The sequence below is a fragment of the Pan troglodytes genome, chromosome 2 (genome assembly GCF_028858775.2).
Source record: "Pan troglodytes isolate AG18354 chromosome 2, NHGRI_mPanTro3-v2.0_pri, whole genome shotgun sequence".
In the NCBI taxonomy this organism is placed as follows: Eukaryota; Metazoa; Chordata; class Mammalia; order Primates; family Hominidae; genus Pan; species Pan troglodytes.
This window is the reverse complement of record NC_086015.1, coordinates 79,878,873-80,013,768: the sequence shown is the minus strand read 5'-3', so window position 1 is coordinate 80,013,768 and position 134,896 is coordinate 79,878,873. Positions and strand designations below refer to the sequence as shown.

The following is a 134,896-nucleotide window of genomic DNA, read 5'->3' as shown; positions in this document are numbered from 1 at the left end:
CAAACTGTTATATGTTAGGTCAATTAAGAATAAAAAGCAGCCAGGTATGGTGGCTTATGCCTGTAATCCCAGGACTTTGGGAAGCCAAGGTGGGCAGATCATGAGGTCAGGAGATTGAGACCATCCTAGCTAACATGGTGAAATCCCATCTCTACTAAAAATACAAAAACAAAATTAGCCGGGTGTGGTGGTGGGTGCCTGTTGTCCCAGCTACTCGGGAGGCTGAGGCAGGAGAATGGCATGAACCTGGAAGGCAGAGCTTGCCGTGAGCTGAGATCACGCTACTGCACTCCAGCCTGGGTGACAGAGTGAGACTCCATCTCACACACACACAAAAAAACCATTTTACCACCACTTATTCCTTCTCTAATGTTCTTTTTAAAATGTAGATTCAGGCCAGGTGTGGTGGCTCACACCTGTAATCCCAGCACTTTGGGAGGCCAAGATGGGTGGATCATGAGGTTAGGAGTTCAAGACCAGCCTGGCAAAGATGGTGAAACACTGTCTCTAATAAAAATACAAAAAAATTAGCTAGGCGTGGTGGAGGGCTCCTGTAATCCCAGCTACTTGGGAGGCTGAGGCAGAGAATTGCTTGAACCTGGGAGGCAGAGGTTGCAGTGAGCCAAGAATGTGCCACTGTACTCCAGCCTGTGCAACAGAGAGAGACTCTGTCTCAAAATAAATAAATAAAAATAAATAAAATGTAGATTCAGTTTTCAGATGTGTATCTTTTTTTTCCTCTAGATAATGTTTAATATTTTCTCACTTGACACATCTGCTGGTAACAAGTTTCCTCAACTTTTGTTTGTCCAGGGAATGTTTTATTTCTCGTTTACTTTTGAAAGAAGATCTCTCAGGGCACTGAAATCTTAGTTGATGTTTTTTTTTTTTTCCTCTCAGCATGTTTAATATGTCATTCCACTCTCTTTTTACTTTCATGGTTCTGAGATGTTGAATGTAATTTTTTTTTTTTTTTTTGAGATAGAGTCTTGCTCTGTCACCCAGGCTGGAGTGCAGTGGTGTGATCTCAGCTCACTGCAAGCTCTGCCTCCCGGGTTCATACCATTTTCCTGCCTCAGCCTCCCGAGTAGCTAGGACTACAAGCTCCCGCCACTACGCCTGGCTAATTTTTTGTATTTTTAGTGGAGATGGGGTTTCACCGTGTTAGCCAGAGTGGTCTTGATCTCCTGACCTCATGATCCACTCACCTTGGCCTCCCAAAGTACTGGGATTACAGGCATGAGCCACCGAGCCCAGCCTGAATGTGATTCTTATCTTTGTTTCTCTATAGGTAAGATGTTGTCCACTCCACCTTTGGTTTCTTTTGGAGCTGATGTTTTATACAGTTGGAGAATAATATGCCTAGGTGTAGGTTTTTGGCATGTATCCTGCCTGGTGTGCTCTGAGCTTCCTGGATCTTTGGTTTGGTGTCTGACATTAACAGTGGAAGTTGTCAGACGTGATTGTTGCAGATGTTTCTTCTATTTCTCTCTTTTTCCTTCTAGTATTCTCATCACTCTATGTTACACCTTTTCTAGCTGTCCCACAGTTCTTGGATATTACATTGCATTGTTTTCAGTTTTTAAAGTTTCTTTCAACGTTTCCAGAACTCAGAGACTCTTTCCTTTGTTGTGTTCAATTTACTAATAAGCCAATCAAAGACGTTCTTCAGGTCTTTTGCAGTATTTTTTTTATCTCTACTGTTTCTCTTTTGTTCTTTCCTTGGACTTCTGTCTCTCTGCTTACATTGCCTATCTGTTCTTGAATGCTGTCTCCTTTGTTCATCAGAGCCCTTAGCATACTACTCAGAGATTTTTTTAAAAATCCCTGTCTGATAATTCCAGTATCATAGGTGTGTCTGGTTCTGATGATCTGTCACTTCAAATTGTGTTTTTTGCCTTTTAGTATGCCTTGTGCTTTTTCTTTATTCCTAGATATGAGATACCAGGTAAAAGGAACTACTGTAACAGTGCATCCAGTAATGATGGGAAGCTGTGGAGGGGAGGGGAGGCTGTCTTAGTCCATCCACCAGCATAACTTAGAGCAAGTAATTTGTAAGCAACAGAAATTTATTGCTCAATTTGGAGGCTAGAAAATCCAAGGTCAAGGTTCCAGGAGATTCAGTGTTTGATGAGACCCATTCCTCATAGATGGTGCCAGCTATATGTCCTCTCATGTTGGAATGGACAAAGAAGCTTCATTTGGCCTCTTTCATAAGTGCACTAATCCCAATCAGATTGGCTTTGCCATTACCTTTCAAAGGTCCCCACCCCTTAATTCTAGTGCATTGGAGACTCGGTTTCAACAGGCACATTTTGCAGGGGGTCCGGCAGGGAACAGATATTCAGACTGTAGCAGAAGAGTTCTGGAGTCTTACGACTGGGCCTCATTGTTTAAGTGAGTCTCTGCTTTTGGACTATGAACTTCACATGTGTTTCTCTGTTTTTATCTTCCCCTTTAGGGATGACTGGAGTAGGCTGGAGTAGGCTGGAGTTGGGAATTTCCCTTCCAGCAGGTCATTTAGGATCTGGTTATATGAGAGCAGATTAGGCTGAGGTTCAGTAATTTCTCCTGAGGACAAGCCTTGTTAAGAACAGGGCGCTCTGGCATATTTTGAGATGGTTTTCCTTTTTCCTTCCCAGAGGTGGAAGCAGGAAGCAAGTTTTCTCAGGTATTTGCCACAGGAGCCTGGTGGAGCTCCAGGAGGTAAATTTTACAATATTATGCTCCCTAATAACTGGATCTCCCTGGTGTTTGTACCTCCTTGAGTTGTCCCTATGGAACCTTCAGCAATTCACCAGTTATAGTTCAAGATTTTCTACTCCAGCACTGGTTCCTAAAGTGGTTTCAGTAGTGAGTCTCTGTTCCTGTAAGCCATAAATTCCTATATTCACTTCTCTATCTCTCCAATCTTGGAGGCAGTGGTTTGCCCTATGTCCTCTCTTCACATTCAAATCCAAAAAGGATTGTTGATTTTTCAGTCTCTTCAGCTTTTGTTTTATTTAAATTTTTTTTTTAGAGTTGGGGGTCTCACTATGTTGCCCAGGCTGGTCTCAAACTCCTGGACTCAAGGGATCCTCCTGCTTTAGCCTCCCAAAGTGCTGGGATTACAGGCATGAGCCACCACACCTGACCTTTTCAGCTTTTCATGTGTTGTTAATATGGACTAATTACTTCCATTCTTTTTTTTTTCTTCCTTTTTTTGAGATGGAGTCTCACTTTGTTGCTCAGGCTGGAGTGCAGTGGTGCAATCTCAGCTCACCTTAACATCTGGCTCCCAGGTTCAAGTGATTCTCCCTGCCTCAACCTCCTGAGTAGCTGAGATTACAGGCACCCACCACCATGCTGGCTAATTTTTGTATTATTATTATTTTATTTTTTAATTTTTTGAGGCAGAGCTCACTCTGTCATCCAGGCTGTAGTGCAGTGGCATGATCTTGGCTCACTGCAACCTCCACCTCCCAGGTTCAAGCAATTCTTCTGCTTCAGCCTCCCAAGTAGCTGGTACTACTGGCACACACCACCACACTTCGCTAATATTTGTATTTTTAGTAGAGATGGAGTTTTGCCATGTGGGCCAGGTTGGTCTGAAACTCCTGACTTCATGTGATCCACCCACCTCAAGCTCCCAAAGTGCTGGGGTTACAGGTGTGAGCCTCCATGCCCAGCCTAATTTTTGTATTTTTAGTAGAGACAGGGTTTTGCCATGTTGACCAGGCTGGTCTTGAACTTCTGACTTCAGGTGATCTGCCCACCTCGGTCTCCCAAAGTGCTGGGATTACAGGCATGAGCCACTGCACCTGGCTACTTCTAAGCTTCTTACATGCAGAAATCAGAACCTGGAATCTGTTTCTAAGACTTATCTTCTTAATGCCTATGTGGACAATTAAAGGATTTTTCTCCTCAGGACTCTGAATATGATGAATTGTATTAGTAGACTGTCTAATATTGAGCTTTTCTTAATTTGTGAAATAAACTCAGAAAGTTCCTTCTTGGTCTTAACAGTCTATTTCTCTTTGTAAATATTAGTATTTCTGTGGATTCTGTACTTGTTCCTTGTTATCCTTTCATTCTCTTAGGTTCATTTGGTCTGATGGATTCAGGTACCATTGAAATTCTGATAGTTTCAAAATCTTTTATCTCCAGGTTTGATCTCTCTTGTGAACTCTGGAACTGTATTCCCAACTGTCAGTTGGACATCCCTACATATGGGACCTCAGATATTTCAAACATGATGTGTCCAAGTCTGTATCACTTCTGGCCATCATATTGTTCTTTTATTTTTCCGAATTTCACATCACCAGTAACAAACTAGCTGTGATCATGGCAGATAGCCTGGAAATAAAACTCCCCTTTTTACCCTCTGCACAGCAAATTGACATCAAATCCTGTTTCTACTTTTTTTCCTTTTAACTATTGCTTCCCTATTCTGTATTCTCACTGCTCCATCTTCTGATGTAGGAGGTCATCTGTTTTCCTCTTTTCCTCTCCTCTGACTCTTAAGCCCTTTCCCATTCTCTTTCTCAGGAATGGCTGTTAAAATGCCAATATGGTCTTGTAACTTTCCTGTACTTAGTGAACCTCCTTATTTACACCCTGTTTGTGAAGTGGCTGTGTTCACCCTGGGTGGACAAGGAATGTTTTTGGCATGTACAAAGAGAATTTCATGCTGTCTGTGTACAGTTATTAATTTGTAAGTACACTCAGCTTTTTGTATCTGTAGGTTTAATAACTTTATGTAAACAAACTTGGATGGAAAATATTTGAAATAAAATCAGATGCTTGCATCTGTAGTGAACATATTCAGACTTTTTCTTGTCATTATTTCCTAAACAACACAACTATTTACATCCACATTGTATTTGGTCTTCTAAGTGTGAAAGGAAAATAAAGCTTGGGACTCCAAACTCATTAAGCTAAAGGGAAAAGTCAAGCTGGGAACTCGTTCATGCAAACCTGCCTCCTTCTTTTGGTTCCTAAATAAGATGGCTCCAAGATAAAAAGCTTTTTATCTTGTAGCCCCCTCACTCATATTTTTCCCACAAGGAAATTTCTGGTGTGCTTTAAGATCTTTAATGTGTTTCTGTTAAAATTCATCATAGCAATGTAAATTGATAGCTTATCCTTTTTTTTTTTTCTTTGATATGGAGTTTCGTTATTGTCACCCAGGCTGGAGTGCAATGGCACAATCTCGGCTCACCACAACCTCCGCCTCCCAGGTTCAAACGATTCTCCTGCCTCAGCCTCCTGAGTAGTTGGGATTACAGGCATGCACCACCACACTTGGCTAATTTTGTATTTTTAGTAGAGAGGGGGTTTCTCCATGTTGGTCAGGCTGGTCTCGAACTCCTGACCTCAGGTGATCCACCCACCTCAGCCTCTTAGAGTGCTGGGATTACAGATGTGAGCTGCCGCGCCTGGTCTGATAGCTCTTCTTTACAGTGCATAGGACAGAACTCAGAGTCACCCTTCTGCCCACCTGACACAAATGCATATCTGATTGTTCCCCTCCCTCTTTGTCTATGCTATGTATAAATGCAGATTCACTGAGCCAAAGGCACGGATGACTGTATCAGTCTGTTCTCACCCCTCTGCCCACCTGACACAAATGCATATCTGATTGTTCCCCTCCCTCTTTGTCTATGTTATGTATAAATGCAGATTCACTGAGCCAAAGGCATGGATGACTGTAGCAGTCTGTTCTCACTCCTCTGCCCACCTGACACAAATGCATATCTGATTGTTCCCCCTCCCTGTTTGTCTATGTTATGTATAAATGCAGATTCACTGAGCCAAAGGCATGGATGACTGTAGCAGTCTGTTCTCACCCCTCTGCCCACCTGACACAAATGCATATCTGATTGTTCCCCCTCCCTGTTTGTCTATGTTATGTATAAATGAGATTCACTGAGACAAAGGCATGAATGACTGTATCAGTCTGTTCTCATACTGCTCTGAAGAAATACTCAAGACTGGGTCATTTATAAAGGAAAGAGGTTTAATTGACTCACAGCTCTGCATGGCTGGGGAGGCCTCAGGAAACTTACAATAATGGCAGAGAGCACCTCTTCACAGGGTGACAGGAGAGACAATGAGTGCAAGCAGACAATGAGTGAAATGCCAGACATTTATAAAACCATCAGATCTCATGTGACTCATTATCATGAGAACAGCATAGAGGAAACTGCCCCCATGATCCAATTACTTCCACCTGGTCCCACCCTTGACACATGGGGATTATTGCAATTTATGGTGAGATTTGGGTGGGGACACAGAGCCAAACCAGTATCAATGAATGTTTTCCCCTTACCCCAGTCTTACATGAAAACTGTATTTCTCAATATTTCACCCTTTCCCCTTTAAATTTGGAACCCTCATAATCATTTTTGAAGAAAAGCATAGACCTGTCTCCTGGGTGTGCATCCTTAACGTTGGCAAATAAACCTCCTAAAATGATTGAGATTTGTCTTGGTCATTTTTCTTGATTGACCAAAGTGTTCCAGAGATGATATAAAGTACAGTCATGCATGGCTTAATGACATGTGTATGCTCTGAGACATGCATTACTAAGCAATGTTTTTGTTTTGTGAACATCATAAAGTGTAGTTACATAACCCTAGATGGTGTATATGTTTATGTTTTTTCATAGGAGAAACCATATGTTCTAGCACCAACATTGAATATCAGTCACTTTCCCTACTTGATCTGCAGTGCTAGTATCAAGTCCCACATATCAGGTTTTACTGGGGGAACCAGCCCCCAATATTTCAACGTAGGTTCTTTCTATTTCCCTAAGTGTTGGCTGGTCTGAGAAATAAAGAGTACAGAGAGAGAAATTTTACAGCTTGGCCTCCGGGGGTGCCATCACATTGGTAGGACTATGATGGCGACCTTGAGCTGCAAAACCAGCCAGTTTTTATTAGGGATTTTGAAAGGGGAGGGGATGTACAAACAGGGAGTAGGTCACAAGGATCACATGCTTCAAAGAGCCATAAAGATCACGAACTGAAGGCAAAATTAGAACCACTGATGAGGGTCTGTGTCCCGCTGTGCACACATTGTCTTGATAAACATCTTAACAGGAAACAAGGTTTCAAGAGCAGAGAACCAGTCTGACTAGAATTCACCAGGCTGGAATTTCCCAATCCTAGCAAGCCTGAGGGTACTGCAGGAGACCAGGGTGTATTTCAGTACTTATTTCAACCACATAAGACAGACACTCCCAGAGCGGCCGTCTATAGACCTACCCCCAGGAATGCATTCCTTTCCCAGGGTATTAATTATTAATATTCCTTGCTGGGAAAAGAATTCAGTGATATTCTCTTACTCACACATCCGTCTGTAGGCCCTCTGCAAGAAGAAAAACATGGCTGTATTCTGCCCAACCCTGCAGGCAGTCAGATCTTATGGTTATCTTCCCTCATTCCCTGAAAATCGCTGTTATTCTGTTTTTTTTCAGAGTGCACTGATTTCATATTGTTCAAACACCCATGTTTTACAATCAGATTTGATATTGTTTGAACACACATGTTTTACAAACAATTTATACAGTTAACGCAATCATCACAGGGTCTTGAGGTGACATACATCCTCAGCTTACGAAGATGACGGGATTAGGAGATTAAAGTAAGACAGGCATAAGAAATTATAAAAGTATTAATTTTGGGAACTAATAAATGTCCATGAAATCTTCACAATTTATGTTCTTCTGCCACGGTTCCAGCCAGTCCCTCCATTTGGGGTCTCTGACTTCCCGCAAGAAGGTTTCTATATGTGTTTATAATCTTAGGGGACCATGGTAATATACATGGTTCATTATTGATTAAAAGGTCATTATGAGGCACATGACTGCATATGGAAGGATAAGCATGGGTTATATGCAAAATACCGTTTTATATAAGACTTAGGTGTCAGTGGTTTTTGGTATCTGTGAGGGTATTCTGGAGCTGATTTCCCACGGATACTGAGGAACAACTGTACTTTGAAAATGAAAGGTGCATACCTTTTTGTTATTAAAATTAGGTCAAATATTTAAATGCAGAATCACTGCATAATCAGTTCCTTCAAGACTGCATCTATCTCTCTCATCAAGGCCCAGAATCGTTTATCTAGATACACTGCAGTATGTCATTCCATTAACATGGTGTGTCTTCTTTGTGTCCTTGGGACTGGACTTCTGCTACACCTCATACTTGTGAGATGGTGTGGTTCACATGGAAGTGCTAAACAACTTTGGTTTTTCAGTGAAGTGCAACCTCATAATACCGTGCATCACCATGCCTGGCTAGTTTTTCTATTTTTTGTAGAGACAGGGTTTCACCATGTTGCTCAGGCTTGTCGTGAACTCATGAGCCCAAGTGATCCACCTGCCTCAACCTCCCAAAGTGCTGGAATTACAGGCATGAGCCACTGTGCCTGTCCTAACTAAATATTTGAACTACAGGTGAAGCAAAGTCTCTCTCTCTGATGTTTGGTCTTCTATTTACAACTCCTAAAATATCTAAATGTGCCCTCCCTCTCAGGGCACACAGCCCAATCCTATTTTCTCCCATATGACAGGAAAGAAAGAATCACATAACAAATGCCTAGTGATCTTCATTGTGAAGAGCACACGGTCAAAACTTTTTTTAAAATCCTATTTTGAAGTCCAGTTATGCAAAGAATTAATAAATAATGACACGAATTGATGAAAGAGTAGCTATCTTAATGAGTCCAGCGTAAGAACACAAATGGGTTTCATAATGAGCCACAAAGCCATCTGAGTCTAGATCAAAATGTCAAGGTCTTGAGAAAAGGCCCAACTGGGAGCAAATTATGAAATCTGCATGAGTCTCTTAAGGACGACTTAGGGAAGGCTTGGCCTTTGGTCCTTATTATGAGACTGATATGGTTTGGCTGTGTCCTCACCCAAATCTCGAATTGTTGTTCCCATAATTCCCACATATTGTGGGAGGAACCTGGGGGGAGGTAATTGAATCATGAGGACTGTGTTGTTCTTATGATAGTGAATAAGTCTCATGAGATCTGATGGTTGTATGGAGGGAAGTTCCCCTACACATGCTCTCTCTTGTCTGCTGCCGTGTAAGACCTGATCTTTGCCTTCTGCCATGATTGTGAGGTCTCCCCAGCCATGTGGAACTGTGAGTCCATTAAACTTATTTTTCTTTATAAATTACCCAGCCTTGGGCATGTCCATATTAGCAGCATGAGAACAGACTAATATGCAGACTTATTATGAGTTTGACAGGAAGGTGCAGAAACAGAGTTCTGGAGTCAGATTATGGGTGACAGCTACATAATCTTTTTTATTCAGGAAAATTGAAAGATTTTGTATATGAGTGGAACTTAGCTTCTGTTCAGGGTTGATGTGGGAAAAAGTGGTTAGATTTGTGAACAGGAGCTGAATCATTAAAAGTCTTCAAGTCCTTGCTAAAGAGTGAGAACCTAAGTTTTAAGCTGTTGTTAAGTGCTTTTAAGTCCTTGAGGAACACAGTTACCTGTTTAGAGATATTAGTGTGGAAGCGAACAAGATAACGGGAAGTGAGAGGAGTGCAGGCTGATGGAAACATGATGGAAAATGGAAATATTTCAGATGAGAGAGAGTGAGGGTTTCACTGAGTCGAGGAGTGCAGGCTGATGGAAACATGGAAAATGGAAATATTTCAGATGAGAGGGAAGGAGGGTTTCACTGAGTCGAGGAGTGCAGGCTGATGGGAACATGATGGAAAATGGAAATATTTCAGGTGAGAGAGAGTGAGGGTTTCACTGAGTCATAAAGTTGTGGAGAGGAAGCAGTGAGTAGAAGAATACTTAAGAAGTAGAATTAATAAAACTTTGTGCCAGAACAGGTGTGATGGGTCTGGGAGAGAGCTATACCTGGAACAGTGGATCTCAGAGTGCTCCATGAAAATAAGACCCTTTCTATCATAATACAGATATGTTACTTGTCTTTTTCGCTTGTTTTTGTTCTCTGCTTTGGTGCAAATGCAATAGTAAGTAAAACCGTAGCACAAAACAAGACAGTGGCTCCAAACAATAGTAGCAGTTCTATTATTTACACTCACGTGGTTGCCTAAATAAACATGCCAATTTTATTTTCATGTTACTTAAGAATATCCTTGATGAAGCAGTAAAAAATATAATTTTCATTAAATCTAGATCTCCAAGTATGTCTTTTCAGTATTCTATTTGATAAAATGGTAAGAACTCATAGAGCACTTATTACTTAAAAATGAACTAAGTGTGACAGGGTGCAGTGGCTCACACCTATAATCCCAGCACTTTTGGAGCTCAAGAGTTTGCGGCCAGTTGGAGCAACATGGTGAAACCCCATCTCTACAAAAAATATTAGCCAGGGGTGATGATGTAAGCCTGTAGTCTACTGTAGGGATGAGCCCTATAGGGTCTGTGGGTTTTCCTCCCTGTGTGCAGAGATGAGAGATCATAGAAATAAAGACACAAGACAAAGAGATAGAAGAAAAGACATTTGGGCCCGGGGGACCACTACCACCAAGACGTGGAGACTGGTAGTGGCCCTGAATGCCTGGCCACGCTGTTTTTTTTGGATACAAGGCAAGAGGGCAGGGTAAGGAGTGTGAGCCATCTCCAATGATAGGTAAGGTCACGTGGGTCTCCTGTCCACTGGTTGGAGGCCCTTCCTTGTTTGGCAGCCGAGGTGGAGAGAGAGAGAGGACAGCTTACGCCATTATTTCTTCTATGCATTTCAAAGACTTTTAGTACTTTCACTAATTCTGCTACTGCTATCTAGAAGGCCGAGCCAGGTGTACAGGGCGAAACATGAAAGCAGACCAGGAGCGTGACCGCTGAAGCACAGTATCACAGGGAGACAGGCCACCGGATGGCTGCGGGCGAGCTTGACTGATGTCGCCTTCCACAAAAGGTGGTGGAGCAGAGTCTTCTCTAACTCCCCCGGGGAAAGGGAGACTCGCTTTCCCGATCTGCTAAGTAACCGGTGCCTTCCCAGGCACTAGCGCTACCGCTAGACCAAGGTCGGCTCAGTAACAGGCATCTTCCCAGGCGCTGGTGTTACCGCTAGACCAGGGAGCCCTCTGGTGGCCGTGTCCGGGCGTGACAGAGGGCTCGCACTCTTGTCTCCTGGTCACTTCTCACCGTGTCCCTTCAGCTTCTATCTCTGTATGGACTGGTTTTTCCTAGGTTATAGTTGTAGAACAGAGATTATTATAATATTGGAATAAAGAGTAATGCTACAAACTAATGATTATTAATATTCACATATCATCATCTATATTCTATTTCTAGTACAAGTATTCTTATTCTATATATTTTCTTTATTACACTGGAACAGCTCTTGCCCTCAGTCTCTTGCGTTAGCACCTGGGTGGCTTGCTACCCACAGTCTATTACTGGGGAGGCTGAGGCGGGAGGATCACTTGGCCCCGGAAGGCAGAGGTTGCAGTGAGCTATGATTGCACCACTGCACTCCAGCCTGGGCAACAGAGCAAGAGCTTGTCTGAAAAAAAAAAAAAAAAAAGTGAGATTGTCTTAAAGAAAAATAACTGAGCTGTTACTGAAAATGTAAAAAGTTTTCAAGTGAAAATTAAAATATGGAAAACGTATCTGCATTCTTGAACATGACAATTTTTCAAAACATGGGTTTTTCTGAGGAGATCAAGGGCAATATTACTGAATTTCAAAATATTTTGTAATAAAGTGTATGAATATTTGGAACATCTGCATTATTCGATGAACCAATATTTTCCCAATGGCCATGCCAATATGATAAAAATCATGATCGGTAAAAGAGCCATTAACATTGAAAATAGACCTATAGGTTTTAATGTGATATAGCAGAAAAAGCATATGATGTGGTGTCATGCCTCCCATTGCAATAACCTGAATAAAGCAATTCTTTGGAGATCAAAGAAGAAGAACAATAATTGGCCAAAAATACTTAAATTTTTTTTTTTTTTTGAGACGGAGTTTCACTCTGTCACCAGGCTGGACACAATCTTGGCTCACTGCAACCTCCAGCTCCTGGGTTCAAGCGATTCTCCTGCCTCCGCCTCCCAAATAGCTGGGATTACAGGCACTCACCCCCACGCTGGCTAATTTTTGTATTTTTAGTAGAGACGGGGTTTCACCATGTTGGCCAGGCTGGTCTCGAACTCCTGACCTCAAGTGATCCGCCCGCCTCAGCCTCTGAAAGTGCTGGGATTACAGGCGTGTGCCACCACACCTCGTCCAAAAATTCTTTTAAATTATTCTTCCTTTCTACAACCTCATGTCTGTGTGGGGCACCATTTTCTTCACACACTTAATCAAAACAACATATTGCAACAGATTGAATTCAGAAGCAGATATGAGTATCAAGCTGTCTTCAGTTAAGCCAGACATTTTGCAAAAATGTAAAAACATTACAACTCTTCAAACTATTTGGGGACTTGTTTTATTTTAAAATACTATTTTGTTAGCATGAACTGAATTTATTATTTTTAAGCATATTACTAATTTTTTTTGAAGTGGAATCTTGCTCTGTCTCCAGGCTGGAGTGCAGTGGCGCGATCTTGGCTCACTGCGACCTCCACCTCCTCGGTTCAAATGATTCTCTGGCCTCAGCCTCCCGAGTAGCTGGGACTACAGGCGCCCACCACCAAGCCCAGCTAATTTTTTTTTTTTTTTTTGTATTTTTAGTAGAGATGGGGTTTCAACGTGTTGGCCAGGATGGTCTTGATCTCTTGACCTTGTGATCCACCTGCCTCGGCCTCCCCAAGTGCTGGGATTACAGGTGTGAGCCACCGCACCCGGCCAATATTTACTAATTTAAAAGTCCTAATTTCTCTTATGATAATCATTAATAGAAATAATACATATGAATAAAGTTGGGTGAGAGAGAAAGATTTGGAAGTCGTCAATTTTTTTTCCTTTTAACTTATTTAAAATTCAAGTGTCATGCCTACAAAGTGGCTGCAAAACTCGTAAATTAAAATAGAGACCTTATTCCTCCACACTCCTTTAGTTTCATTTTTTCTTTCTATCATAGGGTTTATCACTATTATTTTTAATCTTCTCATCCCAACTAAATTGTGAAGTCCTGCAGAAAAAAAAGTTATTTGCTTTACTTTTGACTTATTTGAACTTAGCACCATGAATTGCTTAGGGATTGTTCTTTAAAATAAAAATTAAATAACATCAGGCCAGGCGTGGGGGCTCACGCCTGTAATCCCAGCACTTTGGGAGGCTGAGGTGGGCAGATTACCTGAGGTCAGGAGTTCAAGAACAGCCTGGCCAACAATGCGAAACCCCGTCTCTACTGAAAATACAAAATTAGCCAGGCGTGCTGGCGCTCGCCTGTAATCCCAGCTACTCAGGACACTGAGACAGGAGAATCGCTTGAACGTGGGAGGCAGAATTTGGAGTGAGCTGAGATCGTGCCACTGCAATCCAGTCTGGGTGACAGAGCAAGACACCATCTGAAAAATAAATAAATAAACAAACAAAAACATCAGTTAGCAATGTTGTCAATTAGGCATATTTAGGCATTAATTCTATCACTTACCAGACCTTAATATTTTAAATTGTTGATCATGGAATTTGTTGATTTGAACCTGAACAACCTTAATTATTTTCAATTAGTTTTTCCTTCAATTAAATTATATTAACTTTATATTTAGTTGAAATAATTTATTTTCAGGTTTTTATTAAACTTTAATCAATATTTTGTGCTTTTATGGCCATGTGAAATATTGATTTGTTTTTGAAATACTGATTTTAAAAACAATGCAATTAGTTGATATTTATTATTGAAAAGTACTAGAATTTCACAATCTTAATAAATATTGATAATTATTGTCATTTAGAAAAATAAGACTGGTGTAGGAATGAAGAGAGAAGAAGGAGTAAGAAAGGCAATTGCTTTTTATTTTGAGTATTTTCTTTTCTTTTTTTTCTTTTTAGTAAAAATGGGGTCTTGCTATGTTGACTAGGCTGGCCTTAAACTCCTGGCCTCAAGTGATCCTCCTGCCTCGGCTTCTCAAAGCACTGGGTTTACAGATACGAGCCACTGTGCCCAACCTGATAATTATTTTTATGTCATATTGACAGGTTTTAGACTAATAAAACATTTTTATTTTGTTTATTATTTCAGATTCAGGGGTACATGTGCAGATTTGTTATAAGGGTATATAGCATGGTGCTTAAGTTTGGGCTTCTATTGATCCCATCAAACGGATAGTGAACATAATACCTAATAGGAAGCTTCTCAGGTCTTGCCCCATTCCCTCCTCCCTCCTTGAAGTCTCTAGTGTCTATTGTTCCCATGTTTACATCTGTGTGTACCTAAGATTTAATTCCCACTTATAAGTGAGAACCTGTGATAGTTGGTTTTCTGTTTTTGCATTAAGTTGCTTGGGATGATGGGCTCCAGATGCATCCATGTTGCTGCAAAGAACATTATTTCATTCTTTTTTATGGCTGCATAGTATTCCATGGTGTACATATGCCACATTTTCTTTGTCCTGTTCGTCATTGATGTGCACCTAGGTTGATTCCATGTCTTTGCTATTGTGAATATATTAGTGTATGTGTCTTTGGGTAGAATAATTATAATTTATTTTCTTTTGGGTATACATCCAATAATGGGATTGCTGGGTCTAATGATAGTTCTGTTTTTTGAGAAATCTTCAAACAGCTTTCCACAGTGGCTGAACTAATTTACATTCTTACCAAGAGTGTATAGGCATTCCCTTTTCTCTGTAGCCTTGCAAAAATCCGTGGTGGTTGTTGTTATTATTATTATTATTATTAGTTTGAGATGGAGTTTCACTCTTATTGCCCAGGCTGGAGTGCAATGGCACGATCTTAGCTCACTGCAACCTCCTTCTCCCGGGTTCAAGTGATTATCGTGCCTCAACCTCCCGAGTAGCTGGGATTACAGACATGCACCACCATGCCCAGCTAATTTTTTGTATTTTTAGTAGATACGGAGTTTCATCATGTTGGCCAGGATGATCTCGAACTCCTGACTTCAGGCGATCCACCTGCCTCAGCCTCCCAAAGTGCTGGGATTACAGGCATGAGCCTCTGCATCTGGCCAAGATGTTTTCTAAAGTAGAATTTTGTACTCCTCATTAATACTTTTCCTTCCTGGCATCTCTTTAATTTCTTAGGGCACACACTGAGGCGGATGGCATCTCACTGTTAATCAAGAACAAAAAGCCTTAAATTATGCTAGAAACCACTATAGCAATGTCTGTGTCAAGAGGCTGTCTGCATATCTAAATGTACATTTCACAGTACAGCAAACACTTTTTTTGAACTACATTATCTGTCAGATTGCCTAAGGCACTGAAATAGAAAATTCCTAGTGCTTGCTGCATTTTGCTAGGTTATACATTAGTTTCTTTTGTTGATTTTTGCTATGAGAGGACCAAAAAGATAGATAGAAACCACAGTATCTGTTTTAATATTCTTTTTTTTTTTTTTTGAGACAGGGTGACACTCTATCACCCAGGCTGGTGCAATCACACCTCACTGCAGCCTCAACTTCCTGAGCTCAAGCGATCCTCCCACCTCAGTCTCCCAAGTACCTGAGACCACAGGCATGTGACACCACACCTGGTGTATTTTAGTATTTTCTTGTACACAGAGGGTTTTGCCATGATTCCCAGGTTGGTCTCAAACTCCTGGGCTCAAAGGATCCTCCTGCCTCAGCTTCCCAATGTGTTGTGATTACAGGCATGAACCACCGTGCCTGGCCTTAATATTCTTTTCTATTTGTAAATGGAAAGCTTCAGAAAAGACCCTCAAACAGGACTATAAATGTTTTCACAATACTGTTTGGTACAGCCAGATATTAATAGTATGTATAATATAACTCAGCGGTCCCCATCCCTGGGCCATGGACAGGTATTGCCCGTGGCCTCTGAGGAACTGGGCTGCACATCAGGAGGTGAGTGGTGGCTGAGTGAGCATTATGACCTGAGCTCCGCCTCCTATCAGATCAGCTGCAGCATTCGATTCTCATAGGAGTACGAACCCCAATGTGGACTGCACATGTGAGGGATCTAGGTTGCATGCACTTATGAGGATCTAATGCCTGATGATCTGAGGTGGAAAAATTTCATCCTGCAACTATCCTCCCTGCCATCTGTGGAAAAATTTTCTTCCATGAAACCCATTTCTGGTGCCAAAAAAGGCTGGGGACCACTGATGTAACTTATATAACTGTATATCACATGTATTCTTTCCTTTTGACATATATCCTGAAATTAGGTGTGGACAAGCTGTGGGAGTTAAGTGTGAAATTAGCTTAGCAAATTAGACTCCCAGGACAATTCCACACTTAACTAAGCAAATGATGGCTATTCTTAACTGACAACATCATCACCACCTGTCTCTTACTGACCCTAACGGTATAATAAGTATAAACGGTAGGAGCCCAGCCGAATGTCTTCCTCCAGCCCCACATCCAATGGCTGGGATGTGCACCCTCTTACCTAAGGTTGTGTATCCCCTTCTCTGCAGCTAGAACCCACTTGGCCTGGGTTCCATTCCCCACCACAGAAAAGCCTTCTACTACTGACTGGACTGGAGAATACATGCCTCAGTTCCGTTGTCCCCTGGCTGTGTAACTCTGAGGTCCATGTTCGACGTGGCTCCCCAGAGTTCTGTCATGGGAGTTAGCACCAGTCATCTGCAGTGTAACTCGCGTGGCAACACATCCTTATTTTGTCTTCTTCCTGTTCCCTGTCCCATTCTGTCCCTCCTTGACCAATGCTTCCAGTCTCCTTGGGATCAAGTCCCAAATAAACTACGTGCACTGAAATCTTTGTCTTAAGTTCTGCTCCTGGGGGAACCCACAATGAGACGTGGTGAATCTTCCAAATTTAGGAGGAACTGGTGCCTGTTGAAAATGAATTGTTGTGTTTGCTGGAGAAAAATTCATCTGTTATGCTGGAAGCAAATAAATCCCACAAGAATACTGTATTGCCAATATTGTCTGTGTCTCTAGCTGTGCAGGTAAGGAGAGCTGCACTGACGCTGGAAGTTGCCAACACCTGTGAATGACTCTGTAGCCTTCTTGTGGACCTCCACCTTGGAGGAGGTGGCAAATGCTTAGTAGTCTCCCAGGAGTCGACATGCCGGCACTCACACTGATCTCCATATCATTGTGGAGAGTCAATGTCAAGACCCTCTGCCCTTCAAAGCTGTCACATTGTATGTGCCTTAGATGACACCTGCCAGAAGCAAGCCAGGTTTACCTTTGGACACCAACAGCATTCTTTCCATTCATTCATCCTCTTGACTTATCAGACCCTGCTATGAATGACTTGATTGTTCTTCAACTTCCAATTTACCCTCAAAATTTGAAGATTTTCTACCCTTTCAAAATAATTGATTTTGCCATTTTGGAAAGCAGCTCACAGAGATTTCTTGAATAAAAAAATATTGATCCATTTTTAGGAAGCGTGTATTTGGATGTGTCCGTTGGACATACCTATCATTTGTTGACATACCTATCACACTGTCTGGAATGACACCTCAGTTTTGTCCCTTTTCTTTCAAAGTAGGCATTTGGGAATCACATTTACTTTTATATAGAAACATCATTTTTCCTCTCAAGAGCTTGTCTTTTGTATTTAGCAAAAAAAGCCTTCTCCATTCTTTAGAGAAAATCCCCAAATTGTGCAAAACCTCTGGAGAAAGGACTGAGCCCAGGAAACCAGCATTCCAAGAAAAAGACTCGCACACAGTGTCTGCAATTTTGTGCTGAACCGTTAAATGCAGATGTAGTGAAATTAATAGCTTTTTCAAAACGTACAGCATAGTGAATGGGTGTTGCCAATACATTATAATTACCCTGGACTTGTGCGAGGTGGATCCTTTGGATGAAAACTGGCTTTCTCAGATGAAGGGAATCCTCTCTGTGAATGAAGAAGACAAGAAGGAACATAGTATTCTTGGGAGAGGCTGCCCTGGTTTTCATGATGTCAGTGGTCCTTTAACCCAAAAGCCCACAGATGTTCTCCCTAAGTAACCACAAAAAGTATGATTATTTGCCACCCCCAAGAATCTTGCTGACTTTATTTTTTCACTGAGTTCTTGTTCAGAAACCAAGATTGAGAGGAATTACTCCCAGAACCAGTGTGCAGTACTCACCTTTGAGCCCTTTGAGCTCCTTGCTTTCTTTCACAGCTTGTTTTTTCCTGCCTGTTTTTCCTGTCTTCTTTCAGGCTAAGCCTCCCTCCTTTTGGTAGAGGCTTTTTTATACCATTTGGGAACTGGTTTGGATAAGCTACCTTAATGAAGGACCACACATCCCTCCAGAGATGATAAAAGGCTTTTTGTCTTTTCTGGTAAGTCCTTTCTGGAATAAAGATCAGTGTCTTTCTGGATTAGTCTTGGTTTCTACAGATTTTACATTCTGTCTGTGAGGCATATATTCTAGTGAATTTACTTTCAAATTGGTCTGCATGCCTAGTTTAATATTTTGATCTGCATGTCTAGGTTAAAATTTTTGTGAACAATCTTATCTTGGTTTCTTTTGATTTCGTTTGACTCTTTATCCTTGTTTCTGAAAGTCTCCCAAGAGCAAAAGTAAACATTCTAAATGGTGGGTCAGGATGGCTAACTGAAACCTGCCAGGGCAGTTGTCACCCTCTAAAACACTGGCCTAAACCCCTGAAATTCCATGACAGGATTTATAGGATTTTCTCTACTCTTTCAAGATTAATGAAAAACAGAATGGTTGCAGGGTGTAGTGCCTCATGCCTGTAATCCCAGCACTTTGGGAGGCCAAGGTGGGTGGATCAGGAGGTCAAGAGATCAAGACCATCCTGGCCAACATGGTGAAACCTCGTCTCTATTAAAATACAAAAAAAAAAAAAAAAAATTAGCCAGGCATGGTGGCATGTGCCTGTAGTCCCAGCTACTTGGGAGGCTGAGGCAGGAGAATCACTTGAACCTGGGAAGTGGAGGTTGCAGTGAGCCGAGATTGTGCCACTGCATGAGAGCCTGGTGATAGAGCAAGAGTCCATCTAAAAACAAACAAACAAACAAACAAAAACAGAATCGCATTCTCAAACATTAAGGCATGCTAGGTTTTCTGGGACTCCAGCTGATTATATATTATGGCTCATATTTTTAACTTGCTGGGAAAATTACATCAAGGAAAATTCAGATCTACAATAGTCATTATTTGAAAAACCTGCAATTATAGAGTTAACATGTAGAGTTTTCTAAGTTCTCTGTATACCTCTCTCTGTCCTTCTTCTGCCCATTCACTGTTTATGGAATTCTGGCCTGTGCCCCAAATCTTAAAGAGTTTTCAAATTAATGGCTTTATAAATTACAACAGCTTCATGATATCAACAAGTGAGATAATATTTAGAAATATATATTTAATTCTAAGATACCATGTGTTAAGAAAAAATAAGAAATATAAATTTAGGTTTACCTGACTTACAATTGTGTACAATGACAGAATACTTAATTAGAAGTTAATATAAGAGAAAAATAACTAGAAAATATTTATGAAATTAGGCTCTCAGATCAAACAGGTCAAAAGCTTGACCTTACAGCAATAATCTAAGGTATGTCTAGCACAAAAATTTTGCTATTTCTACCATGCAAAAGCAAAAAATAAAAATTATAAATAATTTAAAACCGCTGAAAATCTTTCCTGTCCACACTTGCTAGTCAAGCAAATCACACTGGCAAACAGAAAATAGATTTGCTACTAATTCAAGGTTACATGGAGATTTTATTTTTCTTATACAATTTGTCGAGTCCCAGCTTAAATGTAAACATTGAAAATATAACCCTAAACTCATTTGAAACTTAAGGTGAAAAAAGTTTTTTAAAAAGTCAAACTGCCATGGAAACTGCTTTACCCAAACTGTGGTTCACAGCACTTATTAGATTACCTATCGTGGCAAATAAATTTTAGCCATGTTTTACATTTTGCCAAAAAATATAATTTGGGTCCAACTGTCTTTTATAAACTGGTGGATTCGTTTTACTATCTCATGACTAAAAGTCTAAAATAAAAGAACCATAAGATCTGTTATTTGTGTGTGTATATGTGGTCAGATGTGTTTGTGCATATACACATGTATTTTGTTATATGTTTTGTCTACATGGTAAAATCTGGTGTAGTGATCCAGAAATCCCTTAAGAAAGTCTATTTAGATAAATGGCCTCATGAAATATACAATAATTAACCTAAATGCTTTTTAATTCATGTGACTTAATTGAATCTGTGATAAACTGTTCTAAAATTAGTGGTCAAATAAAAATAGAAATATCTTCAAAATGGCCAGTGTACATTTTACCCAGGTTTACTGGTCAGATGGTTTTATATTTGTCTCTTCTAGAAATCTGTTATTATGTGGGTGGCAAACCACCCAGGTGCCGAGGCAAGAGACTGAGGGCAAGAGCTGTTCCAGTGTAATAAAGAAAATATATAAAATAAGAATAGCTATACTAGATATAGATCATACATATGATTATAAATGAATATCATTAATCATTAGTTTGTAGCAATTACCCTTTATTCCAATATTATAATAATCCTCACTCTGTAATCATAACCTAGGAAAAACCAGACCATACAGAGATAGGAGCTGAGGGGACATAGTGAGAAGTGACCAGGGCTCCTTGGTCTAGCAGTAACGCCAGCATCTGGGAAGATGCCCGTGTCCTAAGCGGACCGTGGTCTAGCAGTAATGTCAGTGCCAAGGAAAAGCACCCACTACTTAGCAGATGAGGAAAGGGAGTCTCCCTTTCCCTGGGGGAGTTTAGAGAAGACTCTGCTCTGCCACCTCTTGTGGAGGGCCTGACTGATGTCAGGCCCACCGCGGTTATCCGGAGGCCTGACCATCTCCCTGTGATGCTGTGCTTCAGTGGTCATGCTCCTAGTCCGCTTTCATGTTCCATCCTGTATGCCTGGCTCACCTTTTAGTTAGCTGTAGCAAAATTAGTGAAAGTACTAAAAGTCTCTGATATGCAGAAATAATGGCATAAGCTGTCTCCTCTCTGTCTCTCTCTCTCCCCACCTCAGCTGCCAAACAGGGAAGGGCCCCCATCCAGTGGACACATGACCCATGTGACCTTACCTATCGTTGGAGATGGCTCACACTCCTTACCCTATCTTGCATCCAATAAAAGCGCAGCCTGGCCTTTGGGGCCACTACTGGTCTCTGTGTCTAGGTGGTAGTGGTCCCCAGGGCCCAGCTGTCTTTTCTTCTATCTCTTTGTCTTGTGCCTTTATTTCTATGATCTCTCATCTCCACACATGGGGAGAAAAACCCACAGACCCTGTGGGGCTGGTCCCTACATTATTAGTCATAATTTTGTTTTCTATGTTAACTTTTGCCTGGAGTTATATTTATGTGGATATGTTATATGGATTTTTATACCCATATGACTTTCTATATTGCTATAAAATTGTTCTCACCCATAAAATACTGATAATACTGATATGTGACAGATTTCCTGCTTCCTAAGTTTTCACTATAATTTAAGTTACTACAAGTTTAAAATTCTAATTAATATAGGCCAGGTACAGTGGCTCATGCCTGTGATCCCAGCACTTTGTGAGGCCGATGTGGGTGGATCGCTTGAGCCCAGGAGTTTGAGACCACTCTGGGCAATATGGTAAAACCCCATCTCTACAAAAAATACAGAAGTTAGCCAGGCATGGTGACACATGCCTGTAGTCCCAGCTACTGGGGAGGCTGAGGTGGGAGGATTGCTTGAGCCCAGGAGGTTGAGGCTGCAGTGAACTGTGATTGTGCCACTGCACTCCAGCATGGGTGGCAGATTTAGATTTGTCTCAAATAAAATAAAATAATAAAATTTTAATTAATATGGATAATTCTTTTTGTGCGGTGGGGGAACAGGATCCCACTCTGTCACCCAGGCTGGAATGCAGTGGCATGATCATAGCTCACTGCAACCTCGAACTCCTGGGCTCCAGCAATCCTCCTGCCTCAGCCTCCCAAAGTGCTGGGATTACAGGTGTGAGCCACCATGCCTGGCCTAACTAATATATATAATTCTATATAAAAGTGTGCCTTAAAAAGTAGGATGAATTTTTAATAAGAAAAAATGTATAAGAAATGCATACAAATATGCTCTTTATTGAGAAAGAAGTAATAATTTTATATAATTTGGAGGTTATTTAAAGGTTGTTTCAAAATATTGATTCAGCAAAAAAACAGTGAAATGTTAAAGAAGAACCAGTAAGTAGAAGAGAGAGATGCGAAGAAAGTTATTGATAGGGAGACGGAGATAGGAGAAGGTTGAAAAGAAAAGAAATATTTCACATGACAAAGAATCTTGTGTGGTAAATTTTCATCCTAAACTAAAATGTCTAGTTATTTAAGAGGGAAAGTACAGGACAAAGTGGAAAGCCCAAGCATGTCACCAATGGTCTGAGTAACTCATTTGTGAAAGGGGAATTTATGCAAGATGTTTTGCATATGACCAAGTTGGTTACAATCAGAAGAAAATTAAATTCTTCTGAAAATTAATTTATTAGTTTTCTAAATAAAATTAGAAAAGTCTTTCTAAGGATTAAGCTTTGGCATTAAAAATACACTAATACAAACCTGAAAAACTGTGGTCCCCTATGTTAAAACAACAGGGTTTTCTTAAAGTATTGATTTAGTTTTCATAAAATTGCAAGAGGTTTTGAGTTTTAATTCTGAAATCTGTTCCCTTAACAGCCATCTTCTAAACTACAGACAATTTCCATTTCTGTCAAATATCTTTCTGAGATCTATTTAATTTGCCTAGTTTGAGGATGGAGATTCAGCTCCCCTTTTTTCTTGCCTAAAAAGGCATAACATTCTGCTTGGCTGAGGTGATAACTTTCCTTCAACCTTTTGTCAACTCTTGTAACTTTTTTTCTGTGGTTCCAACTCTGCTGTTATGTCCTGATGCTGAAATATATGTCCTGAAAAATCTAGAAAAACAGTGTTTTACTCCAGCATAACTTGAAATTAATAAAAGTCTGATTGTCCTAATGTGATGTAGTCAGTCATGATTCTGGTTGCATGAAATAAAAATAACCAAGTTTCATTGTCAATTGGGACCTTTGATCAGATTTTAAACCATGGCTATTCCAAGTTTTTGTCATTCACAGTTGTTTTGAAAATTTCTCCAAAAGTGTTTGCAATCTGCTGTAGTCCAAAACTGCTTTTCATAGAAAATAACAAATACTCTTGAACACAGAATTCCAATAAATTTTTTGAGACAGGGTCTCACTCTGTTACCCAAGCTGGTATACAGTGGCACAGTCTTGGCTCACAGCATCCTCAACCTCCCAATCCTCTAATCTCAGCCTCCTGGATAATTTTTGTATTTTTTTATAGAGATGGGATTTCTCCATATTGCCCAGGCTGATCTCAAACTTCCAAGTTGAAGTGATCTACCTGCCTCAGCCTCCCAAAGTGCTGGAACTGCAGTTGTGAGCCACTGTGCCTGGCAAAATTTTTGATAATTTAAGATCAGTAGACTAAATAAAAATCTCCAGAGCTCAAATAAATAAACTGATGGATTTATAAAACTGTTAATCAAGATTAAACAAAACAAAACAATTACATGAAATTAAGTGGTTCACGAAGATGATGTTTTTATGACTTTTATTTGAAACATTATTGGTTCTGAAATATTTTGTTTTCCAGATTTAAGAAAACTTTATCTCGTAAGCTACCTATAGTTTACAAAAATTCAGTAAAGTATAATTTTTTGAACAAAGATGGAAGCATTCATTTTGTCTCCCTACTTGATTCCTCCAAAATTTGGAAACCATTTGTGAGTATTCTATTTTTACTCAATAAATATCTGTTTCTCTTCATAAACAGAATACCATTGAAAACCTTGGTTATATTATTAAGGCTTTGACTGAAATATCATATTTAAGAATGTGCATAAAATGCCTGGCTTCCAGTGCTTCCAGCCTGACAGTGAATGAGTAAAAATTGTCACTTCCTGGCAGGCCCAAAAACTTTAAGATTGTAAGTAAAATCTAAAACCCCCCTTGCTTTGGCCTCAAGAGGTTTTTAAACCTGAACTTTCTGTAAATTAATGTAGAGAGAAAGTTCTGTTTCTAAAGAAAAACTATAATGCCTCTGTTAGTAGATTGTAAATGTGTGCATTCTTTTCAAGTTCTTGTTATCTACATGTAGATTATACTAGATCCTGAATTTTCCTAATGTATTTCTCCTAATTTGGCAACAACTCTCCAACTAAAGGCAAAAGCTGCTCTGTTACTAAAGCCCTATGAGCTGAAACTAGATAAATTTTAAAGAACAAACTTGTGCCTGATGTATGGATCACAGAAAGAGTTCACCAAACCAACTGATGTCATGACCAAAGACATTCAAACTACAAAGCAGGAGAAGTTAATGTTTTCATGCCGATTTTCCCAGGTCATTAGAACAGATTTTCCCAGGTCATTAGAACAAGACTCCATGTGATGAGATTTTTACCCCTCCTCCTCCTTAATGCTACATTTTTCACTTGGCAGAATAATGATGTGAATGAAAATTCACAATCAATAGCTTCTGCTCATAAGTACCCTTTGGTTAAATGAGAAAATGACTGTGTTATTGTCAATACTATATGCTGTACCTGGATAAATTTCTCTAGGAAATTAGAAATTTATAGACACAAAAGAAGACAGGCCATGTGGTTACACCATCTCACCTGATTCCTTGTGATCATTTGATTTATTCAATTAGTTGTCTGTAAGCCTAGGTTAATGGCTCAAAGCCATTATGCAAACTAGAATTGTCCTATTACTATTTACTTCATAATTTCCCTTTTTAAACTGTGTATCCATTACTTAAGTTTTTTTTCAAAAGTACAACTCCTAACAGAATAATACCAGTACAGCACTTTGAGATGATAACAAAAGACTACAGAACAGACAAAATCGAACTTAATAATGAACTCCAGGTAGACTTAGCCTGAAAACTACTCCCTTCAAATTTCCCTTGTTGCTCCAAATATGCCTAAAAGGATTTTGACACTGACTCTTAGGTGCCAATTACCCCCTGCCTCAATGTGGGATGAGAACAAAAACCAAAATAGGTCCATCCTAGCACCAAGGGCCATCAAAACCAAACTTAAAGATGATTGATCAGTGATGCTTTTGGAAAAAGATCTGGAGCACAAAAGGGAAACGTGAAAGTTGTCTGAATCAAAATGGAGTCACTAGTAATAAGAAAACTCTGACAGCTCGAGCTGGGGAAGGCCATAAAGAGAGCATTCTCATGCGTGTATGCCTGATGATGAAAAAGATTCTACAAAAATTACAACCTTGCACAAAGTCCGTGACAACGTTATACAAAAAATAATTTCTGTAAGGACATCTGCCCAGTAACTACTGCCTTCCAACCATGGACTGGCATCACGATTGTTATTGATTTTTGTAGCCAAGGATAATTATTTCAAAACAATTATGTAACCTTCCTCATTGTTTCCTTTGAAAACCTTTGTCTTTCATGTGATTTGGGTGTTTGCCCTCTCCAAATCTCATGTTGAAATGTAATCCCCAGTGTTGGAGGTGGGGCCTGGGGATGTGACTGGATCATGGGTGCAGGTCCTTCATGAATGGTTTAGCACCATCCCCTTGGTGATAAGTTCTCACCCAGAGTTCATGTGAGATCTGGTTGTTTGAAAGTGTGTGGAGGCTGGGCGCAGTGGCTCACACCTATAACCCCAGCACTTGGGGAGGCTGAGTTGGGCAGAATACTAGAGATCAGGAGTTTGAGACCAGCCTGGCCAACATGGTGAAACCACATCTCTCCTAAAAATACAAAAAAAAAGCTGGGTTTGGTGGCATGAGCCTGTAATTCCAGCTACTCAGGAGGCTGAGACAGGAATCACTTGATCCCAGGAGGCAGAGGTTGCAGTGAGCTGAGATCACACCACTGCACTCCAGCCTTGGTGACAGAGTGAGAATCCATCTAAAAAAAAAAAAGAAAAAAAGAAAAAAAAGAAAAGATGTGGCACACTTCTCCCCTCCCTCTGTTGCCCCTGCTCTCACCATGTAATGTGCCTGCTGCCACGTCAAATTCTGCCGTGAATAAATGTTTCCTGAGGCTCTCACCAGAAGCAGATGCCAGAACCATGCATCCTACAAGGCCTGTAGAACCATGAGACAATTAAACCTCTTTCATTTATAAATAACTCAGCCTCAGGTATTTCTTTACAGCAATGCACTTCTCTGTATTGGCTATTCTAGTTATCCATTCGTCTAATTTTTTTTTCACAGTTTTTAACTTCTTTGCCATTGGTTTGAATTTCCTCCTGTAGCTCAGAGTAGTTTGATCGTCTGGATCCTTCTTCTCTCAACTCGTCAAAGTCATTCTCCGTCCAGCTTTGTTCCATTGCTGGTGAGGAGATGCGTTCCTTTGGAGGAGGAGAGGCACTCTGCTTTTTAGAGTTTCCAGTTTTTCTCCTGTGTTTTTTCCCCATCTTTGTGGTTTTATCTACTTTTGGTCTTTGACGATGGTGACGTACAGATGGGTTTTTGGTGTAGATGTCCTTTCTGTTTGTTAGTTTTCCTTCTAACAGGCAGGACCCTCAGCTGCAGGTCTGTTGGAGTTTGCTAGAGGTCCACTCCAGACCCCGTTTGCCTGGGTATCAGCAGCGGTGGCTGCAGAACAGCAGTGGCTGTAGAACAGCGGATCTTGGTGAACCACAAATGCTGCTGCCTGATCATTCCTCTGGAAGTTTTGTCTCAGAGGAGTACCCAGCCGTGTGAGGTGTCGGTCTGCCCCTACTGGGGGGTGCCTCCCAGTTAGGCTGCTCGGGGGTCAGGGACCCACTTGAGGAGGCAGTCTGCCCGTTCTCAGATCTCCAGCTGCATGCTGGGAGAACCACTGCTCTCTTCAAAGCTGTCAGACAGGTACATTTGAGTCTGCTGAGGTTACTGCTGTGTTTTTGTTTGTCTGTGCCCTGCCCCCAGAGGTGGAGCCTACAGAGGCAGGCAGGCCTCCTTGAGCTGTAGTGGGCTCCAACCAGTTCGAGCTTCCTGGCTGCTTTGTTTACCTAATCAAGCCTGGGCAATGGCAGGCGCCCCTCCCCCAGCCTCGCTGCTGCCTTGCAGTTTGACCTCAGACTGCTGTGCTAGCAACCAGCGGGACTCCGTGGGTGTAGGACCCTCTGAGCCATGTGCGGGATATAATCTCCTGGTGTGCCATTTTTTAAGCCCATTGGAAAAGCGCAGTATTAGGGTGGGAGTGACCCGATTTTCCGGGTGCCATCTGTCACCCCTTTCTTTGACTAGGAAAGGGAACTCCCTGACCCCTTGAGCTTCCTGAGTGAGGCAATGCCTCACCCTGCTTTGGCTTGTGCACCGTGCACTGCACCCACTGTCCTGCACCCACTGTCTGGCACTCCCTAGTGAGATGAACCTGGTACCTCAAATGGAAATGCGGAAATCACACATCTTCTGCGTCGTTCATGCTGGGAGCTGTAGACCAGAGCCATTCCTATTCAGCCATCTTGGCTCCACCCCACCCCAGATTTAAGAATGTAAACCAGTTTGCATCCCCTGGGACTCGGTAAGTATTGGGGACAATGAGGTGTATGGAGACAACTGCATTTCTTAATGCTCTAAGGGTTCTGACAAATCTGTACTTGCCATTAGGCTTTTTATCTGGTAACATGGGAGTATTGTAAGGGGACTCTTATGGCCTTAATAACTCATATGGCAAGAATTTGGTGCTAAGGGGTTGAATTTCCCCTCATGCTTCTTGCCTTAATATGTATTGTCTTTTCTGAGGGTGAGGAGCACTAGGCTGAAGTTGGATTTGAATGGGGGAGGTGTTTAGTGTGTTTCCCAGAGCCTGTGTGGCCCAAACCTCAAGATTTACTTGAGACAACACTTCAGGCGGTAAATTTGACAGCTCATTCTTAACTTCCCCTGAGGGGTCAGGAACAAAAGTAACACTTTCTATGCTTTATGATCTGTGAAGTTGACCATGACTTGGTCTCCTGAGTCAATAAACATCTCCCCAGTAAGAGGTCAGGCATTCAGACAGTACTAAAAAGGCAGGTGAGAAGCCCAGAGGCCCTGGAGGACCACTTAGAAGATATGATAAGCAGTGTTTTGGGGCTTGTCCATCATGAGAAGACAGGAGCCCATTGTATTGAATCAGGACAGAGTCATCTGCTCCCATACCTAATATGAAGTTAATACTCCTATCTGCCACTTCAAGAGTCACCTGAATCTCCTCCATCTCTCGATAGCTAATAGTCCAATGGGAGCAGAGGTAGGAAGTATCAGGCCCTATCACTTTTGAGTCTGCTGGGCTCTGATGATGGCTCCCTTGGAAGCACAGTGCATTTCCTTCATCAGTGGCTGACCTTCTTACAGAAGGCACATTGATTTGTATCCAAGGCACAGTGGCTCAGAGGCACAGAGTGGGACTTTCACCTTCTCACCTCCTCTGTGAGGGCTGGGGCCCAGGGGCTGCCTCTGAAGTGGTGGAGAGCACAAGGCTGCAGCTAGAAACTGGGCCTCTTGGGAGATTTGCTTTATTTTATGTTTTCTCTGCCCTATTCCTGTGATGGAAAACTGCAAAATCCAAGTCTAAAATCTGATCCATGGGAGTCTGGAAGCCTAAGGCTGCTTTTGGTATCTTCCTGCAGATATCAGAAGCAGACTGGGCTGTAAAATAAACTGCTAGCAATGCCTGTCCCTTCTTGGGGTCAGGGTCAGTGTTAGTGTATTTCCTCAAAGTCTAAATTATCCACCGTTTTAATAATGCTAGGTTTTCATCTTTTCCCTGAGTAATTTTCCAGACTTTATAAAAATTAAAAAGCTTTATCACACTTTTTTTTTATTCCTTCAAGGAGTCAAATGATTGTAATTTTTTCTCTCTATATCCCACTTTCTTCCTAATTCATTTGTCTTTTCTAGATTCTAGTTCTCTTTTGGGTCCTGGTCAGGCACTGGTGTGCCTCCTATTTGATAGGTGTCACATCCCTGGTTGCAGGCTGCCACCCTATTAGCATGTACTCTAGCCACTCCCATAATGCACTGCTTTTCTACCATGCAGCAGGTAAACATAAATATATGCAAATCCTGCCTGGTCAGATTATACATCAAGGTTAGCCTCTTAAATTTGTCTATGAATTTTCACAGAACCTCTGAAAATTGTTTTAGTTTTTCCTTGCACATGGCTAATTCAGACATAGAAAAGGGTACATATACCTCTACAGTGTCCCTATTATCATCTGTCACTTCCCAGAGAGGGCAAACATTCAACTTTGCCAGCTGATAAGAGGCCCTACTGCATGTTGTTCCAGTGAAGCTCGGGTGTTTCGAGAGTGGGGTATATATGTAAGACAGGACTTGAAGGGCAGGGAGAAGAGGATGACCAAACACTAGATAACCCTGGAAAACTAGAAGAAATTAATAACGTGTTGCACACCTCACCAGAACTGGAAGGAGTCTGACTGTGTTCTTATGGGGTGCTTGGACTGGCAGGGGGAGTTCAGCCCCAGCCAAGAAAAGCCTGATATTAAGAGGCACTTGCATTAAAAGGGTAATCAATTATGTGCCATCCCTATTTTGTCTTTTCCTCCATCAAACATATAGAAGCCCATTTTAATTTTTTATCCTGACCAAGCATCAGAGAAGCCTGTATATAATGTATTTCCTCCCACTTAGTTTCTCTTCTGTAAAACAAATTAAGCTGCAAAATAGGAGTCAGATCAAACAGGGGAAATGGGAAGGCTGTAACTTGTACATTGTAATGTATTAGTCCATTTTCACACTGCTGTGACAAAACTGACAAAACTCTTTCAGGAAAAAAGTGACATGCTGGGTTTAGAAAGTAGGGTACAGCTGCCCTATACCAGCTCATCAAAGATGACCTTATGGTTAAGAAATGAGAGAAAACTGTTAAGAAAAAGTATCATGTTCTCCATCTTGAGGCTAATTGTTTGCAGAGGGTTGTCATAAAAGATGCTGTCACTAAACAGGCATATCTGATCTTATCATGTAGGGCTGTTAAATACCACATTTCAACTTCTAGTCATAATGATGGAGAGGTTACTGCTGATCTTTTCTGATAATTAAGGTACAAAAATCCTAGGTTCCAAGACATCTCTCTTTTTTCAGTGTCACTTGGACCAGTGGCAAATTAAACAAGCAATCAGATAAAAGTCAGAGGATAGTTGAGGAAAGTAAAAGCTAAACTATTTGGGGCCTCTTTCCTGGGGCAGCCTCCAGGCTACTACAAAACTGAGGCGGTGAGCAGAGAGGTGACAAGATGCAGAGCACTCAGGTGAGGGACAGAGAGCGGAAGGTGGACAGTCCAAAAAGAGAAAGTGGCAAACAGCTTGTTTAGCCAAACCCATTCTTCTCAGTATTCCCAAAGGCCTCTAACCCTGTGAGCTTGGCCTCTAATCTGAATATGATGCCCCTGGGCCTCTAACTTTTGGGGCTGAGTCTCTCACCCTAACATTATGCCCTAGGGTCTCTCACTTAAATAATAGTGGATAATCATTCTTGCCCTCCTGAATGGCTTCACGAATCTAAAAGATGGCCCACTTGCCAGCTGATTGATTCTGTGTGGATTGTTTTCCTTGGAGTGGGGGTCTTGTCTTGGCGTCCCTTCATGATATTGCCGAAAGATGTTTCTGGAAAAGAGGGTCCTGATACAGACCAAAAAGTAGGATTCTTAGATCTTACGCAGAAAAAATTTGAGGTGAGTCAGAGAGCCCAGTGAAAGAAGCAAGTTTATTAGAAATGACTCCATTACAGAGTTGGACATCCTCAGAAAACAAGAGCAGGAATGCATTGTCTTTTGTTAGTGTCTCTACTTATAAGTAACTACAAAGAGAAAGAGTTATAATTAAACTTGGAAGGTGCAGATGTACTCACTAAAGTCAACGCTATTGGTTTTAACAATGACCATTAACCCACTGTCCTAAGCTAGCTCATTAATATTACCCTTACAAAAAATGCTGCACTCCTAGGACATTTATACATTTTTCAGGCTTGGTGGAAGATGTCTTGTATGGCCACAAATATTCTGCAATTGTAATTTGTGGCCAGCTAAAAAATGTGGCTATTTTCAGACCATGAGTATTAACCTTCTAGATGCCTTGTGAGTACCTAGCTACTCATATTAAGATAGAGTATTCTGGTCATGTTTGTTAAACTAGAAGGTTGGTAGCCATGAGTCCCTCTAACACAGCAAGTCTACTCCTCAAGGAGAAAATGTATTTCTTAGGAACTTTGTGCATTTTGTTTGATGGAATTTGGTATGTTTACCAAAATGGCAGAAAACGTAAAATTAGTCCTCAAAGATTTCTCAAGATTGGATATAAACAAAATGATAGTTAATATGCAAGTTGATACAGTTGATAGTCAAAAGAAATTTTGTTTGAAACACAATGAGATTTTTATTTTTATTTATTTATTTATTTATTTATTTATTTATTTATTATTATTATTTTGAGACAGAGTCTTGCTCTGTTGCCCAGGCTGGAGTGCAGTGCACCATCCTGGCTCACTGAAACCTCCATCTCCCAGATTCAAGCAATTCTCCTGCCTCAGCCTCCCAAGTAGCTGCGATTACAGGCATGCATCATGACACCCAGCTAATTTTTGTATCTTTAGTAGAGATTGGGTTTCACTCCATTGGCTGGGTGGTCTCAAACCCCTGAAAACAAGCGATCTGCCCACCTTGGCCTCCCAAATTGCTGGGATTACAGGCATGAGCCACCACTCCCAGCCACAATGAGGTTTTAAAATAATTCTGATTTCCTGCTGTTGAGCAGGGAGCTGAGCAAATTCAACAGATTCATGGGCTTAAAGTAGGAGAAGACTGAGGACAAACTCTAGAATGCATGTGATTAAATTAACTACAATTGAAACCAAATCAAATTTAATAAGGCTGTACCTCTTAGTTTCAAGATGTTTCCCCTCGTTTTGAAATGTGTTATTCAGTGGAAAAGAAAACTAGTGTTTATCTCCAGAGTAAAGAACAGGGTTCCCTGCAGGGATTGATTGACTGAGAGCTATGGCTTAGGATTAAAAATCCTTCTTTTTTCCACTTATAAACTAAAAATAAATTTCTAAGCCCCTATTGACTAAATGAACCCCTCTTCTTGGATAAGGACATTCCAAAGTTAACCTTAAAAGCTAGTTCAAGCCATGGGTCACACATGCCTCATTATACTCTCCTCCCTTTGCTTTTAATTTTAATTTCAATCTTTAATTTATTTTTGTGGGTACATAGTTGGTGTATATATTTATGGGGGTACATGACATACTTTGACACAGGCATGCAATGACTAATACATAATAAAAAATGGTGTATCCATCCCTCAAGCATTAACAATCCAATTATACTCTTTTAGTTTTTTTAATGTATAAATTATGTTTTACTATAATCACCCTGTTGTGCTATCAAATACTGTCTCATTCGTTCTTTCTAACAATTGTTTTAACCCATTTAGCACCCTCACTATCCCCCTGTTCCATTACTGCCCTTCCCAGCCTCTGGCAACCATCCTTATACTCTCCATCTCTATGACACCTATTGTTTTGAATTTTAGCACCCACAAATAAGTGAGAACGTGTCACATTTGTCTTTCTGTGCCTGACTTATTTCACTTAACATAAAGACTTACAGTTCCATTTATGTTGTTGCAAATGTTATACTCTCATTCTTTCTTATAGCTGAATAGTATTCCATTGTGTATATGTACCACATTTTCTCTATCCAGTCATCTGTTGATGGACATTTAGGTTCCTTCCAAATCTTGGCTATTATAAACCCTGCTGTAGCAAACATGAGAGTGCCAATATGTCTTTGATTTACCAATTTTATTTCTTTTAGGCATATACTGAGCAGTGGGATAGCTAGACCATATAGTAGCTCTATTTATAGTTATATCAGGAACATCCAAACTGTTCTTAACTGTGCTCCCAACAACAGTGTACAAGGGTTCCCTTCACTCCACATACTCACCAGCATTTGTTTTTGACTGACTTCTGTATAAAAACAACCTTAACTGGGGTGAAATGATATCTCATTTTGGGTTTGATTTGCATTTCTATGATGATCAGTAATGTGGAGCACCTTTTCATTTGCCTGTTTGACATTTGCATGTCTTCTTTTCATAAACGTCTATTTAAATTTTTTGTCCACTCTTTAATTAGATTGTTATATATTTTCTATATAAGATTTTGAACTCAATATATTGTAGTGTATTAGTCTGTTTCTGCACTGCTATAAAAAAATACTCGAGACTGGGTTATCTATTTATTTATTGAGATGAAGTCTTGATCTGTTGCCCAGGCTGGAGTGCAGTGGCGCAATCTCAGCTCACTGCAACCTTCGCCTCCTGGTTCAAGCAATTCTCTGCCTCAGCCTCCTGAGTAGCTGGGATTACAGGCACCTGCCAGCACACCCAGCTAATTTTTTTGCCACCTTGCCTGGCTAATTTTTGTATTTTTAGTAGAGACGGGGTTTCACCATCTTGGCCAGGCTGGTCTTGAACTCCTGACCTAGTGATCCACCAGCCTCGGCTTCCCAAAATGGTGAGATTACAGGCGTGAGCCACCACACCTGGCAAGACTGAATAATTTAGAAAGGAAATGGGTTTAATTAACTCACAGTTCCAAATGGCTGGGGAGGCCTCAGGAAACTCACAATCATGGCAGATGGGGAAGCAGGCACCTCTTATATGACACCAGGCGAGAGCATGTATGTGAAGCAAAGGGGGAAGAGTCCCTTATAAAACCATCAGATCTCATGAGAACTCACTCATTATCAGAAGAACAGCATGGGGGTAACCACCCCCATGATCCAATCACCTTCTACCAGGTCTCTCACTCAACATCTGGGGATTACAATTCAATATGAGATTTGGGTGGGGACACAAAGCCTAATCATATCAGGTAGCTATTAATTGTTTTTCAGATGGATAATTTACAAATATTTTCTCCCATTCTGTGGATTTTCTCTTCACTTTGTTTATTGTTTCCTTCACTTTAAAAAGGCTTTCTGACTTGCTTTAATCCCATTTGTCCATGTTTGTTTTGGTTGTCTGTGCTTATGGGGCATTATTTAAGAAATTTTTGCCCAAACCAATGCCATAAAGAGTTTCCCCAGTGTTTTCTTGTAAAAATTTGATAGTTTGAGGTGTTATGTTTAAGTCTTTATTTCATTTTAATTTGATTTTTGTATGTGGCAAGAAATAGGGTTCTTGTTTTATTCTTCTGCCTATGGCTTGCCAGTTTTCCCAGCCCTATTTATTACAAAACGTGTCTTATTTTTTATTGTATGTTCTTGGCACTTTTGTTGAAAGTAAGTTTAGTTTAGCTGTATGAGTTTGTTTCTAAGGTCTCTATTTCATTCCATTTGTCTTTATGTCTGTTTTTATGCTAGTGTCATGCTGTTTTAATTACCATAACTTAGTGGTATAATTTAAAACCAGGTAATGGAATTCCTCCAGTTTTGTTTTACATACTCAGCATAGCTTTTACTATTATAGTGTTTTGTGATGGTTCCATATACAGTTCGGAATTTTTTTTTCTATTTCTGTGAGGAATGTCTTTTTTTTTTTTAGATGGTGTCTCACTCTGTCACCTAGACTGGAGTGCAGTGATGTGATCTTGGCTCACTGCAACCTCTGCCTCCTGGGTTCAAGCAATTCTCTGCCTCAGCCTCCTGAGTAGCTGGGATTACAGGCACCCGCCACCACACCCAGCTAATTTTTTTGTATTTTTAGTAGAGATGGGGTTTCACCAAGTTGGCCAGGCTGGTCTTGAACTCCTGACCTCATAATTCACCCATCTTGGCCTCCCAAAGTACTGGGATTACAGGCATGAGCCACTGCCCCTGGCCTGTTATTTTGATAGAGATGGCATGAAATGTATAGATTGCTTTGGAGTGTATGGACATTTTAAAAAATACTGATTCTTCCAATCTGTGAACATAAAAATATCTTTCCAATTTTTGGGTCCTCTTTCATTTCTTTTGTCAGTGTTTCACAGTTTCAATTGTTGAGAACTTTTATTTCTTTGGTAAATTCCCACACATTTTGATTCATTTGTGGCTATTGCAAATAGTATTACATTTTTGAATTCTTTTTCAGTTTGTTGACTCTTGGCATATAGAAATCCTACTGATTTGTATGTGTTGATTTTGTATTCTGCAAATTTACTCAAGTTATTACTGCTAATAGTTTTTTGGTGGATGTATTAGGCCATTCTCACATTGCTATAAAAAATAATCAGTGACTGGTTAATTTATAAAGAAAATAGGTTTAAGTGGCTCATGGTTCTACAGGGTGTACAGAAAGCATAGCACTGGCTTCTGCTTCTGGGGAAGCCTCTGACAACTGACAAGGTGAAAAATAAATCCGGTGCTTGCACATCACATGGTAAGCGTGAGGGCAGGGGGGAAGTGCTAAACACAGTTGTAGATAACCAGCTCTCATGAAAGCTAACTACTGTGGGAGTGGCACCAAAGGAAATGATGCCAAACTGTTCTTGGAAATCCTGCTGTCATGATTCAATCACCTCCCCACTAGTCCCACTTCCAACATTGAGGATTACATTTCAATATAAGATTTTGGTGGGAACACACACCCAAACTATATCATTTTGCCCCTGGCCATTGCAAATCTCATATCCTTCTCATATTTCAAAATACAATCATGACTTTCCAATAATCCCCAATGTCTTAACTCATTTCAGCCTTAACTCAAAAGTCAAAAGTCTCATCTAATACAAAGCTAGTTCCTTCCTCCTATAAGCCTGTAAAATAGAAAACAAGTTAGGCACTTCCAAGATACAAATGGGGCAGAGGCATTGGGTAAATAATCCTATTCTAAAAGGAAGAAATCAGCCAAAAGAAATCGACCACAGGACCCATGAAACTCTGAAACCCAGAATGGCAGTTATTGAATTGTAAGGCTCCAAAATAATTATTTTTGACTCTGTGTCCCATTTTCAGGGCACACTAATGCCTTGGGAAGGTTCTACCTTGTGCCTTTGCATGGTTCAGCCCCCACAGCTGCTCTCATGGGCTGGCATTGTGTACCTCTGGCTGGTATTGTGTGCCTCTGGCTTTTCCAGGTGCAGGGTGCAAGCTGTAGCTAGATCTACCATTATGGGGTCTGGAGGACAGTGATCTTCTCCTCACAGATCTCCTAGGCCATGCCCCAGTGGGGAGCCTGCCTAGGGACTGTCACCCCACATTTCTTTTCTCCATTGTTTTAGTAGAGGTTCTCCATGAGGGCTCCACCCCTGCAGAATGCTTCTGCCTGCACACCCTGGCTTTTTCGTACATCCTTTGAAATAAAGGTGGAGACTCCCAAGTCTGAACTCTTGCATTTTGTACACCCACAGGCCTAACACCACATGGAAGCTACCAAGGCTATGGCTTGCACCCCCTGAAGCAGTGACTGGAGTTGTAACTGAGTCAATTTGACCTACACCTGGAGCTGAAGCGGTGGCCAGGATGCAGGGAGCCATGTTCCAAATCTACCCAAGGCAGCATGTCCTGGGCCTGATCCCAGAAACTATTCTCTTCTTTTAGGCCTCAGGGCCTATGATGGGGGACTGCCTTTTAGATTTCTAAAGTGCCTTCAATTCCTCTTTCCCATTGTCTTGGCTGTCAACACTTGCTTTTTTTTTAGGTTATACAAATATCTCTAACAAGTAGTTGCTCCATAGCCTGCTTGAGTTCCTCTCTTATAAAAGCTTTTTATTTTTCAGCCACATGACTAGGCTGCAAAGTTTTCAAGCTTTTACACTATGCTTCCCTTGTAAGCTTAAGTTACAACCTTTTTTTTTTTTTTTTTTTTTTGCTAGAACATGTGAGCATAGGTTGTTAGAAGCAGCCAGGCCATATCTCAAATGCTTTGCTGTTTAGACATTTTTCCAACAGAAACCCTAAATCATCAATTTCAAATTCAAACTTTTATATATCCCTAGGGCATGACAGAAATTCAGCCAACCACTTTGCTAAGACAACATGCGTGACCTTTGTTTTGGTCCTAATTAGTTTCTAATTTTCATCTGAGACCTCCTCAGCCCAGCCTTCACTGTCCAGATCACTATCAGCATTTTGGTCACAGCCATTCAACCAGTCTCTAAGAAAATCTCAACTTTCTCTCATTTTTCTGTCTTCTTCTGAATCCTACAAACTCCTCCAACCTCTGCCTGTTTACCCAATTACAAAGCTGATTCCACATTTTCAGGTATTCTTATAACAATTTTCCACTCCTTGATGCCAATTTTATGTATTAAGCTATTTTTGCATCACTATAAGAGTGGGACTGGATAATTTATTTTTAAAAAAGGAGGTTTAAGTGGCTCCTGGTTCTACAGGCTGTAGAGAAGACATAGCACTGGCATATGCTTCTGGGGTGGCCTGTGGAAGTTTACAGTCATGGCAGAAGTTGAAGCAGAATCTTGCACATCACACAGCAAAAAGCAGGAGTGAAAAACAGAGGTGCAAGTTGTTACACACTTTTAAATAACCAGATCTTATAGGAACTCACTTACTATTATGAGGATAGTACCAAATGGGATGGTGCTAAGCCATTTATGAGTAATCCACCCCGATGATTAAATCACCTTTCACCAGGCCCACCTCCAACATTGAGAATTACATTTAAATATGAGATTTGGGAGGGGACACACATTCAAACCCTATCAGAGGAGTCTATGTTTTTGCCAATATAAGATTATATCATTGGTAAAAAAAGATAATTTGACTTCTTTTCCAATTGGGATGCCTTTTATGCTTTCTCTTGTCTGATTGCTCCAGATAGGACTTTCAGAATTATGTTGAATAACAGTGGTAAAAGTGGACATTCTTGTCATCTTCCAGATTTTAGAGGAAAGGATTTTAGTTTTTCCCCACTTAGTATGATACTAGCTGTGGGTCTGTCATATATGACTTTTATTATGTTGAGGTATGTTCATTCCATACCCAGTTTTCAAAGGGTTTTTTATTATTAAAGAATATTAAATTTTATCAAATTTTTTTAGTATAATTGAAATGATTATATGGATTTTGTCCTTGTTTTTTTTTTTTTTTTTGAGATGAAGTCTCCCTCTGTCACCCAGGCTGGAGTGCAATGGTGTGATCTCAGCTCACTGCAACCTCTGTCTCCTGGGTTCAAGTGATTCTCCTTCTTCAGCCTCCTGAGTAGCTGGGATTACAGGCACCCACCGCCGTGACTGGTTAATTTTTGTATTTTTAGTAGAGACGGGTTTTGCCATGTTGGCCATACTGGTTTAGAACTCCTGAACTCAGATGATCTGCCCACCTCGGCTTCCCAAAGTGCTGGAATTACAGGCGTGAGCCATTGTGCCTGGCCCCTTCATTCTGTTTATGTGATGTATCACATTGATTGATTTGCATGTTGAACCATCCTTGCATCCCTGGGATAAATCCCACTTGGTCATTATGAATTACCTGTTTGTGTGTTGTTTAATTCAGTTTGCTAGGTTTTTTGCAAATTTTTGCATCAATATTCTCAGATATGGGCCTGTAGTTTGCTTTTTTAATGTGTCTTTGTCTGGTTTTGATATCAGGGTAATACTAGCCTCAAAGAATGAGTTTGGAAATGTTCTTTCCTTTTCTATTTTTCAGTCTGGTCCTACAGACTTTTTTTATTAAGGCTTTAATTTTGTTAATTGTTACTGGTCTGTTCAGGTTTTAGATTTTTTCCTAGTTCAATCTTGGTAAGTTGTGTTTGTCTAAGAATTAATTTCCTGTAGGTTTTCTAATTTGTTGGCGCACAATTGCTGATAGTAACCACTAATGATCCTTTGATTTTCTGAAGCATTACTTGTAATGTCTCCTTTTTCACCTCTGATTTTACTAATTTGTATCTTCTCTGTTTTTTAGTTAGCCTGTCTAAATATTTGTCAATTGTTTTACTTTTCAAAAAATCAACTTTTGGTTTATTAGTCTTTTGCATTGTTTTCTTCATTTTAACTTTATTTACGTCCGCTCTAATCTTTATTATTTCTTTTCTTCTAATTTTGGATTTGGCTTGGCCTTTTTATTCTAGTTAATGAAGATGTATTGTTAGGTTATTTATTTGAAGCTTTTCTGTTTTTTATGTTGGCACTTACAGTTATAAATTTTCCTTTTATAATAGTACCTCTTTTACTATATTCCATAGGTTTTGCTATGCTATGTTTCCATTATCATTTGTTTCAAGAAATTTTTCTATTTTCTTCTTAACTTTTTTATCGACCTACTAATCATTCAGGAGCATATTGTTTAATGTCCTTGTGTTTGTATAGTTTCTGAAATTCCTTTTTTAATTGATTTATAATTTAATTCCCTGTAGTCAGAGAAAATGCTCAATATTACTTCAGTTTTTTGGAATGTCTTTAGACTTGTTACTTAACATATGGTCTATCCTTGAGAATAACCCATGTGCTGAGGAGAAAAATGTATATTCTGCAGCTGTTGGATAAGATTTTCTGTAAATATCTATTAGGTTCATTTGTTCTGTAGTGCAGATTAAGTCTGATGTTTCTTTGTTGATTTTCTATTTGGGAGGTCTATCCAATGACTAAAGTAGGGTGTTGAAGTGTCCAGCCATTATTGTATTGAGGTCTCTTTCTTTAGCTCTTATAATATTTGGTTTATTTATCTAGGTGCTTTAGTGTTGGGTGCATATATATGTTCAATTATTATATCCTCTTGATGAACTGATCTCTTTATTATTATATAATGACCTTTTTAATCTCTTCCTACAGTCTTTTGTTGAAATCTATTTTTGTCTGGTATAAGTATAGCTATTTCTGCTCTTTTTTGGTTTCTGTTGGCATGTAATAACTTTTTCCATCCTTTTATTTTCAGTCTAAATATATCTTTATAGGTAAAGTATGTTTTTTGTAGGTCACAGATTATTGTCCTGCTTCTCTATCCATTCATCCACTATTTTTCTTTTGACTGGAGTACTTAGTTCATTTACTTTCAATGTTATTATTGATAAGCACTTACTCCTGCCATTTTGTTATTTGTTTTCTGATTGATTTTTGTCCTCCCTTCCTTCCTTTCTCCTGTCTTCCTTTTAGTGAAGGTGATTTCTCTTGTATTATAATCTAATTTCTTGCTTTTTACTTTTTGTACGTCTGTGGTACACTTTTTGATTTGAAATTACCATGAGGCTTGAAAATAATATAATACATGATTTTAGACTGTGGACAACTTAACACTGATTGCATCAACAAAGAAACAAGCCAAACAACTAATAAAAACTATACTTTATTGCCATTCTTTTAACCTTTTTGTTGTTTCTCTTCATTCCCTATTTTACTGTTATGTCTTGGAAATATGTTGTAGTTATTATTTTCATTGGTTTATTGTTTACTCTTTCTAGTTGAGATTTTTGCACCCTATAATTACCATGTTATAATATTCAGTGTTTTTCCATGTGCTATTGCTAGTGCGTTCTGTACCTTCAGATGATTTCTTATTGCTCACTACCTTTTTTTCTTTTAGGTCTAGAAATCCCTTTAGCATTTCCTGTAGTACAGGTCTGGTGTTAATGAAATCCCTCAGTTTTTGTTTGTCGGGAAAAGTTCTTATTTCTCCGTCAAGTTTAAAGGACGTATTTGCCAGATACATTATTCTAAAGTAAAAGTCTTTTTTTTCTTGAGCTTTTCTAATATGTCACGCCAGTCTCCCAGCCTGTAAATTTTCCCCTGAAAAGTCTGCTGTCAGATGTATTGAATGTTATTTGTTTCTCTTCTCTGGATGCTTTTAGAATCATTTCTTTATCCTTAACCTTTGGGAGTTCAGTTAAGTGCCTTGAGGTGGTCTTCTTTGGGTTAAATCTGCTTTATGTTTTGTAAGTTTCTGTTACTCGAGTGTTGATTTCAAATGTTGAGGAATTGTTTAATATTATTTAATATTATTTATTTAAATAAGTGTTTAACTCATCTCTTTTTCTACCTCCTCTTTAAGGCCAATAACTCTTAGATTTGCTATTTTGAGGCTATTTTTTAGATTCTGTAGGCATGCTTTATTTTTTATTCTTTTTTGTCTCCTCTGACTTTGTATTTTTAAATAGTCTGACTTCAAGTTCACTAAATCTATCTTCTCCTTGATCAATTCTTTTAAGTAATTCTGATCCATTCTTCAGTATCACAATATCGTTTTAACTTCAGAATTTCTGCTTTATTCTTTTTATTTCAATCTCATTGTTAAATTTATGTGATGGAATTTCGAATTCCTTCTCTGTGTTATATTGCATTTCTTTGAATTACCTCAACCAGCTATTTTGGATTTCCTGTATGAAAGGTCACATACCTCTGTTTTTCCAGGATTTGTCCCTGGTGCTTTATTTAGCTTGTTTGGTGAGGTCATGTTTTCCTGGATGGCCTTGATACTTGTAGATGTTCATCTATACATGGGCATTGAAGAGTTCAGTGTTTATCATAGTCTTCACAGTCTGGGCTTGTTTGTGCCCATTATCTTTGGGAACACTTTCCAGATATTCAAAGAAACTTGGGTCCCAAATCCAATAGCACAGTAGTTTATGCAAACACGTAGAGGTAGTGCCTTGGTGGCCTTGGATTAACATCAAGAAAAATTCTCTTGATTTATCAAGTAGAGACTCTTGTTCTCTTCCCTTACTTTCTTTCAAATCAGCAGTCTCTCTTTCTGTGCTGAGACATACGGAGCTGGGGTCGGGGTAACATAAGCACCCCTGGGGCCACCACCACTGAGACTGTGCTGGTTCACACCTGAAGTAGGCACAGAACTTGGTCTCACCCAAGGCCCACTGTAACCACTACTTGGCTACCATATAAGTTTATTCAAAGCCCTAGGACTCTGTGATTAATAGGTGGCAAAGCCAGCCAGGTTTGTGTCTCTGCCTATAGGGTGGCAAGTTCCCCTAGCCCTGAGTCGGTCCACAGATGCTACCTGGGACCCAGAGATTAAAGCATAGAATCTTCAAAATTTACCTGCTCTTCTATTTTACTGTAGCTAACCTGGCACTTAGGGAATAAGAGAAAGTATTTTCTACTCTTCCTTCCCCTGTCTGCAGGCAGAAGAGCCTCTTCTATGACTGCCAACACTACTGGCCCATGGGAGGGTTCCACAAAATCATCATCACTTTCTCACTTAAAGCCCAAAGACTCTTTAGTTAGCTTGTGATAAATTCTGCAATGCCTGGGACTCAACCTTTGGCCCAGGGCAAGTGCAGAAATGCTGACCAAGACCCTAGGCCTGGAGTTAGGGACTCTAAGAATCTGCTTGGTGCTCTACCCCACTGTGGTTGAGCTGGTATATCAGGTGCAACGCAGAGTTCCCTTTACTTTCCCCCCTGCTTTTCTCAAACAGAAGAAGTCTTTCACCATAGCTACCACAGCTAGAAATGCACTGGGTCTCACCTGAAGTTAGCACTTCTCAGAGCCCAATGCCCATTGTGTATTACCTGGTTGTCACTGTTTTTTATTCTGGGTACAGGGGTTCTTTAGTCAGCAGGTGATGAATTCTGCCAGGTCTTTACTGACATGGCAGCACTGAGTTTAATATAAAGTCCTCCAGTCCCTGTGCTCTCCGTCTCCCAAATTCACAGGTTTCTCTGTGTTGTGTGGCTGCTGCTGGGTGGGGGGTGGGGGAGTAGTGTTGCGAGCACTCCCTTAGCTGCTTCAGCTGCTGTCTCAGTAGACCCCATCCTCCCCACCCTCCACATTCCACTGGCTCTGAGCCCAGCTAGGAGTATGACTTGCCTAATAATTGAAGTCCTTGTGGCCTAGACTGCCCCTTTAGTTCTCTTAGAGTCCAATAGCATGTCAACTCATGATGGCAAGACTTGTAAAAACTCAAGCTCCCAACACTAGGATGGGAGATTTTCCTCTTGCTAGGGCCAATACAACGCTCCCTCCATTGGCAGATGTCAGCTGAGTACAGTCTGGTTCTGCTTTTCACTGTGAGGGGGTAGTACTGAGTTTATTGCAAAGCCTCACAAACTATGCTGCCCGTCTCCCAAACATACTATCTCTGCACCATGTAGCCACTACTGGTGGTTGAAAAACAGGTGGCATCCGTGCTTCTAGACCGTCTTTTTTTTTTTTTTTTTTTTTTGCCTTCTCCAATGTCTCTTTCAGTGATATGAAGTCAATACCAGGTACTGTGATCGCTCACCCAATTTTTGGTCCCTTTGACAGTGCTTCTTGAATGTAGTGAGTTGTGAAAATTTGGTGTTTTTGTGTGGGGGATGAGAGTGTAGGCTTCTATTCTGCCCTCTTACTCTGTCTCTGCCTTAAATTTTTTAGATTCAGGGAGTATATTTGCAGGCTTGTTACATGGATATATTGTGTGATGCTGAGCTATCTGGGATATTATTGATCCCATCACCAAGGTAGTGAGCATATATTGTGGGATATAATTGATCCCATCACCTAGGCAGTAAGCATAGCACCCATAGTTTCTCACGCCCTGCCCTCCTCCTTCCTCCCTTCATCTAGTAGTTCTCAGTGTCTATTGTTGTCATCTTTATATTCATGAGTACCCCATGTTTAGATTCTACTTATAGGCAAGAACATGTGGTATTTGGTTTTCTGTTCCTGTATTAATTTCCTTAAGATAATGGCCTCCAGACATATGCATGTTGCTGCACAGGACATGACTGTATTCTTTTTAATGTGTGCATAGTATTTTATGGTGTATATGTGGCACATATTTCTATCCAATTTATTGATTCACACATAAGTTAATTCTGTGCCTTCCCTATTGTGAATAGCAATATGACTAATATACAAGTGCGTGTGGGGTTTCTTTTTGTAGAATTTTTAATTTTCTTTTGGATATATACTCAGTAATGGAATTGCTGGTTGAATGGTACTTCTGTTTTAAATTCTTTGAAAAATCTCCAAACTGCTTTTCGCAGTGGCTAAACTAATTTACATTCTCACCAATAGTGCATAAGCATTTCATTTTCTCTGAAGTCTAGCCAGAATTTGGTTTTTTTTACTTATTAATAGTAGCCATTCTGACTAATATGAGATGGTATCTCACATTGATTTGCATTTCTCTGATGATTAGTGATGTTGAACATTAAGAAAACAACCCATTAAAACATTGACAAGGGACATAAGAAGACACTTCTCAAAAGAAGACGAGCTGGGCACAGTGGCTTACGCCTGTAATCGCAGCACTTTGGGAGACCGGGGTGGGCGGATCACAAGGTCAGGAGATCGAGACCAACCTGGCTAACACGGTGAAACCCTGTCTCTATAAAAAATGCAAAAAATCAGCCGGGCGTGGTGGCAGGTGCCTGTAGTCCCAGCTACTCAGGAGGCTGAGGCAGGAGAATAGCGTGAATCGGGGAGGCAGAGCTTGCAGTGAGCCAAGATTGCACCACTGCACTCCAGCCTGGGCGACAGAGAGAGATTCCGTCTCAAAAAAAAAAAAAAAAAAAAAAAAAAAAGATATAGAAGTGGGATCCTTATTCTGTCACAATAAGCTGCCTTGCCTTTGCAAATACAAAATCAAATCATTTGAAAAATCACTTTAATTGTAGGGATTGACAGTATGTTTCCCCTTCTCTATCTCCTTTCCTCTTCTGTGATTTTTTTTCTGATCACTATGAATCCACTCAGCAGATTAACTTCCATTTTTAATCTGTGTGAATTGTGCTGATGAGCTAGTCAGCTCTCTTAAAATCGCTAACAAAAAAGTTTTAAATTTCCTAGTTAGTAATACATTTTTAGCATTCCACAGGATACTCTTAGAATAAGGACTTCTGGTCCAGGCATTATGGATTATGATGATTAGTTCTCTGAATTTCTATAAGCTTTGAAATTAAGAGGTAAAAATCTAAGATAAATTGGACTTCATACTATTTATACATGTATTTGGTTTGTTAATTATTCCATAGGAAAACAGATGAAAGACTTTTGTAGAATTCAATTCTGTTTCACCATATTTAGGGTTACAAGAAGGGAATTATATTGATGTAATTGACAGACTGAATTAACCTCAGTCATCACATATAATTTTTCTAGAGTTTTTTTAATGGTACTGACATTCTTTTCAGTATGTCAATGCCTAGCTTGGGTTTCTGGGGGAGAGATGAATAGCTAGTACTACCCATCTAAACCATAATGTTCATTAGTTGGAATAATGGTGTGATATGATAGTCTTCAATATGTCCATGCCTAGCTTGGGTTTCTGGGGGAGACATGAGTAGCTAGTACTACCCATCTAAAACATAATGTTCATTAGCTGGAATAATGGTGTGATATGATAGTCTTCAAGATGATGCCCTCAATTTCTTTCCTCCCTGCATGCACATGCTGCTCTTTACCTTGACAGGTAGAGTCTACTCTCCCATTTCTTGAATCTGTGCTGGTCACAATGACTTGTTTTACCAATAGGATGCTGCAGAGGTCATATTCTAGGACCTCCAAGGCCAGGTCATAAGAAGCTTTGTAGTATTTGCCTGTGTGTCTTGGGACCAACTACCACGTTGTGAGGACTCCAGGTAACATGGAGAGGACAGATAGGCATCACACTCAGCAGCCAATATGCACTGCCAGCCATGTGAGTGACCTGTCTAGGCTCTTTAGCCTAGTTGAGCTTTCAGGTGACTTCAGCAGCAGCCAACCAACCGCAACTGCAAGAAACACTCCAAAAGAGAACTTTTGTAGTGCCCATCAACCCACAAAACCATGAGAAATAACGTTATTTAAAATTACTAAACAAATAATAATGATAAACAATATTAAACAATAAATAATTCCTTAAGTTTTGGAATGGCTTACTATTCAGCAAGAGATAGCTAGAACAAGTACTAAATATTGCACAATACTGAATAAGTGTTAAGTTTAGTTGTATAATATACTTCTATATTTTAAAGCCATTGACATTTCAGAAAAGGGTGTAAAAGTGAGCACTGATTAAATGGTTCCCAGGAGAAGTTGCCTGTTGTATCTCAATATCATCATTCACAAATGGGAGCTGTATTTGTTTTTGGAAAATATACATTTCAATGTTTATTTTAAAAAATACACTAACAATTGTTTAGAAAGGCATATGCTATTTTGAAAAACATTTGAGTGAACCAGAAAAGTGTAAACTTTAAGGCTCTAATCATATTTATATGCTATTTAACCCATAAATCCAAAGTCTGATGGCAAATATGCTTATGTAATACTGATATTTGGATAAATAAGTTAAACTAACAGTTTTCTTTTTAAATGATAGGGCTTATAATTGGTATGATGTTGAGATGGCTGCAGTGGATGGACTCATCACCGTAATAATATTTTCTCTTTAATACTTTTTTAGAACATTAAGTGACAACCAGAGTGTCTAAAACTGGGTTACACAGCAGTAATAAAATCAGAGTGACACTTACTTTGCAGCAGCAGGACTGGAATTCTTGCTATTGGGGTTGGTGGCAGCAAACTCAATTATGGGTGACTTCTGCTTCATGCTTAGATGGTGTGTTGGAACATTTCCTGTTTAGAACTTTCTAACACTTCCTGACTAGAGCTGTTTAAAATAGAAACAAACCCCTCTGATTTTGAATTTAGCCTATTTATTGTTATAATTTGTTCATATGTTTCTACTTTTTAGACTGTGGCTTTCTCATAGACAGAAGTTGTATCTTATACCTCTTTTTCTTCAGCAGCAGTGTGCCTGGCACCTAGTTGAATTATCAGGTTCATTGAATAAGTGAAGTAAAATTATACTAGAAGTAAACTATTAAATTTATCAGTTTTACTCAGAAAATATATAGCTAAGTATGACATGTGAATCAATTCACTCACTTATTCAGCAAACATTTTTTAAGTGACTACAGTATGCTATGAGCTAGGAATACGGCAGTAAACAAATCTCACCTTGTCTCAAACTTCAGTGGATCCAGGAGTCTCTAGAAGTTTAATTCTTGCTCAATCAGCAATTCCTTTTCACTGAAGACTTGACAAGAAGGTTTGAGAAGGCAAGAGTGTGTGAACTCAGCAGATGTTTGTGATGCACCTACTGTGTGCCAGCTGTAGTGTCACAGGGTCTGCCTGTGTCTCCTAGGAAAGGTGAAAACTAAGGACAATATTTTAAACAACAAATAATGCCAAGTATGCCATGTGATGGAGAAGGAAAGCGCTGGGTCCCAAGAGTATAACAGGCACTGAGCCTTGCGTGGGGTCCAGGCCTCTCTGGCATGGTGCCCTCCTAGGTCGTGGTTGTCCCTCCTTGTTGCTCCTGCTGTCTTCTTCAGTTACATCTGCTTCTCTGCATTTCCTCATTTTACAGTGTGTGGGATGCAGTCATCTCTGAACAGGAATAGGCAACTGTGCACCTGTTACGCCGTGCTTGATGCTCTGCATTGATGTACAGTGGGCCCAGGTTTCCCTGGTAGACTGATTGGGCCGTCCTTGTCATCTGGCTCTGAAGACTTTGTTCACAGAGGTGCACTTGCCAGATGGGGGAGCTAGAGATCTGGGGCCCTCTGATGAGGCCACCCTTACCCTGCTTATCTTCCCTGACATACCTAACAGATGAAACTCAGGTGGGCGATGCGCCTCAGGCCACAGTGTGGACTGTTGTAACCCAGCGAGTTATAGAGGAATGCCACACTTTGAGACAAATTAAGGAATCCTTTATTAGCTGGCGACCGAGAGACAGCTAATGCTCAAAATTCTCTCGGCCCCGAGGAAGGGGTTGGTTTTGGTTTTATACCGTGGTCTAAATAGGGGAGGGGGGAGTTTGGCTGAAGCAATTTTTACAGAAGCAGAGCTGGCAAAAAGTTAAAAAATTAATTGGTTACAAAAGCAGTTGCAAAAAAATAAACAGTTCCAGGTGCAGGGGCTTAAACTATCACAAAGAGAGAAATGCAGGGGTTTTGGGTGCCATTCACCGAACGCATCTCCAGGAGCTGCTGGTGCAGTTTGCCTCAATATCTTATCAGTAAGTGATTCCTGGACATGCTTTGAGTCAGTTTACACTAGTTATGCCCTTAAGGGAGGGAGGTAAAGGGGGCTGCACATGAAGAAACTAAAATGGAGTCTGTCCAGCTCTCTGCTAGGAGACAGTCACTCAGGTTAAAACAAGGTAGGTTATCACAGGACCATGTACAATTCTTCAAGCTCCAGCTTCAACTCTTTTTCTTATTGCTCTCTTAGGACAGTATATTTAGATGGGAGTAAATGAAAGTAATGTTATTAGGGGATAAGATTAAAATCGATCCTATTTGTAAAAAAGGAAGTAGATTATTTGTGAACTGTAATACTTTTTTTTAGTGAAGAATCACCTTAAAACTTGAACCTGGATACAAGATAATTCCTTCATTCTGCAAATGTTTAGTAGCAAACTATATGCCAGGACTGTGCTAGGTACTAGGGATACATGGTTGAATATATAGTATAAGATGCCTTGGAGTGTCAGATAGTTTCACATAAATGGCTCATGCAGTATATAGACAGTGTGGTAAAAAGAGACTACTGAGATGCACAGAGGACAGAAAATAAAGGGTCTTTGAATGGTGGATAAATGTGTTTGGACTTTTCACTCAGGGCTGTTGAAGTTTTGGAAGGTCAGTGGTCTCAGAGTTTTGGTGTTTTCAAGCACTGCTAAATACTTTGTTTCTAGCTGATGATTGGCCACCATTACTGATCATCTATTGGCTCTGTCTGATTCAGCAATCCTACCACTGGGTATCTATGCAAAGGAAAAGAAATCAATATATCAGAAAGATAACTGTACTTATATATTTGTTGCAACACTATTCACAGTAGCACAGATATAAAATCAACCTAAATGTCCATCAACAAATGACTGGAGAAAGAAAATGTAGAAAATATACAAAATGAAATACTATTCAGGCACAAAAAATAGAATCATAACTTTTGCAGACACATGGATGGAACTGGAGGCCATTGTTGTAAGTGAAGCAAGCCAGACACAGAGTAAACATTGTATTTTATCACTCATAAGCGGGTGCTAAAAGATGTGTAGGTATTGATGTAGAGAGTGGAATAATAATGGAGACACAGCAGGGTGAGGGGATGGAAGGGGTGAACAGTGAGAAATTACTTAATGGGTACAATGTGCATTATTCTGGTGACGGATACTCTAAAAGCCCTGACTTCACCACTATGCCATCCATGCTTACGGCAAAATTGCACTTGTAACCCATAAATTTATACACAAAAATCTTAGACCTCTCTCTCTTCTCTTATAAGCCTCAGAGCTCAGTGATCCCCTTGGATCTCCTCAGCCTGCTGAGTTTTGACTTTCCTACCTAAAGTGATTTTGGGCAGAGACAAGGGAGTGTTTCAGGAAGGTGTTCTCAGGCACACGCTTCTGAAGAAGCATTGGAGGCTCTTCTAGTGGCCTTTATCTAGTCACTGCTTTAAGCAAGGAATAAAACATCTGTGGCTAAAATTAAAAAAACTGTGTTTCCCACCCACCCTTCAGACCTGACAGAAGGGATTTTAGGATTTAAAGGAACAGATTTTTCCTGACCCAAAAGGGCACAGTAGTGCAAAGGCCAATGTCACATAAGCACGTTTTCCCCATCTGTAAAATAACTTTCAGATACTATTCCCACAGCTGGAATCAGTACAATGTTTTGACTGAGGTATTGGAAAAGCCTATGAGCACATTATCATTTGAACATATGAGTAATGTAAAATTTAGGCAGAATTTTATTTGAAAGGATTATTTATGCAATTTTAAATTAACTGATTTATATTGCGGTTATTTCAAACAATAAAAATCAGGTTGTTGTGTTGTGAGCTAGAAATATTTACAATAACACATGGTCTTGATTATCTCACATCATGAAGATTAAAGCAAAATAATTTATCTTAGGGAATTCTGTGACAGTTTTGTTTCACTTTGCTTAATAATGACTTCAAAGTGTTGTACATATATAGAGAACTCCTGACTAAAGAGAATTTTTGACTATTGTGCTATGTTTCTGTAACTTTTTAAGATCTAGAGGAACATACATTTAGTCTCAGTTGGCCAACTAAATGTTATGGAGTCAGCTTCTGTGTTATGTGCGGAGCATTGAAGGAATGGTGGAGACAAGGCCGCTGCCCTCGCAGAGTCTGGGGAGAAAACCTGATGGAGTGTGGTAGGGAACATGCTGGGAGCATCCCAGGATGACAAAAGCACACACAGATGGAACACCTGCCTTAGAACAGGGGAGGGTCAGACAAGGAGAAGTGTCAGGAAAAACAAGGAAAGTTTAATATGCAGGAATAGAAACACACTTGAGAAATCCATGGGGAATGAAAAGAGAATGGCTGAGCAGCAGCAGATTGTCAAGAAGGACATCAAGAAGGAGCAGCCTAAGAGGTTGATGGAGAACCAGGAGAAAGAAGGTGACACTGAAGCCAAGGGAAGGAAAGTGTTTCAACATTTCTGGGAAAAAAATGACATGCTCTGTCTTAACCTTGCTGTTTTATGAGCCATAGAGCCACATTCCAGGTTCTGAGAAGTCCAGCACTAAAGATGTTTCTTTTAGTTTGCTTAACCCAGCATTTGCCAGAATAATCCGGGCTCAGTGTGCGTGTGTGTGCGTGTGTGTGCCTGTGTGTTCCACTGATATCTCACTGGGGCTAATGCTGTATACAACATGATTTTTAAAACACTGGTTTTATCCATCTTATGTTCAGCTGCAGCAATACTTACAAAGGTCAATTTTGATCACGTGTCTTAGTTACTAAAGAAAACAAAACAAACTAATGAATAAAGCCCACCCGGCAGTGGATCCTCACTACCTGTATGATGGAGCCCACCTGGTTTGGCCTGGGTGCCCTGTGCTGACCTGGCCTTGCTGCCCTCTGCCTGCTGCTTTGCCGCCCCTTTCCTGCTGGAGAAGGTAGAGATGCTCTGAGCTTTGGCCTGTCTGGAACATGTGTCCTTCTCCTAAAGTGGACCATGTTTTCCTGAGTCCACTTTAATCTCTTTTAAGGGTATAGAACTTTCCTTAAAGCTTTTGGTCAGGTCTCACTCTCTATGCTGTCTTCCTGCCGCTTCTACAGTGTACATACTTTACTGATACATTAATTATGCTATACCAGCCCAGGACTTTACTTATATATCATTTTATATCATCATCTTTTTTTCTTAGAGCTTAGTTCACTTATTTATTCAGTCTTTCCACAATATAATTGTATGCCATATAATTTTATATTTATTTTCATTGGTATTTATAAATCTTTTCTGTAAAAATGGAGGCTTTCTAAATAGATCTTCATTAATGTTGAAAGAACAAGGTTTTAAGTCTTGGTCTCAGCCAAAAGTAGTTCCCTGCATATCCAGGAGGGAAAGAAACACTTGCATCGTTGCATTAGATATTCTTACAGAGAAAGAGAACCATGTGTAATGGAAAATTGCTAACTTTGCCTCAGGGAGACCAGGTTGATTCACTGAGAAAGTTTGAATTGGTTTAGAAAGCATAGTTCTGAGTTTTCTAGGAGAAGGAGAAAAGTTAGAGTAGGGCATAAGAAGTAATCCCCATATCAAAAAGTTAGAAAGATCTCAAATTAACAACCTAACATCACAACAGAAAGAATTAGAGAAGCAAGAAGAACTCAAACACAAAGCTTATAGAAGATAAGAAATAACTAAAATCAGAGCTGAATTGAAAGAAATTGAGACAAGAAAAGCTGTTCAAAAGATCACTTAATCAAGGTTTTTTGAAAAAATTAGTAAGATAGATAGGCACTAGCTAGACTAATAAAGAAGAAAAGAGAGATGATTCGAAGAAGCACAATTAGAAATGATGAAGGGAATGTTACCACTGACCCCACAGAAATAAAAATAACAACCAGCAACTACTATGAACACCTCTGCACACACAAACTAGAAACCCTAGAAGAGATGAATAAATTCCTGGACACCTACACTCTCTCAAGACTGAACCAGGAAGAAATTCAGTCTCTGAACAGATCAATTATGAGCTCCAAAAATTGAATCCGTAATAAATAGCCTACCAACCTCCCATAAAAGCCCAGGACCTGATAGATTAACAAATTTTAACAGATGTACAAAGAAGAGCCAGTACCAGTCCTACTAAAACTATTTCAAGAAATAGAGGAGGAGGGACTCTTCCCCAACTTGTTCTACAAGGCCAGCATCATCCTGATACCAAAGCCTGGCAGTGACACAACAAAGAAAGAAAGCTTCAGGCCAGTATCCTTGATGAACATCCATTCAATAATCCACAATAAAATACTTGCAAACTGAATCTAGCAACACATCAAAAGGCTAATTCACCATAGTGAAGTAAGCTTCTTCCCTGGAATGGAAGGTTGGTCCATCATGGGCAAATCAATAAAATGTGATTCATAACATAAATAAAACGAAAGATAAGAACCATGTGACTGTCTCAACAGATGCAGAAAAGGCTTTCAGTAAAGTTCAACAAAGCTTCATGTTAAAAATTCTCAATAAACGAGGTATCGAAGGAACATACCTCAAAATAATAAAGGCCACCTATGACAAATTCACAGCCAACATTATACTAAATGGGCAAAATCTGGAAGCATTCTCCTTGAAACCCGCACAAGACAAGGATGCCCTCTTTCACCACTCCTATTCAACATAGTATTAGAAGTCCTTTCTGGAGCAATCAGACAAGAGAAAGAAATAAAGATATTTAAATAGAAAGAGAAGTCCCACTACCTCTGTTTGCAGACAATATAATTCTCTATCTAAACCCTATAGTTGTGACCCAAAAGTTCCTTAAGCTGATAAACAACTTCCACAAAGTTTCAGGATACAAAATTAATATACAAAATTTGCTAGCATTCCTATGCACCAAGAAGAGACAAACTAAGAGCCAAATCAGAGAGGCAGTTTTATTCACAATTTCCACAAAAAGAATAAAATACGTACGAATACAGCTAACCAGGGAGGTGAAAAATCTCTACAATGAAAATTATAAAACACTGCTCAAAGAAGTCAGAGAAGACACAAACAAATGAAAAATCATTCCATGTTAATGGAGAGAAAGAAGTAATATCATTTAAATGGTCATACTGCCCAAAGCTATTCCTATTAAACTACCAATGACATGCTTCACAGAAGTAGATAAAGCTATTTAAAAATTCATATAGAACCAAGAAAGAACCTAAGTAGCCAAGGCAATCAATCCTAAGCAAAAAGAACAAAGCTTGAGGCATCACATTACCTGACTTCAAACTATACTACAGCACTATAGTAACCAAAACAGCATGGTACTAATACAAAAACAGACACATACACCAATGGAACAGAATAGAGAGCTTAGAAGTAAGACCACATACCTACAACTATCTAATCTTTGACAAAGCTGGCAAAAACAAGCAATGGGGAAAAGATGCCGTATTCAATAAATGGTGCTGTGATAACTGGCTAGCCATATGCAGAAGATTGAAGTTGGACTGCTTCCTTATACCATACACAAAAATCAACTCAAGATGGATTAAATGCTTAAATGTAAAACCCAAAACTATAAAAGCCCTGGAAGACAACATAGGCAATACCATCCTGGACATAGAAACAGGCCAAGATTTCATGATAAAGACACCAAAAACAACAAATGCAACTATTGACAAGTGGGATGTAATTAAACTTAAAATCTTCTGCTCAGCAAAAGAAATTATCAATAGAGTGAACAGACAACCTGTAGAATGAGAAAAAATATTTACAAACTATGTATCTGACAAAGATCTAATATTCAATATAAGGAACTTAAATTTACAAGAGAAAAACAAACAACCCTATTAAAAAGTGGCCAAAGAATTGTCTATTCATGTCCTTAGCTTACTTTTTGATGGGATTGTTTGTTTTTTTCTTGCTAATTTGTTTGAGCTCGTTGTAGATTCTGGATGTTAGTTCTTTGTCAGATATACAGATTATGAAGATTTTCTCCCATTCTGTGGATTTTCTGTTAACTCTGCTGACTGTTCCTTTTGCCGCGAAAAAGCTCTTTAGTTTAATTAAATCCCAACTATTTATCTTTGTTTTTCTTGCATTTGCTGTTGGGTTCTTGGTCATGAAATCCATGCTAAGCCAATGTCTAGAAGGGTGTTTTTGATGTCATCTTCTAGAATTTTTATACTTTCAGGTCCTAGATTTAAGTCCTTGATCCATCTTGAGTTGATTTTTGTATAAGGTGAGAGATAAAGATCCAGTTTCATTCTCCTACTTGTGGCTTGCCAATTATCCCAGCACCGTTTGTTGGGTAGGGTGTTCTTTCCCCACTTTTTTTTTGTTTGCTTTGTCAAAGATCAGTTGATTGTAAATATTTGTGTTAATTTCTGGGTTCTCCATTATGTTCCATTTGTCTATGTGCCTGTTTTTATACCAGAACCATGCTGTTTTGGTGACTATGGTCTTACGATATAGTTTGAAATCAGGTAATGTGACGCCTTCTGATTTGTTCTTTTTGTTTAGTATTGCTTTGGCTATGTGGGCTCTTTTTTGGTTCCATATGAATTTTAGGATTTTTTTTTTAGTTCTGTGAAGAATGATGATGGTTTTTTGATGGCAATTGCATTGAATTTGTAGATTGCTTTTGGCAGTATGGTCATAGACAATTCTCAGAAGATATACAAATGGCCAACAAACATATGAAAATATGCTCAACATCACTAATGATCAGGGAAATGCAAATTACAACCACAATGTGATACCACCTTACTCTCTCAAGAATGGTCATAATAAAAAAAATAATAGATGTTGGTGTGAATGTAGTGAAAAGGGAACACTTCTACACTGCTGGTGGGAATGTAAACTAGTACAATCACTATGGACAACAGTGTGGAGATTCCTTAAAGAACTAAAAGTAGAAGTACTATTTGACCCACCAATCCCACTACTGGCTATGTACCCAGAGGAAAAAAAAGTCATTATACAAAAAAGATACCTGCACACATATATTTATAGCAGCACAATTTGCAATTGCAAAAATGTTGAACCAATCCAAATGCTCATCAATCAACGAGTGGATGAAGAAACCGTGGTATATATGCACAATGGAATACTACTCAGCCATAAAGAGGAAATGAATTAATGGCAGTTGCAGCAACCTGGATGGGATTGAAGACTATTATTCTAGTGAAGTAACTCAGGAATGGAAAACCAAACATCATATATTCTCACTTATAATTGGGAGCTAAGCTATAAGGATGCAAAAGCTTAAGAATGACACAATAGACTTTGGGGACTCAGGGAGAAACGGGAGAAGGGGGTGAGTGATAAAAGGCTACAAATTGGGTTCAGTGTATACAGATGAGTTGATGGATGCACCAAAATCTTACAAATCAATAAAGAACTTACTAATGTAACCAAATGCCACCTGTTGTCCTAAAACCTATGGAAATAAAAAAAATGTTTAAAAAGTGGGCAAAGGACATGAACGCTTTTCAAAAGAATACATACATGTGACCAACAACCATAGAATACAAAGCTCAGTATCACTGATCATTAGAGAAATGCAAATCCAAGGCACAGTGAGACACCATCTCACACCAGTCAGAATGGCTATTATGAAAAAGTCAAAAAATGACAGATGCTTGGGAGTGTACATTGGTCCCACCATTGTGGAAAGCACAACAGTGCTCTCCTCGAAAGAGATAAAAGCAGAACTATCACTCGACTCAGCAATCTCATTACTGGGTATATACCCAGAGGTATATAAATTGTTCTATCATAAAGACACAAGCACGTAAATGTTTATTGCAGCATTATTCACAATAGTAAAGACATGGAATCAACCTAAATGCCCAATGACAGGTTGGATACAGATAATATGGCACATTGTGGAGCAAAATTTAAATATTAAATTTGAACTCTATTGAACAGGGACAGAAACAATGGTCACTAAGTCCTGGAACGAGTTGTGTGAGCCCCTTGAGGCATTCATCCAGTGCTGTTTCGGAGAAGTAGTTATTGAAAAACAACAGACAATGGCAAAAACAAGTTGACCTTTTTGTATTCCTTGAGCCCAGTCACGAAGGGCTCTCATGACTGGGCCTTCTGACAAACAACTTGTTACAAAAAGAGCTCGGTTCCCAGACTGCGCCGAAGTTTCATGGGACCTCTCCTCGTCTGTGCACGGACTACTGGCCAATTCTGGAGCCCAGGCAGTTGCTTCCTGGTCTGGTGATGAATCCTCCATAGTCTGGTGAGTGTAAAACAAAAAATATATATATATGTGTGTGTATATATATATATATACACACACACACATATATATACATATATGTGTATATATACTTATATATATTACATATGTATACACACACACATATATATATATACATTTTCCCTTCTCCCCTTCCCATTACAATTTGTTTATTGTATCATTTGCTTATTATATCTATATTGCCATATACTTGGGATAAAGTCTGTTTACCCTTAAAAGTATTGTGTGTTTCTTTTCTTCTTTCCTCACACATTTCCCACACAGAACACACATATGCACCATGGAATACTATGCAGCCATGTGTTCTCACTTACAGTTGGGAGCTAAATAATGAGAACTTATGAACACAAAGAAGGAAACAACAGACAACAGACACTGGGGTCTACTTGAAGGGGGGAAGGTGGGAGGAGGGAGAGGAACAGAAAAGATAACTATGGGGTATTGGGCTTAATACCTGGGTTATGAAATAATCTGTATAACAAGCCCCTGAGATACGAGTTTGTCTATGTAACAAACCTTCACATGTTCCCCCGAGCCTAAAATAAAACATTTTTAAATCCTTTATGAAAGCTATAAGATCTGCTTCTGTGTGTTTGTATGTCTATATGTGTTACATGTATGTGATAATATTTTGTAAATAAGCTCGTTCTTAAATCGTTAGTAAAATAGAAATGGCTTTATAATTATCCATTAAATATAATTAGATATTTGCTTGATTTAACTGTGAGCTTATGTCTTTTGTTGAGAGTTTCTGGATTCAGGGGGTCTTGATAGATGACCATGATGAAGTATGGAGACATGTTCTCAGTGCCTAGACCAGCAGCTAAAAGCCAGAATCAAGCCCAATCGACCCCTTCTTTCTGTGCTTTCCCTGTTTTGCCTTTTGGCTATTTTAGGAGGGGTTGGATCCTCCAGGTATAGCCTTCACAGCTCTGTCTTTAGTCCTAATGGACTCAGGCAGGCCCTGATCTTCACAGTTTTCCTGGGTGCCATGTGGCTACTTGGGATCTAAAATTACTGAGGGAAGACATTACGGATGCTACCTGTGTCATGGTTTCAAAATTCTGTTCAGTAATTTAAAATCTTAAAGTCACGTTAAATTAAGTAATAGATAGCCATAAAATATCTTGAGTCATTTGTAAGCTAAAATAGTGAAATATTAACCATTAAAAATTAGTTTAGTTCTATATACCATGACATGTTTCTTGTATATGGTATAGAAAACCTAAATATCTTTAGTTCTGTTAATAAACAGTAATTTGAAGAACTATATTTCTTAAAAGTTGTAGAATGGTTTTTATCTAAAAATACTGATATAAGACAGTTGAAAAATCACTTTTTAGGGGTTTCATTGAATATTGGGGCTCCTAAGACTTAATTACTAGATATGAGAGAAACAATTCTGCATACAGAGTGTATAAAAAGCAAGATATGCCTTATTTTTCTTTTTTGAGACTGAGTCTTGTTGTGTTGCCCAGGCTGGCATGCAGTGGCATGATCTCAGCTCACTACAACCTCTGCCTCCCCGGTTCAAGTGATTCACCTGCCTCAGCCTCCCAAGTAGCTGGGATTACAGGTGCTCACCACCACACCCAGCTAATTTTTGTATTTTTAGTAGAGACAGAGGTTCACCATGTTGGCCAGGCTGGTCTCGAACCCCTGACCTCAAGTGATGCACCTGCCCTGGCCTCCCAAAGTGTTGGGATTATAGGATTGTGAAAATATGTTTTTGATGATAAAACTTATAAAGACATAAAACTGTGTTTTAATTTTTTTTTGGTTTGAAGTTACTTAAAGGTTTCAAATTGAAGAAGTAAAAAAAACTAGATAAAACTAGATAAATATAGAAAGTTGGGGGAAAATGCAAAGCATAGGTTCACAAAAATCTGGGATTAAAAGATAACAACATTTGATAAATGCATTTATAAAGTTTTATTAAATTAGCTTTAGAGGCCAGGCGCTGTGGCTCATGCCTATAAATAAATAAAATTTTCTTGTCAATTGTGTCTGACTATGACAACTTAAAGTCATTTCCACAGTAAATTGATTAATTCTGAGGCAGTTTCTGAAAACTTTACAAGCTTGCAAAATCCTGGAATATTGTATCTTTAAGGAGGTTCATGAAAGGATGGAGAAGGCCCTGAGAAGCACTCTTGAATACAGGTTTTTGAGAACTTTAGAATGATATTATTTGAACTGGGCAAGAATTCCCAGAACTTTAATGAAGAGACTAACTGGTTAATAAAACTGCTAACCCAAGCAGAATAAAAATCAATTGAATACCAAGAAAATACTTTGCCAGATTTTCATGCCAAATCAGCTAGTACTTAAATTGTCTAGATAAAGAATTTGAATGAACGGCATAGTCCAAGTCAAATTATCTATGATAATCCCTGATTAGTCAGTGCTATGCACCTAAGTTGAAGAAACAGTCCAATGTTAAGCATGGAGAACCAGAATGTCTTCCTTGTCCTTCCTTAGTTCTGAAAGCTTTTCTTATTAAAAGTTCTGAATTCTGATTCTTGGGTGTGAGAGTAAAGCAAGACGGCAGAAAGAAGGCTCCACTGATTGTCCCTCTGCAAGGACACCAGATGAACAACTATTAATATCCACATAGAAAATACATTTATAAGAACCAAAGATCAGGTGAGTACTCAAGTACCTGGTTTTAACCTCAGATCACTGAAAGAGGCACTGAAGAGACAGAAAAAAGTCCTGAAATCACCGTTTCCTCATCCCCAGCAGTGATGGCATGCTGCAGAGATCAACTCTGGGTTCTGCGGGAGGGAGAACACAGCAATTGTGAGGCACTGAACTCAGTGCTGTCCTGTTAGAGCAGAAAGGAAAACCAGACCAAGTGCAGTTAATGCTGATCCACAGAGCGATCAATTAAGCCAGCCCTAGCCAGAGGAGAATCAGATTCCAGTGGTTGGAACTTCAGTGTTTGGAAACCTGGCAACTAAGGGCTCCCGCACTCTGTGTGTCTAAGAAAACTTGAAAGGCAGCCTAGGCCATCAGGACTGTAACTCTTAGGTGAGGCCTAGGGCTGAATGGGGCCCAGGGACAGTGGACTGGGGTGGGGAGGGCATGCAACATACTGAGACACCAGCTGGGGCAGCCAAAGGAGTTCTGGCATTATCACTCTGCTAACACCAGACTGCACAGCTCATGGCTCCAAAAGGGACCCCATCCTTCTGCTTGAGGAGAGGAAGGAAAAGAATAGGGAGTACTTTGTCTTTCATCCTGGGCACCAGCTCAGCCACAGCAAGATAGTGCACTGGTCAGAATCCTGCAGCCTCCTTTCCAGTCTCTGGCTCCTAGACATTCCTAGACACACCCTGGGCCAGAAAGAAACCTGCTGCCTTGAAGAAAAGAACCATGTGCTGGCAGGATTTATCGCCTGCAAACTTGAAAACCTTTGGGCTCTGAATAACCAGTAGCCATACCCAGGTACTACATCAAGGGCCTTGGATGACCCTCATAGACTTGCTAGATTTAGGTGAGGTCAGCACATTACTAGCTGTGGTGGCTAAAAGGCAAAACTCCTTCTTCTTGGGAAAAGTAGAGGGAAAATTAAAGGGGACTTTTTCTTGCCCCTTAGGTACCAGCAAGGCCAGAGGTGGGTAGAGCACCAAGCGAACTTTCAGAATCCCTGATTCTAGGACTTGATTCTTGGTTGGCATTTATGAAGCTGCCCAGGGCCAGTAGGGATCCCATTGTCCTGAAAACGCAAGTCCCAGGCCAGGCAGCATTCATCACAAGCTGACAAGAGGCTTTGGGCCTTAAGGGAACATTGGTGGTAGCCTGGCAGTACTCACTGTGGCCTGAGGTGGTGGTGGCTACCCTGCCTTTAGGAAAGGAAGGGAGGAATAGGAAGGACTATGTCTTGTGGTTTGAGTGCCAGATCAGCTGCAATGCAATAGAATGTCAAGTGGACTTCTAAAATTTTTGACTCTACTCCCTGACTTCTGAATGGCATTTCTGGACCCAGCCAGGGACTGAGGGCACTCACTGCCCTAAAGGAAAGAACACAGGCCTGGCTGGCTTTGCCACCTGCTAATTGTAGAGACCAAAGGCCTTGAGTGAACATAGGCAGTCATCAGAAAGTTCATGCAGCAGGACTTGAGCAAGACCCGATGCTGTGCTAGCTTCAGGTCTGATCCAGGGCAGTCATAGTGGTGGTGGCCAGGGGTGCTTGTGTCTTTCTTCTCCCAGCTTTAGGTGGCTTAGAACAGAGAGAAAGACTCTGTATCTTTGAGAGAAAATAATGGTAGAGAACAAGAGTCTCTGGCTAGTAATCCAGAAAATTCTCCTGGATCTTGTTGAAGGCTGTCAAGGTGGTATTTCTCTGAGTCTGGAAGAATTACAGCATTATTGGGTATAAGGTGCCCCATAAAGCAGATATGGCTTAGATCACAACCTAAGCCATATTTGAACCATATTTGACCCAAGTCTTTTCAAATATGTGAAAAGTCTTCCCAAGAAAGACAGCTACAAATAAGCCCAGACAGTGAAGACTACAATAAATACTCACCTTTTCTCTTTTTTAATTTTATTTTTTAAACCTCTCATATGGTGCTGCATGCCCAAGATTTTAATGTCCAGACACTGAAGAACATCTACTAGCATCAACACCATCCAGGAAAAAAACATGACCTCACCAAGTGAACTAAATAAGGCACCAGGGACAAATCCTGGAGAAAAAGAGGTATGTGACCTTTCAGACAGAGAATTCAACATAGCTGTAAAAAGAAAAAAAAAAAAAACCTGAAAGAAATTTAAGATAACAAAGTAAAGAAATTCCAAATTTTATCAGCTAAACTCAACAAAGAGATTGAAATAGTTACAACAAATTAAGCAGAAATTCTGGAGCTGAAAAATGCAATTGGCATGCTGAAGAATGCATTAGAGCCATTTAATAGCAGAATGGATCAAGCAGAAGAAATAGTGAGCTTGAAGACAGGCTATTTGAAAATACATAGAAGAGACAAAAGAAAAAGAATAAAAACAACAAATCATGCCTACAGGATCTAGAAAAATAGCCTCACAAAGACAGATCTAAGAGCTATTGGTTTTAAAGAAGATGTAGAGACAGAGGCGGGGTAGAAAAATTTATTCAAAGGGATAACAACAGAAAACTTTCCAAACCTAGAGAAAGATATCCATATCCAACTACAAAAATGTTATAGGACATTAAGCAGATTTAACCCCAAAAAGACTATTTCAAAGCGTTCAATAGATCCTCCAAAAGTCAAAGATAAAGAAAAGTTCTAAAGGAAGAAAGAGAAAAGAAACAAGTAACATACCGGTGAGCTCCAACACGTCTGGCAGCCGACTTTACAGTGGAAACCCTACTGGCCAGGAGAGAGAAGCAATAAATATTTAAAGTACTAAAGGAAAAAAACTTTTACCTTAGAATAGCATATACAGTGAAAATGTTCTTCAAATAAAAAGAAATACTGACTTTTCCAGACAAACAAAAGCTGAAGTATTTTATGAATGCCATGTCTGTCCTAAAGGAATGCTAAAGAGAGTACTTCAATCAGGAAGAAAAGGACATTAATGAGCAATAAATGATCACCTAAAGGTAAAAAAATCCTCACTGCTAATAGGATACAAAACAAAACAGAATATTATAACACTATAGCTGTGTGGTGTGCAAACTACTCTTATTCAAAGTAGGAATACTAAATAATATCCAATCAAAAGTAATAGCTACAACAACATTTCAAGACATAGCACAATAAAATATAGATGGAAACAACAAAAAGTTAAAAAGTGAAGGGATGAGCACACCTGTCCTGAGCCGGCCGATGTGGTGGAAGCTCGGGGCTCGGGAGCCGGGGAAGCCCTGGAGCGTGGGCGGAAGGGAAGCCGCCCCGAGAGCCGGAAGCCTGGGCAAGGGACGGAGGCCTCAGGCGCCCCCCAGCAACAGCAGGGCGGCGCCACACTGGTCCTGCGCGAGGCCTGGCCGCCGGCGACGGCGGGACGCTCTGGGAGGTCTGCGGAAAGCGCAGCGCCGCGACTGGCGGTGCTTAGGCTTAGAGGGGGAGAGCAGCCCGGCCACGGGCAAGCGGCTCCGGGGTGCCTGATCCCAGCCTCGCGGCCCCGGGTTGGTTATGACGCCTGGAATCAGGCGCGCGTATCTGGACCGGGTTCTTGGGCCAGCCACGCGCCACTGCCATTGTCCACGTCCATACTACCCTGAACACGAGAGAAACCCAAGCGGCGGCCCATGGGCACGCTCGGCGCCACTGCTCCCGCCACAGGGACAGGCGCACTCGACAACTTTCAGGGCCCACAGCACCAAGAGGACAGGGAGGAGCCAACAAAGGAATGACGCTAGGAAACGCACCCCCAAAGCAACCAACCAATCCAAGTAAAAACACGTCTCAGGGCTCCGTTGGTTTTCCCGCGTGGGCGGCCCTGCCCCCCTGTTCTAGCCCGGCCCAGGCACCCTCCACACTACCCTCGCCAAAGGGTCCCCTGTCTACCAGAGCAGAGCCTCCCTCTCCAAGGCTCTGTTGCTCCCCCTCTCTAGCTCCCTCACCCTCTCCCTTTCTCTACTTCCCTCTCCACCTTGCGCTCTCTCTCTTTCTCTCTCTCTCTCTCTCTCTCTCTCTCTCTCTCTCGCAGTTTCCCCGTCCCTCTCTGTCTCTGTCTCTCTCTGTCTCTCTCTCTCTCTGTCTCTCTGTCTCTCTCTGTCTCTCTCTCTCTCTCTCTCTCCCTCTCTCTCTCGCAGTTTCCCCGTCCTTCTCTGTCTCTCTCTCTATCGCTGTTTCTCTCTCTCCTTCCGTTTCTATCTCTCCATCCCTCTGTCCCTTGCTCTTCTTCAAGCTGTCTGTGTCTTTGTGTGTCTGCGTGTATGCTTGTGTTCCCGCGCGTGCGCCCGTATGTGTCTGTTTGAGAGTGGGTTTGCTAGTGATTGTGGTGGGGTGTGTCTGGATGTCCGTCAGTACCTTTGTCCTGGGATCAGGCTGCCAACTCTATTGCCAGCGCGTGGGTGTCATAGTTGCCGTGATAGTCTCACACACGCAGGTGTGTGGATCTCGTTCATTTTCATGTAGACAATGAGAGCGAAAGCACAGAGAAAAAGAAACGTCCCGTGCATCACGGCCTGAGGATGGATTCCTGTTTCCTGCAAAATGGGGAGTCTCCGATATAGCCTGTTTGAAAACTGGAAAGGAGAGCACCGACACGATGCTGGTCTTCCACGCATTCCTGGAAGTTTCTGGGTCCCCACAGAGCTCGGGAAACAGTCAACATGGTCACGCTTTCCGGGGGCGGCAGAGACTTGAGTAACAGGCACCTTTGCAGAGAGCAAAGAAACGTGGAATCCAGAATCACGCTTCACTTGGCCTGAGCGTGACTTCTGTGTGGATGGGACTATCCGCCTCGCGCTCTGTTGCAGGGCTCAACGTGGGGATATGTCATCTGTGAACCATGTGGATGAAAAACAGACAACCACCCGAGTCTCCGCTCATTGCTGTCTGGGGAATTCCCTCATTCCTTCGGAAACGGACTTCGTCTGAATCGCTCTGGGTTGAAGTAACCCAGGCTGGCGATCCGGAGGGCCGCTGAGCTCCCCGCCGGCCAACGGGGCTGTGGGCCCAGCACTTAGCCCGCACTGGGCACCCAACATTTTCCCGGATTGCTGGGTCCTGTTGGTTCTGGAGGCAGAAGACCGATTTTCTGTCTGCCTTCGGTTCTCTGTTTCTTGCTCCTTTTGTCCCTCGGTCCATCCTTCCCTCTGTTCTTCCCTCCCTGCCCTGGTTTTTTCCTCCCTTTCTCCCTCTCTCCCTCTTCCTCTCCCTTCCAGGGTCCCTCCGTCCATCCATCCTTTCCTAGCTCCATCCTTCCGTCCCACTCTGTCTCCGTTCCTGTCCTCATATCTGCCTGCCTTCCCTCTTGCCTGGACAGGGCAGCACCCCGGTTTGCGCGGGGTCTCGGGTCTACATTTAGTTGCAAGGCGCTCCATGGTGCTGGCAAGGAGGCTGGCGGGACACGGGTTGGCAAGTGATAGTGAGCGAAGAGGCAGAGGAATCGAGCCGCAGAAAGGAGAACTGGCCTGGCTTCTGCCCCGACCCAGCGTTTCGCGGACTGAGGTCTCCGCCAACCCGACTGAAGAACGCGGGAGGAAAAGGGATGAGAGCTCCGCCTGGGCTGGTTAGAAAACCTAAGCTGTTGCCTGCAAACCCCCGCATGAGCAGTAGACAGTCCACCTCCCGGTACGTGGACCGGCCCTGGGATCCCCGGGATGCTCAGGAAAGAATGACAGCCCTCCTCTGTGTGGAGTCTCTCGCCGGACCTGGAACCCAGGGATCCTAGACAGGTCAGCTGGAAGGGAAGACACGCCTCTCCATACCGAGCCAGAGGTTCACCGCCAAAGAGAGGCCGCCGCCCTGCCCCCGCCCCGCCCCAACCCGGCGTCCTAAAGCTCCTCCAGCAGAGCCCGGTGTTCTTCCTGGCTGAGGAGTGGTTCCAGCGGAGCGGGCTCTTCCACCTCCTTGAGCTCCCCCAGTGACACCGGATCTAGGAAAGGTTGTGCCTTTTGCTGAAACTCTGGGGTTGACGGGAGCTCATCTAACAGGCTGGAGGTGAGTGCAGACCAGCGCCCCGGCTCCTGGAGCGGTTTGGGAGGCGCCTGGATGGCTGGCATCTGTGCTTGACGCAGAGGCCTCCGGGGTCGCGAGCTTCGGAGGTGGAGGTGCCCCGTCTTCGGGTTCCCACGCCGCCCTGGCGACCTGGGGCTCCAGTCCCACCGCGGACTCCGGTGGGACGTGTGTGGCGCAAGCACACCTTGCGCCTGTGACTCAGCTTGAGGGGGCCCAAGCTGTCCCACTGAGCACGCGCCCAGCAGGCCGTCGCGCTGCGGGTCCTGGTCCTCCTGTCATTTATTGGGGTGCGGAGGCCTCCGAGGAGTCTGAGGGTGGGACAGTCCCATTTCCGGAGGAGCTAGGGCAGGGAACACAAAGTCCCGAGTGCCGGGGCAGGTTGGGAGATCCCCTCTGCCGGCGCGGCCTGGCTGGGCTGGAACACGGGGACGGCCCCCGCTCCCTGGCTCACGAAAGCCCGCTGTGGGAGAGCCCCAGGCGCGCAGGGCACGTGGGGTGCGGGAAGCCCCGTTCCCCACGCCCCGTTGTGGGCGAAGGCGACCCACGAGGGAGCAGGGTGACACCCGCCGGGGGCCGCGTTGCACAGGCCGCCTGCGTGCGCGGGCGCCCTGCCACCCTGTCCCGGGTGCCTGGCCCTTCGATTCTGAAACCAGATCTGAATCCTGGACTCCGGGAGGCCCGTCTCTCTGGCCAGTTGTTCCCTGGCGGCGATGCCTGGAAAGCGATCCTTCTCAAAGGCTCGGAGGAGCAGGGCGGTCTGGGATCCGGTGACGGCGGTCCGCTTTCGCCTGCCTTCTTGCGGGCCGCGTCTCCCGGGCCAGGACCGAGATTCCCGCCGGTGCTGCCTCAGCGGGCGTGACCTCTCATTCTGAAACCAAATCTGGACCCTGGGCTCCGGAATGCCGATAGCCTGGGCCAGCCGTTCTCTGGTGGCGATGCCCGGATACGGGTTCCGCTCAAAGCAGGCTCGCAGGGCCTCGCTTTGGCTCGGGGTCCAAACGAGTCTCCTTCGCCGTCCTCGTCCTCGGGCTTCCGCGGGGAGGGTGCTGTCCGAAGGTGTCGGGAGGGCCATCGCGGGGAGCCCCGGCCGGAATTTCACGGACGGACACCGGCAGAGAGAGGCCGGTGGGCTCCCGTGCACCTCAGCCGGCCTCTGCGCTGCAGGCAGGTCCAGCCAGGAGGCCCTTAGAAAGACCTACCACCTCCACCCCGTTATGAACATGCATGAGCTCGGGGCCCAAGATCCCGGGGTAGCCCGCCCTCCAAAGCCGAAAACCACAGGGACCAGGGCCTTGTGGGGTGGGTGGGTGTAGGGCCAGATTGGAGGGGAAAAAGGGGCTTTGGGGGCTGGCTCTCTAAGGTTCTCCAGTAATTCTATGGAAACTGGAAGCCTCTGTCTTGACTCCCACAGTTTTCAGGCAGAAACCACCCCGAAGGGTGGAGTGTGGAACTGAACTTCCATGACAGTCTTGAGTTTTCCAGGCCCTCTCCGTGAAGGCGGCAATGCCTGTGGGTGTCGCCGTTGCCGTGATAGTCTCACACACGCAGGGGTGTGGAACTCGTTCATTTTCATGTAGAAAACGAGAGCGAAACTACAGAGAAAAGAAACGTCCCGTGCATCACAGCCTGACCACGGATTCCTGTTTCCTGCAACAAGGGAAGTCTCCACTGTGGCCTGTTTGGAAACTGGAAAGGAGAGCGAAGACAGGATGCTGCTTTTCCACGCTTCGCTGGAGGTTTCTGGGTCCCCACAGAGCTCGGGAAACAGTCAACATGGTCACGCTTTTGGGGGCCGGAGACACGTGAACAACAGGCCCCCTTGCAGAGGGCAAAGGAACGTGGAACCCAGAATCATGGTTCACTCGGTCTGAGTGTGACTCTTGTGTGGACGGGACTATCCGCCTTGCGCTCTGTTGCAGGCTCAACGTGGGGCTATGTCATCTGTGAACCATGTGGATGAAAAACGGACAATCACCCGAGTCTCGGCTCACTGCTCTCTGGGCAATTCGCTCATTCCTTGGGAGGCGGAATTCGTCTGAATCGCTCCGGGATGAAGTGACCCAGGCTGGCGATCCGGAGGGCCCGTGAGCGCCCCGCAGGCAGACGTGGCTGTGGGCCGAGCACTCAGCCTGCACTGGGCACCCAACATTTTCCCGGAGTGCGAGGTCCTGCTGGTCCTGGAGGCAGAAGACCGCTTTTCTCTCTGCCTTCCTCTCTCTGTCTCTTGCTCCCTTTCTCTCTCTGTCCTTCCCTTCCTCCCTCCCCCCTCCCTACTTCCCTTCCTCCCCCTCTCCCTACTTTCTCCTTTCCAATATCCCTCTGTCCATCTGTCCTTTTCTCGCTCCATTCCTCCCTTTCTCTCTGTTTCTGTTCCTCTCCCCATCTCTATTTTTCAACATTATATGATCCCATTGTGTGTATCTGTGTTAACATTTTTAGCAATAAAGTTCATTTTCATTAAGATATGTATATTGTTATTTAGACATGTTATTTATGTGTGTGCATTTGTTTAATAGACATAAATTTATTTCAGAGTTATTCTACAGCATAGTGTAAGCATAACTCATAAGCAGTGTCAACCCAAAAATTGTGTGACTCGCGTTACTGTGATTCTTTTATACTGCAGTGGTCGAGAATAAAATCTCTATATCTCCAATTTATATCTGTGTATTACCATTAAATTGGCCCCATTTCCTGTAGTGATAGAACACTATTCCCAGACTATGACAAGAGCTGTGGGCTGTGGGGAGGTCAGGGTTAGGATGATGCAGAAGTGAAGATAAGACATTCTCTTTTTCACATCTTTATTAAATACAAATTCCATATGAAAGAAATTTAAAATTCCAAACAACATTAATGTTTATTTCATTATTACATAAAATGAAAATTATAAAGCAACCAAACAAGTCATTAATACACTTAGATAATGAAAGATTGTATGATCTCAGTACAAAATACAAGTAGAATATATGTCAAATATAACAAAATACACTGTATTGTAGTATGTGATGAAATCTCCATATCCTGCAATACAGTACAATCAATTGAAATGTATGAAATACAATAAAATATAAATTCAGGATTTTTAAAATGAAATAAAACATGAGGCAGATGAATAAATAAGTACAATCATTTACCATTTAATATATCTTGACTTAAATTTTATGTAGAAATATTAAAAGTAAACAGCTTGCATAGTAATTTTACTATGCAAACTGTAAAAATGTATAGACATTTTCCCACAGGGAGTGCTATTAATGGTTTGTGGATATTAGTACTCCGTGGGTTCAGGCTGGAAGAGTGAGAGCCTACAACCTTTTCTGAATTAAAAGAGAAGCAATTTCTTGGTAAAGCGGCTCATGCCTGTAACCCCACCACGTCGGGAGGTGGAGGCTGGTGGATCACTTGAGTCCGAGGCCAACCTGGCCAACGTGACAAAACTCTACTAACAATACAAGAAAAAAACATTAGCCAGGCATGGCGGTACATGCCTGTAGTCCCAGCTACTTGGGAGGCTGAGGCATGAGAATTGTTTGAACCCAGGAAGCAGGGGTTGCAGTGAGCTAAGATTGTGCCACTGCACTCCAGCCTGAGTGACATAGCAAGACTGTCTCAAAAAAAAAAAGAGCATATAATTTTATATTTACTTTTCTACAATCTAAAATATGCAAATTCACGATTGCAATCTAATATTTTTCTGATTATATAGAAATGCACGACTGTCATCAGACATCCAAAAGGCATCAAATGTCTAACATGAAATATAAAATTTGTCTATAGCCTTAGCGGTCTGCAAAATTCAGGGCTCACCATTCTGAGTATACCGCTCAAGTTTCTTTCCTATGACTTCTTCAGGTTCTGTCATTTATTAACACAGTGCATCTAAAATTGCCACTGCTGGTCGTCTGGAAGAATCTGAGAAGAAGCAGGTCCTTGTTCTCATTCCCAGAGCTGCATCTCTGCTGAATAGGGTCAGGGTGCTCCCAGCTTAGCCTCATCTGATCCACTGACAGGCTCAGTTATCTCCTGCCCAGGGAAGGGATGGGCTTCTCTATCCTGGGCTGAATCCCCAGGACCAGGCAGTGTGGCTGGGACAAGCCAGCTCTCAGCAGGGAAGACATAAGCTGCCTGAGTGGCCATGGAATACAAGGTCTGCACCTGGGCACACAGAGTCCCCCGGAGCCGAGTGAGCAGTGTCAGCTGCTCACAGGTCAGTGGAGAATGGATCTGCTGTGCCCACACCTGGGCTAGGTCTTGATAAACAGCCTCCGACATAGCTCGCACAGAGGTCACCAAGCTTTTTCGAAGTGACGGTGTTTGGACTTCTAGGGCCCGAGACCTATGCCGCTTGCTGCGCCCAGTGCAAGCCCTGGAACTTCCCCTATGGTGGGCATCACAGGTCTCCTGGATTTCACTGTTGTGCACAGCAGTGGAGGATCTTGATTTTTTATTCAACGTCAAGTTGCACTCCTCTTCTGGACAGTTCCCTGCAAAGAAAGCATGTAAGAGACTCACCAGAGCAGTCCCCACAGACCCTCATTTCCAGAATCCCCTGTGCACCCAGGTGAACCCCATTTGTCTCTCCCACTCCTTCCTGACCATCTCAGGACTGGAATGAAGTGAGGCTGAACCACTTGTGAGTCCCCAGATATTCTCAGAGTGCTAGGATCTCAAAAATTTACTTGTTAGTAAGTAACTCCCTTTCCGCTCAAGCCTCGTATAAAAGTTTCCTGATTATTTGCCTTTTGGGGCAAACCAAAAACAAAAAAACCACCACCAACAACAACAACAACAAACACCAAGATTCTACCTGCTCTGTCTTGGCAGATATCCTTGGAACTGATTTTTCTTTTCCTGCAGTTTTCCTGATATGAGCTGGACTCTGGTTCTGTGAACACAATGAGAGTTTGAGAAAGTGCCTCCAACTGAACACCCTGAAATTCCTAGTCCATCCTGGACACACAGGAGCTGAGGTTACTGCCAAACCCCAGCTCTCTTCTGTTCTCCAGTGTCCAGGATCTGTACTGCCCTGGCTGCCAAGGAGCTCCCAGTTTCCTTGCCAGGGGAGCCTGTGTTGCTGCCCTGTCCCTTCTCACCTTGAAAGAGTCAAATCTTACCTGATCCAGCAGTGCTGTTCCCGGCCTTGAGCTTGGTTTCCTCAGAATTCTCCTTGTTTGGATTGGGATCTGATCCTGCTGCAAGAGAAAGTTTAGATGACTCACCTCTCCCTAGGCAGAGTCCCATAGTCTATCTCTCATGCATTTTTAAACATCAGTCTTTCATGTGAAGCTCTTCTGCCAGTGTCACGAGTGAACACATTTCTCAAAGTCCCCTAAGGGCACTAAGCCATTTCCCATCCCCAAATCTCAAAATAAAACCCTGCTAAAGACACATAGCTCAGTATCCCTGATTCCAACCCTCTTTCCAGCCTCCGTAGGAGCAGCCCAAGGCCTTACCTTGCCTTTGTGTGTGCTTCTCACTGGAATGGGAGAAGGCGGTCTTGCCTTTTCCTTTGAATGGTTTCTTCTCATCTGAGCCCTTTTCTGTAACGGAGATCTGTTGGAAAGGGGGCTGGTCAGTGGAGCACTGGATGGAGGAGCAGTGGAGATCGGGGTCTTCATTTCCCTGTCCCATGTTGAAGCTCAAGTGAAAGGTGCGCTCTCTCACATGTCCAAAGGCAGAGTGTGGGTTAGGCTGCTAGACCTGCCTTTTATACGTCCCTCGGCTGGGCGTGGCTTACTCTTATTGGCTGAAGAGTTTTCTCATTCCTGCCGCTTCTTAGAGCCTCAATCAGAAATTTCTTGCTGTAGTTCTACTGGGGACCTAGACACAGTTAAGGGGAGACATTTTCAGGATCTTGTCATAGTGTCAAGAAAACAAAGAACCGGGAGCACAGGGACCGGAAGATCAGGGAATCATTTCTTCCGATTTCTGTCCCAGTTCCTACCTGGAAGTATTTATGATCCTGTTCACCTTTCAAGATGCACAATTAAACATGCCTATATTGACATATGTTATATATTTTGCACAGAAAGAGAATTTATTATACATAGTGTTAACGCTGTATGCATGGATATTATAATTTCTTAAATGCTTGGAAACAACAAATGTCAAATTATGGTTGAGTCTATTAGATCCACACATACATGATGAAATAAAAATGCAGAGAAAAAATAAATACCAAATGAAATGGCCCTTCCTACCTTAAAAATGGGGAAGATAATTAGATCAAATGCAATAAAATTGAATTGATTAGGTTGAGCCAGTGCTAACCTAATCAGCCCCTGATTCCAGGTGGAAAAACTTTCCCCCTTTCTCACCCTTCCTCAGTCATCCTGGGAGGGCCATTGTGTTCTGTGGAATTTATTCAGCCTCCCTAGTAAAAATGGACTTGGTCTCAAACAGGTAACCCAACTGATCACAAGAAAAACAGCCTAGATTCTAAACATTCAGCTCCTGTCTTCACACCGCAGACACTACCTGAATCCCGTCAAAGCCCACGTTATTTCTCAACATCCACCATATTCCAGGGCAGCCTCTCAAAATTGCCTCTGTGAGACGGGACAAGGTGTGGTGGAGCTCCAGGTTCAGAATAGCTGCCTCATCCCTTCCTACTGCGGCGGAGTCTGTCTCTGCTGGTCAGAGCCCTCCAACTAGCCTAGTCTATGTCCAAGCAAGTGTCCCCTAAAAGGACCTTCTTCTCTCCCCCTCTGCTGAGGAAGCATGCAGGAATGAGACTTTCTATGTCAGGGAGTACTCGGCCTCCAGTCCCAAATGACTTGATTGACTGATGAACTGATTCCTTGAGGAGGAGAAAGACACGGGGAAAAGACTGTGTTGGGTGAGTCTGTGTTTTCCCAGCTGTGCTGCCTGTGCAAATAGTGGAACCAAAAAAGAATTAGTGGTAGACAGACACTGCCTAGTGAAATTGTCTGAATGTAAATGGAACTTATCATAATATGATATCATTATATATTATAATATTATATTATAAAATTTATTTGACATCTAAATAAATTTTGATATATTATGATATATAAAATTTGGTCAGGTAATTTTGTAAGAAAATTGAGTTAAATTTTTTAACAATATTAACATATAAACTCAATAGAAAGCTAGGAAAATTGGCTGCTCTTGTGTAAATGACTGCTTTTTGGATAACTCTGTAAAAGGTGTGAAGAGGGGTCTGCTACTTACTTGATAGTAAGTACTTGATAAGACATCGACTTCCACATCTTTGCTGTTTTTAACCAGTGCCCTCTCAAGATATGAGAATATTTTACTCTAAGGAAGTATTTTCATAGATATCATAATAGGAATTTTGTTCATTTTAGTTAATAAATTATTATAACATTTAGTGATTATTAATAATTTATGTCACTGTTAAAATATACTCCTATAGACAACATATTACATATGTGTTTTGATTTGTCCTTTAATCTCAGGTAAATTTTTTAAATTTTTATTTATTAAATTCTATATATTTTAGATAAAAGAGACCTTGTAACTGCCATATGATGTACTTTCTTAGAAAGAGAAATTCTCAGGCAAAACTCAGGCCTGGCCAGGCACAGTACCTCATGCCTGTAATCCCAGCACTTTGCGAGGCCAAGGCGGGTGGATCGCCTTAGGTCAGGAGTTCAAGGCTAGCCTAGCCAACATAAGGAAACCCCATCTGTACTAAGAATACAAAAAAAAAAAAAAATTAACTGAATGTGGTGGCTCACGCCTGTAATCCCAGCTAGTTGGGAGGCAGGAGGATTGCTTGAACCCGGGAGGCAGAGGTTTTAGTGAGCCGAGATCATACCACTGCACTCCAGCTGGGCGACAGAGCAAAACTCCGTCTCAAAAAAAGAAAAAACTCAGACTTATTTTTATCAAAATCTAGATTTTAAATAACATTTCTAGGTGTCCCCTTTCAATAAAAATCCAAACCAAAGCAAACAAAAAATTTCTAGGTAATTCCCATGAATATTAGTAACTGTTAAATTGGGTACTTTTATTTTTAAGAGAGGGATTGTTTATATGAATGTGTTGATGTGTCAAACACGTACAGTTAAAATTGTACCTTTTTTTGACAGAGCCTTACTCTGTCCCTCTGGATGGAGTGCAGTGGTGCAATCACAGATCACTGAAGCCTTGACCTCCCAGACTCCAGTGATCCTCCCAAGTCAGCCTCCCAAATTGCTGTGACTACAAGTGTGCACCACTATGCCCAACTAACTTTTAAAAAATTGTTGCAGAGATGAGGTCTCACTATCTTGCCCCAGTGAGGTCTTGTTTTGTTGCCTAGGCTGGTCTCAAACTCCTGAGCTCTGGCTTCCAAAGTGATGAGGTTATGAATATGAGCCACTGTGCCCAGCCAAGATTAGACCTTTCAATGAGTGCACATCTTACTTCAAAAAAAAAAAAAAGAAACTTATTAAAAGATAAAGTCTGAGTTAAAAATGGGTTCACATTAATGATTTTTAATTTGGTACTTCTATTGTTAAAAGAGGGATTGTGTATATGGGTGTGTTTATGTGTAAAAAGCTAGTTAAGGTCGAACCTTTATTTATTTATTTTTTGAGGCAGTCTCACTCTGCCACCCAGGCTGATGTGTAGTGGCACAATCACAAATCACTGTAGCCTCAAACTCCTAGAATTAAGGGATCCTGCTATGTCAACATCCCAAGTAGCTGGAACGACAGGCATGCACCACTGTGCCTGATTCATTTTTTAAAAAAATTAATAAAGGTGTGGTCTCACTATGCTGCCCAGGCTGCTCTCAAACTCCTGACCTCAAATGATCCTCCTGCCTTGTCATTCCAAAGTGATGAGATTACACAGGCTTAAGCCATTGTGCTCAGCCAAGGTTTTACCTTCAATGAGCACACCTTTTATGTCAGAAAAAATAATAATAAATAATAAAGTCTGTGTGAGAAATGAGTTGAAGTATAGATAATACAAAATTGCATGTTATTAGTTGTTTTTGAGCCTGGGTAACAGGCCTATTGTACTGTTTCTTTTATTTTGTGTATGTTTTAAATTTTCTGTAATAAAACATGTATAGTAATACAAAGTTGATCTACAATGTTAGCTCTTAAGATCTTAGTGACTTTGGGGGAGCAAAAAGAGAGAAAGTGGTTGCCAGGGCATGAGTGAAGCTGGTTCTATTTCTAGGTTACACACGTGTGTTCACTTTGTAATAATTCATTGAACTTTACATGATTTCTTTGTACACATCTTTCTGCATGAACGTTATACATATATAAAAATTTAAATATTACCTATTTGCACAAAATTTTAACATCATATCTCAGAATAATAGCACTGTTTTGTATTGTTTTAAAGTGGGACATGTTTGCTCATGGCATCATCAGATGGATATTAATATTCCAAGGTATTTACTTATGTCCTAACACTTCAGTGACCTTCTAGGTCTTCCCATGTTTACATCAATTTAGTAAGTAAGATAGTTTTAATTTTTTAGGGTATAGGCCAAGCACAGTGGCTCATGCCTACAGTCTCAGCTCTTTGGGAGGCCAAGGCAGGAGGATCATTCGAGTCCAGTATTTTGAGTTTTTTTAGGATGCAATTATTATTCGGTGAAGTACTCTCCCCACAGTGAGGTTCAGCAATGCAAGGGCACCTAGTGCATAATATGCATTTGGTATGAGTAGAACTGGATTGAATCAGGAATAAAATGTGTAGCAGAGGTCAGTGCGGCAAGGAAAAGTAGGTAATGCAGGTAAGATCAGAAGACCACAACCCAGGAGCAAATCTTTCCATTTATTTCAGGAACCCATTTGCCACTAGTTCACTGGAAGAGGCTGATTTAAACCATTCATTTCAGGAAACCATTTGCCACTAGTTCACCGGAAGAGGCTGATTTAAAGCAGCAGTTTGGGGGCTTGGTTGTACCTCATAGTCACCCAGAGAGCTTTAAACAGCACTGTGGCTCAGGTTCCACTGCAGGGATTCTGAATTCATTTATCTATTGCCTTTTGAGTTTAGGTAATTTTAAAAGCCTCCCTGGTGATTCTCATGTGCACCCAGGGGGAAAATCCCCTGGTTCAGGGAGAGAAATGCATTTGCTGCTCATGCATTTTATGTGTGCAGCTGTGATTTGCCCCATGGCCACTCCTGAGTTTGGGGTCTTAGAAAATACACTTGTCCTGTTAAAAATCAAAAAACAACTTCAAGACACACTCAGCTGTTTGGCTAAAATGCAACAGGAGAAAATATCTTCTCAACAGATGTACCTGGATGGCACTTGCTTTCAGAGTAAAAGGTGGGTTCAAGCACAATATAGCACTTTTTTCCTACAGGCTTTCAAGGCCTTTTACTATCATATCCTTATGAATCACAGGAATAAAAAAATCATAGTTATATAACTGTCAAATATTGTATTAGGAAAAAAATTAAGGGCATGTCTTCCATGCTTAGGTACCCTGATTAAAATCAGTTAAGACCCATCTGCCCGGTGTGGTGGCTTACACCTGTAATTCCAGCACTTTGAAAGGCAGAGGCTGGAGGATCACTTGAGCTCAGGAGTTCAAGACCAGCCTGCTCAACATAACAAAACCTCATCTCTGCCAAAAATACAAATATTATCTGGTGGTGGTAGTGTGCACGTGTGGTCCCAGCTACTTGGGAGGCTGAGGTGGGAGAATCGCTGGAGCACAGAATGTCAAAGCTGCAGTGAGCCACTGCACCCCAGCCAGAATGACAGGGAAAGAGACCCTGTCTCAGAAATAAAAATAAAGAAAGAGACCCATTCTTTCAGACACCCTCCTTCTTCTACATAAAACACGGGGCTTTTGACTGAAATGTTTTAAGATGAACTGAAGATTCTCCCATGATCAGGAGCAGTAGATGGGGGTTGCTCCCTTCCTGTTCTTTGAGTTGAAGCAAGGCAGAGATCTGGAGACTCAAACTGGTAAATACTCAAACTGGTAAATATATCAATTGCTTTCTTTTCATATGATGTATTAAGCTATTCTTGCATTGCTATTTAAAAAATCTGAGACTGGGTAATTTATAAGAAAAGAGTTTGATTGGCTTATGGTTCTGCAGGCTGTAGAGGAAGCATAGCACCAGCGTCTGCTTCTGGGAAGGCCTGGGGAAGCTTACAATCATGGTGAAAGAGAAGCAGGCATCTCACATGGTAGAAGCAGAAACAAGAAAGATGAGGAAGGGATGGGCCACACTTCTAAACAACCAGATCTCGCGAGTACTCACTATCACAAGGATGGCACAGAGCCATGAGGGACTCACCGGGTGATTCAACCACCTCCTCCCCTGGCCCCACCAGCCACATTGGGGATTAAAATTCAATATGAGATTTGGAAGGGACATCTAAACTACATCACATGACCATCAGAAAAACAGATGAAGAATTCATGGTTTCTATTGTCCAGAAACTTTTCATCTAGAGCAAACGGATTAATAGCTGAATTCAGCATCCTGTGATCAGAAGGGAAATGGATTAATGGCTGAATTCAGCATCCTGTGGTTGGGAGGGAAATGGATTAATGGCTGAATTCAGCATCCTGTAGTCAGAAGGGAAATGGATTAATGGTTGAATTCAGCATCCTGTAATTGGAAGGGAGAAGGGAGCTGCACAGGGGGCCTTGGCTGCATTTGCTCCATTTCCCTTATGCTGTTCCTTGAGTTCCGATGTCACTACCTGAAGGGCTATTCATGGACAGAAGAATTATTGTTATTGTTGTGATTATTTCTATTTCTTTTATCTTGGTAAAAATAAGTTTTTAGCTTCTCATATAATTGTCCTAAAAAACCCTAAGAGTTTTGGTTAAGTTTCTTATTATCATGTGTTATAAAAATTGACAGGGAAGTGGCTAAAACAGATTAAAATTACACAAGCTCTAAGAGTTAAGTCTCTGTTGGGCAGGCTTAGGAAAGACAGAACTGGAAATACTCCACCAGCATGAACATCAGAAACATGGGGTCCACTTTCTGTTCCAGCCCTGCCCAGATCCACCCTCTTCTATGGCTTCATCCAGGTCTGGCCTCACCCTAGAATCTTCTCTCACAGAACTGATTAAAGGAGACCAGAGATTCGGATGGGGGCTCCTGCTGCCTCTCCTGAGCTGGTGCCCACAATTTCCTAAAATGGAAAAGCAGATAAATGGAAGCAAATAATTCTATATTTGGGGGCTATAATTTCTTTTTCATTGAAGCCAGTGCTTCTAGAGACACCCCACCTAGCAACTTGTTTTCCATTCCTGCAAATTCAGTAGCTGCTCCACAAGGCACAAAAAGGTAAATATAAATATAAAACATCTCTCTGAACAGTTCACCCTTTTTTCTCTATCCCTCTCATCTGTCAATATAGCTTTTATTCTGCACATTTTATTTTCCAGGTAAATAATTTTTTAAAATGGAAGAAAAAATACAAATGCTAGGCCCTTCATTTAAATCCTGAAAATTACAGAAAACTTAGCACCCAACCCCCAGGGTGCTATGAGGATTAACTCACATCATGTAATGTTTCCTGAACATTGCTCTGTAACAGACTTCTGAACACATGGTATGTGCTCAATAAACATTGTATTAACTCACGTGTACATGTTTTCCAAATGCAGACTTACTCAAACATTGATGCCTTCTCTAGGCTTTCTAAACTGTAAAGAGCCAGCAGAAAATGACATGTTTGAAAATGGTGATTGGTGGCTTCCACTTTGGGCCAAAAGTATTTGTGTTGTGGTAACAGTGTTGGGTGTCAGGAGCTCTGTGCTGTGCCTACTTTCTCTAGCTGAGTGCTACTATATTGGATGTAGTGGAAAAAACATCAGCATTAAGAGGAGACTTTTTAAAGAAGCCAATTCATGGACCCCTTCCAAACCTGCAGAATCACATCACTAAGAGAGAGCCTGGAATCAGAAATAATTCATAGGCACATTGAAACTTGAGAGTCAGGCACGGTGACTCACGCCTGTAATCCCAACATTTTGGGAGGCTGAAGTGGGCAGATCACCTGAGGTCAGGAGTTCAAGACCAGCCTGGGCAACATGGCTAAATCATGTCTCTACTAAAACATACAAAAATTAGCCAGATGTGGTGGCTGGTGCCTATAATCCTAGCTACTCGGGTGGCTGAGACTGCAGAATCACTCAAACCTGGGAGGTGGAGGTTGCCATGGGCCAAGATGGTGCCACTGCACTCCTGCCTGGACAATGAGTGAAAACTCTGTCGAAAGAAAAGAAAAGAAAAGAAAAGAAAGAAAAACTTGAAAGGCAATGCTTAGCTAAGTGGCTCTCGGCCCATGCTTCCAGTCATAATCACACGGCCAGCTTAAAGAAATACCATCACCTGTGCCCTCCCCAGAGACTCTGTCTATTGGTCTTGGTGGGAGCATCTATGTGGTTGTAATTAGAAAGTCAAATTGTCCCTCTTTGTTAATTATATAATATCATATATACAAAAATTCTAAAGACCACCAAAAAAACTCTTAGATTTGATAAATAAATTTAATAATGTTTCAGGATGCAAAAATCAATGTACAAAAATTGGTAGCATTTTTATACACTAACGATGATCAAGCTGAGAACTGAATTAAAAAGTCACTTCCTTTTACAATAGCTACAAAAAAGGTAAAATGCTTAGAAATACAATTAGTCAAAGAGATGAACGATCCCTACAAGGAAAACTACAAAACACTGATGAAAGAAATTGTACATGACACAAATGAGAAAAACATCCCATGCTCATGGATTGGAAGAATTATGATCATTAAAATGACTCTACTGCCCAAAGCAATCCACATATTAAATGCAATTCCTACCAAAATGCCAATGTTATTTTTTATAAAATTAGAAAAAAAAACCACTAAAATTCACATGGAACCACAAAAAGAGCCTGAATAGCCAAAGCAAATCTAAGCAAAGAGAATAAAGATGGAGATGTTACATTATCTGACTTAAAATTATGTTAGAAGGCTGTAGCAACCAAAACAACATGGTACTGATATAAATTGACACATAGATCAATGGTACAGAATAGAGAACCTAGAAATAAAGCCACATACCTACAAACAACTGATCTTTTACAAAGTCAACAAAAACATACACTGGAGAAATGACATCCTATTCAATAAATTGTGCTGGAAAAATTATATTGCCGTATGCAGAAGTATGGAATGGGACCCCTATGTCCCACCATATACAAAAATCAACTCAATATGGATTAAAAGACTAAAATGTAAGACCTGAAACTATAAAAATGCTAGAAGAAACTCTAGGATAAACTCTTCTAGACATTGAAATAACAAAAATAGACAAAAGGAACTCAAACTAAAAAGCTCCTGAAAATGAGCTTTTTAATTAACACAGTGAACAGAAAACCTATGGAATGAGATAAACGTTTACAAGTTTTGCATGTGACAAAGATCTAATGTCCAGAATATACAAGGAACTCAAACAGCTTAACAAAAATAAAAAAGATAACCTCATTAAAAAGCAAGCAAAGAACATGAACATTAAAAAAAAAAGACACTGATGGTCAATGGTCAACTAGCACGTAAAAGATGCTCAACGTTGTCAATGATCAGAGGAATGCCAATTAAAAACCACTATGAGATACCAACTTACACTAGGCAGAATGGCTATTACTAAAAAGCAGAAAAATGAGCTATCGGCAAGGATACAGAGAAAAGAGAACACTTATACATTGTTTGCGGGAAAGTAACTTTCTACAATCTCTATGGAAAACAGTATGGAGATTTCAAAATAGACTAAAAATAGAACTTCCATTTGATTCAGCATTCCCACTACTTGGTATATACCCAAAGGAAAATAATTTGTTACATAAAGAAAATACCCATGCTCACATGTTTATCACAGCATTATTCACAATAGCCAACACATGAAATCAATTTAAATTTATCGATCAATAATCGAATAAAGAAAATGTGCTATACAAGTATAACATGGAAAGCTACTCAGCCATGAAGAAGAATAAAATCATGTCTTTTGCAACAACATGAATAAAACCAGAGGCCATTATTGTAAGTGAAAAAACTCAGAAACAGAAAATCTAATTCTGTATTTTTTCACTTGCAAGTGGGAACTCAATTATGCATACACTTGGATATAGAGACTGGAAAAATAGACACTGGAGACTCAGAAAGATGGGAGGTTGGAGAGGGTTTAGGAATGAGAAAATAACTAATTGGGACAATAAACAACATTCAGATGATTGTCACACCAAAAGCCCATACTTGATCCCTATGCAACATGCTTCTGTAAGGGAGCTGCATTTGTACTAACGTATTAATAAAGAGATTAAAAAAAAAAAAAGGCCTGGCGCGGTGGCTCAAGCCTATAATCCCAGCACTTTGGGAGGCTGAGGCGGGCAGATCACGTGGTCAGGAGTTCAAGACCAGACTGGCCAATACAGTGAAACCCCGTCTCTACTAAAAAAAAAAAAAAAATTAACCGGGCATGGTGGAGCACGCCTGTAGTCCCAGCTACTCAGGAGGCTGAGACAGGAGAATCACCTGAACCCGGGAAGCGGAGGTTGTGGTGAGCCGAGATTGCGTCACTGCACTCCAGCCTGGGGAATAGAGGGAGACTCCGTCTCAAAAAAAAAAAAAAAAAAAAGAGAGGAAAAAAAAACTTTGGCTTTTATCAAGAGGACAAACTGAATAGACTTCATAATTTTCATAAATAAATAAAGCAAAAAAATTTAACAAAAATAAATAAAAAATAATATTGTATTTTAAGAATGGTATAGAAAGATAATTTGATGAATTAGAGTTGTTAGTACTTAGCACATACAATATATTAGGCAAGATTCTAAGCCACTTAGACCTTTATGGACAGAATATGTAACAAAGTAAAATAAATAACACAAAGATTCATTGACAATGACAAATTGACATATTTTCAATCATATTAGGTGATATTAAAACCATTAACAAATTTACTGTTTTGTTTCATAATAAAAAAGAATGTTAAATAACTTCAATAAAAAGTTTGACTAATTAGGCATATAGATAAATGGGCAGCATTTTGACCAGTACACAGAGGATACACATTTTCAAAGACCAGACAAAATTATTTATTTATTTTTTGGGGGGAGAGAGCAATTTCATTATCTGGGGTTACAGTGGGGTCCTCTCCCTGGGAGGTGGGGTCTTCCACTGGTTACCCCCGCCAGGGCTCCAGGGGGCGCCATGCGATTCAGTGCTGGGCTCCGCTGGGGGCTGGGCCTTGGAGAAGGCGAACTGTGCAGGGAAGCAGCAGCTGTGGGGTCCTCACCGCCCGCCCCGCCCGGCTGCACCCGGCCTCCTGGTGCTCCTCAGGCTCCCGCCGAGTCTGCGCCTCTGGAGGGCAGCGAACCATCCTGCCCAGAACCTTATCCTCACATTCCAGTTTGACGCAGGTCAGGCATTTCTGCTTCCTCCTCTCGGGCTGGACTTTGCACTTGGGTTTCTTCCAGTCTTTCCTCCGGCTGCTTCTCTGTCTGCCGGAGTTTAAATTCCAGCCTCACAAATGTTCCAGCTGGGAAGGGCGTGTCCAGGGCGCTGTCCACACTGGTCTCCCGGAAGGCCCGCTGCACGGGCGGGTGCTTGAAGATTCCTCCAGGGCCACCTGCAGGCCCCGGCGCTGGCCCTGTGAGCTCGGCCCCTCCCGCGTCCCCCGCGCCCACCCACTGGGCCAGCGAGATCCGCAGCCCTCTCAGGCTTCCCCTGTCACCCCGGCCCTGCGAAGCGGGTGTGCGCCCCTTAGTTCTCCGAGCCTGCCGGGAGCCACCTCCTCCCCTGCCCCTGGAGGGGTGGGCCATGCCCGCAGAACCCTGGGCAGAGGCGAAGGAACCGGAAAATGTCCCTTTCTCCACACTGACCTTGGGGTGTGCTGGGTCCTCTCTACTCCCTCCCACCCTGCCCGCGCTGTTCCCTGGGGCCCGCAGTTTCAGCAAAGTTCCCTGCCGCGCCGGGAAGCCGTCCTGTTGCCCACTCTCACCCTTCCTCCTTTTCTAGCCCATTCTCTCTCCCCACCTCCGACACGACCCTCTCTCCTCCCGCTGTCCCCGGAGCCCCTCTCTCCTTCCCCAGCTCAGCCCCCTCTCTGACGGCTTCTCCCTCCCACCCCCAAGCGAATCTCCGGGTTCCCACGGGGTGCCCCCGATCCCCGGGGCCTAGGTCAACCAGACAAAATTATTTTAAATGGGAAGATTTGAATTCCATTGAATTCATGAAAGCAGGAATCCATCTGGTCATATTTTAAATAATTTTGAAATGATAATAGCAACTATCAATTTAAAGTTTAACCAGAATTCAGAATACCCACCATTTTACCAGAAAAAAAAAAAAAACCTGTTATAACTAACCAACTAAGTCAGTAAATTTTCAGGATACAATATTAACATATGAACATCAGTTGCATTTTTTTACAGTAACAACAAAATATCTGAAACAGGAATAAAGATAGTTCCATTTACAATATTATCAAATAGAATGAAATACTTAGGAATGAGTTAACAAAGAATATGAAAGATCTGCATACTGAAAACTATAAAATGTTGAGGAAAGAAAATGAAAAATACAAAATGGGAAATATGTGTTCATGGATTCTAAAAATTAATATTATTAAAATATCCATACTACACAAAGTGATCTACAGAGTTAAATTTCTTTCAAAATTTTAATGCCATTTTATTAAAAATATAGAACAACAATTTTAAAATTAGTAGGGAATCACAAAAGACCTCAAATAGCCAAATACTGAGAAGAACAAAAAGGCTGAAAGCCTTACACTTCCTGATTTCAAACTATATTACAAAGCTGTAGTCATTAATATAGTATAGTAACTACATAAAAACCAATAAAACAGAATAGAGGACCCAGAAATAAACTCACAGATATACAGTCAACCAATCCCACAGAATGGAGAAAGGATAAACACATCAAGGAGTGGTGTAGGAAAAACTAGATATGCACAGAAAAAAGTGAACCTTTCTCTCATGTCATCACAAAATGAATTTGAAATGAAATAAAGACTTAAACATAAGAACTGAAATCATGAATCCTCTAAAAAAAGGGGGGGGGAACCTCCTTGACACTGGTCATGGCAATGATGTTTTGGATTTGACACCAAGAACACAGTCAACAAAAGCAAAAATGAACAAGTGGAACTATGTCAAAGTAAAAAGTTTCTGCACAATAAAGGAAACAATCAGCAAAATATAAAGGCATTATATGGAATGGGAGAAAATATTTGTAAACCATATGTAGGATAATATGTTACTATCCAAAATATATATCATACTAATCAATACAAAAAACCCACAGCAGAATTAAAAGCAATTTCTTGATTAATAATTGGGCAAAATATAGAAATAGCAATTTTTCCAAAGATATACAAATGGCCAGCAGGTATATAAAAAATGCTCAACATCACTAATTATCAGAGTAATTAAAATCAAAATCACAATGAGATATCACCTTATCGTGGTGTTTGGATGCCTATTATCAAACAGTCAAAAGATAAAAAGCGTTAGGGTGTAGAAAAAGAGAACACTTGTACACTGTTGCTGAGGATGTCAATTGGTGCAGCTATTATGAAAAACAGTATGGAGGTTCCTTAAAATTTTTAAACTAGAACTACCATTAATCCCAATTCGGAGTATATAGCCAAAGGACATAAAATCAGGATCATCAAGGGTATCTGCACTCCTCTGATACAGATAAATAAACTGAGGGATACATAATTTCAGCTTTAATAAAAATGAAACTCTTTCATCTACAACAATATTGATAAATCTTGAAGACATTATGCTGAGTGAAATAAGCCGACTACAGAAGGACAACTACTGCATGATCTCATTTGTATGTAAAATCTAAAAAAGTAAAAAAAAAAAAAAAAAAAAAAAAGCCATGGAAACAGTAGAACAGTGGTTCCCGTGGGCTAGGAAGTGGGGAAAGTGGGGAGATTTCCATGGAAGGGGCTCACCTTCAGTTACAAGGTGAGTAACCGCTGGGACCTAATGTACAGAATAGTGACTATAGTTAACAATACTGTGTACTTGAAATTTGCTACAAGACTAGATCTCAGGTGCTCTCACCACACACAGAAACGTATTCACTATGTGAGGGGATAGATATGCTAACTAGCGTAACTGAGGTAATTTAAAGACTACTGACATCTCAAAACACTCTATTGTACACCCTAAAAATACACACTTTTCAATTTGTCAATCATAGCTCAACGAATGGAGAAAAAAAATAAGAGTAACCAGCAGATCATATCTAGCCACAGGGAAACTCGATTTAAAACACGCTTGGCCACTGTTTCCAGCTCAACTCGGGAACAACGGGAGCGCTTCTGGCCCCTGGACTTCGACGCTCCTCCCGCGGCCCCCGTGGCTGGGGAAGGTACAGTCATTCCCAGGATTCCAGGCCGCACAGATCAGGCAGGGCCATCGCTGTCCCCTTGCTCTTGCGGCAGCCCCGTTAGGCTCCGCGTTTCGGGGCCTCCTGGCCCGGGAGGCTGCCTGTGGCTGCCCGCGCGCCCCCATGGCTGTGGCTCCGCCGGCCCCCGCTTCGGCCCCGCGCAGCCCCTCCGAAGCCGCAGCCCTCTGGTCCCGAACTCACGGCCTCGGGCCCGTACCCGCCACCAGCGTCTTCGCTGTGGCCGCTCCTCCCCCTCCCCCAGCCCGAGCTGGCCCAGCAGAGAAGGAGGGCGGAGAAGCTGGAACCCGAACGCGGAGCTGCAGGCGGCAGGTGCGGGAACGGGAGTAACTATGGCCTCGCACAGGACGGCTGCTCAGAGCGACACGAGCAACCGCCAGGAGCTCCGCACGCAACTGGAAGAACTCAGTAATGTACTCCGCTGTGGGAAAAATGGAGATAATAAAAGTCTGATGTAGAAGTACTCAGACTTCTCAGAGAACCATGCTCCTTGGTCAATCTCAGATTATTATCAGACCTACTGTAATGATGTTAGTCTTCCAAATAAAGTGAGTGACGTCTTCCAAATAAAGTGAGTGACTAAACTGTCAAATCAGCAAGATCAGGATATTGAAACTCCTGCTTTGAATTCTAACGACCAGTTATAAATAGAAAATGATGCTCACCCTGGTACTGATAGGACACCAAATGTTAAATGTAGACAAGTGGGTCATTTGCCTCAAATTCACAGGAGCCAGCATCTGCATTAGCAGCACAAGATACGTCCTTAGAAGGTTCGTCATTAGCTGGAAGTTTGAGAGCTGCAACAGAAGCGGGGCTTTATCACAGACTGGATTTAGTTATGATGAAAATACTGGACTGTATTTTGACCACAGCACGGGTTTCTATTAAGATTCTGAGAATCAAATATATTATGATTTCATTTATTGCTAGTGTGATGTGGAAAGTGGTCGCTATCGGTTTCATTCTCGAGTAGATTTGCAACCTTATCAGACTTATAGCACAAAACAAAAATAAAAAATTGAGAAAAGAAAGGATCCAGATTCTTCTACAAAAAAAATTGAGGAAAAGGATTTGAATTCAGAGGATCAAGAAGCCTTCAGTGTTGAACATACAAGCTGCAATGGGAAAGACAATTTCACAAATGTGAAAAAAAAAAGCCAAAATAGGCATTCATCGCAAAAATTATCCCCCAAAATTCACTGTTCCAGTTAGTGGAAATACTATGGAATCTCCTCTTAATGAAAACATCTCAATTCATTTTTAAGGATGAGAAAATCACAAAGACTGATAGTGAACCAGAAGAAGGTGAAATTACAGACTGTCAGACCGAGGGTAGTTATGATGAAGGCATTACCAGTAAAGGCAATGCAACTGCAAAAGATACTGAGGAGGAAGATGAGGAAAAAGTGTGGCCCTCATATATGAGAGTAATTGTCATTAGATCACCTGTGTTACAGACAGGATCATTCTTCATCATTACTGCTGTAAAATCTGCTACAATTGGAAGAGAAAATGACATGGAGCATACTCTTCGAATCCCTGAAGTTAGTATAAGTTTCATGAAGAAATTTATGTTGACCATGACTTACAAAGTTATGTCCTTTTGGATCAGGCAGTCAAAATGGAACAATTGTTAATGTAAAATGGATTGTTCAGCTGAAAACTAAATGTGACCCTTATGAACCTGAGCTTGGGGATAAAGTGAAAATTGGAAACACTGTGTTATCTTATTACATTCACCCTGGCAGTAATAGCTGTGTTGGATGTGAACCAGGGCATGATAGAGCTTACCTTTTCCTTGATAAAAAAGATGAATGATTTGTTGGTCCATCATTAACTAAGAAGGAAACTAGTTGGAAAGAAGCAAAGGATTTTAAAAATATATGAGTAAAATATGGTTTACAGAATACAGACTACAAAGATGATGAGATACTGGAGAATCAAAAATGTAAAGATAGAGCTGGAAAACATAGGGAGCAGATTGGAAATGAAGGAAATTTCCAAAGAGGTGATGCTCCTGCATCTGTTCATTCTGAAATTACTGATGGCGACAAAGGTCAGAAGATGTTGAAAAAGATGTGTTGAAAACAGGAGAAGGTCTGGGGAAGGATGGTAGGAGAATAAAAACTCCAATACAGCTTCGGCTCTGGCAAACACATGCAGGATTGGAGACAGACAAACCGTCCTCAATTAAAGAGACTCACCTTCTCCGAAACAAGAACAACAACAAGAACAACAACTGGGACAAAGCACAGGAGCGGTTTGCTGAAAACTTTCCAGAAACTAAACTTCAAAAAGATGACCTAGGAACCATTCCTTGGGTAAAGGGGACTGAGGAGTGAAGGTTAATCACAAAAGAAAACTCAAGCTTTTTTATAAATAGAGTTTGGAAACTCTTATTGCAGAATGTCTCTCCCCAAAAAAGTCAGTGGCACAAGAAAGCTGTGTCACAGTTTACCCCTTCCTGATTCAGAAATGTGTAATAAAGTGTGGTTTGCAGCTTTTAAAGAACACTTTTTAAACTAATTATTAGTGACTGAATTAAGTTATACAGTAAGTGAACTAAAGTTCACAGGGCACAGATAAGTTTATCAAATTTTACTATTTTGTCTTGTCATTTACAGCATCCATATAAGCAATTAGCCATATAAGCAAAATTCATATAACCACTTAAATGCTCATTTGTCCTTGTCTCCATATATTCATAGTAGTATGCACAGAAAATACAGCAAAAGAAACATCTAAAGTCTATAAAAATAAATCTGACAACATACATTCTTGTTTATGCCCTTCAGGACCTAGATGAAAAATATTGAGACAACATGAAGTGATGCATACATTTTCTTATATTTGGAATAGTCTAAATCATATTAAAGAACTAATGAACAGGTGACATGTCACAGAAAATTTGTCTTTTATTGTTTTCTTCGGTGAAGAATCTGAATTTGTTGATATATACTATACATTCAGCATTTGTATTTGGTTTGTTTCATAGCTAATCAAATGTTTATACATGAACAAATGAGTACAGTATTGAAATAGTCCATGTGCTGGCATTCATACTTTTTATAAATACCATTGCAGGCAATGAAGTTGTGCCAGAAAAATCTGATTTTGAGTACAAAAGGAATACTTAGCCAGGGCCTCAAGCTCAATATATTTATTGAAAATGTCCTAAATTGCCATAAAACTTTATAATGTTAAATTACTCATTTCAATAAATTATGAATTAAACAAAAAATACAAATGATGTCTTTTATGGATCAGAGAAGTGCTAATGAGGCAGAATGGCCATTGAAGCCAAAAGATCTGAATTCAGGTAAATAATTTTACTCATATTAGTTTTATGTTAGAGAAAACAATACTTCTGACCATATACTATTTATTGCAGTGGAGTATTTCAAAAATATGTACATAATATATAATTAATTTTCTAATGATATAAAAGTAATCACATTCTACAAATTATTACAATATGGTCTATTGATGAGAGAGGTGTTTCAAATGAAAAAACTTGGAATTTCTCATGGTGATAGATGCCATAGAAAATCTATGCAAAATATTTCACTCATATATGCAACTATGGATATTTCTGCTTTTCAGAAAAATCATATACTTTAAACACTTAATGCAGACAATTAAAATCACCAAGAAGTTACAAGAATTCACAGAATGCATCATATAGTTGAAAGGAAATTAAGAAAACTTCCCAGGACTGGAAGTAAATAAAGGTAATGATCCAGAGAAGTAATCAACCTAAGAGGCCAGGGCTCCACTCAGATGCATCTGATTACAAGAATGTCAGGTCCATGTGGGTTGTTCCCTTCTGACAAGGCAAATGGAATAAACAAAGAGAAACTGCCTGCAGGCATTGGAATGCGGTGTCTCCCATATGTGAGGATTAAATTATAAATTATGTTGCACACAAGGAGATGAGCTACTGGGGTGAAGCATCAGAAGAAATTATATGGCACATAAATCTCAGATATTAAATTTATATTTAAATGTTTAAGTCAATATAATGGAAAAACAAGAAACCAAAATAATGTGGAAAGAAACTGCGAGCTTGTCAAGCTATCTTTGGAAAAGAGGCAAATGAAAAGTAAAGTATTGAAATGTTGTAACACAATTTAATGTACAACATACAAATAACATATTAAAATAGGCTGAGCCAAAAAGAAGGCTAGTAAAGTGAAATGCTGATCACAATTAATGTGGTCGTATATATTACAGAAGGCAAATTAATAGAAAATATAAATGTATTTATATATGAAGATTAGATTGAGAAGAAATAAAAAGCATTTAATTGTTTTACCAGACTCTCTAAATAGGAAGGCAACAAAGAATCAGTGACTCGTAAGTTTCAGAAATTGGAAACCAGACATGAATCCTTTAAAAGTTTAGGGTGAAATATATGAAAAAAAGGTAAATTAAGAAATACTTAGAAGAAATAATGCTTTGGGTTATTGTGAATACTGCTTAATAAACATGAGAATGCAGTTATCTTTTTTGACATGCTTATTTTGTTTCCCTTTGATATAAACCCAGCAATGAGATTGCCGGATCATATGGTAGTTCTATTTATAATTTATTGAAAAACCTCCATACTGTTCTCCCTATAGAAATGGGAAATGATTGTACTAATTTACGTTCCTACCAACAGTGTATAAGTGCCCATCTACAGAATGAACAAAGAAAATGTTACACACACACACACACACACACACACACACAGGAATAATGTTCAGTCATAAAACAGAATGAAGTTCTGTCATTTGTGTTAACATGGATGAGCCTAGAGGACATTATGTTAAGTGGAATAAGCCAGGCACAGAAAGAAAAAGACCACTTGCTCTTTCATGTGAAATCTGAAGAAGTCCGTCTCATAGAAGTAGACAGTAGGATGGTGGTTACCAGAGGTTAGTGATGGCAGAAGGATGAAGGAGTGGGGAGAGCTTTGTCACTGGGTTACAAAGTTACAGTTAGGAAGAATAAATCCTGGTGTTCTATTACACAGCACGATGACTATAGCTAATAATGATGTACCGTTTATTCTATAATAGCTTGAAGCGAGGATTTTGAACTTTATTAGCACAAGGAAATAAATGTTTAAAGTGTTAAATATGCTAATTACTCTGGTTGGATCACTGTACAGTGTATATGGTACAATGTGATGCAGTGAAACATCATATAATTAACATAATTTTACATGTTTGTGGAGTACAGTGTGATGTTTCACTGCATCACACTGTACTGTGTAGTATGATGCAGTGAAATATCATGTAATTAACACAAGATAGTTATATGTGTTTACGGAGTACAATGTGATGTTTCACTGCATCTCACTGTACCGTGTAGTATGATGCAGTGGAACATCATATAATTAACATATGATAATTATACATGTTTACGGAGTACAATGTGATGTTTCACTGCATCACACTGTACCGTGTAGTATGATGCAGTGAAACATCACACCGTACGCCAGAAATATTACTGGTTCGGCAGGGAACTGTGGGACACAGAGCAGCTCCACGTTAGCCATGACCAGCAGCTTCACCTGTGTAGGGTATTGAGAGGGGAAGGGGCCTGTGCTCGGCTGAGAGTTGACCCCTGACCCCATCCACTTTGACTGCTGGGTGCCAGCAGAGGTCAGGGACGCCTAACTTCAGGCAGAGGCAGGAAGCAAGTCATTGCCTGTTGTTTTTTTTTTTTTTCTTTTTTGAGAGAGTCTCACTCTGTCGCCCAGGCTGGAGTGTGGTGGTGCAATCTCGGCTCACTGCAACGTACATAGAGGTGTACGTCAGAATCACACCTGCAGGAATGTCCCCGGGTGAGATTAACAATCCCATATAAGTGCCGGTTCTGGGTATGAGAGTCAACCCCTCCTGTATGTTGTGTCTATGTACATAAGTCACATTCTCAATGGTGGAATGGATTTTTCCATGAGAGCCTTAATACCTTTTGAAAATTGAGTTATCTTAGTGGAGTCACAGCCTCACAAGTGTTTTGGATCTTGGTCAGGGAGTCACAAACCCACTTGTGGACAACAGCCACTTATGAGAGCCAACTTTCCAACTTTTGACTGCCTCTGGGTGTGAGATTCAGAACCTCAATTATGGGCTGTGTCCATGTGGGAGAATGACAATTTTTACTGATGGCTGGGCTCAGGCAGGAGCCTTTCATCCTGCAGGTTTTGAGATAAATGATACATCACAATACCCAAAATATGCTGGGTGCAGGCAAAAGAGGAGAGCCATATTAGCTGGTTGCTAGGTCCAGTTATATGTCACCACCTCCGTTTTTGGCAGGGCTAAGGCAGAAGAGGAGAGTCAGAGCTAAAGAAATGTCACAGTGTCCCTGTGGGTAGGGCCTATGCATAAGAATTGCATCACCTAGTCATTGAACCCAGCCATATATTACAATACACAATGTATACAGGGCCCAGGCAAGAAAGGAGAGTATATCACATAGGTACTGGGTCCAGCAATGTGTCACAATACCCCCTGAGGGGAGGCTCCAGGCAACAGGGTAACATTACCTAAGTGAAGTGCCCAGAGAGATGTTTCAATGCCCCTGGTGAGTAGGATTTTGAAAAAGAAGTTACATAACCTAGGGGCCAGGCCTAGCTGTGTGTCACATTCATCTCCAAGACGGAGCCCAGACATGAGAGAAAAGTCACATCATGTAGGTACTGGGCAAAGTAATATGTCACAATCCTTATGTGAGCAGGCCCTAGGAAGAAGTAGAGAGTCACATAGTCTAGATGATGGGCCCAGAGGTATTTGACAATGACTCCTGTAGGTAGGGACCAGGCAGAAGAATCACTTCACCTGTGTGCTGTGCCCAGTTATAAGTCACACTTCCCTCTGTGGGCATGACCGAGGCAGGGAGAAGAGTCACATCATCCTGGTGCTTGGCCCAAAGATATGTCACAATCTCTCTTATGGGCAATGTTCAGGTAAGAGAGGAGAGTCACATCAAATAGGTAATAGACACAGAGGTATGTCACAAGGCCTTCTGTGAACTTGATCCAGGCAGAAGATTCACATCAACTTGGTGCTAAGCCCAACAACATGTCACAATCCCTTCTGTGTAAAGGGACCAGACAGGAAAAGAGAATCACATTACCTGGCCAATGAGCACAGAGATCTGTCACAATGCCCCTTGTAGGCAGGGCCCAGGCAGAGGAGTTACATCACCTGGGTAGTGGACCCAGCAATATACCACAGTGTCCCATATGGGCACAAGCCGGAGAGTCACAAAACCTGGGTGCCCGTCCAAGCTATATAGAACAACGCTTCCTGTGGGCAGCATCGAGGCAGAAGAGGAGACTCACATCGCCTGGGTGCAAAGTCTAGCGATATGTCAAAATGCTCACTGTGGGCAGTGCCAAGGAAGGAGAATAGAGTTACACCCTCAAGGTGCTGGATCCAGCAATATGTTAATATCCCATCTGTGGGCTGGGTCCATGGAAGATCTTCAAGTCACTCAGGTGCTAGGCACTGGGAAATTTCATCATGAAACCTGCAGAATGGTCCAGGAATGAGATTAACAATCCCACAACTGTCACAGTTGTAGGCATGACATTCAACACCTCCTGTATGTTGGGTCTAAGCCCACGAGTAACCATCTCAACACCAGACTGGATTTGTGCATGAGAGCCTCAATTCCTCTGCAGACTGTGTCACCTTAGTGAAGTCACAGCCTCACAGTTGTGCTGAGTCTTGGTCTGAGAGTCACCAACCCATTAGTATCCATATATGTCAATTTTTCCCACCTTTGACTGACTACATGTGTGAGATTCAGAACCTCAACAGTGACCTGTGTTCATGTGAGAGGATGAGAATATTTACTGTTGGCTGGGTGTGCATATGAGTGCCACAGTCTCACCTGTGTGCTCGGCGCAGTTAGCAATCTCTGTGTACTACCCAATGGCACTATACAGTATGAATGACAGTTGCAATCAACTTTGAGACCTTCCTGCTGGTAGGGACCCATGATCGTAACTGTGGCATTAAGCCCGGGTATGAGAGTCAACGTCATTACAGTTAACTAGGTCAGGATAGGAGAGTCCTCCCTTGCCTATAAGCTGGGTTTAGAAAGGAGCCACCATTTCAACTCTACTTGAATGTTTATATATGAACGCGGGCCTAGCACCAAGAAGATGTGAGTCTTTGGCCTAGAGGCTTCAAGCAGGAGGCAATGTGACATATCTCTGGGCCTAACAACTATTTGATGCGAACTGCTTTTTCACCTGAGCTTTTCCCATAAAAGAGATGTGGCATATGTCTAGACCCAGCACCTAGGTGATGTGGCTCTCCTTTTCTGACTAAGCCCTGTGTATTTTGGGTATTCTGACATATCCCTGCACCTAACATCTGGAAGATAAGAAGATCCAGCATGGGCCCTGCCTAAAAAGTTTCTTGTGACATATTTCTACGTTAATACCTTGGAGATGTGACTCTCCTCTCTTACCTGGGCTTTTCTCATAAGAGAGATTGTTACGTACCTCTGCAGCAAGCACATAAATGCAGTGACTCTTCTTTCTTGCCTGGGTCATGCCCACAGATGAAAGGGTGGCTTATCGCTGTGTCCAGCACACCGGTTATGTGATTATTCTGCTTGATCTCTGCTCACAGGAGCCATTGTGACATATCCCTGGGCCCAGAAACTGTTTAATATGACTCTCCTCTATTACCTTAACTTTGTGCACAGGATAAATTGTGACGTATCTCTGGGTCCAGCACTTAGGTGATGTGACTCCTTTTGTGCATGGACTATGCCCACAGGAAGGAGGCTGATTTATGGCTGTGTTGAGAGCTGATGTGATACCTTGGTCCTTGTCTTCTTAGTTTATAATAATTTAAACAAGAGACACACAGAAAAGAAGTACAGCATAATTTATTGGAAAAGGAAAAAAAAATTTTGAAAGTTAAGTTCAGAATACAGTACACCGTGAGAGAGATATTCCAGGGCGGGCTGCTCATAAGAGTGACACAGCGTGGATTGTCGCTGGAGAAACCCCCTTATGGGAGTTTTACATTATTATTAATAAGGAGGGGGGAAGAGGAGCTGCTAGTAAGCCTGTTCTGAGTGGTCTTCTGGGTGCACATGTGCAGTAGCTGTACATGCTTATTCATATTTTGCATGTCTCATTAGCATCTTAGATCTCTAGCCAGGAGTGTATTTTTGTTTGTTTGCTTGAGACAGAGTCTGTTGCCCAGGCTGGAGTGTGGTGGTGCAATCTCTGCTCACTGCAACCTCTCCCTCCCAAGTTCATGCCATTCTCGTGCTCAGCCTCCTGAGTAGCTGGGATTACAGGCATCCACCACCATACCTGGCTAATTTTTGTATTTTTAGTTGAGATGGGGTTTCACTATGTTGGCCAGTCTAGTCTTGAGCTTCTGGTTTCAAGTGATCCATTCTTCTCAGCCTCCCAAAATGCTGGGAGTACAGGTGTGAGCCACCGTGCCCAGCTGGGGGGTGTATTTTTTGCTATTAAAATAAGCAAAAGTTAAGTTTGAGGACAGGTAAAATCAAAATGCACATGCTCTCTAGAACAGAAAGTCCTTAATGAAGATAGCTTTGCTTGAATGAGCCGAATTACAATGTGAATGCTAAGGCTCATTGTTTTGGCTGTACAGTTACCACAGTTTCAATGAAGGGGTGGCCTGCCCCTCCACACCTGTGGGTGTTTCTCATCAGGTGGAATGAGAGACTGAGAAAAGAAAGAGACACAGAGACAAAGTATAGAGAAAGAAAAGTGAGCCCAGGGGACTGGCGCTCAGCATACAGAGGACCGACGCTGGCACTGGTCTGAGTTCCCTCAGTATTTATTGATCACTATTTCTACCATCTTGGAGAGGGTGATATGGCAGGACAATAGGGTAATAGTGGGGAGAGGGTCAGCAGGAAAACATGTGAACAAATGTCTCTGTGTCATAAACAAGGTTAGAAAAGGTGCTGTGCCTTGATGTGCATGAATACAAACATCTCCATGGATTAAAAACAGTATTGCCACCAGCATGTCTCAACTCCAGCCCTAAGGCAGTTTTCTCCTATCTCAGTAAATAGAACATACAATTGGGTTTTACAGCGAGATATTCCATTGCCCAAGGATGAGCAGGAGAGAGATGCCTTCCTCTTATCTCAACTGCAAATAGGCCTTCCTCTTTTACTAATCCTCCTCAGCACAGACCCTTTATGGGTGTCGGGCTGGGGGATGGTCAAGTCTTTACCTTCCCAGGAGGCCATATTTCAGACTATCACATGGGGAGAAACCTTGGACAATACCTGGCTTTCCTAGGCACAGGTCCCTGTGGCCTTCCACAGTGTATTGTGTCCCTGGGTACTTGAGATTAGAGAGTGGTGATGAATTTTAACAAGCATACTGCCTTCAAGCACTTTTTTAACAAAGCACATTCTGCATAGCCCTAAATCCATTAAACCTTGAGTTGACACAGCACAAGTCTCTGTGAGCACAGGGTTGGGGCTAGGGTTACAGATTAACAGCATCTCATGGCAGAAGAATTTTTCTTAGTACAGAGCAAAATGGAGTCTCTTATGTCTACTTCTTTCTACATAGACACAGTAACAGTCTGATCTCTCTTTCTTTTCCCCACATTTCTGTATCCCGAGATCATGGTCATTTTCTTGACTATCTATTCTGATCTATTCTGCCTCAGTTTCCCCCTAAGAGATCTTAGGGTCATAATCATATTGGAGGTTGAGGGGCTAGGTCACTTTTTCTGGAGCTGTTTCCTGCTGAGTGGGTGTTATTTCTGCCTAGTCTGGGCCCTAAAGTTTCTTCCTGTGTGATCTAACCGGGTGTAAACCATGTAATTCGTGGAACCAGTGGGCAAGATGTTGGCAGCCAAATGTTGAAAGCCTTGCAAAACCATCATGCAAACATGGAGTTGCCGTAAGCAAGAGAGCAAGAAATCAGTTAACATTTTAAACAAAATTGGAACAAAAGTAAAAGCTGAAAGTATAGTAATGGCTGTTACTATTAAAGAGAGTAAGGCAGGTAATAGACATTGCTTTCATGTTCCCATGGAAGTTCCTAGAGATTCAATTTTGTCTGCCTGGGTGATGATATTATTAATATTTTCTTGGACTAAACCGGGCTGATTGATCTCAAAAACAGCATTCTTCTTTTAGATATAAACATGTTCCTCTTTGCCCGGCTGGGAGAAGATCCCAGGCTCTTTGCTTTTGTCGGACTACAGTGTCCATGGAGTCCAGACATTGTTGAAGTCTATTGAGACCCTCTGCTGCTTGTTGCGGACCCATTGAGGTTTTCTGAGATAGTTTATACTGGATTCCCAAGGCTCCACCTTATGGTGACATTTATGCTGCAAAAGTATTTTGCATTAAAATGGTGAAAGCAACAAACGTTTTAAGTATTTTCTATTTTTTGCTAATAAGCAAAATTTTGTGCAGCTAAGTTGGCAGCAGTCATTCGGTCCATTTATGGATGGTACAGTTGAATGGTGGTCAAAGTTAGAGCCTGGAAGCCTCCAGTAAATACGCTGAAGTTGTCTGAGGGCCATCAGAGTTGTTGCTTATATTGGATTAGATCATTTATTGAGAGTAGAACAAGCACTCTGATGGTCTTCTCTCCATTTGGGACTTTCTGTAAGGGGAGCAATTTCTCTGGCCCTGGATGGTGTGAAGTCCCACTGTGAGTAACTGCAGCTGGGCTGGTCTCTATTGTACCTGGCAAAGGCCGATAGAAAGGAGCATAAGGAGGAGGTGAAACAAGCTTAGATTCTACAGAAGACTCTGATAGTGTGGGGATGCTGGGGATTCTAAAGGAGGTGTGGACCCCTGAGGGCCACTGTCTGGAGCTGGTGTTGGGCTGTGGGGTCTGGGGTCCCTTCCTCTTAATAAGAGATGATCTTCCAATTGTTCTGAGGGGCTTTCTGGCTTACTAGGCTTTAGCCCACAGGTGCTGCATAGAGCTGGATTTTGTCGTCAGGCCAGAAAGGCTTGCACATAGGATACTTCAGACCATTTTCCCTGATTACTACAGAAAAGATCTAGCTGTAGGATGGAGTTAAAGTTCACAGTCTCATTCTCCAGCCATGTTTTGTCAGCTAATCTGTAGGCAGGCTAAATAGTGTTACAAAAGAAGATAAGGTTTTCTTTTTTCTAAGTTCATGTAGCCAAAAGCTATTCTAATTTTTAGATATACATCCCAGGGGTGTTTCAGTGACAGTAGAGGAAGCGGCTCCCATGGTGCCGAGAGAATCCTGCAACGACAGAACATTTACTGAAGTCCAGGAGGTTGTGGGCATCCTCATGAGCCAAGTGAAAACATCAAGGGGTCCAGCGCATCCCCTCAAAACCCCATTAACTGAAGCTCTAGGAGGTCATAGGCATTTGCCATACACCGTCCTAGCTCCCCCCAGCGGTGGACATCTCCAGCCCTACCGAGATGACCCCCACTGCGGGCTGGGGGGCAGATGTCTGGCTGACAAGCCTTGCCCTAATTCACTGGTTTGCCATTTGTGATGCCCAGTTACAACACCTGGAATGCTCAGATGCAATCCCTACGACTGGGCATCTACATGACTGTGCATCTTTTGTTCAGCAAAGAAAGCCTGCTGAAGAACAATTTCAAGGAGCTGGGAAATGCATAAAGCCTGAAGGGAAAGGGTTCTCTTAATGTGCTGCTCAAAACAAAACAAAAATTTTGTAAACAGAAAACCTGACCAGAAAATAAATTACAATAGCCACTAGGTGGTGATCGAGTATTGCTGAACGGACAGCAAACGATAAGCTGAGTCCAAACTGTGGCCAGAAAGATGTGAAACTAAGCGGCAAATAGCCCAAATATGAAATGTTGAGGGCAGCCCATGTGGTTAGCGTATTTATCGATGCTACAGAAGCAGCAGCGAAAAGGAGAGTGGACATATATTCTCTCTCTAAAGAATGCAGGTGACTTAAAAACGTTTCCCCCAGAACTTTACTGAAACAGCGCTGGAACAAGCAGCGATAGTTAACTAGGTAGTCTGGAACTGCCATAGTACTCACTGCAAGTAAAGGGAAACTGAAATTAATGAAGCAGACAAACCTCTCCCCAGGTCATGGCACCAGAAATGTTGATGGCTGATGTAATACCTTGGTTCTTATCTTCTTAGTTTAAAAGAATTTAAACAAGAGACACACAGCAAAAGAAGTACAGCATAATTTATTGCAAAAAAAGAGAGAATATTTTGAAAATTAAGTGCAGAATAGACGGTACAGTCTGAGAAAGAGATTCCAGGGCAGCCTGCTCATAAAAGTGAGACAGCATTAATTATTGCTGGAGAAACCCTCTTTATGGGAGTTTTGCATGATTATTTCATAAGAAGGTGGAAAGAAGTGTTATAGTAAGCATGTTCTGACTGGTCTTCTGGGTACACATGTGCAGTAGCTGTACATATTTGTGCATACATTGCATGCCTCACTAGCATCTTAAATCTCCACCCAGGAATGTGTTTTTTACTATTAAAATGAACAAAGGGTCAGCTTGAGGACAGATAAAATCAAAATGCACATGCTCTGCAGAAGTAAAAGTCCCTACTGAAGATAGCGGGTTTCAAATGACCCCAAGTGCTTCACATCTTAAAAGTTGCTCCTGTAAAGCTGGAACACTATCTGTTCCTGAGGTATCAGGTCCCATTTGTGGCTCTGAGCCACTGGCAAGCCAGGCCTGACTTGAGATGAGACCAATGATTTCAAGTGTAAAATGCCTAAATAGTAACTTCAGGTTGCATTTTGGAGCTTGTCCACTTAAATGGGTTGATGAAAATGGCTCACAAGACTCACGCCTCAGAAATGGGGTTTTTTCCTTTGCTCTTAGCAGATTTTATGCAACCCAATAATTAACCTTTCTGATGCCTAGACTTTCACATTCGTGAAAAAGGCGCCATTGAAAGTGACCTTTCCAGGAAGCCACAGCCCTTGTCACCCCTGCAGAGCTCTGAAGCTGCTCACAAGCAGGCCAGGTGGAAGATTTCTCTCAAAAACGATTGAGTGCGTGCTCTGGCTAGAGAAAAAAGAGGGCTGCGGCACTATGGACAGTGTCTTGGACATCAGGAAATTTTTCACGCAGTTTAGGAAAGAAGGCAGCGCCCTGGGCTGCAGAAGATGTACTGCTCTGGAAAGAACCCTGGGTGCAACTGAAAGAGGAACCTGAGAAGGATAGGGCCAAGCAGGTGAGGACAACCCGCCCGATTTGGGAAAAGGTAAGGTATTTCGTAGGGTAATACCCTCCTCAATGCTCAGCCCAGACCTGCCCTCCAGGTGCACCTCTGTACTCACTCTCCTTGCAAAGAGTCGGCAGAACATCAGAACTCAGCAGTGCTTTGGGCACCGGGAAGTCCACACCGCTCTGCCCCTCCCTCCAGGGCTATGGACCCCGGATCATGGTACATGCTGGGATTATAGCTCTGAAGCTTACCGACAAACAGGCTGAGAGTAGTTAACGGACTACAGCTCCCAGCATATTAGGTGGGGTGGGTACCACTCTGCCCCTTCTTCCAGGGCTGCGCCTCGCCCTGGAGCCTGGTGCATGCTGGGATTGTAGTCCTGTAGCCCTTTGACCAAAGGGTTGGGAGTGTTTATGAGAATGCATCTTCCAACAATCCTAGGGAGGCGCGCACAGCCCTGCCTCTTCCTCCAGTGATGCGCACTTTCCCGGAGCCCGGTGCATGCTAGGATTGTAGTGCTGCAGCCCTGTGACCAAAGGGCTGGGAGTGTTTATGAGACTGCATCTCCCAGCAAGACCAGCGAGATGCACGGAGCCTCGTCCCTTCCTCTAGTGATTAGCGCACTCTCCCTGAGCCTGGTGCATGCCGGGATTGCAGCGCTGCAGCCCTGTGACCAAAGAGGTTTGTTATAGTTATCTGTGAAGTATTCAACAAATTACTTTACTTCATTATTACTGGAAGCCAGAAGCTCAGTTGTGTTCATTTTCTGGATTTTATATCAGTGAGATTGTGTAATATGTATACTTTTACATCTACTTTCTTCTATGCAACATTATATTTATGATATTAATTCATGATATTGCAGATAGCTATAGTTTATTTAAAAATTATTTTTTACACTGTGGTAAAGTATACATAAAATTAACCATTTTAGCTATTTTAAGTGTGCAGCTCAGAAAAATTAACTACTTTCACATTGTTTTGCAACTGTCATTACTAGTCATAGGGACCTTCTTTCAACTTGCAGAAACAAAACTCTATACCCATTAAATAAGCTCCTTGTTACTCCCCCTCTAGCTCCTAGGAACCACTCTTCTATTTGGGTTTCTAGAATTTAACTACTCTAAGTATCTCATAAGTGGAATGATTCAGTATTTGTCCTTTTATGACTGGCTCATGTCACTTTGCACAATGTCCATAAGGTTCATGGATGACGTACCATGTGTCAGAATTTCCTTATTTTACATAGCTGAATAACATTCCACTGTATGTATAAATCACATTTTATCTATTTATTCATTGATGGTAATTCAAACAACACTTGACTAATTCAAACACCTTTTTGGTGATGTGAGTAATGCTGCTATGAACCTAGGTGTATGTGTATTATTTTGTGTCTTTGCTTTCATATCTTTTGCTGCATACCCAGATGTGAAATTGCTGGATCGTATGGTGATTTTATGTGTAAATTTTTAAGTTACTGTGTTGTTATTTTATAGCAGCTGCAGCATTTTACACTTCCACCAACAGTGTACAAGGATTCTAATTGCTCCACGTCCTCACCAACACTTCTGATTTTCTGTTTTGTTTTTTTTTTCTTTTGGTAGTAGCTATGCTGGTGGGTATTAAGTGATATGTCATTTGGGGTTAGATTTGCATTTCACTCATGATGAGTTTTGTTGAGCGACTTTTCATGTGCTTATTAGCCACTTTACATAATTTTTAGAGAAATGTCTGCTTAAGTTTTTGCCAATATTTTAAACAAGTAGTTTGTTTTACTGTTGCTGAATTGTTCTTTGCATATTCTGGATAGATTTCTATTGGTCAATTTTTCTTTTGTTTCTTGTGTTTTGGGTGTCCTGTTTAAAAAAAAAAACTACCAAATCCAGTGTTATGACGTGTTTCCCCTATATTTTATTCTAAGAATTTTGTAGTTTTAGCCCTTACATTGAGGTATTTGATCCAGTTAGTTAATTTTTTCTTACAGTATAAGTGAAGGGCCCAGGTTCATTCTTTTACATGTGGGTACCTAATTTCCCCAGCACCAATCTTTGTGAAGACAGTTCTTGGCTGGGCGCGATGGCTCACGCCTGTAATCCCAGCACTTTGGGAGGCCGAAGTGGGCGGATCACGAGGTCAGGAGATGAAGACCATCCTGGCTAGCAAGGTGTCCGCTGTGTTCCTGATCCAGTGAAGCACCCATTGTCACTCCCAATAGGGCTAAAGGCTTGCCATTGTTCCTGCACAGCTAAGTGCCTGGATTCATCCTAATCAAGCTGAACACTAGTCACTGGGTTCCACGGTTCTCTTCCGTGACCCACAGCTTCTAATAGAGCTATAACACTCACCGCATGGCTCAAGATTCCATTCCTTGGAATCCGTGAGGCCAAGAGCCCCAGGTCAGAGAACAGGAGGCTTGCCACCATCTTGGAAGTGGTCTGCCAAAATTATGGAAGTGGCCCACCACCATCTTGGGAGCTCTGGGAGCAAGGACAGCCCCGTGGTAACAGCACCTTAACTATGTGTCCCCAAGGACCTACAGATCACAGGGCAACAGGGGCTGTGAGGGAGTTGTCTGGATTTCCCAAGGTGAAGGAGGTAAAAGAGGAGATGGATCCCAAGCTCCTGCACCAGCACCAGCGAGAGACAAAGTCCCCGCCAAACGCCAGAAGCCACGCCCTCCTCTCTTCTCAAACTGTGTGCCTGATTGGGTGCTTCCCACACCAGCGCCACTGATTGAATAAAACACCAGGACCCATCCACCCGCGCCCCACCCCGGCCCCTACCCCACTCACCCTGAGCGTTAGTGCATTTTTGTTTGTTTCTTTGTTTTACTTTAAGTTTTGGGATACATGTGCAGAACGTGCAGGTTTGTTACATAGGTTTACATGTGCCATGGTGGTTTTCTGCACCTATCAACCTGCCATCTAGGTTTTAAGCCCCACATGCATTAGATATTTGTCCTAATGCTCTCCCTCCCCTTGACCCCAACCCCCTAACAGGCGCCAGTGTGTGATGTTTCCTTCCGGTGTACATGTGTTCTCACTGTTCAACTCCCACATATGAGTGAGAACATATGGTGTTTGGTTTCCTGTTCCTGTGTTAGTTTGCTGAGGATAATGGTTTCCAGCTTCACTCACGTCCCTGCAAAGGACATGAACTCATTCTTTTTTACGGCTGCATAGTATTCCATGGTGTATATGTGCCACATTTTCTTTTTCCAGTCTATCATTGATGGGCATTTGGGTTGGTTCCAAGTCTTTGCTATTGTAAACAGTGCTGCAATAAACGTAAATGTGCATGTGTCTTTATAGTAGAATGATTTATATTCCTTTGGATATATACCCAGTAATGGGATTGCTGGGTCAAATGGTATTTCTGCTTGTAGATACTTGAGGAATCACCACACTGTCTTCCACAATGGTTGAACTAATTTACACTCCCTCCAGCAGTGTAAAAACGTTTCTGTTTCTCCACAGCCTCACCAGCATCTGTTGTTTCCTGACTTTTTAATAATTGCCATTCCAACTGGCGTGAGATGGTATCTCATTGTGGTTTTGATTTGCCTTTCTCTAATAACCAGTGATGATGAGATTTTTTTTTAATATTTGTTGGCCACATAAATGTCTTCTTCTTCTCTTTCTTCTCCTTCTTCTTCTTCTTTGAGACAAAGTCTTGCTCTGTCACCCAGGCTGGAATGCAGTGGCAGGATCTTGGCTCACTGCAACATCTGCTTCCCGGATTCAAGTGATTCTCCTGCTTCAGCCTCCTGAGAAGCTGGGATTACAGGCACCTGCCAATATACCTGGCTAATTTTTTGTGTTTTCAGTAGAGACGGGATTTCATCATGTTGGCCAGGCTGGTCTCAAACTCCTGACCTCATGATCCACCTGCCTCCATGTTCCAAAGTGCTGGGATTACAGGCGTGAGCCACCACACTCAGTCAAATATCTTCTTTTGAGAAGAGTCTGTTCATATCCTCTGCCCGCTTTTTGATGGATTTTTTTTCTTGTGAATTCGTTTAAGTTCCTTGTAGATTCCGGATGTTAGACCTTTGTCAGATGGATAGATTGCAAAAATTTTCTCATTCTGTAGGTTGCCTTTCACTCTGATGATAGCTCCTTTTGCTGTGCAGAAGCTCTTTAATTAGATCTCATTTGTCAATTTTGGCTTTTGTTGCAATTGCTTTTGGTATTTTGGTCATGAAGTCTTTGCTCATGCCTATGTCCTGAATGGTATTTCCTAGGTTTTCTTCTAGGGTTTTTATGGTTTGGGGTTTTACATTTAAGACTTTAATCCATCTTGAGATAATGTTTGTGTAAGGTGTAAGGAAGGGGTGCAGTTTCTGTTTTCTGCATATGGCTAGCCAGTTTTTTCAGCACCATTTATTAAATAGAAAATCTTTCCCCATTGCTTGTTTTTGTCAGGTTTGTCAAAGATCAGATGGTTGTAGATGTGTGGTGTTATTTCTGAGGTCTTTGTTCTGTTCCATTGGTCTATATATCTGTTTTGGTACCAGTACCGTGGTGTTTTGGTTACTGTAGCCTTGAAGTATAGTTTGAAGTCTGGTAGCATGATGCCTCCAGCTTTGTTGTTTTTGCTTAGGATTGTCTTGGGTGGACAGGCAAACAGGCTCGAATAGTTGGGGTCACATGCACAGAGTATCACAGCTAATTAAGAAGTGAGCTGAGACTTGAAATGTGCATGATCTTTCCCTTACCAGGATCTGTTGTGTCATGCATCTTAGCAGTTATTTAAGGGTAGGAAGTAGAACATTTGGACATCTTTTAAACAACTTATTAGGCATTTTCATAATGCAGGAAAGACCCTCATCCCATCCCTGAGCCCCTCTCTCACCAAGCTGCACCTCACTGCTGGCCACATCGTGGGGTGGCCATTATCAGGCAGGCCAGAATCAGGCCAGAATCAGGTGGGCAGTGGGGGCTGGGAATAAATAAGCAAGAATAATGTTGCCCATATTTGCTCATCTTAGAAAGGCTCCACAACCATTCTGTGTGAAGTGATTATTCCAGGGTAATTGTGCCCTGACTGTGCTGCATCTCAGTCTGACTTGTCTTTTTGAAAATCACTGGATTACTCTCATTAATGGGGGTATTTCTGTTTCTATTTGAAAATGGCCAACTGTCCTCTGCAGGTGTCCTGATTTGGTTTGCTAGTTTACACCCTGAAGGTAGCAGTGAGAAAATGTTTTGGTCACATCAGAATACCTATTCTCAGCTGGAGTAGATATAGAAATTTCTTAATAATATCTAACCGTTTTCTCAATAACCATTATATTTAACAGTGATAACTGGAGGGCAGAGAGGGACACAGATGACACAATCTTTGAAGTTTAATTTGGTTATAAGGTTTTTTGTTCTTGTTTTGTTTTGCTTTGTTTTTGGATACAAGGTCTTGCTCTGGTGCCCAGGCTGGAGGGCAGTGGCACAATCATCACTCATAATTTGGTTGTAACTGTTCTTTAAAAAATATTTTTGGCTGAGTTTGGTAGCTCACACCTGTAATGTAAACAATTTGGGAGGCCAAGGTGGGATGATCGCTGGATCCTATGAGTTCAAGACCAGTTTGGGCAATATAAGTAGGCTCAGCCTCTACAAAAAAAATTTTTTAATTGGCTGGGTGTAGCATTGCATGCCTGTAGTGTAGTCCTAGCTATTTGAGAAGCTGATGTGAAAGGATCACTCGAGCCTAAGAGTTTGAGGCCGCACTGACCCATGATTCAGCCACTGCACTGACAGACAGATGTGTGTGTGTGCATGTGTGTGTATAATCAATATGGATGTGAAAAAAATTCAAGCCCGGGAGAAAAGTGAAAGCCCATAGTGGGGGATGTGGAGAAAGGTGAGTGCGGCTCCAGCAACTCAGTGAAACTTGGTTTTCCATCTTGAAGAATTGCCCATACACACCGAAACCATAGCCTAGAACATGCCAGTTATCACACTACACCTGCTGGGATACCACTATGTACCCTTTTTAAAAAAATAAAATCTTTCACCTAAGAGAAGCAGAAGAGAAAAGGAGGGTTTCACATCTAAAGCCTTCATTTTCTTTATGAAACAACAGCCACTTGTCATTTGAGTTGTCCAAAGGCGACTGACAGCACTAATACACTTAATGAATCAACCAGGAAAAATGGGCCTCTCGGGTGAGGAGGAGGCACAATAGTAACTAAACCCAATCCATTCTCAGCTTTACATGGTGCCCGTATCTTAAGAAGTGGTGTTAGCCATGTGAACCGTTTTCACTGGACAAGGCCAGAAGAAAGAACATTTAGTACAACACAATCATGAGGCTGCAAGTCAAACTGGTAGTGGGAGCATGCACAAGGCTTCAGCGGCTGAGACACTGGTGGCTACCCTTGGGTGTCACTTAAAACTTCGAGGTGAAGGACATTTTTTTTCCAGTTGGCTCAGGGAAACTAATAAACATTAGAATAGAAATTTGTTTTTCTTTTCAAAATTTCTAAGACATAGAGGACTCTCTAAACACTCCAAAAGACATTCAGATATACATACAGCTGAGGACCTGCCTGCTCTGCGGAGGGATGGCTGAGCAGCAGCCACCAGCTGTAATAGCTTTAAACTTCTCCTCTCACAGGGACAGGCCACTCCCACACACACCGGTTACTTCATAGGCTGTGGCCCTCAGATGCACCTGGGGGACTTCTTTCCTCCCATCTCATTAGCTCTCCAAGACAGTTCATCTCACTCTAAAAGCTACACTAGGATGGTGAGTTGTAGACTCTCCTCCATTCTCCCAGTGCAGTGTGACTTCCAGAGAGTGCTCCCCCATCCTCTTACCTCAACTGATGTGAAAAGGGCCAGTGCCTGGGCAGTTAGATGTTCAGTGACCTCACAGGTCCAGCATGCCCAGGGCCTGGCCCCACAGCCTGGCACCTCTCCCCTACCTGGCCTTCATGCCGGCCTTTTCTCTTCTGTCACCAATGTCAGGTGACATTCACCTGTGCCACACTCTCATGAGCATGGTAAGTGATGGGTGGGTAAACCCCAGCTGCGTGCCTGTGACTGTACCCTCTTACCTTTCACTCAAGTGACATTATAAGCATAATTTTACATTTGATTTCATTTATGCATAATCTTTTCTTATAACATTTCTGGCAACAGCCCTCACAACCAAAGGAGACTGGGTTACAGAACACATGGGCAAGGCTGGGGTAGCAGGTTTCACTTACTTTATTCCAATGTGAAATGAAGATGTGATGGTTTAAAACCAAGACAAAGTTGTTTATCAGCTGTGGGGTTGCTATACTTGCTAGCTCATGCTCACTTCCTTTGAAACAAGGAATCTGGAGAGATATATTCATAAGTAGCTCTTTGCAAAACCCCAGGCAGAAGCCCCAGTCAGACACAGCTCCCTCAGGCTCTCAGGGCGGCAACTTCCTCCTCCATGTTGGGCTCTGCCAGCAGGCAAGGGAAGAGCTCCCTCAGGCTCTCAGGGCGGCAACCTCCTCCTCCATGTTGGGCTCTGACAGCAGGCAAGGGAAGCAGCATAGGCAGCAGGGGACAGGAAGCCACCCGGGGCCATAGGGATCCCCAAACGCCCCAGAGCTATTCTCTGTAGAAAGGGCTGTGTGGCAAGGACCAGGTATGGAGCTGGGTTCCACAGAGAGGTGACAACCACTTCTGTATCTCTAAATTTCCCCCGGGGCCCATGATCCAGCCCTGCTTTCCCCCAGGCCCTTCACCCACCCTGCCCCCACTGTGTGTTAGGCAGCTCGGGTTAAAATGGGAGAAAAATATATTCAGATTGTAGCCTCCAAGTTTCCCATCTGGGCTGCAGAGAGTAGGGAAGGAAGTCGGGGCCTGTGGCGGTGCCTTTTGCTGTGCCTGAGGGCAGGAAGGCCAGGGCTGGGCACATGGATGTCTCCGGGACCACCACTGCTGACTCCCTCCCCCTCACCTGGAGCTACAACCAGGCCAGGCTATCACGATTAATAAAACCACTGCAGCTCTCATCCTGTCACAAAACTAATGTGCACCCAACCCCAGCCCTACACAGATTCCTAGCTTCCTATCCCAGAACACAGAAAATCCTCTTATCTTTTTTACTTAAAACCTGGACTTTAAGCCAGATTGGGCCTGGGGATAGTGGCAGCAAAAGCAACGGCCAGATGTATACAATCCAGATGTATACACTCAAGGGCACAGGCACATTCCACACTTGCTGAAGAATGAGAGGCCTGAGAGGCACCTGTTTCCCAGCTGCTAACTGATGTCCACACACCCCATTCACGTGTCTTCATTTAGGCCTCTGAATCATGTATTTGTTCAGCCAGTGCAAACACATCTTATGGGGGGCATCATTAATTGCAGCACCAACCCCACTTGTTTTGGGAGGGAGTCAGGAGGAATCTGGTCAGCTCCTAATCCCCCAGGACAAAGGTGCTGCCCCCTTTTCAGCACTCACATCCAGCAGCATCATCTCGGGATGGTTTTTCAAACACAAGTAGCATGAGGTAGCAAGCATGCCGTTAAAGGCTCAGGGCCATAGGCAGCTGGCTGCTGGAGAAGCAGCACAGGGCAGGCACATCTGTGGGTGGCACCATGACAAGCCAAGGCAGCCACAGCCCCTACCCACAACAGCCCCAGCCCAGATGGCATTCAAATCTTCCCGGATAGTATTGGGGTTCCCGATGCCCATCACTCCCCTGCTCATTAGCACTGCCTTGTGTTGGTTACTCAGGGACTAAGGAGAGGGGGTGGGGGTGTAGGTCCAGGGTGGGCACTGCCTCGCAGCCAGAGTCCACCTGACTGCAGGCCAGCAAGCAAGCCCAAGCAGCTCAGCTCTAGACACTTAGCCTCACCACCTCCGGCTACATTTTCTATGTATACTTTATGCAAAGGTAGAAAAAGAGGTCAGTATTAGCTGTTGTGACATAAAAGTCTATGCCCCATTAAGACCTTCTTAAAATGCTGTTGTCTTAAGCCCTCTTTCTTCTAATAAAATTTATACAAATACACACATACAAGCTGAAACTACTATAAATGAAATATTAGGATTTTTTAAACCCATAAACAAACACTAAAACAGTCACTGTTTGAATGCAGAGAAGGTGGGAGTCTAAAGCAGCTGACCCCAAAACAGCCTTACCAAGCCCAAGGCCAGGCCAGGCAGTCTGAACACTACAAGGTCACGTGATGGTCACAGAGGATGACAGCTCCCATGAGTATTCTCAGGCACTGTGTTAGCTTCTCACTCACAGAGTCTCAGAATGCCTTCTCACCAATACCCTGTGAGGGAAGGCCCCACCTCACTAGAGCACAAGAGGTTCCTGAGCTCTTCCCAGAAAATGGTTATCAAAGGGTGGAGCTGGGGGAAGCCCAGACAGGACAAGTGAGTCCCCAGGGTCTCCTTAACCTCCCTCAGCTCCTCCACATGCGGCCCTGAGGGAAAGTGAGCGGCCTCCTAACCCCTTTGATAGGGTTCCAGTACTGCAGGTCTGGACTTCCTCATTTTCTGGAACCATAGGAGGTGACAATGCAAACCCAGGCCCCTTATTTGCCATCCCTCAATGCCAGGCCAGGCCCAGAGCCCTGTGCTGACACAGCCCAGGGGAGGCTCGAGGCCCACCTCAGCACAGTCACCAATAGCGTAATGAGATGAGCAAGGAGGTGCAAGTAGGCACAAATCCCCATGGACATGGCCTCAGGCATGTTCCACAGGCTCAGGGTCTCCCTGATGAGCTCACAGCCCTCCTTCAGGGAGCCTGCAGAGCACACCCCCAGGGAGCAGTGCTCAGATGAGCAGGCAGACCCCAGATCCCCCGCCCCAGGATGCTCTGTTCCACTTTGCAGGGCTGCTGCATTGGCCAGTCCCCACTGCTTTCTGGTGGGATGTTTGAGTTGAAGTGAATGTTGAAAGGCATACAGCTGACGGAGCTGACTGCCTTGCAGATGTTGTAAATCACTTCCTGGCTCCACGGGTCAGCTGTGGAGACACAGCTTGATCGGAGGTAGCCCCACTCCACCATCAGTGGTGCTGGGCTGCCCTGATCTGCACCTTCCAGCTCCTTGCTGAGATGTCTTCATGCTTCTCTAAGGGACTGGGTCACGAGACACCCCTGGGAAGGCCCAGCTGGCAGAATAAGCTGGACACTCTCCCTCAGCCTCCCCAGCAGCCCGGCTTGTGCTGTCACCTGTGCTGATGATCTCACTTCTCTATCTTAATAACAGCACTGATAACTTTTAAGCCCTAGCAAGCTGAAACTGCAAGACAAATGATCTTCTGCCTTAGAAGAGCTATGGTTGGGCAGTGTGTGCCCAGGTGAGAGCCCTGTGGTTGTTAGTAGAAGTAGGGAGCTGGATGGGCCTGGCCCCATAGCCTAGTGGAAAGTAGGGCCCTCTCCTTCCAGAGCATCAACATCTTAGAGGCTGGAAAAAGGTGCTTGGGTGGGCTGCCAAGAAGCAGAAGGCTAGAAGGCTTTGCAAGGAACCCCAACAGACTTCAAGGTGCCTGAGAGGGCTGGGCTTATTCCAGCTTTCTTTGCTTTCATCCTGTTAGCAAGAAAACCTGCTCCCAGATGGCAGGTGGGCCTGAGGCTGCCAGTCACTCACCAGGGGCTATAGGTGCCTTGATTGTGGCTGTTTCTTGAAGCAGCTGCTCAGGCCGGTTATTGCAGAGCAGTTCCCTCATTATCCACAGGTCCTTGTTCCAGCCCCGCTCTGCAAAGGGACTAGGGAGGGACTAGGCAAGGACTCAGCCTGTGCCCCACAACCTGCTCTGAGATATCTCTTTTGTTACTTCCTCATGGACAGCCTCAAACTTCCAAATGAACAGACCAGCATGGAGCTTCCAGGAAAGTGCATAGAATTCTGTCTGGTACCCAGAGGGAAGGGGGTTCCCAGTGAGGGCAGGACCAGGCTTCATGCACCTCTTCAGGAATGTTCTCCTCATAGTCCAGCCTCAAGGTGTGCATCCTCTGTGTGCATGGAGTCCATGGCAGGCTCTGCCTGGGGAGCTGTCCAGCTGCACACCTGCAATGTGGTGGTGATCCTCTTGAATGGGTGGTTCTGGGCCCCATGGCTGGCAGCAGAGAGGGAGATGTTCAGCCACCAAGCCCAGAGCCCTGCCACAGGCTTCTGTGAGGCCTCCAACTGCTCTGGGTTCTTGCCCTGAAAGGCTGCCCTGAAGTCAGACAGAAGCAGGTGGGCCTCTCTTCCAGGGCTGCTCTCTCCTCCACTGACAGCTCCCTAGAGGGGGACTCAGACAGCGGGGACAGATTCTTCAGGCAGAAGCACTGGAGTTTAGGCTGGCCAGTTCATTCCATACCCCCACATGACATGACACAAGGCAGAGGCTGTGGGACAAAGGCATTGCCTTTTCTTCTGGCGTGAGGAATGGCTTAGGAAGCAGGGGATGGTGGGGCTGGGGTTGAGTGATGGGCTGTGGGCCACAAGGAGTGGGTGGGCACTGAGCAAGTGTCCTGGTTGTCTGTCCACAGACCCAGAACGAGTGGCATCCCAGGAGCCTGTGAGGGGCTTGCAGAGACTTACTGGTTCCAGTAAAAGCCCCATGTGGATGCAGTAATGCTGCCTGATGGTCCTTGGCTGTAATAACAAACAGGTACATGAGGTACCCATGCATCTTGAAGCTCTCAGGGAGTGGGTTCCAGCTGCTCATGGTAGGCACTTTTAGTCACTGAACGTGCTTCAGGTATGTCCAAGCTTGATTAAGCCAGGCATCTTGCTGTGAGGCCCTCCACTTTACTAAGGACACTCTTCCTTGCTCCCCCTGGAAGTTGGACCTTCCAGTTCTGGTTCTGGAGACACGATGGCCCCTCCAGGACCCCTGGGAGAATGTGCTCTGGTGACACACAGTTGATGGGGCCCATTTCCAAGCCATTCTTCCATTTCCCACTGTTTGAGGGACCCGAGGCCCATGACAAGCACAGAGCCACCCAAGGCCAGCTGTCTGCACCTAAATGTGATGCTTGTCTGGATGTCTCAGGGCCAGAACCCTCCAGGTGAGATGGCCTGGTCCTCACCACCTGGCCTCCGTGCTTCCTTTTCCTCTGTTCAATCCTGGCCCCAATGCCTCCCTCAACTCTCAGGTCACCATTGGAGAAGATGCTCAGGAAGAACAAGCAGCTGCAGTTAACCCTGCTGAAGGTGGCAGATGGGTCCAGGCTCTTGAGCTCGTCTTGGACATGGAACATGTGGATGCAGGCTTTGAGCAGTGTGTGTAGCTCTTTCAGGAAGGAAGGGAAAAGGGTGTTACCAGGGTCCTACACCCTGGAACTACCCTTCTCGGACAGTAAATAGTTGGCAGGGTGCGGTCATGTGTGATTTTAGTTTTCAACTTTAGGCTTTCATTTTCAAATTCCACAATAAACACATAAGGTGGGGTTCTGGTTTCAACACACACACACACAAACACACACACACACATTCTCTCTCTATATATGTCTCTTTCTGTCTCTCTCTCTCTCTCTCCCCTTCCTGCTAGTGGGCAAGGATCCTTGTTAACAAGAAACCTGCCAAATGCCTCTGAAGCACAGGCAGGTCTTGGGGAGCCACAAGGCCAATTCCTCTTTGTACACTAGTGTCTTGGGTAGGCATAGCCTTCAGAGCTTTGGGGCCTCCACAACCTTGCCCTGCTGTCCAGGGGCAGCCCTCATGCAAGGGTGTCCTAAGAACTTTTCCGGACCCCCAAGTTCAGCACTGTCTTCCAATGTGTGTTTCACGATATTTTAATGGTGGTTCTTTTGGGAAAAAGGAAAGGTTCTGTGATCAATTATGGGACACAATGAGCTACAGATCTTTTTTACAATTGCTCTTAACAAGCAGGTAGACCCGGAGAACATGAGTAGCTTCCCCGTAGGTAACTTGAGTGCATGAGAACTTTTGCTTTACAACCATGCCAATCTCACCTCAGCAGTTGGCAGTGCTGCACTGGGCAGACTTCCCTACTCAAAGGCTGTGAAGCTTTTCTTTCTTTTTTTTTAATACATTATTTTTCTTTATAGAATTTTATTGGGCTGATATCAAGCCTGGCTTGGTACTGCCTGATATTTTTTAGAATCAGAACCATGTTCTTTAACTCACGGGTTGTGAAGTTAGAAGGTGCTGGTGTGACAGCCTGAGAAGCAGAGCTGCGCTCCACTCCCACCTTCATGTGCTCATCTGACGCAGAGCCCTCAGAGGAGTGGGGAAGTGCTTCCTGGCCCTGCTTCTGGGGGCCGTCCCCAAGGCAGTCCACCCAACTTCCAAAACAGCCTTCCCTCACGCACAGCCCTGAGCCCTCCTGCCCCTCCTCAATGTTGCACATCTCTGAGAAGTGGTCCAGCATGTTGCTGTCCAGGGGCAGTGAGAAGCAGGTGCAGTGACACATGTCTTCACGGACCATGAGCACCGGGTAAATCTCCTGCACAATCTCCTTGGGGGACACCTTCAGGGAGAAAGCCCCAACAACTGATGGCATGTCACATGGCAGAAAGCAATGACTTACCCTTTCCCCATCCCAAAGTCCTGAGAATCATGCCAAAAATCCTTGGTTTCCCACTTTTTAAATATTTTAAAATTAAAATCCCAGGTTCCGTGTATACATGCCATGCCCACCTGCACCTGTGTATGTGTATGTGTGTGTGTGTGCACGCGCGCAGGACTGAGCCTGGCCCATTGACTATTCCTGTAGACCGAGAAAAATCCCTTTGCAGAGTAAGGGGAGATGGAAGAAACGAGGGAGAGAAAATGGCAGCCTTGCCTCCTCCCTTGCCCAGCGCTAAGGTCCCCAGGGCAAATGGCTTTTGCCTTCAACTTCACCTTAACAACATACAAACTATATCCATTTTTACTTCCCTCACTTTCTTAACATTACAAATTGTATCCTTATATATGATGTGTATTTTCACAGAGATTTAAGAATTTAATGCACCATTATAGTAGAAAATTGTATATCTGTGTATATATTTACATTGAACAGAGAGCTTTATATTTTCATGTGGTTTTATGATGCGGTCCAGCATCATTTAATTTTTCAACATAATTAACTATCTTTAGCATTTTTTTTCCTAGGGTTATTCTAGTAGTTAACAACCTTAGCTTTTTTATTTTAATCTTTGAAAGTCTTTATTTTTTTCTACTTTTTGAAATACAATATTTCCCAGATCAATTATTATTGGTTGCTAGTATTTTTTGTTTCATCGCTTTGAAATGTGGACAGTTCTCAGCATCCCCGCTTTTTCTCCGAAATGTTTATGCCATTTTCTCCCTCTATTCTTTTTAAAAGACTCTATCTCTGAATGTATTGGTCTACTTGATGGTGTCCAGTAAGTCTTATATTTCACCCGCATTTTTCCCATTCTTTAAAATATTAGTTTCCAGGACTCAATATTTGTGAATAATATATGTTCAATTTTCTTTTTTCTGCTCCACTGTTTGCTGTTGTGTCTCTGTAGTGAATTTATAAAACTCAGTTATTATATTCTTCAACTCTATGATTTCTGTTGCGTTTTTAAAAATAGTTTTTATCTCTTTGTTGACATCTTATTTTGCTCAATCATTATTTTAAAATTTCACTCAGTTGTCTCTTTTTGTTATATTTTTGTTCATTGAGAATGCTTAAGATGATTATTTTAAGTTCTCTATCAGATATGCAAAAATCTTTATTTGTTAAAATTCAGTTTCTGGATATTTAAGTTTTTCTTCCAATGGGGAATATTTTCTGCCTTCTCTGTGTGCCTTGTGATTTTTTTTTTAAGAGATCTGGGGATCTATACAGCACTCATCAAATCTAGCATTTAAAGACTGGCTCAGTAAAGGGGGATACCGACAGCAATAGTCCAGGCTATAGATTCTAGGTGCTTCACAAACACATTCCCAAATATATTTTCTCTGCACTTGGGTGTGTTTCCAAGTTAAAGAGAATTTTTTTTCAATGTACTTTAGATTCTATTGTCAATTTTCTTCCCCAGTTGACTGTCTGTGGTATTGCAGTTTCTCTAGTGATGCAACAAGCACTCATCTTTCTTCTCAACAGACACAAACTGTCATCTATATGACTCCATCATGTCCTTGAGCACTCCACATAAGGAGAGACAGAATCTAGTCATTAGACAATTTATCAAAAAGCCAAACATTTCAACATGTATCTACTGTTTTAATTCTCTCCTGAAGGAGATACTGGGAGTTGGGCATTTTCTGATTAGCCCAGTTACTATTCTTGGTGAAAAAAGAAACTGTAGTGGACAGTCTGTAAGCCAGACTTGATTACCTATCTGCAGCAATGAAAAAAAATTTACAAGAGAAAAACAAAAAACCCTATTAAAGGTCACGGACAAGGCCAGTGTTTGAATATGGTGTGGGAATCTCTGCTCCAGTGAAAATTGTTTTGGAAAAAGCTAATTTTATTTTTCTTGCCGTAACAGAGGAGCATTTCCTCTCTTATGCTTCTTCAACTCTGCAATCATCCAAGGCTTTTTCTCTCCCTCCCAGAATCTTCCAATGTATTCGCACTGAGAGCCAAATTCCTCCCAGAACCTTGCGAGAACAGAAATGATCTGAACAGTTTGTCATTGCATTTGGGGATATGGGAAAATCTCTGCACACCTCTGGAGACCCTTATGCCATTTTTTATAAATCTGTTGTACCTCAAATAAGAAGTGTGTGAGGGGAGATGTGGAGGCATCGGGATTTGCGCGCCTGGGGCTCTCCCACAGGGGGCTTTCGTGAGCCAGGGAGCGAGGGCCGTCCCCGTGCTCCAGCCCAGCCAGGCCGCGCCGGCAGAGGGGATCTCCCAACCTGCCCCGGCACGCGGGGATTTTGCCTACGCTGCCCCGGCTCCTCCGGAAGGGGCGCTCTCCCACCCTCAGACTCCTCGGTGGCCTCCGCAGCCGCAGCCGGGCAAATGCCGGGAGGACCGGGACCCGCAGCGCCACGGCCCGCCGGGCCCTTGCGCGGTGGGACAGCCTGGGCCCGCGCAAGCGGGGCCACAGGGCCAAGGTGTGCTTGCGCCACCCACGTCCCAGGGGAGTCCGTGGTGGGGCTGGGGCCGGGGTCCCCAGGTCGCCGGGGCGGCGTGGGAACCCCAAGCGGGGGCAGCTCCACCTCCCCAGCCCGCGCCCCCGGAGGCCTCCGCGCGGCAGGGGCAGATGCAAGGCATCCGGGCGCCCTCCCAGGCGCTCCAGGAGCCGGGGCGCTCGTCTGCACTCCCCTCCGGCCTGCTGCTGGATGAGCTCCTGGCGAGCCCGGAGTTTCTGCAGCAGGCGCAACCTTTCCTAGAAACGGAGGCCCCGGGGGAGCTGGAGGCCTTGGAAGAGGCCGCCTCGCTGGAAGCACCCCTCAGCGAGGAAGAATACCGGGCTCTGCTGGAGGAGCTTTAGGACGCGGGGTTGGGACGGGGTCGGGTCGGGTCGGGTCGGGGCAGGGCGGTGGCCTCTCTTTCGCGGGGAACACCTGGCTGGGTATGGAGCGGCGTGTCTTCCCCGCCGGGCTGACCCGCCTGGGATTCCTGCCTTCTAGGTCTAGGCCCGGCGAGAGACTCCACACAGCGGAGAACTGCCATTCTTTCCTGGGCATCCCGGGGATCCCAGAGCCGGCCCAGGTAGCGGCAGGTGGGCCGCCTACTGCGCACGCGCGGGTTTGCGGGCAGCCGCCTAGGCTGTGGGAGCAGCCCGGGCAGAGCTCTCATGGCTTTCCACCACCCCACCCACGCCTGACCACCCCCTCCCCACCCCCACCCCCACCCCCCACCCCCGGAAAATGCGTCGTCCTCCCCTGGGCTGGGTGGAGACCCCCGTCCCGCCAAACACCGGGCCCGCGCAGCGTCCGGGCCTGCCATCCCTCCCGCGGCTCGCCTCCTCTGCGCCTCCGCTCCACCGTCGCTCGCCCGTCCGTGCCCCTGCAGCCTCCCAGCTGCCACCATGGAGCGCCCGCCGGCGGAACGCCGACCGCAGGCCCCGCGCACACCGGGGACGCTGACCGTTCCAGGCGGGAGGGAAGGCGGGCAGAGATGGAGAGAGGAACGGGAGACCTAGAGGGGCGGAAGGATGGGCGGAGGGACGTTAGGAGGGAGGGAGGGTGGGAGAGAGGGAGGCAGTGAGGAACGGAGGGAAAGACAGAGCGACGCAGGGACAGGGGGCGGGCGGGAGGGAGCCAGGGACAGAGGGAGGAAGGCAGAGAGGAAAAGCGGCCTTCGGCCTCCGGGAGCGACGGGACCCCCGCGCTCCGGGAAAACGGTAAGCGCCCGGCGCCGGCTGAGGGCTGGGCCCACAGCCGCCGCCGCGTCGGCCGGCGGGGCACTCATTCGCCCCGATTCGGTGGCCCAAGGAATGGGCGGTTTCCTCAGAGACAAAGGACCGGGACTCGGGTTGCCGTCGGGTTTTCAACCGCCTGGTGCACAGACCGCACATCCCCGGGCTGAGCCCTGCAACGGAGCGCCAGGCCGACAGCGCCGACCACGGAGGAGCCACACTCAGGACGACTGAGGCGTGATTTTGGATTCCACGTTGCTTTGCCCTCTGCAAGGGGGCCTGTTGCTCACGTCTCTCCGGCCCCCGGAAGGCTGGCCATGCTGACTGTTTGCTCCCGGAGCTCTGCGGGCACCCAGAAACATCCCAGGGAAGGGTGGAAGACCGGCGTGGCGCCTTCGCTCTCCTTGCCAGTTTCCACACCGGCCACACTGCAGCCTCCCCATGTTGCCGGACACAGGAATCCATCGTCAGGCCATCACGCCGGGGATGTATCTTCTCTCTGGGGTCTCGCTCTGGTCTTCTCCGTGGAGATGAACCAGAGCCACGCGCCTGCGTGTGTGAGACTGTCCCGGCAACGGCGACACCCACGGGCATTGCCTCCCTCACGGAGAGAGGGCCTGGAAAACTCAAGACTCCCACGGAGGTTCATTTCCACACTCCCCTCCACCCTTCCAGGCTGGTTTCTCCCTGCTGAAGACGCGTGGGAGCCCAGAGAGCGGCTTCCAGTTCCCGCGGGATTCCTGGAGAGGTCCGGAGAGCCAGCCCCCGAAACGCGCCCCCCTCACCCCTTCCCCCTCTCCCCCTTCCGCTTCGTCTCTCCGGCCCCACCACCACCATCACCACGCCCTCCCCCGCCCCACCCTCAACCGCCCACCCCCCCCCCCCCCCCGCCCCTGACCTCAAGGCCATGGGGCCCTTCCTGGGGGGGCGGGCTGTCCCAGGGCTCACCGCCATTCATGAAGGGGTGGAGCCTGCCTGCCTGTGGGCCTTTATAAGAGCCGCTGGCTGGCTGTCTGGGCCGGCTTCCTGGCTGCACCTGCCGCAGTGCACAGTCCGGCTGAGGTGCACGGGAGCCCGCCGGCCTCTCTCCGCCCGTGTCCGTCGGTGAAATTCCGGCCGGGGCTCCCCGCGATGGCCCTCCCGACACCTTCGGACAGCACCCTCCCCGCGGAAGCCCGAGGACGAGGACGGCGAAGGAGACTCGTTTGGACCCCGAGCCAAAGCGAGGCCCTGCGAGCCTGCTTTGAGCGGAACCCGTATCCGGGCATCGCCACCAGAGAACGGCTGGCCCAGGCTATCGGCATTCCGGAGCCCAGGGTCCAGATTTGGTTTCAGAATGAGAGGTCACGCCAGCTGAGGCAGCACCGGCGGGAATCTCGGCCCTGGCCCGGGAGACGCGGCCCGCAAGAAGGCAGGCGAAAGCGGACCGCCGTCACCGGATCCCAGACCGCCCTGCTCCTCCGAGCCTTTGAGAAGGATCGCTTTCCAGACATCGCCGCCAGGGAAGAGCTGGCCAGAGAGACGGGCCTCCCGGAGTCCAGGATTCAGATCTGGTTTCAGAATCGAAGGGCCAGGCACCCGGGACAGGGTGGCAGGGCGCCCGCGCACGCAGGCGGCCCGTGCAACGCGGCCCCCGGCGGGTGTCACCCTGCTCCCTCGTGGGTCGCCTGCGCCCACACCGGGGCGTGGGGAACGGGGCTTCCCGCACCCCACGTGCCCTGCGCGCCTGGGGCTCTCCCACAGGGGGCTTTCGTGAGCCAGGGAGCGAGGGCCGTCCCCGTGCTCCAGCCCAGCCAGGCCGCGCCGGCAGAGGGGATCTCCCAACCTGCCCCGGCACGCGGGGATTTTGCCTACGCTGCCCCGGCTCCTCCGGAAGGGGCGCTCTCCCACCCTCAGACTCCTCGGTGGCCTCCGCAGCCGCAGCCGGGCAAATGCCGGGAGGACCGGGACCCGCAGCGCCACGGCCCGCCGGGCCCTTGCGCGGTGGGACAGCCTGGGCCCGCGCAAGCGGGGCCACAGGGCCAAGGTGTGCTTGCGCCACCCACGTCCCAGGGGAGTCCGTGGTGGGGCTGGGGCCGGGGTCCCCAGGTCGCCGGGGCGGCGTGGGAACCCCAAGCGGGGGCAGCTCCACCTCCCCAGCCCGCGCCCCCGGAGGCCTCCGCGCGGCAGGGGCAGATGCAAGGCATCCGGGCGCCCTCCCAGGCGCTCCAGGAGCCGGGGCGCTCGTCTGCACTCCCCTCCGGCCTGCTGCTGGATGAGCTCCTGGCGAGCCCGGAGTTTCTGCAGCAGGCGCAACCTTTCCTAGAAACGGAGGCCCCGGGGGAGCTGGAGGCCTTGGAAGAGGCCGCCTCGCTGGAAGCACCCCTCAGCGAGGAAGAATACCGGGCTCTGCTGGAGGAGCTTTAGGACGCGGGGTTGGGACGGGGTCGGGTCGGGTCGGGTCGGGGCAGGGCGGTGGCCTCTCTTTCGCGGGGAACACCTGGCTGGGTATGGAGCGGCGTGTCTTCCCCGCCGGGCTGACCCGCCTGGGATTCCTGCCTTCTAGGTCTAGGCCCGGCGAGAGACTCCACACAGCGGAGAACTGCCATTCTTTCCTGGGCATCCCGGGGATCCCAGAGCCGGCCCAGGTAGCGGCAGGTGGGCCGCCTACTGCGCACGCGCGGGTTTGCGGGCAGCCGCCTAGGCTGTGGGAGCAGCCCGGGCAGAGCTCTCATGGCTTTCCACCACCCCACCCACGCCTGACCACCCCCTCCCCACCCCCACCCCCACCCCCCACCCCCGGAAAATGCGTCGTCCTCCCCTGGGCTGGGTGGAGACCCCCGTCCCGCCAAACACCGGGCCCGCGCAGCGTCCGGGCCTGCCATCCCTCCCGCGGCTCGCCTCCTCTGCGCCTCCGCTCCACCGTCGCTCGCCCGTCCGTGCCCCTGCAGCCTCCCAGCTGCCACCATGGAGCGCCCGCCGGCGGAACGCCGACCGCAGGCCCCGCGCACACCGGGGACGCTGACCGTTCCAGGCGGGAGGGAAGGCGGGCAGAGATGGAGAGAGGAACGGGAGACCTAGAGGGGCGGAAGGATGGGCGGAGGGACGTTAGGAGGGAGGGAGGGTGGGAGAGAGGGAGGCAGTGAGGAACGGAGGGAAAGACAGAGCGACGCAGGGACAGGGGGCGGGCGGGAGGGAGCCAGGGACAGAGGGAGGAAGGCAGAGAGGAAAAGCGGCCTTCGGCCTCCGGGAGCGACGGGACCCCCGCGCTCCGGGAAAACGGTAAGCGCCCGGCGCCGGCTGAGGGCTGGGCCCACAGCCGCCGCCGCGTCGGCCGGCGGGGCACTCATTCGCCCCGATTCGGTGGCCCAAGGAATGGGCGGTTTCCTCAGAGACAAAGGACCGGGACTCGGGTTGCCGTCGGGTTTTCAACCGCCTGGTGCACAGACCGCACATCCCCGGGCTGAGCCCTGCAACGGAGCGCCAGGCCGACAGCGCCGACCACGGAGGAGCCACACTCAGGACGACTGAGGCGTGATTTTGGATTCCACGTTGCTTTGCCCTCTGCAAGGGGGCCTGTTGCTCACGTCTCTCCGGCCCCCGGAAGGCTGGCCATGCTGACTGTTTGCTCCCGGAGCTCTGCGGGCACCCAGAAACATCCCAGGGAAGGGTGGAAGACCGGCGTGGCGCCTTCGCTCTCCTTGCCAGTTTCCACACCGGCCACACTGCAGCCTCCCCATGTTGCCGGACACAGGAATCCATCGTCAGGCCATCACGCCGGGGATGTATCTTCTCTCTGGGGTCTCGCTCTGGTCTTCTCCGTGGAGATGAACCAGAGCCACGCGCCTGCGTGTGTGAGACTGTCCCGGCAACGGCGACACCCACGGGCATTGCCTCCCTCACGGAGAGAGGGCCTGGAAAACTCAAGACTCCCACGGAGGTTCATTTCCACACTCCCCTCCACCCTTCCAGGCTGGTTTCTCCCTGCTGAAGACGCGTGGGAGCCCAGAGAGCGGCTTCCAGTTCCCGCGGGATTCCTGGAGAGGTCCGGAGAGCCAGCCCCCGAAACGCGCCCCCCTCACCCCTTCCCCCTCTCCCCCTTCCGCTTCGTCTCTCCGGCCCCACCACCACCATCACCACGCCCTCCCCCGCCCCACCCTCAACCGCCCACCCCCCCCCCCCCCCCCGCCCCTGACCTCAAGGCCATGGGGCCCTTCCTGGGGGGGCGGGCTGTCCCAGGGCTCACCGCCATTCATGAAGGGGTGGAGCCTGCCTGCCTGTGGGCCTTTATAAGAGCCGCTGGCTGGCTGTCTGGGCCGGCTTCCTGGCTGCACCTGCCGCAGTGCACAGTCCGGCTGAGGTGCACGGGAGCCCGCCGGCCTCTCTCCGCCCGTGTCCGTCGGTGAAATTCCGGCCGGGGCTCCCCGCGATGGCCCTCCCGACACCTTCGGACAGCACCCTCCCCGCGGAAGCCCGAGGACGAGGACGGCGAAGGAGACTCGTTTGGACCCCGAGCCAAAGCGAGGCCCTGCGAGCCTGCTTTGAGCGGAACCCGTATCCGGGCATCGCCACCAGAGAACGGCTGGCCCAGGCTATCGGCATTCCGGAGCCCAGGGTCCAGATTTGGTTTCAGAATGAGAGGTCACGCCAGCTGAGGCAGCACCGGCGGGAATCTCGGCCCTGGCCCGGGAGACGCGGCCCGCAAGAAGGCAGGCGAAAGCGGACCGCCGTCACCGGATCCCAGACCGCCCTGCTCCTCCGAGCCTTTGAGAAGGATCGCTTTCCAGACATCGCCGCCAGGGAAGAGCTGGCCAGAGAGACGGGCCTCCCGGAGTCCAGGATTCAGATCTGGTTTCAGAATCGAAGGGCCAGGCACCCGGGACAGGGTGGCAGGGCGCCCGCGCACGCAGGCGGCCCGTGCAACGCGGCCCCCGGCGGGTGTCACCCTGCTCCCTCGTGGGTCGCCTGCGCCCACACCGGGGCGTGGGGAACGGGGCTTCCCGCACCCCACGTGCCCTGCGCGCCTGGGGCTCTCCCACAGGGGGCTTTCGTGAGCCAGGGAGCGAGGGCCGTCCCCGTGCTCCAGCCCAGCCAGGCCCCGCCGGCAGAGGGGATCTCCCAACCTGCCCCGGCACGCGGGGATTTTGCCTACGCTGCCCCGGCTCCTCCGGAAGGGGCGCTCTCCCACCCTCAGACTCCTCGGTGGCCTCCGCAGCCGCAGCCGGGCAAATGCCGGGAGGACCGGGACCCGCAGCGCCACGGCCCGCCGGGCCCTTGCGCGGTGGGACAGCCTGGGCCCGCGCAAGCGGGGCCACAGGGCCAAGGTGTGCTTGCGCCACCCACGTCCCAGGGGAGTCCGTGGTGGGGCTGGGGCCGGGGTCCCCAGGTCGCCGGGGCGGCGTGGGAACCCCAAGCGGGGGCAGCTCCACCTCCCCAGCCCGCGCCCCCGGAGGCCTCCGCGCGGCAGGGGCAGATGCAAGGCATCCGGGCGCCCTCCCAGGCGCTCCAGGAGCCGGGGCGCTCGTCTGCACTCCCCTCCGGCCTGCTGCTGGATGAGCTCCTGGCGAGCCCGGAGTTTCTGCAGCAGGCGCAACCTTTCCTAGAAACGGAGGCCCCGGGGGAGCTGGAGGCCTTGGAAGAGGCCGCCTCGCTGGAAGCACCCCTCAGCGAGGAAGAATACCGGGCTCTGCTGGAGGAGCTTTAGGACGCGGGGTTGGGACGGGGTCGGGTCGGGTCGGGTCGGGGCAGGGCGGTGGCCTCTCTTTCGCGGGGAACACCTGGCTGGGTATGGAGCGGCGTGTCTTCCCCGCCGGGCTGACCCGCCTGGGATTCCTGCCTTCTAGGTCTAGGCCCGGCGAGAGACTCCACACAGCGGAGAACTGCCATTCTTTCCTGGGCATCCCGGGGATCCCAGAGCCGGCCCAGGTAGCGGCAGGTGGGCCGCCTACTGCGCACGCGCGGGTTTGCGGGCAGCCGCCTAGGCTGTGGGAGCAGCCCGGGCAGAGCTCTCATGGCTTTCCACCACCCCACCCACGCCTGACCACCCCCTCCCCACCCCCACCCCCACCCCCCACCCCCGGAAAATGCGTCGTCCTCCCCTGGGCTGGGTGGAGACCCCCGTCCCGCCAAACACCGGGCCCGCGCAGCGTCCGGGCCTGCCATCCCTCCCGCGGCTCGCCTCCTCTGCGCCTCCGCTCCACCGTCGCTCGCCCGTCCGTGCCCCTGCAGCCTCCCAGCTGCCACCATGGAGCGCCCGCCGGCGGAACGCCGACCGCAGGCCCCGCGCACACCGGGGACGCTGACCGTTCCAGGCGGGAGGGAAGGCGGGCAGAGATGGAGAGAGGAACGGGAGACCTAGAGGGGCGGAAGGATGGGCGGAGGGACGTTAGGAGGGAGGGAGGGTGGGAGAGAGGGAGGCAGTGAGGAACGGAGGGAAAGACAGAGCGACGCAGGGACAGGGGGCGGGCGGGAGGGAGCCAGGGACAGAGGGAGGAAGGCAGAGAGGAAAAGCGGCCTTCGGCCTCCGGGAGCGACGGGACCCCCGCGCTCCGGGAAAACGGTAAGCGCCCGGCGCCGGCTGAGGGCTGGGCCCACAGCCGCCGCCGCGTCGGCCGGCGGGGCACTCATTCGCCCCGATTCGGTGGCCCAAGGAATGGGCGGTTTCCTCAGAGACAAAGGACCGGGACTCGGGTTGCCGTCGGGTTTTCAACCGCCTGGTGCACAGACCGCACATCCCCAGGCTGAGCCCTGCAACGGAGCGCCAGGCCGACAGCGCCGACCACGGAGGAGCCACACTCAGGACGACTGAGGCGTGATTTTGGATTCCACGTTGCTTTGCCCTCTGCAAGGGGGCCTGTTGCTCACGTCTCTCCGGCCCCCGGAAGGCTGGCCATGCTGACTGTTTGCTCCCGGAGCTCTGCGGGCACCCAGAAACATCCCAGGGAAGGGTGGAAGACCGGCGTGGCGCCTTCGCTCTCCTTGCCAGTTTCCACACCGGCCACACTGCAGCCTCCCCATGTTGCCGGACACAGGAATCCATCGTCAGGCCATCACGCCGGGGATGTATCTTCTCTCTGGGGTCTCGCTCTGGTCTTCTCCGTGGAGATGAACCAGAGCCACGCGCCTGCGTGTGTGAGACTGTCCCGGCAACGGCGACACCCACGGGCATTGCCTCCCTCACGGAGAGAGGGCCTGGAAAACTCAAGACTCCCACGGAGGTTCATTTCCACACTCCCCTCCACCCTTCCAGGCTGGTTTCTCCCTGCTGAAGACGCGTGGGAGCCCAGAGAGCGGCTTCCAGTTCCCGCGGGATTCCTGGAGAGGTCCGGAGAGCCAGCCCCCGAAACGCGCCCCCCTCACCCCTTCCCCCTCTCCCCCTTCCGCTTCGTCTCTCCGGCCCCACCACCACCATCACCACGCCCTCCCCCGCCCCACCCTCAACCGCCCACCCCCCCCCCCCCCCCGCCCCTGACCTCAAGGCCATGGGGCCCTTCCTGGGGGGGCGGGCTGTCCCAGGGCTCACCGCCATTCATGAAGGGGTGGAGCCTGCCTGCCTGTGGGCCTTTATAAGAGCCGCTGGCTGGCTGTCTGGGCCGGCTTCCTGGCTGCACCTGCCGCAGTGCACAGTCCGGCTGAGGTGCACGGGAGCCCGCCGGCCTCTCTCCGCCCGTGTCCGTCGGTGAAATTCCGGCCGGGGCTCCCCGCGATGGCCCTCCCGACACCTTCGGACAGCACCCTCCCCGCGGAAGCCCGAGGACGAGGACGGCGAAGGAGACTCGTTTGGACCCCGAGCCAAAGCGAGGCCCTGCGAGCCTGCTTTGAGCGGAACCCGTATCCGGGCATCGCCACCAGAGAACGGCTGGCCCAGGCTATCGGCATTCCGGAGCCCAGGGTCCAGATTTGGTTTCAGAATGAGAGGTCACGCCAGCTGAGGCAGCACCGGCGGGAATCTCGGCCCTGGCCCGGGAGACGCGGCCCGCAAGAAGGCAGGCGAAAGCGGACCGCCGTCACCGGATCCCAGACCGCCCTGCTCCTCCGAGCCTTTGAGAAGGATCGCTTTCCAGACATCGCCGCCAGGGAAGAGCTGGCCAGAGAGACGGGCCTCCCGGAGTCCAGGATTCAGATCTGGTTTCAGAATCGAAGGGCCAGGCACCCGGGACAGGGTGGCAGGGCGCCCGCGCACGCAGGCGGCCCGTGCAACGCGGCCCCCGGCGGGTGTCACCCTGCTCCCTCGTGGGTCGCCTGCGCCCACACCGGGGCGTGGGGAACGGGGCTTCCCGCACCCCACGTGCCCTGCGCGCCTGGGGCTCTCCCACAGGGGGCTTTCGTGAGCCAGGGAGCGAGGGCCGTCCCCGTGCTCCAGCCCAGCCAGGCCGCGCCGGCAGAGGGGATCTCCCAACCTGCCCCGGCACGCGGGGATTTTGCCTACGCTGCCCCGGCTCCTCCGGAAGGGGCGCTCTCCCACCCTCAGACTCCTCGGTGGCCTCCGCAGCCGCAGCCGGGCAAATGCCGGGAGGACCGGGACCCGCAGCGCCACGGCCCGCCGGGCCCTTGCGCGGTGGGACAGCCTGGGCCCGCGCAAGCGGGGCCACAGGGCCAAGGTGTGCTTGCGCCACCCACGTCCCAGGGGAGTCCGTGGTGGGGCTGGGGCCGGGGTCCCCAGGTCGCCGGGGCGGCGTGGGAACCCCAAGCGGGGGCAGCTCCACCTCCCCAGCCCGCGCCCCCGGAGGCCTCCGCGCGGCAGGGGCAGATGCAAGGCATCCGGGCGCCCTCCCAGGCGCTCCAGGAGCCGGGGCGCTCGTCTGCACTCCCCTCCGGCCTGCTGCTGGATGAGCTCCTGGCGAGCCCGGAGTTTCTGCAGCAGGCGCAACCTTTCCTAGAAACGGAGGCCCCGGGGGAGCTGGAGGCCTTGGAAGAGGCCGCCTCGCTGGAAGCACCCCTCAGCGAGGAAGAATACCGGGCTCTGCTGGAGGAGCTTTAGGACGCGGGGTTGGGACGGGGTCGGGTCGGGTCGGGTCGGGGCAGGGCGGTGGCCTCTCTTTCGCGGGGAACACCTGGCTGGGTATGGAGCGGCGTGTCTTCCCCGCCGGGCTGACCCGCCTGGGATTCCTGCCTTCTAGGTCTAGGCCCGGCGAGAGACTCCACACAGCGGAGAACTGCCATTCTTTCCTGGGCATCCCGGGGATCCCAGAGCCGGCCCAGGTAGCGGCAGGTGGGCCGCCTACTGCGCACGCGCGGGTTTGCGGGCAGCCGCCTAGGCTGTGGGAGCAGCCCGGGCAGAGCTCTCATGGCTTTCCACCACCCCACCCACGCCTGACCACCCCCTCCCCACCCCCACCCCCACCCCCCACCCCCGGAAAATGCGTCGTCCTCCCCTGGGCTGGGTGGAGACCCCCGTCCCGCCAAACACCGGGCCCGCGCAGCGTCCGGGCCTGCCATCCCTCCCGCGGCTCGCCTCCTCTGCGCCTCCGCTCCACCGTCGCTCGCCCGTCCGTGCCCCTGCAGCCTCCCAGCTGCCACCATGGAGCGCCCGCCGGCGGAACGCCGACCGCAGGCCCCGCGCACACCGGGGACGCTGACCGTTCCAGGCGGGAGGGAAGGCGGGCAGAGATGGAGAGAGGAACGGGAGACCTAGAGGGGCGGAAGGATGGGCGGAGGGACGTTAGGAGGGAGGGAGGGTGGGAGAGAGGGAGGCAGTGAGGAACGGAGGGAAAGACAGAGCGACGCAGGGACAGGGGGCGGGCGGGAGGGAGCCAGGGACAGAGGGAGGAAGGCAGAGAGGAAAAGCGGCCTTCGGCCTCCGGGAGCGACGGGACCCCCGCGCTCCGGGAAAACGGTAAGCGCCCGGCGCCGGCTGAGGGCTGGGCCCACAGCCGCCGCCGCGTCGGCCGGCGGGGCACTCATTCGCCCCGATTCGGTGGCCCAAGGAATGGGCGGTTTCCTCAGAGACAAAGGACCGGGACTCGGGTTGCCGTCGGGTTTTCAACCGCCTGGTGCACAGACCGCACATCCCCAGGCTGAGCCCTGCAACGGAGCGCCAGGCCGACAGCGCCGACCACGGAGGAGCCACACTCAGGACGACTGAGGCGTGATTTTGGATTCCACGTTGCTTTGCCCTCTGCAAGGGGGCCTGTTGCTCACGTCTCTCCGGCCCCCGGAAGGCTGGCCATGCTGACTGTTTGCTCCCGGAGCTCTGCGGGCACCCAGAAACATCCCAGGGAAGGGTGGAAGACCGGCGTGGCGCCTTCGCTCTCCTTGCCAGTTTCCACACCGGCCACACTGCAGCCTCCCCATGTTGCCGGACACAGGAATCCATCGTCAGGCCATCACGCCGGGGATGTATCTTCTCTCTGGGGTCTCGCTCTGGTCTTCTCCGTGGAGATGAACCAGAGCCACGCGCCTGCGTGTGTGAGACTGTCCCGGCAACGGCGACACCCACGGGCATTGCCTCCCTCACGGAGAGAGGGCCTGGAAAACTCAAGACTCCCACGGAGGTTCATTTCCACACTCCCCTCCACCCTTCCAGGCTGGTTTCTCCCTGCTGAAGACGCGTGGGAGCCCAGAGAGCGGCTTCCAGTTCCCGCGGGATTCCTGGAGAGGTCCGGAGAGCCAGCCCCCGAAACGCGCCCCCCTCACCCCTTCCCCCTCTCCCCCTTCCGCTTCGTCTCTCCGGCCCCACCACCACCATCACCACGCCCTCCCCCGCCCCACCCTCAACCGCCCACCCCCCCCCCCCCCCGCCCCTGACCTCAAGGCCATGGGGCCCTTCCTGGGGGGGCGGGCTGTCCCAGGGCTCACCGCCATTCATGAAGGGGTGGAGCCTGCCTGCCTGTGGGCCTTTATAAGAGCCGCTGGCTGGCTGTCTGGGCCGGCTTCCTGGCTGCACCTGCCGCAGTGCACAGTCCGGCTGAGGTGCACGGGAGCCCGCCGGCCTCTCTCCGCCCGTGTCCGTCGGTGAAATTCCGGCCGGGGCTCCCCGCGATGGCCCTCCCGACACCTTCGGACAGCACCCTCCCCGCGGAAGCCCGAGGACGAGGACGGCGAAGGAGACTCGTTTGGACCCCGAGCCAAAGCGAGGCCCTGCGAGCCTGCTTTGAGCGGAACCCGTATCCGGGCATCGCCACCAGAGAACGGCTGGCCCAGGCTATCGGCATTCCGGAGCCCAGGGTCCAGATTTGGTTTCAGAATGAGAGGTCACGCCAGCTGAGGCAGCACCGGCGGGAATCTCGGCCCTGGCCCGGGAGACGCGGCCCGCAAGAAGGCAGGCGAAAGCGGACCGCCGTCACCGGATCCCAGACCGCCCTGCTCCTCCGAGCCTTTGAGAAGGATCGCTTTCCAGACATCGCCGCCAGGGAAGAGCTGGCCAGAGAGACGGGCCTCCCGGAGTCCAGGATTCAGATCTGGTTTCAGAATCGAAGGGCCAGGCACCCGGGACAGGGTGGCAGGGCGCCCGCGCACGCAGGCGGCCCGTGCAACGCGGCCCCCGGCGGGTGTCACCCTGCTCCCTCGTGGGTCGCCTGCGCCCACACCGGGGCGTGGGGAACGGGGCTTCCCGCACCCCACGTGCCCTGCGCGCCTGGGGCTCTCCCACAGGGGGCTTTCGTGAGCCAGGGAGCGAGGGCCGTCCCCGTGCTCCAGCCCAGCCAGGCCGCGCCGGCAGAGGGGATCTCCCAACCTGCCCCGGCACGCGGGGATTTTGCCTACGCTGCCCCGGCTCCTCCGGAAGGGGCGCTCTCCCACCCTCAGACTCCTCGGTGGCCTCCGCAGCCGCAGCCGGGCAAATGCCGGGAGGACCGGGACCCGCAGCGCCACGGCCCGCCGGGCCCTTGCGCGGTGGGACAGCCTGGGCCCGCGCAAGCGGGGCCACAGGGCCAAGGTGTGCTTGCGCCACCCACGTCCCAGGGGAGTCCGTGGTGGGGCTGGGGCCGGGGTCCCCAGGTCGCCGGGGCGGCGTGGGAACCCCAAGCGGGGGCAGCTCCACCTCCCCAGCCCGCGCCCCCGGAGGCCTCCGCGCGGCAGGGGCAGATGCAAGGCATCCGGGCGCCCTCCCAGGCGCTCCAGGAGCCGGGGCGCTCGTCTGCACTCCCCTCCGGCCTGCTGCTGGATGAGCTCCTGGCGAGCCCGGAGTTTCTGCAGCAGGCGCAACCTTTCCTAGAAACGGAGGCCCCGGGGGAGCTGGAGGCCTTGGAAGAGGCCGCCTCGCTGGAAGCACCCCTCAGCGAGGAAGAATACCGGGCTCTGCTGGAGGAGCTTTAGGACGCGGGGTTGGGACGGGGTCGGGTCGGGTCGGGTCGGGGCAGGGCGGTGGCCTCTCTTTCGCGGGGAACACCTGGCTGGGTATGGAGCGGCGTGTCTTCCCCGCCGGGCTGACCCGCCTGGGATTCCTGCCTTCTAGGTCTAGGCCCGGCGAGAGACTCCACACAGCGGAGAACTGCCATTCTTTCCTGGGCATCCCGGGGATCCCAGAGCCGGCCCAGGTAGCGGCAGGTGGGCCGCCTACTGCGCACGCGCGGGTTTGCGGGCAGCCGCCTAGGCTGTGGGAGCAGCCCGGGCAGAGCTCTCATGGCTTTCCACCACCCCACCCACGCCTGACCACCCCCTCCCCACCCCCACCCCCACCCCCCACCCCCGGAAAATGCGTCGTCCTCCCCTGGGCTGGGTGGAGACCCCCGTCCCGCCAAACACCGGGCCCGCGCAGCGTCCGGGCCTGCCATCCCTCCCGCGGCTCGCCTCCTCTGCGCCTCCGCTCCACCGTCGCTCGCCGGTCCGTGCCCCTGCAGCCTCCCAGCTGCCACCATGGAGCGCCCGCCGGCGGAACGCCGACCGCAGGCCCCGCGCACACCGGGGACGCTGACCGTTCCAGGCGGGAGGGAAGGCGGGCAGAGATGGAGAGAGGAACGGGAGACCTAGAGGGGCGGAAGGATGGGCGGAGGGACGTTAGGAGGGAGGGAGGGTGGGAGAGAGGGAGGCAGTGAGGAACGGAGGGAAAGACAGAGCGACGCAGGGACAGGGGGCGGGCGGGAGGGAGCCAGGGACAGAGGGAGGAAGGCAGAGAGGAAAAGCGGCCTTCGGCCTCCGGGAGCGACGGGACCCCCGCGCTCCGGGAAAACGGTAAGCGCCCGGCGCCGGCTGAGGGCTGGGCCCACAGCCGCCGCCGCGTCGGCCGGCGGGGCACTCATTCGCCCCGATTCGGTGGCCCAAGGAATGGGCGGTTTCCTCAGAGACAAAGGACCGGGACTCGGGTTGCCGTCGGGTTTTCAACCGCCTGGTGCACAGACCGCACATCCCCGGGCTGAGCCCTGCAACGGAGCGCCAGGCCGACAGCGCCGACCACGGAGGAGCCACACTCAGGACGACTGAGGCGTGATTTTGGATTCCACGTTGCTTTGCCCTCTGCAAGGGGGCCTGTTGCTCACGTCTCTCCGGCCCCCGGAAGGCTGGCCATGCTGACTGTTTGCTCCCGGAGCTCTGCGGGCACCCAGAAACATCCCAGGGAAGGGTGGAAGACCGGCGTGGCGCCTTCGCTCTCCTTGCCAGTTTCCACACCGGCCACACTGCAGCCTCCCCATGTTGCCGGACACAGGAATCCATCGTCAGGCCATCACGCCGGGGATGTATCTTCTCTCTGGGGTCTCGCTCTGGTCTTCTCCGTGGAGATGAACCAGAGCCACGCGCCTGCGTGTGTGAGACTGTCCCGGCAACGGCGACACCCACGGGCATTGCCTCCCTCACGGAGAGAGGGCCTGGAAAACTCAAGACTCCCACGGAGGTTCATTTCCACACTCCCCTCCACCCTTCCAGGCTGGTTTCTCCCTGCTGAAGACGCGTGGGAGCCCAGAGAGCGGCTTCCAGTTCCCGCGGGATTCCTGGAGAGGTCCGGAGAGCCAGCCCCCGAAACGCGCCCCCCTCACCCCTTCCCCCTCTCCCCCTTCCGCTTCGTCTCTCCGGCCCCACCACCACCATCACCACGCCCTCCCCCGCCCCACCCTCAACCGCCCACCCCCCCCCCCCCCCCGCCCCTGACCTCAAGGCCATGGGGCCCTTCCTGGGGGGGCGGGCTGTCCCAGGGCTCACCGCCATTCATGAAGGGGTGGAGCCTGCCTGCCTGTGGGCCTTTATAAGAGCCGCTGGCTGGCTGTCTGGGCCGGCTTCCTGGCTGCACCTGCCGCAGTGCACAGTCCGGCTGAGGTGCACGGGAGCCCGCCGGCCTCTCTCCGCCCGTGTCCGTCGGTGAAATTCCGGCCGGGGCTCCCCGCGATGGCCCTCCCGACACCTTCGGACAGCACCCTCCCCGCGGAAGCCCGAGGACGAGGACGGCGAAGGAGACTCGTTTGGACCCCGAGCCAAAGCGAGGCCCTGCGAGCCTGCTTTGAGCGGAACCCGTATCCGGGCATCGCCACCAGAGAACGGCTGGCCCAGGCTATCGGCATTCCGGAGCCCAGGGTCCAGATTTGGTTTCAGAATGAGAGGTCACGCCAGCTGAGGCAGCACCGGCGGGAATCTCGGCCCTGGCCCGGGAGACGCGGCCCGCAAGAAGGCAGGCGAAAGCGGACCGCCGTCACCGGATCCCAGACCGCCCTGCTCCTCCGAGCCTTTGAGAAGGATCGCTTTCCAGACATCGCCGCCAGGGAAGAGCTGGCCAGAGAGACGGGCCTCCCGGAGTCCAGGATTCAGATCTGGTTTCAGAATCGAAGGGCCAGGCACCCGGGACAGGGTGGCAGGGCGCCCGCGCACGCAGGCGGCCCGTGCAACGCGGCCCCCGGCGGGTGTCACCCTGCTCCCTCGTGGGTCGCCTGCGCCCACACCGGGGCGTGGGGAACGGGGCTTCCCGCACCCCACGTGCCCTGCGCGCCTGGGGCTCTCCCACAGGGGGCTTTCGTGAGCCAGGGAGCGAGGGCCGTCCCCGTGCTCCAGCCCAGCCAGGCCGCGCCGGCAGAGGGGATCTCCCAACCTGCCCCGGCACGCGGGGATTTTGCCTACGCTGCCCCGGCTCCTCCGGAAGGGGCGCTCTCCCACCCTCAGACTCCTCGGTGGCCTCCGCAGCCGCAGCCGGGCAAATGCCGGGAGGACCGGGACCCGCAGCGCCACGGCCCGCCGGGCCCTTGCGCGGTGGGACAGCCTGGGCCCGCGCAAGCGGGGCCACAGGGCCAAGGTGTGCTTGCGCCACCCACGTCCCAGGGGAGTCCGTGGTGGGGCTGGGGCCGGGGTCCCCAGGTCGCCGGGGCGGCGTGGGAACCCCAAGCGGGGGCAGCTCCACCTCCCCAGCCCGCGCCCCCGGAGGCCTCCGCGCGGCAGGGGCAGATGCAAGGCATCCGGGCGCCCTCCCAGGCGCTCCAGGAGCCGGGGCGCTCGTCTGCACTCCCCTCCGGCCTGCTGCTGGATGAGCTCCTGGCGAGCCCGGAGTTTCTGCAGCAGGCGCAACCTTTCCTAGAAACGGAGGCCCCGGGGGAGCTGGAGGCCTTGGAAGAGGCCGCCTCGCTGGAAGCACCCCTCAGCGAGGAAGAATACCGGGCTCTGCTGGAGGAGCTTTAGGACGCGGGGTTGGGACGGGGTCGGGTCGGGTCGGGTCGGGGCAGGGCGGTGGCCTCTCTTTCGCGGGGAACACCTGGCTGGGTATGGAGCGGCGTGTCTTCCCCGCCGGGCTGACCCGCCTGGGATTCCTGCCTTCTAGGTCTAGGCCCGGCGAGAGACTCCACACAGCGGAGAACTGCCATTCTTTCCTGGGCATCCCGGGGATCCCAGAGCCGGCCCAGGTAGCGGCAGGTGGGCCGCCTACTGCGCACGCGCGGGTTTGCGGGCAGCCGCCTAGGCTGTGGGAGCAGCCCGGGCAGAGCTCTCATGGCTTTCCACCACCCCACCCACGCCTGACCACCCCCTCCCCACCCCCACCCCCACCCCCCACCCCCGGAAAATGCGTCGTCCTCCCCTGGGCTGGGTGGAGACCCCCGTCCCGCCAAACACCGGGCCCGCGCAGCGTCCGGGCCTGCCATCCCTCCCGCGGCTCGCCTCCTCTGCGCCTCCGCTCCACCGTCGCTCGCCCGTCCGTGCCCCTGCAGCCTCCCAGCTGCCACCATGGAGCGCCCGCCGGCGGAACGCCGACCGCAGGCCCCGCGCACACCGGGGACGCTGACCGTTCCAGGCGGGAGGGAAGGCGGGCAGAGATGGAGAGAGGAACGGGAGACCTAGAGGGGCGGAAGGATGGGCGGAGGGACGTTAGGAGGGAGGGAGGGTGGGAGAGAGGGAGGCAGTGAGGAACGGAGGGAAAGACAGAGCGACGCAGGGACAGGGGGCGGGCGGGAGGGAGCCAGGGACAGAGGGAGGAAGGCAGAGAGGAAAAGCGGCCTTCGGCCTCCGGGAGCGACGGGACCCCCGCGCTCCGGGAAAACGGTAAGCGCCCGGCGCCGGCTGAGGGCTGGGCCCACAGCCGCCGCCGCGTCGGCCGGCGGGGCACTCATTCGCCCCGATTCGGTGGCCCAAGGAATGGGCGGTTTCCTCAGAGACAAAGGACCGGGACTCGGGTTGCCGTCGGGTTTTCAACCGCCTGGTGCACAGACCGCACATCCCCGGGCTGAGCCCTGCAACGGAGCGCCAGGCCGACAGCGCCGACCACGGAGGAGCCACACTCAGGACGACTGAGGCGTGATTTTGGATTCCACGTTGCTTTGCCCTCTGCAAGGGGGCCTGTTGCTCACGTCTCTCCGGCCCCCGGAAGGCTGGCCATGCTGACTGTTTGCTCCCGGAGCTCTGCGGGCACCCAGAAACATCCCAGGGAAGGGTGGAAGACCGGCGTGGCGCCTTCGCTCTCCTTGCCAGTTTCCACACCGGCCACACTGCAGCCTCCCCATGTTGCCGGACACAGGAATCCATCGTCAGGCCATCACGCCGGGGATGTATCTTCTCTCTGGGGTCTCGCTCTGGTCTTCTCCGTGGAGATGAACCAGAGCCACGCGCCTGCGTGTGTGAGACTGTCCCGGCAACGGCGACACCCACGGGCATTGCCTCCCTCACGGAGAGAGGGCCTGGAAAACTCAAGACTCCCACGGAGGTTCATTTCCACACTCCCCTCCACCCTTCCAGGCTGGTTTCTCCCTGCTGAAGACGCGTGGGAGCCCAGAGAGCGGCTTCCAGTTCCCGCGGGATTCCTGGAGAGGTCCGGAGAGCCAGCCCCCGAAACGCGCCCCCCTCACCCCTTCCCCCTCTCCCCCTTCCGCTTCGTCTCTCCGGCCCCACCACCACCATCACCACGCCCTCCCCCGCCCCACCCTCAACCGCCCACCCCCCCCCCCCCCCCGCCCCTGACCTCAAGGCCATGGGGCCCTTCCTGGGGGGGCGGGCTGTCCCAGGGCTCACCGCCATTCATGAAGGGGTGGAGCCTGCCTGCCTGTGGGCCTTTATAAGAGCCGCTGGCTGGCTGTCTGGGCCGGCTTCCTGGCTGCACCTGCCGCAGTGCACAGTCCGGCTGAGGTGCACGGGAGCCCGCCGGCCTCTCTCCGCCCGTGTCCGTCGGTGAAATTCCGGCCGGGGCTCCCCGCGATGGCCCTCCCGACACCTTCGGACAGCACCCTCCCCGCGGAAGCCCGAGGACGAGGACGGCGAAGGAGACTCGTTTGGACCCCGAGCCAAAGCGAGGCCCTGCGAGCCTGCTTTGAGCGGAACCCGTATCCGGGCATCGCCACCAGAGAACGGCTGGCCCAGGCTATCGGCATTCCGGAGCCCAGGGTCCAGATTTGGTTTCAGAATGAGAGGTCACGCCAGCTGAGGCAGCACCGGCGGGAATCTCGGCCCTGGCCCGGGAGACGCGGCCCGCAAGAAGGCAGGCGAAAGCGGACCGCCGTCACCGGATCCCAGACCGCCCTGCTCCTCCGAGCCTTTGAGAAGGATCGCTTTCCAGACATCGCCGCCAGGGAAGAGCTGGCCAGAGAGACGGGCCTCCCGGAGTCCAGGATTCAGATCTGGTTTCAGAATCGAAGGGCCAGGCACCCGGGACAGGGTGGCAGGGCGCCCGCGCACGCAGGCGGCCCGTGCAACGCGGCCCCCGGCGGGTGTCACCCTGCTCCCTCGTGGGTCGCCTGCGCCCACACCGGGGCGTGGGGAACGGGGCTTCCCGCACCCCACGTGCCCTGCGCGCCTGGGGCTCTCCCACAGGGGGCTTTCGTGAGCCAGGGAGCGAGGGCCGTCCCCGTGCTCCAGCCCAGCCAGGCCGCGCCGGCAGAGGGGATCTCCCAACCTGCCCCGGCACGCGGGGATTTTGCCTACGCTGCCCCGGCTCCTCCGGAAGGGGCGCTCTCCCACCCTCAGACTCCTCGGTGGCCTCCGCAGCCGCAGCCGGGCAAATGCCGGGAGGACCGGGACCCGCAGCGCCACGGCCCGCCGGGCCCTTGCGCGGTGGGACAGCCTGGGCCCGCGCAAGCGGGGCCACAGGGCCAAGGTGTGCTTGCGCCACCCACGTCCCAGGGGAGTCCGTGGTGGGGCTGGGGCCGGGGTCCCCAGGTCGCCGGGGCGGCGTGGGAACCCCAAGCGGGGGCAGCTCCACCTCCCCAGCCCGCGCCCCCGGAGGCCTCCGCGCGGCAGGGGCAGATGCAAGGCATCCGGGCGCCCTCCCAGGCGCTCCAGGAGCCGGGGCGCTCGTCTGCACTCCCCTCCGGCCTGCTGCTGGATGAGCTCCTGGCGAGCCCGGAGTTTCTGCAGCAGGCGCAACCTTTCCTAGAAACGGAGGCCCCGGGGGAGCTGGAGGCCTTGGAAGAGGCCGCCTCGCTGGAAGCACCCCTCAGCGAGGAAGAATACCGGGCTCTGCTGGAGGAGCTTTAGGACGCGGGGTTGGGACGGGGTCGGGTCGGGTCGGGTCGGGGCAGGGCGGTGGCCTCTCTTTCGCGGGGAACACCTGGCTGGGTATGGAGCGGCGTGTCTTCCCCGCCGGGCTGACCCGCCTGGGATTCCTGCCTTCTAGGTCTAGGCCCGGCGAGAGACTCCACACAGCGGAGAACTGCCATTCTTTCCTGGGCATCCCGGGGATCCCAGAGCCGGCCCAGGTAGCGGCAGGTGGGCCGCCTACTGCGCACGCGCGGGTTTGCGGGCAGCCGCCTAGGCTGTGGGAGCAGCCCGGGCAGAGCTCTCATGGCTTTCCACCACCCCACCCACGCCTGACCACCCCCTCCCCACCCCCACCCCCACCCCCCACCCCCGGAAAATGCGTCGTCCTCCCCTGGGCTGGGTGGAGACCCCCGTCCCGCCAAACACCGGGCCCGCGCAGCGTCCGGGCCTGCCATCCCTCCCGCGGCTC

The 134,896-nt window shown here is 46.4% G+C and overlaps 2 protein-coding genes, 1 long non-coding RNA gene, 1 other non-coding gene and 2 pseudogenes across 6 annotated transcripts; 2 read left to right on the top strand and 4 right to left on the bottom strand.

Annotated features, from left to right (window-relative positions):
* Window positions 1–55,942: 55,942 nt before the first annotated feature.
* Window positions 55,943–67,440, bottom strand: LOC129143510 (double homeobox protein 4C-like). Of its 3 annotated transcripts, XR_008547016.2 has the most exons (4): window positions 61,969–63,099; window positions 61,479–61,523; window positions 58,835–58,949; window positions 55,943–56,148 (listed from the first exon to the last, which is right to left on the bottom strand). XR_008547016.2 is itself a non-coding variant. In XM_054680804.1 (3 exons), the coding sequence occupies exon 1, from the start codon at window positions 65,857–65,859 to the stop codon at window positions 65,128–65,130; it is 732 nt and encodes a 243-aa protein (XP_054536779.1). In that variant the 5' UTR covers window positions 65,860–67,440; the 3' UTR covers window positions 55,943–56,148; window positions 58,835–58,949; window positions 63,132–65,127. The 3 variants fall into 3 exon arrangements, 1 of the variants encoding a protein (XP_054536779.1); XR_008547017.2 differs by lacking the exon at window positions 61,479–61,523 and having other exon boundaries at window positions 61,969–62,262; XM_054680804.1 differs by lacking the exons at window positions 61,479–61,523; window positions 61,969–63,099 and adding an exon at window positions 63,132–67,440.
* A 137-nt stretch (window positions 67,441–67,577) lies between these two features.
* On the bottom strand, window positions 67,578–92,819 carry FRG2C (FSHD region gene 2 family member C). The gene is made up of 5 exons (XM_016941495.3): window positions 92,720–92,819; window positions 70,244–70,610; window positions 69,905–69,982; window positions 69,598–69,675; window positions 67,578–69,274 (listed from the first exon to the last, which is right to left on the bottom strand). Exons 2-5 carry the CDS (start codon window positions 70,419–70,421, stop codon window positions 68,760–68,762), a joined length of 849 nt encoding a protein of 282 aa, XP_016796984.1. The 5' UTR covers window positions 70,422–70,610; window positions 92,720–92,819; the 3' UTR covers window positions 67,578–68,759.
* Window positions 80,829–81,765, bottom strand: LOC112208646 (retinoic acid receptor responder protein 2-like; annotated as a pseudogene).
* On the top strand, window positions 84,703–87,121 carry LOC104005634 (angiogenic factor with G patch and FHA domains 1-like; annotated as a pseudogene).
* Window positions 92,820–99,046: 6,227 nt separating the features above from the next.
* Window positions 99,047–112,964, top strand: LOC134809574 (uncharacterized). Its single transcript, XR_010155648.1, has 3 exons — window positions 99,047–99,089; window positions 109,891–110,012; window positions 110,500–112,964. It is a non-coding gene; the product is annotated as an uncharacterized LOC134809574 (long non-coding RNA).
* Window positions 109,235–109,329, bottom strand: MIR1324 (microRNA mir-1324). The gene is given in 1 exon segment (NR_035664.3): window positions 109,235–109,329. It is a non-coding gene; the product is annotated as a microRNA mir-1324 (primary transcript).
* Window positions 112,965–134,896: the final 21,932 nt, after the last annotated feature.

Excerpts from the sequence above, each read along its gene's own strand:
- LOC129143510 (XM_054680804.1), bottom strand. The coding sequence starts at position 65,859 with ATGGCCCTCCCGACACCTTCGGACAGCACCCTCCCCGCGGAAGCCCGA.
- FRG2C (XM_016941495.3), bottom strand. The coding sequence starts at position 70,421 with ATGGGACAGGGAAATGAAGACCCCGATCTCCACTGCTCCTCCATCCAG. Across the intron at positions 69,983-70,243 it reads GAAGCACACACAAAGGCAAG|CAGGATCAGATCCCAATCCA; the intron begins GTAAGGCCTTGG and ends TTTCTCTTGCAG. Across the intron at positions 69,676-69,904 it reads GAACAGCACTGCTGGATCAG|AACCAGAGTCCAGCTCATAT; the intron begins GTAAGATTTGAC and ends TTGTGTTCACAG.